This window comes from Trachurus japonicus, chromosome 18 (genome assembly GCF_045865225.1).
Source record: "Trachurus japonicus isolate A0001 chromosome 18, Traja_1.0".
NCBI classification, from domain to species: Eukaryota; Metazoa; Chordata; class Actinopteri; order Carangiformes; family Carangidae; genus Trachurus; species Trachurus japonicus.
The window spans coordinates 2,484,181-2,586,653 of record NC_140924.1 but is presented as its reverse complement, the minus strand read 5'-3'; the positions used below and the strand labels follow the sequence as shown (position 1 = coordinate 2,586,653).

General features: G+C 42.4%; 8 protein-coding genes across 9 annotated transcripts; 2 read left to right on the top strand and 6 right to left on the bottom strand.

Moving 5' to 3' along the window:
* Window positions 1–4,944: 4,944 nt before the first annotated feature.
* LOC146968302 (deoxycytidylate deaminase-like) lies at window positions 4,945–9,453 on the bottom strand. The gene is made up of 5 exons (XM_085760490.1): window positions 9,422–9,453; window positions 9,180–9,264; window positions 7,143–7,275; window positions 6,478–6,594; window positions 4,945–5,045 (listed from the first exon to the last, which is right to left on the bottom strand). The coding sequence occupies exons 1-5, from the start codon at window positions 9,451–9,453 to the stop codon at window positions 4,945–4,947; spliced, it is 468 nt and encodes a 155-aa protein (XP_085616616.1).
* A 1,980-nt stretch (window positions 9,454–11,433) lies between these two features.
* On the top strand, window positions 11,434–22,815 carry ift46 (intraflagellar transport 46 homolog (Chlamydomonas)). Of its 2 annotated transcripts, none has more exons than XM_085759798.1 (5): window positions 11,434–11,753; window positions 12,427–12,743; window positions 16,964–17,057; window positions 20,389–20,520; window positions 22,435–22,815. In XM_085759798.1, the coding sequence occupies exons 1-5, from the start codon at window positions 11,622–11,624 to the stop codon at window positions 22,795–22,797; spliced, it is 1,038 nt and encodes a 345-aa protein (XP_085615924.1). In that variant the 5' UTR covers window positions 11,434–11,621; the 3' UTR covers window positions 22,798–22,815. The 2 variants fall into 2 exon arrangements, with proteins under 2 accessions (XP_085615924.1, XP_085615923.1); XM_085759797.1 differs by having other exon boundaries at window positions 12,415–12,743.
* Window positions 22,816–30,219: 7,404 nt separating this feature from the next.
* On the bottom strand, window positions 30,220–35,399 carry LOC146968300 (uncharacterized). Its single transcript, XM_085760489.1, has 6 exons — window positions 35,268–35,399; window positions 33,561–33,797; window positions 33,214–33,477; window positions 32,880–33,137; window positions 31,090–31,215; window positions 30,220–30,455 (listed from the first exon to the last, which is right to left on the bottom strand). The coding sequence occupies exons 1-6, from the start codon at window positions 35,326–35,328 to the stop codon at window positions 30,220–30,222; spliced, it is 1,182 nt and encodes a 393-aa protein (XP_085616615.1). The 5' UTR covers window positions 35,329–35,399.
* A 795-nt stretch (window positions 35,400–36,194) lies between these two features.
* LOC146968298 (uncharacterized) lies at window positions 36,195–46,740 on the bottom strand. Its single transcript, XM_085760488.1, has 6 exons — window positions 46,642–46,740; window positions 45,663–45,899; window positions 45,307–45,570; window positions 40,705–40,962; window positions 36,614–36,739; window positions 36,195–36,310 (listed from the first exon to the last, which is right to left on the bottom strand). The coding sequence occupies exons 1-6, from the start codon at window positions 46,700–46,702 to the stop codon at window positions 36,195–36,197; spliced, it is 1,062 nt and encodes a 353-aa protein (XP_085616614.1). The 5' UTR covers window positions 46,703–46,740.
* On the bottom strand, window positions 37,597–39,036 carry LOC146968299 (uncharacterized). The gene is made up of 4 exons (XM_085760309.1): window positions 38,927–39,036; window positions 38,316–38,552; window positions 37,969–38,232; window positions 37,597–37,880 (listed from the first exon to the last, which is right to left on the bottom strand). The coding sequence occupies exons 1-4, from the start codon at window positions 38,985–38,987 to the stop codon at window positions 37,597–37,599; spliced, it is 846 nt and encodes a 281-aa protein (XP_085616435.1). The 5' UTR covers window positions 38,988–39,036.
* Window positions 46,741–49,526: 2,786 nt separating the features above from the next.
* LOC146968297 (RPA-related protein RADX) lies at window positions 49,527–77,254 on the top strand. The gene is made up of 18 exons (XM_085759881.1): window positions 49,527–49,626; window positions 50,834–50,945; window positions 51,923–52,115; window positions 53,113–53,216; window positions 54,274–54,414; window positions 56,116–56,282; window positions 57,955–58,111; window positions 60,828–60,936; window positions 64,309–64,400; window positions 65,538–65,663; window positions 65,787–65,885; window positions 66,845–67,018; window positions 67,137–67,261; window positions 69,484–69,803; window positions 69,884–69,924; window positions 73,380–73,649; window positions 75,639–75,782; window positions 76,741–77,254. The coding sequence occupies exons 1-18, from the start codon at window positions 49,561–49,563 to the stop codon at window positions 76,863–76,865; spliced, it is 2,565 nt and encodes an 854-aa protein (XP_085616007.1). The 5' UTR covers window positions 49,527–49,560; the 3' UTR covers window positions 76,866–77,254.
* A 709-nt stretch (window positions 77,255–77,963) lies between these two features.
* Window positions 77,964–91,938, bottom strand: LOC146968296 (C-type lectin domain family 10 member A-like). The gene is made up of 8 exons (XM_085760183.1): window positions 91,755–91,938; window positions 90,204–90,311; window positions 88,986–89,075; window positions 88,774–88,839; window positions 87,512–87,604; window positions 85,647–85,804; window positions 80,819–80,928; window positions 77,964–78,204 (listed from the first exon to the last, which is right to left on the bottom strand). Exons 1-8 carry the CDS (start codon window positions 91,810–91,812, stop codon window positions 78,048–78,050), a joined length of 840 nt encoding a protein of 279 aa, XP_085616309.1. The 5' UTR covers window positions 91,813–91,938; the 3' UTR covers window positions 77,964–78,047.
* Window positions 91,939–93,046: 1,108 nt separating this feature from the next.
* On the bottom strand, window positions 93,047–100,579 carry LOC146968295 (C-type lectin domain family 10 member A-like). Its single transcript, XM_085760187.1, has 9 exons — window positions 100,179–100,579; window positions 98,047–98,164; window positions 97,692–97,784; window positions 96,423–96,521; window positions 96,249–96,314; window positions 96,043–96,135; window positions 95,152–95,306; window positions 93,927–94,036; window positions 93,047–93,261 (listed from the first exon to the last, which is right to left on the bottom strand). Exons 2-9 carry the CDS (start codon window positions 98,099–98,101, stop codon window positions 93,105–93,107), a joined length of 828 nt encoding a protein of 275 aa, XP_085616313.1. The 5' UTR covers window positions 98,102–98,164; window positions 100,179–100,579; the 3' UTR covers window positions 93,047–93,104.
* Between the last annotated feature and the right edge of the window lie 1,894 nt (window positions 100,580–102,473).

The following is a 102,473-nucleotide window of genomic DNA, read 5'->3' as shown; positions in this document are numbered from 1 at the left end:
GGAAAAAGAGAAGGGGAGAGAGAAAGAGAGAGGAAAAAGAGGGGGAAGAAGGGAGGGGGAGAGAAAGAGAGAGAGAAGAGAGAGGAAAAAGAAAAGGGGAAAGAAAGAGAGAGAGGAAAAAGAGAGGGGTAAAGAGAGGAACAGGAGAGGGGGAGAGAAAGAGAGAGAAAGGAAAGGAAAGGAAAGGGGGAGAAGGGAGAGGAGAGAGGAAAAAGAAGGGGGGAGACAGGGGAGAAAAAGAGAGAGGAAAAAGAAGGGGGAAGAAAGGGGAGAAAAAGAGAGAGAGGAGAGAGGAAAAAGAAAAGGGGAGAGAAAGAGAGAGGAGAGAGGAAAAAGAGAGGGGAGAAAGAGAGGAAAGGGAGAGGGGGAGAGAAAGAGAGAGAAAGGGAAGGAGAGGAGAAAAGGAGAGGGAGAGAGAAGAGAGAGGAAAAAGAGAGGGGAGAAAGAGAGAGAGGAAAAAGAGGGTGAAGAAAGGGGGAGAGCGGGGGAGAAAAAGGGAGAGAGGAGAGAGGAAAAACAGAGGGGGGAGAAAGAGAGACAGGAGAGAAGAGAGGAAAAAGGAGAGGAGGGAAAGAGAGAGGAAAAAGAGGGGGAAGAAGGGGGAGAGAGAGAGAGAGGAGAGAGAAGAAAATGAGAAGGGGGAGAGGAAGAGAGGAAAAGAGGAGAGAGGAAAATAATCAATTTTCATGAATAGACAACAGGAGAAGTTACACAATGTCCCTTTAAAGAGACTTTATAGAGATGACACTGCTGTCTTTGTAGCCACGAGTCCATCAAGAAGCCGTTCAGCCACTAATAAAGCTCAGATCAGCACCAGACTTCACCAACAGCACAAACAGGGTGCCATCCCATAATACAAGGCATCAAACTCCTGCTAGCTCTGCTTGGTTTCTATTGGAAAGACACTTCACCCACTGGACTACACTGCACTGCACATAAACAAGCCCAACTCACAACATTAGGTTTATTTAGGTAGTTGTATTACAGATTATTGATTAATGAATCAATCAATCAACATGTAACTGTATTGATAATGAGTTGATGGAGAAGTAAAGGTGTTGATATATTAACAGACAACATCTCAATGTGGCTGGATGTTTAACAGACAACTTTAACAGTCAGTACAAACCCTGTTTAACATAACATTACATTTAGTTTGACACCATATACACAACACCATGTTAGAGCTAACAGTTAAGTTAGCCTAGCCTTTTATTAGCTCTTCCGCTGTGCTTCAGCAGCATTTATGTCATTTTATCCCGCTGTTTATCCCCCTAAACACTGACCTACCACACAGTAACAACATTAAAACTGGAACAAAAGAGACAAACATTAAGGTTTAAGGTTAAACACAAAGCTAACGTTAGCACTGTTAGCCGCTAACAGCCGCTAATTAGCTCGCTAGCATGTGAGTTAGCACCACGTATTAACACAATTAACATGATATATTTACACTTCACTGGGTATTTAATGTTAGTTTCCTGTCAAACAAACCTCATAGACGAGTTTACAGAGAGTTTTTGTACCTGAAGCTTCTCGGTTCGCAGACTAACAGACTTAGCTCTGAAGCTAACGCAGCAGTTTCACCGCCAGTCCGACAGCACAACCAACCAACCAACGAGACTTCCGGTCCTGCGCGGCGGCTACTTCCGGTCTGGTTTTCACTGCGCTGGACGCAACAAACAAAACAAAACGCGCCCCTGCTGGCGGGAAAACGTGAGTACGCTACAATATTTTACAGAAACAACGACAAAATAATATTTAATTTAATAAAACAGAGTGATAAGATTAAGATGAATATTTTCAATGCAGTTATTGTTTTGTGTTTTTTTCTTCCTTATAGCCTACTCTTTACATACGTTGCTGAACATGAGTAGTAGGCCTAATGTTATGTTAATTCAACAACAACTTTTTACAGAAACAACGACAAAATAATATTTAATTTAATAAAACAGAGTGATAAAATTAAGAGAAATATTTTCAATGCAGTTATTGTTTTCTGTTTTGTCTTCCTTATACTCTTTACATACGTTGCTGAACATGAGTAGTAGCCTAGGCCTATGTTAGCTAATTCAACAACCACAACATATTTTATTTAAACATAGTGATAAACACATACAGTTATTGTTTTCCTTTTATACTCTTTACATATCTACTTTGCTGATGTAGTCTATCATTATTTTCTGTTTACTCACTGTGGTTGTGTACTGGTGGGATATAGCCTATCGTTAGCTATTTCAGACTCAAGGTCCATAGGCAAGATGAACAACACAGCAACAGACACACAACCCAAACAATAAACGAGAATAAAAACTAAAGCAAAACAAAAAAAACTAGGCCTATTTGGTACAAAAAATTGACATTTCTAGAAAGTTGAAAAGAGACGACTGTACCAGTGTCTCCAGTACAGAGACTGATACCTCGGGGGCTACACTTGATGTTGGTCAAACTATTGATTCAATTATTTTCTCCGACACATAAATCTATACATTAGGTTTCTACAGCCTTAAGGGTGTTGACATGTGCATTTACAAACATTTCAAACACTCAGTCATTGAGGTCTCTCCAGTAAAATCCTTCAAAAGTGCATCATTGTAGGCAACCTGCAGTTTCTGCATGCTTGCTTTCTTATAGTTAACCCACAGGTATGTGTTGTACAGAGATGTACACAGTAGCTACACTTTGAACAGAGATATTTTGACATCATCATTCTGAACACGAATATGATTCTGTAACGTTTTTTAAAAATTCAAAAGTTTTAAAAATTCAAGAAGTGTTTTCACTTTGGTCATCACGGTTTATTGAGTATATATTGATTAGCACTACATTCTGAAGCAACTGTACCTGCATGCATCCCATACACACACATGTTATGAACAAATGATTAGGTTACATATATTTGGCATTACACCATATAACAGCTAAAAGAAACAGTTTTCAGATTAACTGGAGGTTGTCTTGGAAAATATGATGGTACAATCATCCACAGACACAATGAATGAACATGTTTCTAAAGCCTTGGAAGAAAAGATAAAAAGTGTTGCCAGCTAAAATGTGAACAATGCAAAGTAATAACAATAGTTGAGTGGGATGTCATCAAGGCCTAGCAAAAGTAACAAAATAAACCAATACACAATGTATTTATTCTAACAATGTTGTCTGCTTTGTTATTTTTTGGTGTTTAATTAACTGAAACATCAATGTGCAACAACAATAAGAATAAGAATAGCCAGGCTAATGTGCTGGAGCTAATGGAGATCCAATAAATAAATAAATAAATAAAGGTTCTTGTAGTTATGCACTTTGGGGCCCACTAGCGGTCACAGAAAAGATCTGACTGACAACGCACAAAAGAGTTTAAAATCAAACACACACTACTTAGAAAGATCCTCTACTGCCAAAAAGCGTGAAGCCTCTGCTTAAACTAACTTAAATCTTGAATATCCCCTTAAATCAAAATATTAAAAGATGCCAAAGTCAAGGAACCGTTGAGTTTTCCTTTGGACAAAGCAGGAGGCAAGAAGACGTAGAGAAAAGAGGCATCAAAGTCCCTTTCAGTCTGGTCAGTCTTCGTCTGCCTCCTCGCCTCGTTCAGTGGCTTCCCAAGGTGAGTCGGGGACATTTTAACTTGGTGGAGGACGGTTGATGGACTCAAAATCAATGACAATCCCAGTTTTGTTGGACTTGAACAGCCTGCCAAACAAACAAGTATGAAGAAGACACAGAAATAAAATGACACAATAATTAAAAAAAAAAAAAAAAAGATTAGGCACATGGACAGAAGTCACCTTTTCATTGTTTTTTCAAGTGACTTCTTCCATCTGATAGCCTACATTTTCACAAGATCTGAATGTAGCCTACTTGAATCACTGTGTGGGTCGTGGTGGGAATATGTTGCCACAGCGTCTGTTCTGTGCTTCAAGTGTATCTATGGTCTGACTGTGCCGTTTATTTATGTTTTTAGGTGATCTGTGAATGTTTCATGGGGCTCTTTGTTGTAGAGAACAACAATTTCCCTGAAAAGGACGTATAGGGCTCTAGTTTCACAGACGAAACTCAAGCAAAGCACAGCACAGGTGCATCATGCCAACGGGGTTGGGATGAAAGTTTGTTTGTTTTTAGTTTTTTGTTAGTTTGCAAACTTTTGTTAGTTTGCATCACAGTTACAGCTGTGTGAATTCAGTCAGGTTGAGTTTCCATTACACATGCCGACAGCCTTTGATCTGTCAGATATGATGGGACAATTGATATACAGTAGATATTTATGTGCTGATTCTGATATCTGCATTGAATAGTGGCTGTTGTGAATACTTATTGCATTGAAATGTGCCTGACATTCTGGAAACCTGTCCATAAGGATTTGGTAACGTGTACGCACTGTGCGCCAGTCAGACAAATGACCAATCCACCGGCTGTGCTCCGCCCTGTGGCGAGAGTAGACCAGGTTGGAGCGAGCTTTCCGCTGTCACTGCGCCAAGCTGAATCTGTGGACACACCCATCTCGGTGCACCTCTGTCCACCAAACTGACCACGCACCGTGTTGCGCTGCACAAAACTAGCACTGCGCTGGGTTCGCCACCCTGCACCACCTTGCATCATGAAACTACAGCCCATAAAATGAACTGAACTGAACTGAACTAGTTGTCAATAGGTAAAATACACATACATTTTCTCAGTAAAGCCCATGAAGACATCACCATTTTCTTTAAATTGTCCTAATCCATGAATTTTGTCCCAAAAATGATAAATTCGTTTTTATTTTGTCACATTCACATTCGTTTTCACAGTGTATTGATACTGAACAGCTCATGTGTCTGAACTGGAGCATACTGAAGAGTTAGCATCGCTACAAACATTTATTTTCTAACTGTTTCCACAAAAAATTGCAGCAATTTTCATCTGTAGCAAGAATAGTAACACACTTTTTCAGAGAAAACCTGTTACTCACTTGAGCTGTACACCTGCCAGTTGGAGCAAGTCCCTGGAGGCAGTCATGTATTTACTCTCACTGTACTTGTCAGAATAATAGACAAGCTTCTTAAGACCTGGATAGAGAGAGAGAGATAATGAGGGGACACAGAGGGCAAGAATGTAAAATTAAGACAGCTATGTCTTCTTAGCAGAGACAGGAACCAATTTCACAAAGATATTTTAGACTGGTCTGCAGTTTTAAGTTGTTCCTCAGATAATCTGTCATCAGAAAGTAAGTATCTCAGAATGGTGTATGATTATTTATCTCAAGAATTCAAGGAGTTTTTATTGTCAACACATGCTATTACATGAGATGGAATGAAATGAGTTTCTCTGGTCCCGGTGTAAGCCTATTAATAGAATAAGTAAAAAAAATAAAAATAAAAAAGAAGAAGAAGAAGAAGTTTAATAGAATACAAATAAGTATAAGTACAAAATACAAAATAGTAGATAAAACACACAAAAATAAGTTAAAGGGATAGTTCACCCTAGAATGATATTTCGCTCATTATCTACTCACCCTCATGTTGACTAAGGGCTGGAAGAAGTTTCAGAGTCCTCCGTCCCTTCTCTGAGTTACAGGGGGTCTTGGCGTAGCAGTGCATGTCCATATAACGGTTGCAAAGGGACACCGGAGCTCTTCGTAAAAAAACACACACAAAAAAACATCCAAATACCTCCATGATGCTCGTATGTAATGTCCGTCTTGTGCTGAAGCCCCAAATTGCGTAATTGTCCCGAAAAAAATTAAATAAGTCTAATTACGCAATTTGGGGCTTCAGCACAAGACGGACATTACATACGAGCATCATGGAGGTATTTGGATGTTTTTTTGTGTGTGTTTTTTTACGAAGAGCTCTGGTGTCCCTTTGCAACCGTTGCATTGAAATGCACTGCTATGCCGAGACCCCCTGTAACTCAGAGAAGGGACGGAGGACTCTGAAACTTCTTCCAGCCCTTAGTCAACATGAGGGTGAGTAGATAATGAGCGAAATATCATTCTAGGGTGAACTATCCCTTTAAGTAAGTAATATAGATATGGAAAATCTAAGTGGCAGCCTCAGACATCTGGAGGCCCGTTTCAATACTTTATATGATGCCCTACCCCGTTAAACATAATTATGTTTGCCAGCTATGTGCCCATGTGTCCCTGACAAAACAAAAAAACAACAAAAGGACACTATAGACCGCAAAGAGTAAAGTAAGAATATAGGAATAAGGAGGTTGATGGTTTTATGGGTGGTTTGTGGGCTGTTTTCAAAGGTAAGTGCATGTTTTTTATTGATATTTTCTGCAGTAGCCTATTAGGAGCGATGAGTCCCATCGCGGTGTGGCATGATGTGCACATCAGTGGCTGTAGGGTGTGTGACCGCTGTGTGTGTGGTGGGGCATTGGCCTATGTGCGTGTGTGGCTATTCATTAATTATTGTTTATACTGTCTTTGCTTTTTGGCGATCAGTTGGGGCCTCCCTGGTGGCTGGAGCCTGTGTGTGTGTCGTCACCCACCTGCCTGGATGATCATCTTGGCACAATTGTTGCAGGGGAACAAAACCGAGTAGATGGTGCAGCCTTTCACATCAGCACTGAACTTGTTCATGATGGCATTCAGCGCTGCATGGCACACTGTGAGACAGACAGCAAGTCAATCAATACAAGACACAGTAAGTGTTCTTGTTAAGACATTTGTGAAATCACTTCATTGCCTTGTTCTTCTCTTTTGGGTTTTTTTTAATACAAATCTGGATCAATTTGTTTTCATTTCACATGTGCTATCAACAGATAAAGCAGCTCTGTGCCTCTAGCCTCAAACAGAAACAGGCTGTTGTCAATACATTTAAATAATCTCCTCTCCAACCACTTTCTTCTTTCCTTTGATGTCAAATGTAACGAGGTCAAGGAAAATGTGAAGAAGAATAGGAAGGACACTGTGGTACAGACATAATCTGACTGCACGTAACTCAAGGAGAATGTTCAACCCTTCAAGCAGAAGAAGGAAAGAAAGAAAGAAAAACCTGATCAATGCAAAACGAGTTCAAAGATTTCCTCATTATTTATCCTGCAGCACCCTCTACAGGCCACTATACATGAACAACTCAGAGACACAGTATGCAATTAATAACTAACTAACTAATGAAAGCAGAATGAAAAGTGTGTGTGCAATACATTCTCACCATAAGGGTATTTAGTGTCAGGTCCGCCTTCAGGAGAACGCGCCCATGGCAGCTGGTCCTCACATCCATTGGGCATACTGTTGTAACCAGTGCCAACCACCTTACCGTCCTGGTTCACGATACAAGCCCCAACCTGCACAGAGACACAGGATCCACAGGAAACAACAGCTTCTCACACTCTAAAGGTTCACTCATTCTGTTGTGTGATCTAGACTTCAGAGAAACGCATGTTTTCTAAGATACACATGAAAATGCCTGAGTTGGTGCTTGGATCAAGATGGAGAACCGAGGCTTCTATGAAAGTATCTTTGTATTTTATCTATTTGCAACATACATTTACCCACATGTCTGTCGTATTCCATGAAACCTCTCAAAAGTTGGCACAAACCCTCACCAGGACATGAGGACAGATTGAGGGTCAAAGGTCAAGGGCATGGTGTCCTCACACAACTTGACAAGGCCTTGTGAGACCAACAACTCCTGAACATCTCTGAGAGAGAGAGATTTCTATAAATTTTGCATAGAGATATTCCAGATCCTGATTTTGGCAGTTCTGCTGAATATCAAATCAACTGTTTAAGATTCAGCTGAATCTAAATCCAAGAAGAATACTAAATCCTATTCCTGTTATCTGTTCACATGAAATCATGACATGCAGTTCAAACTTGGTTTTAAACTTATTAGGGCCACGGGGCAAGCACACCGGGCACTGGCCCCTACAGCTATGAAATAGCAAATATCACAACATGTGGATTGATCGGGATCGGTGTGCTATTACTTTTCTCAAAAGAATACAAATTTTTCGCGACTTATGTCGTGAAAAACTGCGCAAAATTTTGCATTGAAGTCAATGGGACAGGTGAAAAAAAAAGAGCGAAAAAGACCAATCATTGGAGTTTAACAAACGTCTACTGCTCAGGCATACTTTCACCTAGAGACTCCATTTAAACTTTAAACAGTAGACACAAGTCTTGTGTATTGGCGTATTAATCCGCATTCCGGTATTATAGTTTTTGATCAATCCCTGATCAATGACCATGATCATTTTTGGAGAAATTACGAGATTATAATGGTTGTGTATTGCACACAATGTTCGTGTCAGAGTGCGTGACATCATCAGTTAGAGTGGGAGAAGTTGTCTGAAATCATCTGAAACTTTTCTCTTTCCACACTCCTCCTGGACACAATTTACACTCCACACACATGAGTTTTTCCTAATTTGTAGACAAACTTGTTCTGTCTCTCACCATCTGCTCAAAATATCAGAGAGACTTACAGAATTTACAGAATCAGCCTCTGAGTGCGGCCACGTCTGTCTCTGCTCCTCATTGAGTCCAATACAAATATTTTGAGAGAAGCAGAACGGACCGATGTTTTAAAACTGGCAGCATTTCCAAAATATTTACTGTAGAAACACCAAATCACATCAAATTTTTCAGTAAGTCCTTAGAGCAACGTTGATCTGTGTTTTGTTCTGATAGGAGTTACCGTTTTGTCATGCTAGGCCTAAATGTGAGACCAGTGCAGAGGCAGAAAATCGCTCTTTTTCTCCACGTTTCTGTCTGTTTCAGCCTGGGGGGCCCCTATCGTCATTGGCAACCACCTAGAGTTGCCGTGGTAACCTCTGAGTCTCAGGCCAGGGCTCGTTAACTTTATAAACAATCCACCTGGAGCCACACACACTAACACATACACGTAGCTTCATGTGATTACAGTTACACACACACACAGGTAACATACACATGCGCGCGTACGTGCGCACTCCTCTCCCACACACACAAACACACACACACAGGTAACTTCATATAATTAAAGAGATACAAACACACACAAACACCAGCACACAGTTAACCTAATGTGATTACAGCTCCTCCATAGAAAGATGATCATGTGTCTGTCTGATCAGCTCTGTCTTGACCTTAAGCTCGTGGGTTTGATTCCCATGTTGACAGAGATGGTATGCCCGGCAGTAGCCCCCCGTGGGCCTTTCAAAATTTCCCAGAGGAAACTTTCCAGTTGTACTCTAGTCGAACACACCTGTGTATTTGGGTCTTTGCTCCTCTGGGCTGCCAGAAAGGCCACAGCCATGAAGTAATCCTCATCGTGCAGGAAGTCGGTTCTCCTTGTGGTGCAACAGAGATAGAGATTTAAAAAAAAACTTATGTCACATCTACGCTCAGGAGAGTGAAAACATACATATGGCTGCCAAAGTTAACATGATAACGACTTAATGCAAATTACTTAACGCCACTAATTGTGGATAGAGGACATGGACTTACCCTCCATTCGTTGATGGCTGAGCTCCTGCCATACTCTTTAAAATGACGTAGCTTTTTTCTTCAACACGCCCAACAAATATACTCTAGCACAGGAGAGTACTGTAATTTGATACGATATGCATATCAATATAAATATTGCAGTGAATGGTCGAGCAGGAAAGGGTGTAGGCTATCTCTCGTCTATGACTCATCTATGAAACATCACTCTACTACTCTGACAAGATGACCCATTACAAGCTACAAATGCAGGTTTATGCAATATACAATACAACAACAGCAGCAACAACATATTTATAAAGCACATTTAAAAAACACAACAAGTTGACCAAAGTGCTGAACAACATAAACACACAAGTAAAACATTGTCAGGATAATACTCACACCAAAACGGACGGGCAGCAACAATATAGAGAGCCGAAGTGTAAACAGGAAGTAACGTCACCATTAGAATATTTTATTAGGCTACATGGCTTTTCTGGAAATTATTTACAGACTGGTTGAAAAGAAAAGAACCAACAATGCCAGACTTAAACTACAATAGTATTAAATATGGTGTTATATTAAAAGACAAGCAATTGGATTTAATGATAAATGTCTTACTAATCCTTTAGCCAAATTCTTTATTCACAAAGCCAAATATCTAAAAACTCCACCCATCTTCACATACTTTTGAAATGAATTCCATCTCCATATTAAGTCCCTAAAATGTATTAAGTCCAAACTAAACATGCCAAAGACCTCTGTTCAATGTTCAAAAATGATCTGACTAATGTAGCGTAACAATTGCTTAATCCTGGATGATTTAATGTATGTTTTTTTATTCATTTTTTTCTCTTCCCTTTTATGTTTGATTTGTGTTTGTTTTGTTTTCTACTCACTTGTCTTAATTTTTGTTTATTTAATGTTGTTCTTGATTCTTATCTCTGAAACTGACTCCAACTGACAAAAAACTACAACAACAGAAGCAGAAAAAGAAGTGGAAGCAGACGTTTTTCCAGCATAACACTTGCTCTAAGGTGGTTACAGTAAAGGGAGGCAGTGATGTACATGCACTAATAGCATCAGAGAGTTGTGCAGCTTTTTTAAAAAAAGTATCACAACAATGAAATCATGTAGACAGGATCTAATTATGGAAATTCATCAGATGTTGTATGTAGGTATGGCAAGACTATTGGGACATAAACGAGACAGGAAGACATTTTTATAACATACAGAAGCAAGTGGGGAGGACGGGTGTTGAGCAGGAGCAGGAAGGAGGAGGTGGCCATCACAGGGCTAGTACATTACGTATAATTGGGAAGCATCTCACAGGTAATTGTAGAAGTTGCAACCAACACGAGACAGTATACAGCATGTTCTAATGGAGTGTAAAGAATATGAGAGGGAGAGGAGAGAGCAGCCCTGCAAATGGAGAAAATTGGTTTTATATCAGGAAACCTGTTGCAAAGGTCAGACAATATTAGTAAGCATGTAAGGAAATAGGGAAACAGGGCTAATGGAGATGATTTAATTGTTTTTGTTTTGTTTTTTGGGGTTTTTTTTTGGGGGGGGGGGGGGGGGGGGGGGGTGATTAGGGTTATCTTTTGTTTCCTGCTAATTGATTGTTCCACACTCCAGTCCGGTAGGTGGCGGCAATGCCAGCCGCCAATCAAAATCAAAACAAGAAGAAGCAGAAGTTTCTCCAGCTCTAACTACATTACCCATAGTGCACTGCACGCTCCGTTGCCAGGAGACGCTCCAGTCCATTCTGTTGCTCGGCTAAGCTAGCTGGTCTCGTTAGCCGTGTTGTTGACGCAGACCATTATATTCTCGTTGTTCAGACTCGTTTCAGCCGCAGTAACAACGTTGTTAGTTCACCGTTTACGTTCATAAACAGAGAAACGTTGTATTTTCTAACGTTTGAGCCGCGTGCAGCGTGTTTTCACTGCGTCGTCACCAGCTCGTTGCTAGGCAGCTAATGTTAAAATAACGGCTGAATCTGTCTGTAAAGTCTGTTTTACCGGAGAAATAATGGTAGAATCTGTCTGTAAAGTCTGTTTTACCGGAGAAATAGCGGTATAATCTGTCTGTAAAGTCGGTGCTAGTGTAGAGTTAAACACCGGGACCGGTTATAAAGACAGTTGTCGGTAAAACAAACCGGACTACTGGCCGGTTGTAACGGGACAGGGACCGGGGTGGATGTGTGTGTGAAGCCGGGCTGATGGAGCGCGGAGACCGGGGCAGAGGCAGGGACAGCCGGCTGCTGAAGAACCAGCCGTACGACGAGAGTCTGGAGGTGATCGACCCCGAGGAGGTGGCGAGCGTTTACAGCCCCGCTCCCTTCACCAGACAGGTAACACACTCTATCTATCTATCTATCTATCTATCTATCTATCTATCTATCTATCTATCTATCTATCTATCTATCTATCTATCTATCTATCTATCTATCATATATCTATATATTATCCATCTATCTGTCTATCTGTCTGTCTGTCTGTCTGTTTATCTATCTATCTATCTATCTATCTATCTATCTATCTATCTATCTATCTATCTATCTATCTATCTATCTATCTATCTATCTATCTATCTATCATATATCTATATATTATCTATCTATCTGTTTATCTATCTATCTATCTATCTATCTATCTATCTATGAATAATATACACTGTAACACACTGTAAACAAAGATATATTGGAATTCCCCCCTCCCAAAAAAGTCTAATTAAAGTAAAGCTCTCATAGTATAAAGAACATTTTATTTATAATATGTTTTATTTCCCACCATTCAGATTCAGAAGTTGTGTTCGTATTTCTCAGTTCCTCCAACATATTAAATCATAGTCAACACTTCCTGTTCAGTCAGAATAAATGAATCTTCAGCTTTAGTCTGAATGTCTCCGTGGTGACTGATCATCTCTCTCCTCTTCCTCTCCTCTTCCTCCTCCTCCTCCTCCTCCGCTTCCTCTTCCTCTCCTCTCCTCTTCCTCCTCCTCCTCCTCTCCAGTCTCAGTCCCAGTCCCAGTCCAGGAGGACCCGGGCCGGTCCTGGCCTGATGTCGACCAACAGCAGCAGCGACGAGTTCGACGAGGACCAGAAGACCCAGAAGGTCAAGGAGCTGAACGGCGTGCAGCCCGGGGCGAGCCCCAACGACGACGAGGAGGAGGAGGAGGAGGAAGAAGAGGAGGAGGAGGATGAAGAGGACTCTGATGAAGACGACACAGACGACGATGACGAGGAGGCGGGTCAGGCTCCAGAGGGGGCGTACGACCCGGCCGACTACGCCAACCTGCCGGTCAGCACCGAGGTCAAGGAGCTGTTCCAGTACATCACACGGTCAGTTACCACAGCGCTGCACGGGTCAGAGTCAAAATCTATATCAGAGCTGCAACAATTCATCCATTAACTGAACAATAATCCATTATTTAATGAATCGTCAACTATTCTGATAAAGTAATAATCAGTTTCGATAGTTTTTTAAGTAAAAAAAAGTCCAGATTCTCTGATTGCAGCTTCTTCAATGTGAATATTTCTGGTTTCTTCGTTCCTTTATGACAATAAACTGAGGGCGCATTCACACTGTCCTCCTTTGGTCCGCTTTAAACGGACCAGAGTTCGTTTGCTCGGATAGTCCGGTTCGTTTGGGCAGGTGTGAAAGCTCATACGAACTCTGGTGCGGATCAAACAAACGAACTCTGGTCCGCTTGAAAACGGGGGTCTTGGTCCGTTTGCAAGTGAACCCTGGTTCGGTTCGTATGCAGTGTGAAAGCTCAGCGGACTAAACACACATACGTAATGCATGACGTAGTGACGCAAAACCAAAACAGAAAGAGGAGAAGAAGAAGAAGAAGAAACAAATAAGGTGGCGGTTGTTATTGTCAAAGTTAGAAATTTAACAGCTTCAATCCCCGATTAACTACGTTAGCATTAGTGATGTGTAACAATGTAACGAAGCACAATACAAGTCCTGTTTATATTATTGAGTAGAGTAGAGAGTAGAGATAGCCTATAGGCTACTTTATTTTATTAGGTTATTTTATTGTTACAAAACTTCAAATAATGGCCGAGTCCCAAATTGCCGCCGGTCCCAATTAACCGCCGGGTGTAGCAAAATATTTTTTATATTAAACGCCCATCCCAAATAAACGCCGGGTCAAACATTGTTCTATGCAAATATAGCGGGTGTCTCGAGACATTAAAGTCGGCCGAGGACCGACGAGACGTCAGCTGGTTGCTCCTGCCCGGTCTGTCCACTCCTCTCAGCCGCACTTCAGCACCTGTCCTGGGCTGCACAGTGTCGGCTCGGCTCGCTCCTCGTTTTAAATGACTTTACTCCTTTTAAAAGTAGCGTGAACAGACTTCTGTTCTCTGATTACTCATGCGCGTCCTATTTAGTTAGGCTATAGCTACGTTGCATTATTATTAGTTATAGGTCTACTTCATTCAATCAACAACAACAAAAAAAAAAAGGACGGTGGTGCGAGCCAACAGGTGCTGAAGTGTGGGAGAGGAGTGGAGAGACTGGGCGTCCGCAGGGTTTTTGCAACTTACGGCGGATCAGAGAGGGCGGAGGACCGACATGACGGGGGGTCTCAGTCTCCTGGTACCTGTGCGGGCCAGGACCGCGGGGGTCAGCGAGACCGAGAACGAGTCCGCCCTGGCCGTATTTACAGTAATGCCTTGAGAAACGCACGTATCATTCCACCGCCGCCTGCCGCCACAGAGTGAAGCCTCTTTCCCCAGAAGGAGCTCCAGGTTGAACACTATTAATAAACGCAGGTCCCTAATAAACGCCTGTTGATTTGAGCGATTTAAGCAAATAAACGCCCGGGCCCTTATTTGGTGTTTTACGGTAGGTTACATAGGCTACCTTGTCCGTCCGCCAACAACTCGACATCTCTCATCAGTCTCCGTCTTTTCCTCTGGTACCGTTTCTCCGTCCTCAGTGCAGTAGTAAGAGCGAAATGCGCTCTTCTTCGCTGCCTTACATGGTGGTCGTACAGCACGGCTTGCTGAGCCAAGTGCAATTGGTACATAAAAAAAAGAAACAACATCCCCAAAACAGCCAACTTCACATGCTGCTCCATGTTTACTGTTACCCAGCAGGTCTGTCAGTCGCGAGCGGAGTGACGTCGACTTTTGACGCTCAGAAAGTTTGGTGCGCTTGGGGCGCAAGTTTGGTGCGGTTCAGAAGTTGCAGTGTGAACGCGGAACCGAACCAAGTGATAATGCAACAATGTTGCAACTTTCAGCCCCCCAAGCGAACTCGAGTCCACTTGGTTAGGTGTGAAAGCAACCTGAGTCTCTCTTTGGTTTGTGGACAAAACAAGACATTTGAGGACTAGGGCTGGGTAAAAAAATCGATTTAATCGATTCTGGATCGATTTCATTTAAATTTTGTAATATCGATTCTAGGGTTGGGTATCGTTTGAAATTGAACGATTCCGATTCCAATTCCGATTCCATGTTTCGATTCCAATTCCTATCGATTCTCGATTCCGATTCTTTTAAAAATGGGGGTTAAAAAAGTCTGCATGGTCTAAAATGAGGGAGAACCTGAGTTATTTTTCCCACAGAATTAGACTCTATTTGTGGTGCTGGCAGATAGGGGTCTTAAATGTATGAAGGTATAGCCTACATTATATCAAATGAATATTACATTCATTTAAATGACTTCACAATAACAAAATATTTGGTAAATATTTAATATTTTTAGGCTACAGGTTGTGTCAAATAACAAGTCACAAAGTGACTTTACCCCTTTAAGTGTTTCACTTTCAGCCAACTTTTTCCATTGTTTTTTTTTTTCCCCCCAACTGTGGATCACTTCAGCCAGCCTCTTCTCTGCACCAACAACAATCCTTTCTCTCGCGGATGGTAATGTTTTGACACAAGCTCATTTTATTCTGGTGCAAAATGATTCCACCAGCCGTTCTGTATAACACATACGAACAGAACACGGAATGCGGAGCATCGTTGTTCCGCCGTTAAACGGCAGCGGAGGAGGTCGCCACGGCGCCGACTGGACGTCTCTGTGAGGGAGAGCCCCATGTAAACAAGCAACGCCAGTGTAATGAGGGGTAGGAAATATAACGGGATCTCTGTTTTAAACGGGCTTCAGTGTGTAGGAGAGGAGGGAGAGTTCACAGACAGGTCCGCTGTCAATGTGTAGGCTATGTGACAGAGAGAGAGCAGGTAAAGGAGGGGCTGAGTGAATAGGTGCGCTGCGCGCAGCTCTGCGAGGAAATAATATGTTACACGCCGGCAAAAAATAGAAAATCAATATGTGTCGGCCTGCTTAACGCCGCGGTTTGTGGGTGGTCTGTGCAGGCATAACTTTACTGTTTTACTGGCGGTCGGACTCGGCGGTCAGCGCGGCGGTCGGCGCGGCAGTCAGCGTGAATGAAAATTGCTAAAGCATCGTTTTGAGGAATCGAAAATAAAAATTCTGAACGATTCCGGGAGAATCGAAACGTTAGAACCGGTTACATCCGATTCTCGATTCTCGGGACCCAACCCTAATCGATTCACGTGAGATCGATTTTTTCCTCCGGTAGTGTCGTGCCTAATGAAGCAGCGGCGCGGTGACGTCTGACGCTCTGACTCACAGTAACTACCAGCGGAGTTTCTTTCTTCCTCTTTGTAGCTGTGCAATGTAGCTATTGCTGTGTTTGATATGAATAAAAAAGTTGAGCCATTTTCATCTTTCAAGAGGAGATTGAATCGATTCTAATGAAATCAAATCGAATCGAATCGAATTGTGATTAATCGATTTAGAACCTTAGGAATCGAAATCGAATCGATTCAGGAAATTGGCCACAATACCCAGCCCTATTGAGGAAGTCGTCTGGTGGTTTGAGAAACACTGATTGATGTTTTTCAACATTTTTTTTTACATTTTATTGACCAAACAACTAATCAATTAAATAATTGGCAGATTAATCGATAATGAAAATAATCGTTAGTTGCAGCTATATGACTGAACTGTGAACTGTGAACTATAAAACGCTGAATTGGTTTGACAGTTAACTATTAATAGAAGAAATGAAAAGAAAAAAAATGTGTTTAGAGATATTTATTAGTTGCCTACATTTTGAAAAGAAAGAAAAATATCTTAAAGTTTAGTAGTTATAGTGTTAGATCGGGTTCATGAGCTGTGTGATGTGTTGAGATAAATAACCAGGATGTTCCAGTGACAGTCAGTCTGCTTCTGAGTTTTCTGACACATAATCTTTCAGTGTCATTAACAGGCAGCTTGTTAAAAATAATAATCTATTTTAACAGCTTTTTATTGGCCTACTGCTTTTTATTTCTATGTAACTTTCTAACTTCCTGGAATTCAAACCGTCTTGTTGAGATCTCATTATCTCATTAGTCGACTAGAGGCCCTAAATGACAACTGCTGGTCGACCAAGATCATCTACCGACAGTCCAGTTCACTAACATGGAATTAGAGACAACATCTCAAATCAAAGTGGAGCTGAAACAGTTAATCTATCTATCAATGATCAATATATTGATCCATCATCAACACCCCCCCCTCTGTGTGTCCTCAGCTACACTCCTCAGTCCATCGAGCTGGAGCACAGCCTGAAGCCCTTCATCCCAGACTTCATCCCAGCCGTCGGAGACATCGACGCCTTCCTCAAGGTAACGGCCTGCTCTGCTCTGCTGTCGCCATGGAAACCACACTGTTGTTACCAGCAGCAGCAGCAGCCACGGCAACTTTAACTTTAATGCTGCGTTCAAAACAACTCGGAGGCTCATCGCTGAATACGACGATAGCCTTGATAACCGTTAAACATTATTTCCGTTACATACGAGGAACCACAATTTCACACCATACAACAATCACAGCTTAATATAAACACATTTCATATAGGCTACTGCAATAATACACAAAAAATATGCAATAAAACCTCAACACATAGCTTAAAATTTCTGAATTCTAACCGTTTAAGACGAGAGCTGCCATGTTTTGATGTTGTGGTGACGTCAAGTCAGAAAGTCGGAGCTCTGATATGAAACCCGAGTTTCCGACCTGCATGTAATTTCCGAGTTCGACGCCCTTCAGTTCGTTTTTTTACAACTCGGAGCTCGTTTTTTTCCGACTTCCGAGTTGTATTGAACGCAGCAAAAACAGGGTTCCTGGAAAACCTGAAAAACCTGGAAAATAGTTGACCAATTATCCAGTCATGGAAAACACATGGAAATTGAGAAAAAGGGTAAAATGTCCTGGAAAAGCTGGAGTTGTCCCAGAAAATTATTTTCCGCTACCAGAGCTCTGTTTGACTTCTTCAGACGCCACTAAGGAGTTATTTTCCAAAGATGCGCCCAGCGAGAGAAGAGAGCTGTTGTGTGTTTTAAAAACAAAAACAACATGTTTTTGCGTTGTTCTATGATAAATTTGTCTAAATTTCTGAGCACCTAAGATATTTGTATATTATTTCATAGATAAGTTAAAGCCATAGGTTGCGCATCTTTAAATCAAACATCTGGGGGTGAGAGAAATGAAATAAATACAGAAACAAACTGGTTGAATGTACAAAATAAAGTACAACTGTCGAACTACAACTTCTCCAAAGCATGAATGCAGGGGTGGAGCAGTGGTTTTAAATGTGGGGGTGTTCTAAAGAACGGAAATTGAATTTCAAAAATTTTTATTTTGAAAAACACACAGATCAACAAGAAGAGGCTTTTCCAACTTTAAATAGGTAGGCTATATGGTTGTCCCAGGCCTTGGCTATCAGGAGAAAAAAATTCCAACAGACAACAAAATATGAATTAATTTTATTTTCTCGGCTCGCTTTCCTCAATCCAGTCACTTTTGCCTTGAAGCAGTTCCTGTCTGAAACAAGACATAGGGCCTTTCAAGGTTGTGTGTAATATTTATTTTTTCTTTATTTTGGCCATGGATGATTATTTGGCTATTCCTTTCCTTTCAATTCTGGCAGAAAACTATCTTGCCTCAAGTTGATCTTTGGCTGCTCCTGATTAGATGCTACCCTCAAAAAACAAAAGAAGAAGAAATCGGGGCATCTGATTAGCCGAGCGACAGCCTCACAATGGAGGTCCAGTATCATTATTTACACGTTTTTAATCACAAAATGCAATATTTAATCACTATCACGTAGTTATCACGGTGGATTTACCTATGCTACAATGTTCCTGAAAAAAACTCTGCACTTCATGGCTGGATTGAAAACTCTCTCGAAAAGGTATAATTTCCCTGAGCCCACCTTAGATCGCCAACAGAGTAAGCTTCCAATCAGGGTCCAAAACTAACTTTTTCAGGCTGGTAAGTGAATTTTTTTTACCAGCCAGGCAGATAATTTACCAGCCAACCAAGTAAAAATTGCGTTTAAGTGCTGTATTGCTATCAGTATTATTGAACGTGTCATTTGGGTCTTCTATGCGATTCTCAATCAATATTTTATGCACTAATACTAGCAATTAGGGGTGTGCAAAGCATCCGGAATTTGTATTTGTTGAGGGGGGGGAAAGTATTTCTATTTGTATTTGTGTTCGAGTAAAATTCAAAATAGGTGTAAAAATCCAGTTTTTTTGAGATACACTTCTAATTCTAATCCATTATGAATCCCACCACCTGCTGAACAGACAGAATATGAACAAATTAACTATAATTAGCCTACTTCAAAAATCTCTCTCTCTCTTACAGTTGTTTAGGATTGTGTGTGTTTTTTTCTTTTTTTTCTTTTTTAAAAGAATGATAATTAGTTTAAAAAAAAATGTATCAGTAATTTCTTTTTTTCAATACTAGACATTTAAGGCGACCGCATCTGAAATCCAGGCGACCCCACATGGGGTCCTGATCCCAAGGTTGAAAAACACTGCTCTACTGTCTTTCCTGTCTGCTAGTGTGTGTGGGGGGGTAATGTAGTGTTGATTCTCTCTCTCTCACACACACGCGCGCACACAAACAAACAGGCGAGCACACACATGTTCTCAGCGGTGAGGTCCGACCAGAGCGAGTGACATGTGTCCAACCAACTCAATCAGACGCGCGGGTTCGGAGTCTGGACTGAGAATTAAAAGTTGGACCGCGCTGGTCCGTGCTTCAGCACCCGTGTGTCGGGCCGCGTCTGGTTTTAATTAATACGGGGATAAACAACAGCGCCGCGGTCACCGGAGCTGATCACTGCCCTATAAGCAATGAGAGCATTTTTTACCGGGCGCGCTAAACAACACAAACGGGTACGAGAGTAACATCTCCATGTCGACGCTGTGAATGACGGCATGGGTGGGGTGGGGGGTCTCCGCTGACAGAGATGGTGTTGTTGATTTGAGGGGGCGGTTTCCTCTGCATTCACTCACCGGTAACTTGAGTTGAAAAAGATGCCTCTTCCTTTTTAGCATCTCTGCCTCCTCCTTCTTTCTCGTCTCTTCTCAATATTGTTCACTTCCAGTCACCGGTGAGTGACAGAAGCTCCGACTGGCACGTAACCAAAGTCCGTCTCTGTGACTTCAAATTTCCCGGGCCGGCGGCCGGGTCGCAGACAGCGGTCTGTGATTGGGTGAATGCCCGTTCAGTTCGACCACTGCCTTTTCATGCAGCGTAAGGAGGCTGAGGCTGAGGTGCGCTCCATTTTTGTATGCTTGTGCACAGCGAGGGGTGGGCACACGGGTTTACCATTGGAAAATGTGGGGGGGGATGAAATTATTTTGCTATAAAAGTGGGGGTGTCGAAACACCCCCATCCCCCACGGGTGCGACGCCCATGCATGAATGGGACGGGGCGATGATGTGTAAGGCCTAATAGCAGCATGTCTGTCAGACTGGAGCAGCTGGAAATGTCCTGGGAAAGTCCTGGAAAATTACTACAAGAAAAGAGTGGGAACCCTGATAAAGTCAATAGAGTTCATTGCTCTGTAACGTTGTTATTCAGGTTTTATTCATTGAACAAACATTAAACACCGTTCTCTGACCTGTGTGACCTCTGTGACCTTTGACCTCTGTCCAGGTGCCGCGGCCGGACGGGAAAGGCGACGGTCTGGGTCTGCTGGTTCTGGACGAGCCCAGTGTGAAGCAGTCGGACCCCACGGTGCTGTCCCTGTGGCTGTCGGAGGAGACCAAGCAGCACGGGGCCACAGAGGTACACACATCACATTAACACACACACACACACACACACAACATACACACACACACACCTCACACACACACACACACACACACACACATCCAATGTGAGTCAAGGTGCAGAACAAAAAGCAAATCAAGGTGAAAGAGGAGAAATGTTTCCACACCAGTAAATGTTCCCAGAAACTTTATCAACAGAAGGTCGGCGTGTTGATTTTTATTTTGATAACAACAGTAATCTGAAAAGTTACTGTTTCCCCCGTTATAAGTCCCGTCACTAAATAATAACACACCTGTTAAACTGTAGGACATTACAAAAAGACGTTTATCAGGTACTAACCGACTCACTCAGAATCCCTCCACACAGACGACGCACTGTATCACGTGATACAGTGCGTCGTCTGTGTGGTCAGTCGGGGTGGGAAGTCCAACTAATTCATCATATTTGAGCATTTAATTTTTAAAAAAGTGGTAATAATTAATAGTTGATCAGTCGACTGATCAGTCGTGTTGATCAGTCGAGTAGGCAATCTGCTACTCAGTTATGAATTATTATCCAGTTAACCTAGGATAAAAAAACGTCACGTTAGAACAACAGTCTAGTGTCGGATCAAACTACATCATCATGCCGTGGTTCGGCTTTTTGTAGCTTCTGTTAAACAGTTTCAGATCAAGCAGCAACGTGATTTTCTGCTGTGTAAAAGCGTTTTTGGATCGAGCCTCGGACTTTCAAACCTTTTACAATAATCTGTGGTAGGGAGACGAAACCTTCCCGGTTATTTCCTGAGACGATGCGAGGCAGAGAGGAGCGAAGGCACCAACATGTAGTGTGGACTAATAAATAAGCACCGCTAATGATAAAAAAAAAAAAAAAAGTTTTCTCCTCCGAGGCAGCCGCGGCATAAAGATGCACATCTGCCCCGTATGAGCATCTTAAACTCCATCTCTACTCTGATTATCCAGCTGATATTTAGTCTGACGACGCTGTGTGTCAGTGATGTGACTGTCTGACGGACAGAGAGCATTTATGCCCCGGCTGAGCTCTGTCCATCAGACATGATGTCTTTTTATTTTTTATTACAGTATTCGGTTACCCGGTTAATACTTGGTTAGAAAATTATTTGAAATGCCCATCCCTAGTAGTAACTGTAACTAGTAACTATAACTAATTGCTGTAATATATTTTTGGGGCTTTAATCGATAGTGTAGTAGAGAGAGACAGGAAATAGTTACGTGTCCCAACACTGCACCTGCATCGTCTCATTGTAACATTATCTCTGCTAAACACATCACAGTTAACAACCAATCAGATACCTAGATTAAAGGCCTTTGCACACTGAGTCCGTTTTTGTCGTCCGAAATTGCCGCACGTCAAAAAAAAAAATCGACCTCATGTTGTGTCGATCATGTTTACACACCGAGTCCGAAACTTTCGTCCGTCATAAAAAAAATCGGATCAGGTTCGATTTAATGCGTTTTTCGCATCCGTGAAAAACCTTTTGACCAATCACATCAGAGTTTAGAGGCTGGAGAGAGAGAGAGAGGGGGGGGGATCACCGCTGAGTGTGTGTGTGCGCGCCAGCCGCTGTTCAGGATCATGGAAATTGTCTGTCTTCTGTTTAATATGTGAGCTAATAATCAATATCTATCAAACTGGACCACTGACATCCTATAATAAACAGTTGAAGTGATCATGATAGTTCCACTGCTCATTAACAAGCAGCAGATCCTCTACTGGCTTTTAATGTTTCTCTTTCATTTCTCTACAAGTGAGAGAACCACAAAGAGCATCATCACTGCGTGACGATTTTTGCCTCCCTCTCCGAAATTTGGAACATAGAATAAAAACGCATGCGAATAAAACGCAACGGACTCAGTGTGCAAAGACCTTAACCCCCACCTCTCCTCTCTTCTCTCCTCCCTGCAGCTGAAGAAGGTGTCCAGCGTGGCGAGCCCCCAGTCCAACCCCCGGGCCGTGGACAGCTGGGTGGACAGCATCAGCGCCCTGCACCGCTCCAAGCCCCCGGCCAGCGTGCAGTACGGCCGCCCGATGCCCGACATCGACAGCCTGATGCAGGAGTGGCCGTCGGAGCTGGAGGAGCGGCTGGGGCGGCTGGCGCTGCCGTCGGCACGGTTACGCTGCAGCCTGCAGCAGTACGCCGAGCTGCTCTGCTGCCTGCTGGACGTCCCCGTCTACGGCCGCACGCTGCCCTCGCTGCACCTGCTGTTCAGCCTCTACCTGGAGTTCAGAGACTCACAACACTTCACACGTAGAGACACACACAGCTGAGAGAGGTCAGAGACTCACAACACTTCACACGCAGAGACACACACACCTGAGAGACTCACAACACTTCACACGTAGAGACACACACACCTGAGAGAGGTCAGAGACTCACAACACTTCACACGCAGAGACACACAATCCTGAGGTTAGAGACTCACAACACTTCACACGTAGAGACACACAATCCTGAGGTTAGAGACTCACAACACTTCACACGCAGAGACACACAATCCTGAGAGACTCACAACACTTCACACGTAGAGACACACACACCTGAGAGAGGTCAGAGACTCACAACACTTCACACACAGAGACACACAATCCTGAGAGAGGTCAGAGACTCACAACACTTCACACGTAGAGACACACAATCCTGAGAGAGGTTAGAGAGACTCACAACACTTCACACGCAGGGACACACACAGCTGAGAGGTTAGAGAGACTCACAACACTTCACACGTAGAGATACACAATCCTGAGGTTAGAGACTCACAACACTTCACACGCAGAGACACACACAGCTGAGAGAGGTCAGAGACTCACAACACTTCACACGCAGAGACACACACACCTGAGAGACTCACAACACTTCACACGTAGAGACACACAATCCTGAGAGAGGTCAGAGACTCACAACACTTCACACGTAGAGACACACAATCCTGAGAGAGGTTAGAGACTCACAACACTTCACACGTAGAGACACACAATCCTGAGAGAGGTTAGAGACTCACAACACTTCACACGTAGAGACACACACACCTGAGAGACTCACAACACTTCACACGCAGAGACACACAATCCTGAGAGACTCACAACACTTCACACGCAGAGACACACACAGCTGAGAGAGGTTACAGCTGTTCTCTTTATACTCTTGTTTATAGAATAATAATAATGATAATAAAAACATCCAAAGACTCCGATTGATCCGATTGATGTGTCACTCTGAGCGTTTAAAGCAGAAGTAAGCGATCCGGTGGTTTTGCCTAATGCTGCGTTCCAGGCAGGCTTTTGAAACCGTAAATTACAGCTTCAAGTCACGACTTACGACTTTGTAGCGTTCCAGGCAACCCACTCGTGTTTCTCCGACCTGTTTTACCGGTGAAAGTCACTATAACGGCCACTCGTAACTTCTGACCCGTGAACTCGTACCAGATCGAACTGGTACGACTTCACAGGTCGGAAAAATACGAGTTACGAGTTTCCTTGAACGCACCATAACAGTCCTCGTCCCTACGTCACCACATTCAGGCGCATCCCTTGGCTGCACACACAGAGAGGACCGCCCCTTTATGCCGTTCTCTCTCCTCATTGGATAAAGGTTGTAGGATACAAGGAAAGTTTTCTCCTGGGCTCAGAGCAGAGCAGAGTGACTGACAGACCCGTGTTTCAGACCAAACACTCTATAGAAGTGATTGCTGTCGGAAGATACAACTGCTTTAACACAATAGTGGGGTAAAGCACGCACATCCAAACGTGTTACAGGTGCAGGACTAAAAAAACAAAATTGACTTAGAAAGAAAAGAGTGAAGTCCGAAAAACACTGTATAAAGCTCCTCGAGTGTTTATTATATAGATCAACGTTTCCATCCCAGTGGATCTTTGTAAGGATAAGAGACAAAGGAAACATTTCGCTCATATAGACAATTGGTCTCGTCCCCCAAATCAATGCAACTCAGGTGAGGCAACCCAAAGACATACACAACAGTCAATTACAGTATAAGATGAGGCTGTTAAAACCCTCCTGTTGTCCCTCTGGCTCAAACTGACCAAATCTCAGGGTTCCTACGCAAGTATGGAAAGTATGGAATAATATGGAATTAGATTTTATACATTTCCAGGTCTTGAAAAGTATGGAAAATGGAAACTATTGTATGGAAATATATTTATCTTAATACTTATTCAGTCTTATTCACATTTTGTATGCGCTATTGTAGGCTACCTAGCTACAATCTCCTGGAAATTATTTGGTTACATAATGGCATACAAATTCAGAATAATGAAAAAAAAAGATTAATTGCATGATTTATTAACATGAAACACATCTATTGGCTCAAATGTCACAAATTATTTGAATTTTTTTACTGAGACACTGCAAAAACTCAAAATCTTTACAAGAATATTTGTCTTATTTCTTGTCAAAATTTCTAGTCAAAACTAATCTCTTTCCACTTTAAATAAGACTCATCACCTAAAAATGAACTTGTTTTTAGATCATTTTCACTTGTTTCAAACAATTTTTCACTTGAGATAAGTAGAAAAATCTGCCAGTGAAAGCAAGTTTTTTGTGCTTGTAATAAGAAAGAAAAACTTGCTCCACTATCAGATTTTTCTACTTATTTCAAGTGAAAATCTGCTTGAAAGAAGTAAAAAGTGTCTAAAAACAAGCTGCTTTTAATGTGATGAGTCTGATTTTAAGTAGAATGAGATTAGTTTTGACAAGAAATAAGACAAATATTCTTGCTAAGATTGAGTTTTTTGTTTTTTTGGGTCTGGAAAAAGCATGGAATTTGGAAATTTAAAATGTGCAGGAACCCTGAAATTTGTTCTCTTCCTCCATCATTCCTTCTTTCCACAATCCTTTTTCCCTCTCTCCCTTCCTTCCTTCCTTCCTTCCTTCTTTCCCTTTGTCCTTCCTTCATTGACCCAGGTGGACAACAGGAGGGTTAAGGGGAGAGAGACTCACAGCACTTCACACTCAGAGATGTACGAACACCTGAGAGGACGTCAGGTACCGCAAGGCCTCACACAGCCCTGCTAGAGTCACTGTGTTCCCATGGTTACAGCTGTTCTCTTTATACTCTTGTTTATAGAATAATGATAATGACAATAAAAACTTCCAAAGACTCTGATTGATGTGTTGATGTGTCACTCTGAGCGTTTCCCAGCAGGTGTTCTCTGGTCTGAGGTGTCGGCCCAACACACATACACAGGAAGTCAAACGCACCGAGCGTCTGGTATATTTCAAAATAAAACATAACGACAATCTTTCAAAGGAACCTGAAGCTGAACAGAAAGTCATGGATGAAAATATAATAATCATGGAGGTGGAAAACCTGTAATATTTTATGATATTTTATATAACACATGCGCTCTACAAGAACACAAACTGTAAGTAAAAAAAATACCACATGAAGCCTGACAGGAAATTAATCAAGTGATCTGTTGTTTACATATTAATCTAATTTACAGGGTTCTTACGGATCCTTAAAAAGTCTTAAAAGTCATTGAATTCATTCATCTAAAAACAAGGCCTTAATTGGCATTAAAATGTCTTAAATCAATTTTTCAAAAGTCTTAAAAATGTTAACACATGGTAAGTGGTATTTTATGGTTGTAATTAGTCTCAAATCTCTAAATAATTGGTAACATTCTGACATAGAGAAGTTAGTGGCGGCCGTCAACGCTAAATCTCTCACCGCCACCAGCTCTCGAGTCAGTGTTTTGTTTCGTTTTTCCGGACTTTTTATGCATTTATTTTGAAAGGACAGCTGGAAAGAGACATTTATTTTGAAAGGACAGCTGGAAAGAGACACAATCCAATGTTCATGTAGCAGTCACTTTACCTTGGATCACATAGGAAAGTGGGTAAAATTGTTCCTAACCTTATGTAATTGATGTGTTTTTCTTCTTTTTTCTGCATTTGTGTTTATTATGAAGTCGGTCTTAAATTTAATTTCAAGTGGCTTTAAAAAAGTCTTAAAAAGTCTTAAATGTAACTTGGCTTAAGCTGTAGGAACCCTGAATTTAATACACAGCTGTAACTAATCACCACAGTTTGTAGTTCTGTGTGATCTCAGGTCTCCAGCTGCTCTGAGCTGCGGAGACGAGACGCGTCGAGGGCGGGAAAGGGTTGATACGTCACATGGAGCAGAGATCAGTGGAGATTGAGGGTTAGATCAGTGACTGCTGCTGCCTCTCACCTGCAGTAACGCAGCTTCACCAGCAGGTGGCGCCGGCTGCAGCAGCTCTGCAGCTGTGGAGGTCAGGGAGAGGAGCCAGCTGTCACCTGAGCAGACAGGTGAGCTCTTATCTGTGTCAGGAATGTGTTATCAGTTTCTGAAACACATGTATGTGCCTTTCTAAAAACTATAAACAAATAACTCAACAGTCATGGAAACACAACCACGCTCCAGAGACACTTTTCTTTCTTTAAAACAGAAAAAGTGTTAAATATGTTATACATTTTCTACAACTCAGTGACAGTGACAGTCTGACATATTGTCAGAACTGGACGCACAGCAGAATAAATGTATACAACTGTGATACACCATGTTCTTCTTTATGACAGTGGGAAGACTCTTTCTGGTTTAAACTTGAATGAATTAATTTATTTATTTCGAACATAAAAAAAATTAAATGTAAAAACAAAAAGAATACAAACAATAGGGCAGTGTCCGAAAAGGAGCAGGTAGAAGTAAAACTTAGATGACCCTACCCCTTTCTTACTTATCTATTAATAATTCTGTAGTTATAATTCTATAATAAACTTAAAAATGAGCTGCCTGGATCAGTGACTGACGGCTCCATCAGAAAACATCTCTTTATTCTCATCACACACATTTAAAATATGAACAGACAGAAAAGGACAAGATGAGATCCAGCTGTCACAGTGTATTATTAATTAATATATAATGACATACCGATCTGGTAGAATATTCACATTAAAAACATTTTTACAGCCTGCAAAATTCATGTTAATGTTTTGATTTAGTGTTTTGGCCTGTTGGCCTATGGTTCTAACTTATCTACAGTATGAAATAATCTCTTACATGCTTAGAAATTAAGACAAATTTATCATAGAACAACGCAAAAACATGTTGTTTTTGTTTTTAAACTACACCGAGAACAGCTTTCTTTCCCCGCTGGGCATATTCTTTGAAAAAGAAATCCTTAGCGGGGACTGAAGAAGTCAAACAGAGCTCTGGTAGCTGATGTCACCAGTAGTCGAGTTGTAAAAAAAATTCAGGGGGAGATGGTCAATTCATGTAAATTCGATATCAAAACAAAACACTGAAAATAAGACTTCTTAATCCTCTCAAATCAAATCAAGCCAAGTTTATTTGAATTTTTTTATTTGTGCCCTCAGATTTTATTATTTATTTTATTCAACTCTCTAATGATGAAATAATGAGGGCTGTCAATCTATTAAAATATTTAATCCCGATTAATCTCATGAATGTCATAGTTAACTCGCAATTAATCGCAAATTAATCGCACATTTTTATCTATTATAGCCTAAATGTCCCTTGAATTATCATTTTAATACTTTTATCAACATGGAAAAGTGGATAGGCTTGATTTGTGCAAATGTTTTTTAATGAAATCAACTATCAATAGATTTAAAAAAAAATTGACACTGTTAAAATTGATTTGACGGCCTATAATTACAAGTTATATGTCCAACATTTAATGTAAAAAGGGGAGGGATGGAGAGGGGGGATGGCATTTTTTCAGGGGGGTTGATTTTGATCGTTTTTATTTCAGGGGGGATGCCATCCCCCCTCATCCCCCCTCAACTCGACTACTGGATGTCACCATGTGATGAATAACTTTACAGGACAACGCAAGATTTTCCAGGACATTTTACCCTTTTTCTCAATTCCCGAACACTACTACTAACTCAAAAGTATTGTGAAACAACAATCAAAATTCGCTATCAGGTCAACCCAACTTTAAGTTACTAAGTCTTCCGAAGGAGGAATGCAGTTATAATTTCGTGCTACTTAAATCGTCTGAGTGATCATCACGATCTTACTCAAAACCTTTGAATGCACAGAGGCGTGCAACGCGATGATGTCAGTGCGTCGTTACGTTGGCGGGACCGAACGAGGCAAAATCAAACCAACATGGCGGTCGTGAAGCGAGGGGAGTGCATCGGCTGCTGAAGTTAAGAAAACTTGTAAGTATAAGGGTAAAAGTCTTCCAAAACTCACTTGCATGTTGTTTAATTGCATAAATGCCACAACGACAGGGTATCCGCGGGGTCTTGGAAAGTATTAAGTATTTGGGAAAATTAAGACCCTTAAAAAGTCTTTTCACAACTTTATAAAGTCTTAAATTTTGAAGGTATTTTTTCTGAATTAGCTGTCCAAGAGTTTGAGTCCTAAAAAACATTGTGAAAGTGTGTGAATTTATTTGTTTTATTAAAAAACTCTAGAGCACTCGAGTACATCGGCTACAGCCCTACTGGAAACGAAATCAAACGAGCTGAGGCACATGTCATAACTGTCATGATTGTTTTTGTTTTTTGAGAGTGGAGCAATGTTTTTTTTGTTTTTTTTATAAACATTGCCTATTTTGAATTCTGTGGTATCATAGTGGTCTCTATAGTCTTTATCACAAACTAATACTTTTAAGTTAAAAGTGTCACTGATGTAAATGGTTACAGCTTGAAGCGGCGGTGCAGGTAGGCTATTGAAAAATATTGAGAAGGTCTTGAAAAAGTCTTAAAAATGTATTAAAATTAACTTCAAGATTCCTGTATAAACCCTGAACGAAATAGTTTTTTTTGTTTGTCTGCGCTTTATTTTACACATTCAGTGTTCACGAACACGCGGTCACAGTTAGCTACCGGTCTTTGGCGAGGACGTGTTGCGAACTGAGTGCAATAATGACAATAAATATTTTCAGTCAACGCTATTTTTATTCTTTATAAATGTTCAGTTCAAAAAGAAATACAAAGAAATTATTTTCAGTATGTACAGAAATGAGGGTGTCTGACAACCACAAGGTGCTTATTATTATTTATTTGGGTATTATTTACCGACTTTTTTTTACCGAAGTTTATTTGTTGCTCTGTTCGTGTTACTTTCAGTTTGTCTTTGTATGTATGAGTGTGTTTGTATATGTTTTTATATGTATATGACTATATAGAGAGATGAAGATTAGTAGCCTAATCATATGTTAGAATAAATCTATATGTACGTATATAAATATATATTAGAATAAATACAGTTAAATAACTCATGAAGTAATTTATTGTACAGACTATAATGACTAGATAACTTGATAGATAATTTATGAATAAGGGGTGGGAGTAAATAAGTTTGACTTCTTCCCACTCCTTTTCGGATATAAAAAAAAACAAATAAAAAAAACAAATAATCTTTATTTTCAATATATTTTATTTTATTTTTTTGTTCATATTTGCAAAGTTTTTATTTGTTATGTCTGTCCATTTCTGTATTATGTTTTATTTCTTTTGACATGTCCGAAATAAACTTAAACTAAACTAAACTAAAATGTGTTTCTGCTGGTAAAGTTAACATTTGGTTGAAAATAAGCCGATATGTGTTTTCCATGACTGGATAATTGGTCAACCATTTTTCCGGTTTTCCAGGATGCGTGGGAAATCCTGCAGCTCCTCCACCAATCAGACCACAGCTCCTTCTGTGCACATCGGAGCAGCGTAGACGCCCTTCACCTGCTGAGCCCTTTTATTAGGTGAGCAAAGTATTCTGGATCGTAGAACTGTTCATCTGTTGTGTTAATGTTCATCTTCCACCATTCCTGCTGTTCTCGGCTTGTCCCGGGATTTCTCGTGTACGAAGCCAGAACACTCTGCAGCTCTGTCGAGGAAACCGTGTCCATCATCCTGGTGAACTGCTCCATCAGCTGAGGATCAACCGGTGGCGGGGGACGAGCCCGCTTCTTGACTACAAGGAGAAACAGAACCAAAAGTTAGTCGAAGGTCCAGTTTCAGATGGAGAAAGTAGTTTTTTAAACACAACATTCATCATTCAGGGACTTAGTTGATTACATTACAATACAAACCATGTACAAAGCAAAAAAATGAAACTTCTTCCTCAAGATATCCAGAATCTGTTTAAAATGAAGGATTCCAGTTATAACCTGAGAAGACCACTATTATTTGAGAAACCAAAGACTCAAACTACTGTAAAAAAACAAACAAAAAAACACTGTCTTTCTGTTCGAGGGGTTAACATCTGGAATAAATGTCCTGAAAATATTAAATTATGCTGTACCCTAGTCGGCTTTAAAAGACTTTATAAGTTTATAATTTCTTGTTACAGTATGGAAAATTAAGTTACGTAAATGATTTTGTACTATTTTGGGTTATGCGCTGTGTACAATTCTTTATTTTGTTGTGATCAGAAATTTAAGTGTACTGATTAATTTCAAATGTCTGTGATCTGATCCTTTTGTATTAATGCGTATAATTAAAAAAAAAAAGCTTATAGGGGGTATATAAGCTTTGGCTTCAACCTACACCCTTTCGGTTATATAAGCTTGATATATACTGAAATAAATAAAAATTCATAATCTCACCATATCTGAGCAGACACACGATTGAACAGGACAAAGCGATGACTGTTGACACCACAGCCAAGACTGCAAAGACTATTGTCAGTATGTTCCAGGAGTAAGGTGGTCCGCTGTCCAGAGTCTTCCCATCTGGAATGACAGAAGATCCTAAAAACCTCTGGAAATGTCCTGGAAGCTTTAAAGGGACATTGTGAAGGAATTCCTCCCATCTAGCATTGTGGTTGTATATCTCAAGCAACTCAATCGTATATTTCATGCTGCATTCAGGTGAAATTGGGCAGACGGACGACAGCCGCTGCACGTAACGGCATAAACAAGCCTCTATGTAAACAAGTGGTCCGTCAGCACGAGGCAAAACAATACACGTGACAATATGTTGTCATGGCGATGTGGTATTGTTTTACCGTCTTTCTCTGGACATCTGTGACTAAAATGACGTCTGGTTTGTTACCGACGGCCGTCTGCCCGACTGCAGGTGAATGCAGCATCAGTGTAACGCTCCATTCCTCCTCACTGCGTTACCGCGGTGACTGAGCCGACAGCTCCGGTGTCTGCGCTGAGTTTCCGTGGTTTCCTACCATCACGCTGCCACTGAACGTAAAAACATGGAGACACCACATGGCAGCAGCACCGAGCTTACCGTCTCCATGGAGATATGAATGATATGAACGGCTCATTCAGAGCTGAAAGGAACACTTCACTTTGTTGATGGGGGGATTACTGGTTAATGAAACACTAATCTGGCCTGACGGAAGTGCGTTGCTGCGATTAGCCTCTGATTGGTCGGAACGAGCCACCCGGCGGAAGTCCTGCCTCCGTGCTGCAGCTTTCACAGTCCGCCCGGTAAAGGGAAACATCAACAAACAACAACAGGAACCGAACCATTGATCTGTTATACAGTACAGGCCAAAAGTTTGGACACACCTTCTCATTCAATGTGTTTCCTTTATTTTCCAGACTATTTCCATTGTAGATTCTCACTGAAGGCACCAAAACTATGAATGAACACATGTGGAATTAACAAAAAAGTGTGAAATAACTGAAAACAGGTCTTTTCTCCTTTGTCTTCTCTTTCTTCTTTTCTTCTTCCTCTCCTTCTTCCTCCTCCTCCTCCTCTATCTCTGCCGCCACCAATTCTAGTTTCTTCAAAGTAGCCACCCTTTGCTCTGATTACTGCTTTTTGCTCTTGGCATTCTCTTGATGAGCTTCAAGAGGTGAACCTGACCTGAAGATGGTTTTCACTTCACAGGTGTCAGTGTGCCTTGTCAGGGTTCATTAGTGGAATTTCAGTCAGAATCTACAATGTAAATAGTCATGAAAATAAAGGAAATGCATTGAGTGTGTCCAAATCTTTGACCTGTACTGTACATCCGTGTCATGAACTGAACAAAAGAAGACATATCCATCAGCGGTTGCTAACCGCCGTTAAATCGAACAAAAGAATAAATATCCATCAACGGTTGCCGACCGTCATTACACCGCGGACCCAAATCCAGTTTCAAACCGGAAATATTTTGCAAGCGCACCGTTGCCACGGCGCCGACCACAACGATTGTGACTGGTTGAAAGAATTCCAAATGGCCGGAGTGTTTATTTCTCCGATCGCAGCATCATAGGCGGAGCAGCCAGACCCTTCTTCTCTGGAGGAGGGTCTGGCCAGCGAGACTAATGAAGAACAGATTTTGAACCAAATAATCGATTTTCCTGAATAGATAACAGGAGAAGTTACACAATGTCCCTTTAACCCTTTAAACATATTACTGTCACTATATGTCATAAGTCACAGGCCTCACCCCAAACCATAGTCCTGCTGTGTCCTCCTGCAGAACATCTGTACGTGTGCTGGTTGTTGGAGATCTGAGCCGTCAGCCTGAGGATCACAGATCCATCCTCAGGTCCAGGTACTGGTCCCATCACTCTGACCCGTCTGGCACCAGCAGCTCCATCTCCAGTCAGCTGCACCGAGCTCACCGATTGGTCAGTAGTGGTCACGTGACATATCAGCAGAGTCTGGGCTCTGTCAGCAGTGGACTTCACAAATATGTTCAGATCTGAAGAGAGATGAAGGACAACAAAGATCAGGGTCAAAGGATCACAACATGTATGGTTGTGTTTATGTGTCCTCACCTGTTTTGGGTTGTATAGATTTTAACTGAATTGTCTGGATCATCTCTGAACATCGTTCTCTGATGAAGCGACTGAAGGCGATGTTTCTCGCTCTGTTCCCATTCCATTTACTTTCCACTCGTACGGCAGAAGGAGACTGGCCTGTCCATTTTTGAGATTCAGGGTCAAAGGTCATGAAGCTTTTTCCATTTACTGACCAGGCTTCAAAAGCTGAGTTATTCCCACTGGTTGTCTGGCTGCAGCCACGTCGCCGCTGCACAACAGCTGTGAGGTAAATTACTTGGTTATTATGGTCCATGATATTAGACAGCAGCACGTCACAGAGCTGCATCAACATTAAAACTCACCCACGGTGCTGTTGGTCAGAGATGGAAGCACAAGGAGAGCATCTATGACATCACCATAAGCTGCCTCACAGCTTCTTGGTAAGTCATGTGACTCCAGAGAGGGTTTGAACTCTTCTGTCCTGGTCAAACTGCCACAGTGAGAGATGGGAACACCATCAAACACAGTGAGTTGGTCAAATGAAGAAGGAGATCCAGGCTGCACTCGTCCTGTGGACAGGAACTCCAGAGAGTGGAGACCTGCAAGAGACAAGACATCGTCCTGGGTGAGGGATCCCTCCTCTGTTGCTCACCATGAGGTTTCTCCAATTTTTCCCGGTTAAAAGGGTTTTCTATGGAGTTTTTCCTCAGTGGATGTGAGGGTCTAAGGGCAGAGGATGTTGTTATGATGCCATGTGAAGCCCTTTGAGACAAGGGGTGAATTCCAATCCCCCCCTTGGTCCTAACCCTTCGTTTTGCGCGTTCACGTGAAGTGGTACGGGTGTCCCAATTCTGGTTCAGACGAGGGTTAAGGGGAAGTGGTAGGGCTATCTCGCCCTTGAAACGGAGATTTTTCAGGGGCACACTACAAACCGAGGGCTATGACAAGTTTCCCAGAATGCATCTTGCGGCAACCGGCAGCTGTTTTATTTCTCGCTGTAGCGCTGTTATTACGTCACTTTGTTAAGTTTTAATATTTTTTCATGCGAGAAAGTAGCTGTTTAGATCCCCAATGTGCGGTCGGTTTATCCAAATGACGGCTGTTTAGACGTTTGCTCCGATGTTTTTGGGAGAAGTGAAGCTCCACCTGTGGAGCAGATCAACGGCTCGTCACCGAGACACCACCCGTCCGGAGAGCTCATCAGGCGGCCAACGTCCGTCGTCATCCTCGCTAATTAACTTACCCGCAGGTTTTTTAAGGTTTACCGCCGGCTGGTTACATTCTTTTTAGGAGATACTGTAAATGCTGGTCTCATTGATGAAATGTAACAATTGTTGCAGTAGCATTAGTTTGTTTGAATTAAAAGTGAAGGGTCATGTGTATTGGACAGAGGAGCAGCGCTGCCTCGGGGCTCTGGAGCCTACGTACAGAAATCACCACATTTACATTAAGTTAACATGGTTTTGAATACAGAACTTCTGGCAAAAGCTTGTCACGTCTGCTTATGTGAAAGCCAGCAGAGACGACTGATGACGTAGGTGATTGTTGAAGGGGTGTCCCAATTCGTAGGGGTTGACTTTCAACCCCTACCCCTTGTAGCTCTGTTTCAAGGAGCAAGGGTTAAGGGCTAGGGCTAGGGGTAGGGGTAGGGGTAGGGATGTAAATTGGAATTGGGCCAAACTGTTTGTAAAAACGGGCTATACAAATAAAATTGCCTTGCCTTGCCTTGCCATTTGAAGGGTTGGAGTCAGAGCTCAGACTGTGGTCAGTCAGCTGTGACAGGACATCGTCTACGTCTCAGAGACTGTGACGCTCTCAGTCCGTCACCGTTGTTACTGTCGTCCCTTCAAACTTAGGACACCGACACTAAACTGAAGAGACTCTACAAACACCTGTCGACACCTGGCTGCTGGTGTCAGTCAGAAAGTACAGTGGCCTATCCATGCAAAATATTCTGTCACTGTCAAACTGATTATTGTTAACAACGTGTGGAGCTGTGAACGAGGTTGTACCTGTCAGACGGCTCAACAGTCAAACCAACGAGTCATCAGAGAACAAAGGCCACTCACCACAATCGACCGCTGACAGAAGAAAACAGTGAAGCAGAAGTTTGAAGAGCCTCTTCTCCATTGTGAAGCACCATCTCCTGAGCTCTTACAGAGTGTAGCTCTGAAGAGACAGTGGCAGTGACTGAAGAACAGCCTATCGCTGATCAGACCTGGTGAACTGGAAGAAGTATTTGACCGACTGCGATGAAAAAAGATTGAACATACTCAGATTCACTCTGTTGATAAGCTGCTATGAGGTTTCTCCAATTTTTCCCTGTTAAAAGGGTTTTCTATGGAGTTTTTCCTCAGTGGATGTGAGGGTCTAAGGGCAGAGGATGTTGTTGTGATGCCATGTATGGACCTTTGAGACAAACTGTAAAAACGGGCTATACAAATAAAATTGCCTTGCCTTGCCTATGAGAAAAACAAAACATTTTGATGTTATCAGTGAAAAAGGGAGACAAGTCCGTCCGGTTGTTGACACATCAGCTTTAATGGTTTTCATTGTCTAACCCTAACCCTGACTCCACCTGGTGGTAGCCGTGGTAACGGCAGGTCACAGACTGGAAGCCCCTTTAACTTTAAAAGCATCTTTACAGTTCTATTGACAAGTGACTCGTGGACACAGAGTCCAGTGAAGAATAAGACACAGAGTGAGAATGAATAACAGCTCTATCAGAAAAAAACATCTTTATTCTCATCACACACACTTAAAACATGAACAGCTGATGAGATACGATCCAGATGTGACAGGAACATGTGAAAATACAACAAAACAAAATCCATCACAGTGAACAATTAACAGAATATATTATATAAAAGTAAATATTAACATAGCTTAGTAATGTAAAGGTGTTGGCTCCTGTATTAACAGTTAAGTTTAGTTGTAAGTCATTCACACTTCACAGACACTGATAAACCCCAGTAGCTCTCTGTCACCAGAGAGTGTCACTGTTGGACCAGAACACTCTGCAGCTCTGTAGAGGAAACCGTGTCCATCATCCTGGTGAACTGCTCCATCAGCTGGGGATCAACTGGTGGAGGAGGACGAGCCCTCTTCTTGACTACAAGGAGAAACAGAACCAAAGTTAGTCGAAGGTCCAGTTTCAGATGGAGAAAGTAGTTTTTTAACATAAAAAATCAACACTTGCTCCCGCACTCACTTGAAGCTCTTTTATTTAGCCCAGTCCTGATGAAGGTCAATAGACTGAAACGTTGACAATGACTAAATAAAAGAGCTTCAAGTGAGTGTTGATTTTTTATGTTGAACTTGACTGGGGATCTGCTCCCAGCACCACCCAAAGGAGCATGTGCATGCTGATTAAGCCTTGAAAGTAGTTTTTTAAACATAACATAATAAATCTTACCATATCTGAGCAGACACATGATTGAACAGGATAAAGCGATGACTGTTGACACCACAGCCAAGACTGCAAAGACTATTGTCAGTATGTTCCAGGAGTAAGGTGGTCCGCTGTCCAGAGTCTTCCCATCTGGAATGACAGAAGATCCTAAAAACCACCGGAAATATCCTGAAAGCTTTAAAGGGACATTGTGTAGGAATTCCTCCCATCTAGCATTGTGGTTGTAGATCTCAAGCAACTCAATCGTATTTTTCAGGCTGCATTCACCTGAAATTGGGCAGACGGCAGACGGTAGGTAGGTATACGAAAGTGAGCTATTTATATTTTCTTATGATAACATTAAACATTTACACAACTAACAGTGACGAAAATGATTAAAATACTGTAATTAGCGTGGGCGTTCATGAACGTTTGTTTGACGTTGCCTCGGAGTGTGTTTTTGGGCCAGAGACAGGTCTGGAACAAAGTTTGTTTGTGTCAAACTGTTCAGAAGAGATGTGGCTTGTGACAGATGAGTCCAATATTTACTATGGGGCGAAGTTACTAACTTCGCTAATGTGACAGTGGTGGTCCTGTCACTATGCCTCCAATTGATCATGTGCCCTGGCTACTTGGCCAAGGGGATGTCCCTTTGGGTGACTGGCAAGCACGCATTCTTACCCGGGAGGTGTGGGTTCAATCCCTGCCTGGGCCCTCTTCACCTTGCCACACTAACATCCGCGGTAGCATCCAAGTAAATGCATTATGCCACCACGACCAATCACGATGTGCCACGTCAACGCCAGTCGCGGCCCTGGACAAATCTGGCAGCCCGGACACATTTGGTACCTACACCGGAACACTTAAGTTTGTTGATGGGGGGGGGGGGTGACTGATTAATGAAAAACAGACTTTTGAACCAAATAATCGATTTTTTTATGAAAAGATAACAGGAGAAATTACACAATGTCCCTTTAACCCTTCAAACATATTACTGTCACTATATGTCAGAAGTCACAGGCCTCACCCCAAACCACAGTCACGTTGTGTCCTCCTGTTTCTACAGAACATCTGTACGTGTTCTGGTTGTTGGAGATCTGAGCCGTCAGCCTGAGGATCACAGATCCATCCTCAGGTCCAGGTACTGGTCCCATCACTCTGACCCGTCTGGCACCAGCAGCTCCATCTCCAGTCAGCTGCACCAAGCTCACCGATTGGTCAGTAGTGGTCACGTGACATATCAGCAGAGTCTGGACTCTGTCAGCAGTGGACTTCACAAATATGTTCAGATCTGAAGAGAGATGAAGGACAACAAAGATCAGGGTCAAAGGATCACAACGTGTAGGTATATATTTGTGTTTGTGTTAATGTGTCCTCACCTGTTTTGGGTTGTATAGATTTTAACTGAATTGTCTGGATCATCTCTGGACATTGTTCTCTGATGAAGCGACTGAAGGCGATGTTTCTCGCTCTCTTCCCGTTGCATATGCTTTCTACTCGTACAGCAGAAGGAGACTGGCCTTTCCATCTTAGAGATTCAGGGTCAAAGACCATGAAGCTTTTTCCATCCACTGACCAGGCTTCAAAAGCTGAGTTCTTCCCACTGGTTGTCTGGCTGCAGCCACGTCGCCGCTGCACAACAGCTGTGAGGTAAATTACTTGGTTATTATGGTCCATGATATTAGACAGCAGCACGTCACAGAGCTGCATCAACATTAAAACTCACCCACGGTGCTGTTGGTTAGAGATGGAAGCCCAAGGAGAGCATCCATGACATGACCATAGGCGTCCTCACAGCTTTGTGGTAAGTCATGTGACTCCAGAGAGGGTTTGAACTCTTCTGTCCTGGTCAAACTGCCACAGTGAGAGATGGGAACACCATCAAACACAGTGACTTGGTCAAATGAAGGAGGAGATCCAGGCTGCACTCGTCCTGTGGACAGGAACTCCAGAGAGTGGAGACCTGCAACAGACAAGACATTAGAGGAGTCAGAGATCAGACTGTGGTCAGTCAGCTGTGACAGGACATCATCTACGTCTCAGAGACTGTGGCGCTCTCAGTCCGTCACTGTTGTTACTGTCGTCCCTTCAAACTTAGGACACTGACACTAAACTGAAGAGACTCTACAAACACCTGTCGACACCTGGCACCGCACCTTGCTGTTGCTGTTGTCAGTCAGAAAGTACAGTGGCCTATCCATGCAAAATATTCTGTCTCTTCCTGTGACAAACTGATTATTGTCAATAACGTGTTGAGTTGTACCTGTCATACACTCAGCACAGTCAAAGCAACAACACAGAACAACAGCCAGTCATTAGAGAACAAACATCACTCACCAGATTCAACTGCTGACAGAAAAATACAGTGAAGCAGAAGTTTGAAGCACTTCTTCTCCATTGTGAAGCACCATCTTCAGAGCTCTTAAAAACAGACTGTAGCTCTGAAGAGACTGCAGCAGAGTGGCAGCGAATGAAAAATATCTGATCGGTAATCAGACCTGATGAACTGGAAGAACAACATGACTATGATGAAGGTTGAACATGTTCAAATTCTTTCTGTTGACAAGCTGTTATGAGAACAACAAAAAGTTTGATGTTACCAATCAATGTAGTTTTTTTTAAATCAGAAATACATATCGAATAAAATAGCTCCATCATTTAAAATAAATTAAAATAGTCATAGCTCTCTGGACGTCAGCTCTGCATGTTGTCTTTTTTTCAGGAGAAAGTCACTGCTCAGTGCACTCTATCATTGACTTCAACATGAACCACGGGTTGCAAAGAGGACATTTGAAGGCTCAGTGTTTCTATAGTAGGTTACAGCTTTGTCTGTTGCAGCAGTTTAGTTTCACTTTTGTATGTGTGGAATTCAGTCAAGACAAACACTGAATTCAGACTTCAGTGTTTCTATTGTCAGTTAGGTTACAGCTTTGTGTGGTGCAGTTTCCCTGCATCTGTGGAATTCTGCCAAGACAAGTCAATGTCCTCACCTGTGTAACTTGCCCTCCCACTAGTTCTACCTGAGTGATTTTCATTGTCTAACCCTAACCCTGACTCCACCTGGTGGTAGCCATGGTAACAGCAGTTCACAGACTTCAACTTTGCTCTAAAAGCATCTTTACATCTCTGTATTGACCAGTGAGTCAGAGTCCAGTGAAGAATAAGACACAGTGCGAGGATGACTGACAGCTCTGTCGGAAAAACATCTTTATTCTCATCTCACACAACATGAACGGATAGAAACAAACGAGATAAGATCCAGATGTGGCAAGAACATGTGAGTGTTAGTGTAGCATAGCTCAATGTGAGCATGAGTTAACGTTAAACAGAATCAACACACAGATCAAAAAAACCATGAAGAACATTATGATCTCCGTGTCAGTGTTTTTACTTAAGGAGAACATAATCCATCACAGCGAACAATTAACAGAATATATACAGTATATATATATTATATACGAGTAGTCACAGTTCAGTTCAGTTGTAGGTCATTCAACACAAACTTATACAGGGGGAAACGGAGCGTCTCAGCAGCTCCTCCACCAATCAGATCACAGCTCAGATAAAGTGTTACGGATCAGAGCAGCGTAGATGCACCTCATCTTCTGCGTCCTTCTATTAGGTTAGCAAAGTGTTCTGGATCATAGAACTGTTGGTCTCTTGTGTTATCATTCCTGTCCCATCGTTCCTGCTGTCCTCTGTTCGCCAATAAGTCAAGGAGGTTCATCAGCTGGGACTCAGCTGGAGGAGGAGGAGGACGAGGCCTCTCCTTGACTACAGGGAAAATCAGAACCACAGTCCATCAGTGAGTCACAGGTCCAGTTTCAGATGTAGAAATGAGTTTTTAAACATAACAATGTAATAGTTCTCACCACATCTTAGTAGACATATCATTGCACAAGATATTAAGAAGACAAGTAACAGCACAGCCAAGACTGCAAAGACTGACATCAGTATGTTCCAGGAGTGAAGTGACATTAGGAGTCCGCTGTCCAGAGTCCTTCCATCTGTAATGACAGAAGATCCTGAAAACCACTGGAAATGTTCTGGAAGCTTTAACCCGTCAAACATACAGTATATTACTGTGATTATCTGTCAGAAGTCACAGGCCTCACCCCAGACTAGAGTTGTGCTGTGTCCTCCTGCAGAACATCTGTACGTGTGCTGGTTGTTGGAGATCTGAGCCGTCAGCCTGAGGATCACAGATCCATCCTCAGGTCCAGGTACTGGTCCCATCACTCTGACCCGTCTGGCACCAGCAGCTCCATCTCCAGTCAGCTGCACCGAGCTCACCGATTGGTCAGTAGTGGTCACATGACATATCAGCAGAGTCTGGACTCTGTCAGCAGTGGACTTCACAAATATGTTCAGATCTGAAGAGAGATGAAGGACAACAAAGATCAGGGTCAAAGGATCACAACGTGTGTGTTTGTGTTTATGTGTCCTCACCTGTTTTGGGTTGTATAGATTTTAACTGAATTGTCTGGATCATCTCTGGACATCGTTGTCTGATGAAGCGACTGAAGGCGATGTTTCTTGCTTTGTTCTTGTTCCATCTACGTTCCACTCGTACAGCAGAAGGAGACTGGCCTGTCCATCTTTGAGATTCAGGGTCAAAGACCATGAAGCTTTTTCCATCCACTGACCAGGCTTCAAAAGCCGAGTACTTCCCATTGGTCGACTGGAAACAGCCACGTCGCCGCTGCACAACAGCTGTGAGGTAAATTACTTGGTTATTATGGTCCATGATATTAGACAGCAGCACGTCACAGAGCTGCATTAAAACTCACCCACGGTGCTGTTGGTTAGAGATGAAAGCACAGAGAGAGCCTCTAGGACATCAATACAGGCTGCCTCACATCTTCTTGGTAAGTCATGTGACTCCAGAGAGGGTTTGAACTCTTCTGTCCTGGTCAAACTGCCACAGTGAGAGATGGGAACACCATCAAACACAGTGAGTTGGTCAAATGAAGAAGGAGATCCAGGCTGCACTCGTCCTGTGGACAGGAACTCCAGAGAGTGGAGACCTGCAAGAGACAAGACATTAGAAGAGTCAGAGTTCAGACTGTGGTCAGTCAGCTATGACAGGACATCGTCTACGTCTCAGAGACTGTGACGCTCTCAGTCCATCACCGTTGTTACTGTCGTCCCTTCAACCTCAGGACCCGACACTAAACTGAAGAGACTCTACAAACACCTGTTGACACCTGGCACCGCACCTTGCTGTTGCTGTTGTCAGTGATAAAGTACAGTGGCCTATCCATGCAAAATATTCTGTCTCTTCCTGTGACAAACTGATTATTGTCAATAACGTGTTGAGTTGTACCTGTCATACCCTCAACACAGTCAAAGCAACAACACAGAACAACAGCCAGTCATTAGAGAACAAACATCACTCACCAGATTCAACTGCTGACAGAAAAATACAGTGAAGTAAAAGTTTGAAGCACTTCTCCTCCATTGTGAAGCACCATCTTCAGAGCTCTTAAAAACAGATTGTACTCCTGAAGAGACAGCGGCAGAGTGGCAGCGAACAGAAAAATATCTGATCGGTAATCAGACCTGATTAACTGGAAGAACGACCATGATGAAGATTGAACATGTTGTTCAAATTCTTTCTGTTGACAAGCTGCTATGAGAACAACAAAAAGTTTGATGTTATCAATAGATTTCATGTAGTTTTTTTTTTAAAAAAATCTGAAATACATATTGAATAAAATAGCTCCATCATTTAAAATAAATTAAAATAGTCATAGCTCTCTGGACGTCAGCTCTGCATGTCGCCTTTTTTTCAGGAGAAAGTCACTGCTCAATGCACTCTATCATTGTTAACCCTCCCCAGAGGTGAAAGTTAACCTTGAACATGTGAATTCAACTAATTTAGTCTATTTGTTAATGTCTCCAAAACACCGGCTACCTTTTGCTACCGACTGTAACAGTTTGTTGTCATGGATATCATGTCACGGAGGGTCCGGGTGCACTCACTCACCCATAAAGGACGTGCAAACCTGACTGTTAAGTGGTCATTGATCACTTGGCAAAACGGTTTGCATCGTTGCAGTCGTTCTTGTAGAAGACTAGGGTTTAAACCCCACCTGGGGCAGTCTGTACCAAACACAACACAGAGGGCCAGATTAACATCGGCTACAGATACATGAAACTTCCGTTTACTTCCTTGATTCGGCGTGAAATGCTGAGAAAAGGCTGTAGAATAGTAGCTGGCTGCATGATTTCACCTTTTCATTTTATAATTGACTTCAACCTGAACCATAAGAGAAAAGTTAAAAGCTCAGTGTTTCTATAGTGGGTTAAAGTTTTGTTTGTTGCAGCAGTTTAGTTTCACTTTTGTATTTGTGGAATTCAGCCAAGACAAACACAAGATGAAGTCAGTGACCACACCTGTTCAGGTACGCTTCACATCCCACTGGTTCTACCTGATTGATTTTTACTGTCTAACTCTGACTCCACCTGGTGGTAACCATGGTAACAGCAGGTCACAGACTGGAAGTCCCTTTAACTTTAAGCATCTTTACATCTGTATTTGTATTGACTAGTCACCCGTTAACACAGAGTCCAGTGAAGAATAAGACACAGAGTGAAGATGACTGACAGCTCTGTCAGAAAAAAACATCTTTATTCTCATCACACACTTAAAACATTAACAGATGGTAAAAGACGAGATAAGATCCAGATGTGACAGGAACATGTGAGTCTCAGCATAGCTTACTGCATAGCTCAATGTGACCATGAGTGTTAAACAGCATCAACACAGATCAACAAAACCATGAAGCACATTATGACCTCCGTGTCAGTGTTTTTACTGAAGGAGAACATAATCCATCACAGCGAACAATTAACTGAATATATACAGTATATACATATACGAGTAAATATGATATAACATATATTTAGTAGCTTATGAAGGTGTTGGCATCTGTAGTCACAGTTCAGTTCATCCCCAGAGTTCAGTCCAGTTGCAGGTCATTCAGCTCTGATTTATGGAGCGTCTCAGCAGCTCGTCCACCAATCAGACCACTGTTCCCTCTGTCCACACGACAGGGGTACTTTTATAAGATTTACCGTAGAATTCTGGATCATAGAACTGTTGGTCTCTAATGTTTGCATCCATCTCCCATCGTTCCTGGATTTCTCTGCTTCTCTGTGTGTTCCTGGTGAATGAAGCCAGAACACTCTGTAGATCTGGAGAGGAAACAGTCTCCATCATCCTGGTGAACTGCTCCATCAGCTGTGGATCAACCGGTGGAGGAGGACGAGGCCTCACCTTGACTATAAAGAAAAGTAGAATCATAGTTAGGAAACAATGATTCAGGGTGTTGTATAGCTCACTGGGTTAAGCAGGCACACCCTATAAACAGAGGCTACAGCCCTCACTGCAGCTGGCCCCAGTTCAAATTCTCTGGCGGCCCTTTGCCCTCTCTGTTACCCCTTTCCCACTGGCCAAAAAAAACGTTTCAGCCCGCTAACAATCGGCTTTTGGTGGCAGCGGGAAAGGCACCGAGCCGCGTCAAACGACTCGGCAAGCGTTAAAGCGTTAAGGGTTAAAATCAGCTTCAATCGGCTCGGCTCCGATCGGCTTGCAGTGGGAACGCCAGACCCGGGTCATCCCGATAATTTACGTGATGAAGCTGAGCGTTACGTCATCGCGCCGGTCGCATCTCATATCACAACACCGACCAAAAACGACTGAAAAAAAGAAGCGACAGTCTGTTTAACTGACGTGTTGTGATGTCATGGCGGCCGCGGCAGACTTGCTGTCCTCCGCGGTCCTGGTGCTCCAGGTCGGCCAGACACCTCGTCTGCCTCGGTGGACCTCACACTCGGCGGCGGGTGTTTCTTGCGTTGTGTTTCTTGGATGAGAGCGGGGCGACTGGTTTCTGCTCTGTCTGATCCCCCAGCGGCGTCAATGCGAAAGGGGCCAAATTCTGATTGTTAGTGGGTCGACCAGCGCTTAAAAAACCCACGTCGACCCGCTAATTTTAGTGGGAAAACGGCTTGTGTCTCACCGACTATCCTGATAATTAAAAAGGCATACAAGCTCAAAAGATACTTTAAAAAAACAGAGCCAATCAGTGAGTCACAGATCCATTTAAGAAATTAGTTTTTAAACATAACAAATCTTACCACATTTAAGTAGACACATCATTACACATGATATTATTAAGACTGTTGACAGCACAGCCAAGGCCCCAAGGGCGAACATCAGCATCTTTGAAGTGTCCCTTGAATCAAGGGGTCTCTCTTCCCGAGTCTTCCCATCTGTAATGACAGAAGATCCTGAAAACCACTGGAAATGTTCTGGAAGCTTTAACCCTTCAAACATATATTACTGTCACTATATGTTAGAAGTCACAGGCCTCACCCCAAACCACAGTCCTGCTGTGTCCTCCTGCAGAACATCTGTACGTGTGCCGGTTGTTGGAGATCTGAGCCGTCAGCCTGAGGATCACAGATCCATCCTCAGGTCCAGGTACTGGTCCCATCACTCTGACCCGTCTGGCACCAGCAGCTCCATCTCCAGTCAGCTGCACCGAGCTCACTGATTGGTCAGTAGTGGTCACGTGACATATCAGAGTCTGGACTCTGTCAGCAGTGGACTTCACAAATATGTTCAGATCTGGAGAGAGATAAAAGACAACAAAGATCAGGGTCAAAGGATCACAACGTGTATGTGTGTGTTTGTGTTTATGTTTACTGACCTGTTTTGGGTTGTATAGATTTTAACTGAATTGTCTGGATCATCTCTGGACATTGTTCTCTGATGAAGCGACTGAAGGCGATGTTCCTCGCTCTGTTCTTGTTCCATCTACGCTCCACTCGTACAGTAGAAGGAGACTGGCCTGTCCATCTTTGAGATTCAGGGTCAAAGACCATGAAGCTTTTTCCATCCACTGACCAGGCTTCAAAAGCTGAGTTCTTCCCACTGGTGGTCTGGCTGCAGCCACGTCGCCGCTGCACAACAGCTGTGAGGTAAGAGCAGGTCAGTGATTTGATTATTATGGTCCATGTCATGATATTAGACAGCAGAACTTCACCAAGCTGCATTAAAACTCACCCACGGTGCTGTTGGTCAGAGATGGAAGCAGAAGGAGAGCCTCTATAACATGACCATAGGCTGCGTCACAGCTTGTTGGTAAGTCATGTGACTCCAGAGAGGGTTTGAACTCTTCTGTCCTGGTCAAACTGCCACAGTGAGAGATGGGAACACCATCAAACACAGTGAGTTGGTCAAATGAAGAAGGAGATCCAGGCTGCACTCGTCCTGTGGACAGGAACTCCAGAGAGTGGAGACCTGCAAGAGACAAGACATTAGAAGGGGCTGTTGGTTTGCTTACAACATAATTCTTAGTTGCTGAACACAGACATCATTTATGTTTTTATATGTTGACTTAGAACTTTATATAAGGGTCATTTTTATGTAGAAACAATTAAGCTACAATTTATAATTTGTTGCGTCATTGTAACATCACGTAATTTGATCACACATGACTGGGAGATGGGTCAGTCTGAACAATGTCAGGTGAGGCTGTGGTCGGAAAACCTTTTTGACCATCCCTATTTTTTATGGACTACTTTTTGTTAATCTGATGGTATTTTTGTTGTTTTTGGAATAGATTATTAATAATTTAGATTTTGTCATCATTTTCGACTAAAGCTTTTTTAACAAGTACAAAGTCGCTTTTGTCTTGGAGGTGCATTCAAACGCAACAGGCGACTCATCGTCCACAGCATGGTAAACAGGGTCAGAGTTCAGACTGTGGTCAGTCAGCTGCGACAGGACATCATCTACGTCTCAGACTGTGACGATCTCAGTCCGTCACCTTTGTTACTGTCGTCCCTTCAGGACTCTAGTCTGCACCGACCATAGACTGTTTATAAAAGAGGCTCTGACACTAAATTGAAGAAACTCTACAAACACCTGTCAACACCTGGCTGCTTTTCAGTGAGAAAATACAATAGCTTTGAATTCAGTTGTAGTTGTCATAGTCTCAACAGTCAATGCAACAAGTCATCAGAAAACAAACTTCACTCACCACATTCGACCGCTGACAGAAGAAAACAGTGAAGCAGAATCACGTTGAAGCACTTGTTCATTGTGGAGCACCATCTCCTCAGCCTTTAAAAACAGACTGAGCTCTAAAGAGACAGCAGTTGCAGCGTCTAAAAAACAGCTGATCTTTGATCTGTGATCAGACCTGATGAACTGGAAGAACAGTGATGAAGGTTAAGATTGAAAATGTTCTGATTCACGCTGTTGAGAAGCTGCTATGAGGAAAACAACATTGTTGATGTTATCAGCAGCGTGGAAAAGAACAAGGGTCAACAATGACAGCAAGGAGGAGGAAACCTGAGGACAACCAACCAACCAACCAACCAACCAACCAACTAACCAACCAACCAATCAATTAACCAACCAACCAATCAATTAATCAACCAACCAACCAACCAACCAACCAACCAACCAACCAACCAACCAACTAACCAACCAACCAATCAATTAACCAACCAACCAATCAATTAATTAATCAACCAACCAACCAACCAACCAACCAATCAATTAACCAACCAACCAACCAGCCAACCAACCAACCGATCAGCCAACCAGCCAACCAATCAGCCAACCAACCAACCAACCAACCAACCAATCAATTAACCAATCAATTAATCAACCAACCAACCAACCAATCAACCAACCGACCAACCGACCAACCTATCAACCAACCAATCAATTAACCAACCAACCAACCAATCAATTAACCAATCAATCAACCAACCGACCAGCCAACCAGCCAACCGACCAACCGATCAGCCAACCAATCAATTAACCAACCAATCAACCAATCAACCAACCAACCAACCAACCAACCAACCAACCAATCAATTAACCAATCAATCAACCAACCGACCAGCCAACCAGCCAACCGACCAACCGATCAGCCAACCAATCAATTAACCAACCAATCAATTAACCAACCAATCAACCAACCAACCAACCAACCAATCAATCAATCTGTCCATCAGTCAATCAACCCTGCTGATTGATCAGTCAAATATTCTTTATTCACATATACAAATATAATAAAAACAATATTAAATCTGTTTTATTGCCTTTAAACTCGCTGTTTTATCATTAATGTTAAAATCACGACTGAAAATCACATTATTATTATTATTTATATCATTATTATTACAAAGGCAGTGATCGATGCAAAGACTCTTCCTCCCACAAATCCAAAAGCGAAAGAAATCCATTTAAAAATTTTAAATGGTGTGTACCCATGTGGTGAACTATTACCACAGAGATTTGGTTTCGAAACAAACAAATGTGAATTCTGTGATGATATTGAAAACTTTTAACATTTATTTTTTCAGATTCTACTTGAACCCTTCTCTCAAAAAGACATCAGCTATCTATGGAGTTGTTATGGACAATAATGAATGGGACTTTCTGGTAAACAACATACTCATTTTCGGATATGAAAGTGAAACCTAAGTTCTATGTGTTTCATAACGAGTTTCTCTCTGGAAGAATTGTACTATGTCTTGCCCTTTTTTTCTTTTCTTTTAATTTCATTTATGCTTATTATTATGTTTAAATTACTTTTGTACTGACTTTCGCACTTTATTCACTTTATGTCTCATACTGTATTTATTAATTTATCTCTTGGTTTGAGATGCCAGACTGTGTTTTTTATCCATGGTCAATGTTCTAACTGTGAATGAAACCTTTCAATAAAGTTTTGAAATGAAAATAAAAATAACGAGTTTCTCAAGCCCTTAATAGATAGAACGATAGATAGAACGATAGAACGATAGATAGAACGATAGAACGATAGATAGAACGATAGATAGATAGAACGATAGATAGATAGATAGATAGATAGATAGATAGATAGATAGATAGATAGATAGATAGATAGATAGATAGATAGATAGATAGATAGATAGATAGATAGATAGATAGAAAACACATGGTGTATAAAACACAATAAATATGTATTAGTATATCTAAAAAGTGCCAAAGTTAAAAACCTAACAAAACATAATGAAAAGTAAATGAAAAAACGTTTCAGTTTATTTGAAAAATATGCTCTCCAACAAATGCCCTAGCTAATTTTATTTTATTTTATTTTATATTATTTTATTGTATTTTATTGTATTTTATATTATTTTATTTATTTCATGGGTATTTTACTTTCTCATGTAAAGTCTCTATTTCATTTCATTTCGATTCATTCCATTCATGGTGTACATTCTCACATGGTTGCACATATTTACATAGTGTACACATTTTCATCATGAATGAAATGGAGCAGGATTAAGAAAACTTATAATACCTGTCCCTCTCTGTTGTTATAGTTACATTGGCTTACTACAACACCAATATTATTCTCTGTTTCAACATATTAAAGATGATGAAACATGGTAGTGACAAGAAAACAAACAAAATAACGGTAGACACCACTCGTCTATCTATCTTTTTCTTTTTTCCCTTCTTTTTCTCTTTCTCCTTCTTTTTTGTAGATGCTTATTTTTTCTTTTCTAAACATTTTCTTAAACTGAGACATACTTGTACAACTTTTCAGTTCCTTGCTTTGTGAATGCCATAGTTTTACACCTGCAACAGAAATACACATTTGTTTTAAGCTTAACCTTGCAAATGTATGTTTAAAATCCAGCTTCAGTCTGTTTTATCCTCTTTCTCCAGTTTAAACAAGCTTTGTAAATGTTCTTTGCTTTAAACATTATTTTTATGGTCTTAAGTTTTATTATATCGACCATGTTCAACAAACCTGCAGATGATCTATTCTGCATTCCTCAATGCACCTGCAATGAAAGCCATGTTGTTTGGTTTGTACATGATTTTGTTAAATAAAGTTGGGAAAAAAAAAACGAAAAGAAGACTCTTCCTCCCACAATGCACCGCACTGTTATTGTTTGGGCTGTCCAAGATGGCGGCGGCCGCGGGCTGCGTCTTCCACAGGACCCTGACCCGGTCCAGACCCGGGCAGAACCAGGTCTGATTACCCCGTTACTCCGTTACTCCGTTACTCCGTTACCCGTTACTCCGTTACTCGTTACTCCGTTACCGTTACCACCGCTGTTATAGATCATTGATCATTGATCAGCTGAAGAGCCGCAGCAGCAGTAGCACCAGAGACTCCCTTCACTCACGTCGCGGTGAAGTAACGTCGTTACTCGTTACAACTCGTTACAACTCCACGTCTGGAGCGCGAGACTAAATTAAACAGACGTAACGAGATCAAAGAGCCGCCGCGTGCGAGTGGAGTGGGAGCTCCGCGTGACGCTGTTAAATCAGCAGTTCTGTGAATGGAGTCTGTAGTGATCAATGTTCCCTCTAATTTTCAAAACTCCTGAGCAGAAATTCAACTCCCCTGATGAGCTGCTTGAGCGACTGAGCGAAAGCTCAAGCGAACACAGTACGTCCACATGCTGGTGCTCTGGCCGCACCTCTCCAACTCCAAATATCAATACTATTGGCTATTACTATAATGATTAATAACAGATTATTTTGACAACATTACCTAGGCTGCTCCAGTTACAGTTAATGATAAGAAAATACAATATTGTTTTGGCAAAATAGATTTTGCATTTATTGCCATATGAACAATATGAAAAAACTAACTAACATCAAGTTGGTGTCATCAACTCCTGGCACAGAAGCATCTTGATATGAACAGTAATAATAATTCTCAAGCAAAAACTTAAATCGTAGTTGCACTGCAGACCACGGTTAAGGTCAGACATTTCACAATTCGAAGCCACTTTAGGGAGAAATAAACAGTAAACTAGTCGGGGATATTTGAGTGCAACTTTTTTTGTCTTCTGGGCAAAGAGGTGGAGCAGTAAAACACCTGACAGGGAACAGGGGTAGTGATCGATCAGTTATTGATCAGTTATTGATCAGTAGAAGACTGGACTGAAACGTTTTGATGCCTTTGATGTTTCCTAATCAGCATCTAGTTTGTTCTTCATTATTGATACAATAAATAACATCAACAGCTGGAAACAAAACAACATCTGTCAATGAAAAGTCTTTTATTAGGATCAACTGGCTCAAAGCTCAAAGCTTGTTCCTGTCTTTTTACTGGGGATATTTTATCTCCCTTGTCTCCTTGTCTCCTTGTCTCCTTGTCTCCTTGTCTCCTCATCTCCTTGTCTCCCTGTCTCCTTATCTCCTCATCTCCTTGTCTCCTTCCCTAGACGTCCTGGCCCCCCCCGGCCGTCTGCAGAGAGGTCCTGTCTGTGGTGGACGTGCGGCGCTACAGTCGAGACCAGGGCTCGTCTGTCTACTTCCCTCAGGCTGTACTCAGTGGTGAGACAGACAGACAGACAGACAGACAGACGGCTTTTCACATGCAGCTGAGCTCTTTTAAGAACTTAAAACTTTAGCTAAGTAAGGGATAATGTAGAGTTGGTCGGTTGTTACGTAAGGGATAATGCCCGACGAGGTGTCCACTATCAGAAATTAATGGACGACGCGGAGGCGTGAACCCGTGAAGTCCATTAATGTCTGATAATCGGACACCTCGAAGGGCATTATCCCGCTTATACCATGGTCACTTACGAGATAAATACATGTTAAATCAATTACTTATAATTTAATGTTGTTTTTACCGTTAAAATCATTACGTCTTTCACAACAAGCGGCTGAGCCGAGCGGACTATTTAATAAACTCGTCGGCGATAAAAGAAAGAAAAGAGGGACCCGCTGTGACCGCAGCATAACTACAGCCAGTGACTCTGCCACAGCCTGGTAGTTGATCAGTGAAGGGAGGTGAGGTGACGGCTTAAACGTTACGGTGACACAAAGTTTTTCAGAGGTCCAGTGCTTCTTACCGCTGGTGTGTTTACAGACTCCAGTGCCGTGATGCGCTGAAAAAAAGTTGTTTTGGTCCGAGTGTCCGTTGCCGTGGTTACTAACAAGCGTTTGAGCCAGCGCAGTAATATTTAGAACGTAATCAGGCTATTTTACCGGAACATCTTTATGGGTGTCCATTATCACTTTTTAATGGACACCCAGCAGCCAATCAGAATCGAGGATTCACCCAGACCATGGTATGACAAGAAATAAACACAGCAGAATATTGGTGATTGACCAATCAGAATCGAGTATTCAAGAGAGTATTCTTGCTTTTAACTCTGTTTTTAGTGTTTTGTTTGTTTTTATTCTGTTTTATGCTTCTTTTTTTTTTAATGTTTAGTCTTTATGTAAATCACATTGAGTTGCCTTGGTATGAAATGCGCTGCTGTATAAATAACGAAGCCTTACCTGTCCTCTCTCTCGTCCAGGTGAGGACCTGTACGACGTGACGCTGTCAGACGGTGACTGCCGATTGGCCGTGACCCTCGACCCCGGTCTGAACCGGCTGGTGGAGACGAACGTCCTGAGAGCCGGCGCCACGCTGAGGAACGCCGCCTTCACCGCCGCCATGACGGCACAGCTGCTCCCAGCATGCACCGGGGCGTCTGGAGAGACACACAGGTGAGGGGGCAGGAGTACTCACACACTGTGTTTAAAGGGATAGTGCAACATTTTAGTCAAATTGGCCCATTGCCATTAGGGGTGGGAGAAAAAATCAATTCACATGAATATCGCGATATCCTTTTTGACGATTTTTTTTTTTTAATCGATTTTTATTTTTTTTGTTTTTTTGAATTTTTTGAAATATTGTGCAATGTGCATCTGTTCGCCTTTTTTACATCCAGAGAGTCCAGGTTTTGAAAAGGGTTTAAGTTCACTTTATAATGGAGTATGTTCATTTCTAGGCTCCTACAGTATTTGTGTGCAGATAAATGTTAAAAATGCTAAAGACTAAAAATCAAGAGAATTGGCAGTATCGTAGAATCACAATTTAAATCGAATCGCCATCCAAAAAATCGTAGAAGAATCAAATCGGGAGAAAAGCATATCGTCCCAGCCCTAATTGCCATAATCCCTATAGTCATCAACAGTCTCTGTATTTCCCTCTAAAACAACTCTGTGTGGTAACGTTGTGTTATTATCTCATAGCGTGGTGAATGTGCAGCTCACAACTTGTCCACCAGAGCGTTGTGGAGTTGTTGGATTGTGTATTTGATGAGTTTGATGAGGAAAACCAAGAAATCCCATAATGAGCCTCCGTAGCGTAGCTCTGAGCAGCTCACGGCTCTGCTCCGCCGTTCTAAAAACAGCTTGCACCGACAGTTAAAGGTAACAAACCTACTGCTATGACTATAGGGATTATGGCAATGGGCCAATTTGACTAAATGTTGAACTATCCCTTTAAGGTAAAAAGTAAAAATGAATTTTTGCAATCGGTGATAAATAGAATGGGACATCACGTCATAATGCCAAGAAATAACGGTCCATTTCATAGTAATGTTGAGAAATATGTGTGTTAATATGTAGAGAGTAAAATTAAAAGTCGTCAGAAAAATAAATACTCAAGTAAAGTACAGATACCTGAATTTAAGTATTTGTACTTGGTTACTTCCTGCAGCTACAGGCTGGTGAATGCGGAGGTCAGAGGTCAGGAGGAGGACGTTAGGACGTCCGACGTGGACTGGGACGCTCTGCCCTGGTTCGGACCGTCAGAACCTGCAGGTACGAAGCCCCGCCCCCTTCACGGCGCCAGAGGGGGCGGAGCCAGCGAGGGGGGTGGAGCTTTAGGCCCAATCCCATTTCTCTTTTTTACCCCTACCCCTTCCCCTACCCCTTGCCCCTCGCCCCTTGAAACGGAGCTACAAGGGGTAGGGGTAGAAAGTCAACCCCTACGAATTGGGACGCCCCTTCAACAATCACATACGTCATCACGTAGTCTCACTGGCTTTTACGTAAGCTGATGCGGCGAGCTTTTGCCAGAAATCAAATAGCCGTGTACCATATAACTTAATAAAATAAGATAAAACTTAATGCAGACTGATCGGTTCATTGTAAAACATTTATTTACTGATGTAAATGTGGTGATTTCTGTACGTACAGAGCCCCGAGGCAGCGCTGCCTGCTCCTCTGTCTGATACACACATGAAGCTTCACTTTACATTCAAATAAACTAATGCTACTGCCACAATTGTCAGATTTCATCAATGAGACCAACATTTAAATGCTAAAAAGAATTTAACCAGCCGGTGGTAAACCTCTAAAAACCTGCGGGTAAGTTAATTAGCGATCGCCTTCTCTCCGAGGACGAGGACGTAGTTTGGCCGGCGGAGCAGCGCTGCAGACCGGCTGCTGTCTCTGTGAGGAGCCGCTCCTCCTGGAGCTTCACTTCTCCCAAAAATCGTCAGAGCAAACTTCTAACCCGCCGTCATTTGGGTAAACTAACCGCACATTTGGGACCTAAACAGTTACTTTCTCACATGAAAAAATATTAAAACTTAACAAAGTGACGTAATAACAGCGCTACAGCAAGAAATAAAACAATTTTCGTTTTACAGCCACCGCTGCCGGCTGCCGCAAGATGCATTCTGGGAAACTTTTCATACCCCTCCGTTTGGAGTGTGCCTCTGAAAAGTCTCCGTTTGGAGGGGTATGTAGCCCTACCACTTGCCCCTACCCCTCTGTCCTAACGGGAGTGGTACTGTAGGGCCAAGGGGGGAAATGGGATTGGGCCTTAAGGTGGCGGGACAGACGATGACAACTTCCTGTCTTGGTGTTGCAGGTCATGTGGTTCCTCTGAGAGCCAATCGCAGCCTGTTCCTGCCCCTGTGGAACAGCGTGGACTACAGCGGCGCGGCGTGGACGGAGGCCCCACCCCCCGAGGAGGAAGAGGAGGAGGAAGAGGAGGAGGAGGAGGAGGAAGGTCGGTCGGTTCTAGTGATACTGATTGGATACATGTGACCTGATCCATCAAACTGAGTCACAGTGACCCAAATTTCAAAGTTGAGATTTTGGTATCAATGGAAAGATTAGAAAATAAGCTTTAAAATGATACCCTAGTCAAAGTCATAGCTACATTTGATGGTTTTCTAGATGTGGCCATTTGAATTACGATCTCCTACTCTCTTATTCCGTTCTAAAATCTACATTTAAAACTGCAGTTAAAGGGATAGTTCAACATTTTGGCAAATTGGCCCATTGCCATAATCGCTATAGTCATAGCAGTAGGTTCATTACCTTTAATTGTAGGTGTAAGCTATTTTCAGTACGGCGGAGCGCAGCAGCTGGCTGCTCAGAGCTACGCTATGGAGGCTAAGGGAATTTCTTGGTTTCCCTCATTAAACTCATCAAATTCAACATCCCAAAACTCCACAGCGCTTTTGTAGACAAGTTGTGACCTGCACAACCACCACGCTCTGAGATAATGACGGAACGATACGAAACGGAGCCGTTTTCGAGGTAAATACAGGGTAAATACGGAGACTGCTTGCTGAAAAACTGTCCCTGAACGCAACGCGCATCAGCGGTTTTGTATGAATTTACCTCGAAAACGGCTCCGTTTCGTATCGTTCCGTCATTATCTCATAGCGTGGTGGTTGTGCAGGTCACAACTTGTCTACAAAAGCGCTGTGGAGTTTTGGGATGTTGAATTTGATGAGTTTAATGAGGGAAACCAAGAAATTCCCTTAGCCTCCATAGCGTAGCTCTGAGCAGCCAGCTGCTGCGCTCCGCCGTACTGAAAATAGCTTACACCTACAATTAAAGGTAAGGAACCTACTGCTATGACTATAGCGATTATGGCAATGGGCCAATTTGCCAAAATGTTGAACTATCCCTTTAAAGTTTTTGCCAGTGACTCTGCATCTGCTCCTGTACCACGTGATTACACGCACCCTGTACGGCCCCTTGTTGTCACGGAGACACCATTCAATGACCCTCGGAAAGCAGAGAATCTCACAATTCAGATGCTTTTTACAGCTCGTTTCTATCATAAACGGTTCAGAAGTTGTCATGTTTTGTAAAACATGTGCAAGCGTTGTGTCGTTGCTACGCTCTGTTAGCGTCGATGCTACGCTCTGTTAGCGTCGATGCTACGCTCTGTTAGAGTCTATGCTACGCTCTGTTAGCGTCGATGCTACGCTCTGTTAGCGTCGATGCTACGCTCTGTTAGCGTCGATGCTACTCGGTTTAGCATCTGTTTCTGTACCCGTCCCTGCTCGCCATAGATGCAACATTCAATGACCGTCGGAAAGCGGAGAATCCCGCGATTCAGATGCAGTTTACAGCTCGTCTCTATCATGAACGGTTCAGGAGATATTTCATGTTTTGCACCGAAGCAGCACTCATTTTCAGAGGGTTTAAGTTGCAGATCAACTTTAATCATCATTTTCGTGCCTTTTCTCAGTTATCTGGACTGTGAAACTTTGGGAGATTGTTTTTGAATGTCATTGCTTTGAAATTAGTGTAAAACATTTTTATTTTATTTTATATGGGTTTTCCACGTTTTCAGCTGATTATCTAAAAACAGAACGTTTCGACATCCGACTCATTTTGATGGAACGGGTCACATATGTAGAAATCAATAATCAATGACACGGACGTGGAAACTTTTACGTGTTGCCAGGGCGACGGCCGACCGTGACCGTGTCCGAGCTGCGGGACGCCTTCCTGTCCGGTCGCCGTGGCGTCGCCAGGGGCGCCGTGCAGCATCAGCTGATCGTACGCATCATCAACAAGTCTCACCTGATGTACTACGGGAGAACGGACAGGAACTGTGAATGTCCTTATAAGGTCGGTGCACACACACACACACACGCACACACACACACACACACACACACACACACACACACACACACAGGGCTGGGTCATTATCAAAATACAAAATAGATTTTCCGAGTCAAAAAAGTTAAAATTTTCAATTCCGTTTTCACAAATTTAATTTAGTGGGAACTATTTATTAGCATGTTGACCATGTTACCAACTATAATGGACAACTAGAATATTTTTCTTTTTTAAATATCTATAGAAGGCTAATTACACAAAATAGTGTCCAAGCTAGCTCAAAGCCAGCATGAGTCAGCAACTTAAAATCTATAAATTATACTTATTAAACTTTTTTTTTCCATAAAAATATTTCATTATAGCGCAAATCAAAGTAACACCAATGACACAAAAAAAGAACCATATTGAAAAATGACATTTTAATTGGAAATATCGTTTTTTTTAGATACAAAGGAAATTTAAACTGAAAAAAATAAAATAAAACAGTAAATATATAAACTGAAATTATCATCATCATTTAAAATGGTTTTAAATTACATAATTTTGGTTTAATGTGGATGATTTTTTTAAATTTTCAAGCAATTGTGTGTCTGGAAAATGCAGGGACATGTTTTTCACCGTATTTTGAGAATGACCCGGCTACGTGGTTCTGAAACTCTTTTACATCAAGGACACAGATTAGACCACGGACCCATGGGACAAAACTTTGAAGCAAACACCAGAAATACAGAAATATTTGTTCTGAGCCTGAATAACGTTACTTTCTTAAAACGTTTAAATTAAAAGTTTTATTGAAACCTCTGGAAAAAGTGGTAACATTTCTCAAAAATAAAGTTAAAAAATTTCTCTAGAAAAATTGTGAAATTTATCAAAACAAAGTTTTTGAGGTTCTAGAAAAAAAACTGGTAAAATGTCTAAGAAAAAGAAAAAAAAAGGAAAAATTGTAGAAAAAATGTGATACAATTTCTCAAAAAAAAAAAGTTTTAAAATGTCAAGACAAAAGTGATCAAATTTCTCAAGAAGAAAATTTAAAAATTTCTTTTAAATTTTCTCAAAATAAAGTTCAAACATTTCTAGAAAACCTTCTAAATAGATAAATAAATTAAAAATTAAAAATATACATTAAAGAAAACTGGTGAAATTTATCAGAAAAAAAGTTTTTAAAATTCTAGAATTAGAAAATTGGGAACATTTCTAAAAAAATAAATAAATAAATAAATAAATAAATAAAATAAAAATTCTAAAAAAAAAAGTTTAAAAATGTCAAGAAAAAAGTGATCAATTTTCTCAAAAAGAAAGTTATAAAATGTCTAGAAAACTTTCTAAATAAATAAATAAAAACATTAAAAATATATATTAAAGAAAACTGGTGAAATTTATCAAAAAAAAAAAAGTTTTAAAAATTCTAGAAAAAATTAGGAAAATTTCTAAAAATAAAAATTCTACCCAAAAAAAAAGAGTGATACAATTTCTAAAAAAAGAAGTTTAAAAATGTCAAGAAAAAGTGCGGGCGCCTTGAACCCTTTTAATGACTCTGACAACCGCTGTTTTACCTTGTGTGTGTGTGTGTGTGTGTCTCTGTGTGTGTGTGTGTGTGTGTGTGTGTGTGTGTGTGTGTGTGTGTGTGTGTGTGTGTGTGTGTTCCTGTGTGTGTGTGTGTGTGTGTGTGTGTGTCTAGGCGCTGCTGCAGGTGTGCGACCAGACAGGAAGTGTGTGTGTGGTGCTGTGGAACAGTGTGTGTGTCGACTGGTACCGCCGCCTGAGGCCCGGTGATGTCATCAGCCTGAGCCGCTTCCGCCTCAAGCAGCACTTCCTGTCGGAGAGCGACGACCTGGGTGAGGACCGCCACGCGCACGTGTGTGTGTCTGTGTGTGTGTGTGTGTGTGTGTGTGTGTGTGTGTGTGTGTGTGTGTGTGTGTGTGTGTGTGTGTCAGATGTCTGGGTAACACTTTACTTGAATAGGTATTCATCAGATTGAAATAAAACTGTCATAAGTTGAATTCAAGCATGTTAATACACCTGCGTTGAACATTTATGCTTCAGGTTATCTCATGTATACTCTTCTATAATCATGTAACTATTTTATAATCATGTAAAAAGCTATATTATACAACAAGTAGTTCCTTTTATTTTAAAAAAACCTCATTTATTACTCGTGAAAATAAATAACAAACTACATTGACCTCCTGTAGGTTGTTCCTGACACCTGCCAAAGTCACATTTATAGAACAATTATGTTATTTTATTTTTTGTTAATATATTGTAAACTTCCCCGTTACAGCCGAGAGGATTGTCTCCCTCCCATGTGTGTAACGTTACAAAGTCGGAGAGACACGAGTTGTGATCGCGGTGAATATGTTTTTGCCTGGAGCTGAATATTTCATTGGATAAAACGGAGGTGATTACCTGTATGTTTCTCTCTCTTGCGCCTTTTGGGCTTTTAAATAATCTGGAGTAATGGTTTGTCTTTCTCTATCAGCTGTGTCGGCGACACGGCGCTATAACTTCATTTACATGCAGAGTTTGCGGTTGTAGAAGCTACATCTGTGAAAGGAAAAAAACAACATCTTTGTTATAACTTGGGCGAGTTTGTGCAGTGTTGATTTAGTTGGGGAAAGTCCGAGACGAGACCGCGTTAAAACATGAACGTCAGCTCAGAGTTCACTCATCTGGGACTAGAAAATCATTTCTGTTGCTAGGTCGTTACTAAGGTTCGGACTATTTGCTGTAGAGGTGAACTAGGTTCCATTACACATAGGAGTCTACTGACGTGACTGATTGTGTTTCAGTTATTAGTCAGACCCCATTTGTTTCCATGGAAACGGGAAGCACACTCGCAAAAAACTTTAAATTTTGAGAGCAAAACGTCCATCAACATGAATATTTATTTAATTATACGCTTTATTTTGTTGGTAATTGTTGTATAATCGCAATATTATACAATATTGCAAGCGCCTCGGTCCTGACCGCATCACCGTCGTGCTCAAATGACGTTAAAGCACACCCTCTCGGGTAATATTGCTTAATTATTCCTCTTGATCATGTTAACTCATTTACTTTGTACTACTTAATATGCATTTCTATAATCTTGTTAATATATTTATAATATATTATTAATATATATTTATACTTAAAGGGGACCGCGCTTTTTCAGTTGTGGCACCAAAGCTATGGAATGACCTGTCTCTTGATATCAGACAGGCTCCATCGCTGCATGTTTTTAAAAAGCGCCTCAAAACTCACCTGTTCTCCATAGCCTTTGACCCCGTTTTTAACTGATGTCTTTTATTCTGCTGTCAGTTATTTATTGTTTGACTCACCTATGCGCTATGTTTTAATTGTTTATTTGTTTTGTATAGTGTTATTTTAAATGCACTTTATTTTATTCTTTATTATTTTTCTGTTGTGTTTTATGTACTTTTAGTGTCTTATGCCAATTGTATATTTTGTGTGTGATTTTGTACAGCACTTTGGTCCACTGGGTTTTTAAAGTGCTTTATAAATAAAGTTGGTATGGTATGGTATGGTATATTCAGGATAAATGATTTTATGTTATTTTTTGCATAAACACTGTATTGTTGGAATAAGTGTTTGATTTAATGTGGAGCCCAGGAGGAATAGTCTGCATCATTATGTAGACTAATGGGGATCCAAAGAATACAATAAACCATGACATAACAGCTGTCATAACCATCAATGAATACTTCTGACAGCTGTGGTTAAGTGTCATTCAGTAAGTTATGTCACTTTTGATGCAAAGTTGACATTGTTTGAGATGTTTTTGTTCTGACAACTTGACATAAAGACAATTTAAACTGTCATAGCAGACCTCATGGACACACTTTAAAAATTATGTCAAGTTCTCATAACAAGGAACATCTCAAACAATGTCAACTTTGCATCAAAAGTGACATAACTTACTGAAAGACACTTAACCACAGCTGTCAGAAGTATTCATTGATGTTTATGACAGCTGTTATGTCAATCTGATGAATACAGGGTGTCCGCGGGGTCTTGAAAAGTATTAAAAGGTGATAAATCAATTTTGGGAAAATTAAGACCCTTAAAAAGTATTTAAAAGTCTTTTCACAACTTTATAAAGTCTTACATTTTGAAGGTATTTTTTCTGAATTAGCTGTCCAAGAGTTTGAGTCCTAAAAAACATTGTAAAAGTGTGTGAATTTATTCATTTTATTAAAAAACAAAGATGAACCGGTTCATAAAAAAGAAAAGAAGATTGTTGTTTTTGTTTTTTGAGAGTGGAGCAATGTTTGTTTGTTTTTTTTATAAACTTTGCCTTTTATTACACTGAATTCTGTTGCATCATAGTGGTCTATAGTCTTTATCACAAACTAGAACTGTCAAGTTAAAAGTGTCACTAGTGTAAATGGTTACAAGTGGTGGTGAGGTGTTGAAAAATATTGAGAAGGTCTTGAAAAAGTCTTAAAAAGGTTTTAAAATTAACTTCAAGATTCCTGTATAAACCCTGGAATACCTATTACAGTAAAGTGTTACCCAGACGTCTCACTCCTTCTCTCTCTCTGTGTGCAGAGCTCAGTGTCAACAGCAGGAATCCGGCTGCTCGCATCGCGCTGCTCCCAGAATCCTCTGTTTCTCCTGAGCACCTCCCGCCAGACGCTGCCTACAGCTTCTACAGCAGGTACACACACACACACACACACAAAAAAAAGTGGTAAAAATTCTAAAAAAAACAAAACAAAACATTTTTTTAAAGAAACGAGTAAAATTTTTCCTAAAAGTTTTTAAAAAATTCTAGAAAAAGTGGTAAAAAAAAAAAAAAAAAAGGTAAAAAATTTGGTGAGAATTTCTCAGACGTATTTGCCTTGGCTCCGTTTGCCTGAGCAGCAGGAGTTGGGCAGCAGCATCCCAACAATAACAGGCAGCATTAAATCAATCTGATAAAGAAACTGTAGTAGAATATGGAGGAAATACCAGCTAACCAGCTAAGCTAATAGCCACAGCTAACGAGCTAAGCTAATAGCCACAGCTAACCAGCTAAGCTAATAGCCACAGCTAACCAGCTAAGCTAATAGCCACAGCTAACGAGCTAAGCTAATAGCCACAGCTAACCAGCTAAGCTAATAGCCACAGCTCACGGTCGGGACACACAACAGTAGTCGACCAAACCAAACTTCTGATATTTCAACAGTTTATTGTCCGAGAAACACAACCACATAGAATCACATCCTCAAATTAATTTGAATTAATTGAATGAATTAAGAACATTAACTTCTCTCAAGTCACTGTCAATACAGCATTTTACTAATGTTTAAAGGGATAGTTCAACATTTTGGCAAATTGGCCCATTGCCATAATCGCTATAGTCATAGCAGTAGGTTCGTTACCTTTAATTGTAGGTGTAAGCTATTTTCAGTACGGCGGAGCGCAGCAGCTGGCTGCTCAGAGCTACGCTATGGAGGCTAAGGGAATTTCTTGGTTTCCCTCATTAAACTCATCAAATACAACATCCCAAAACTCCACAGCGCTTTTGTAGACAAGTTGTGAGCTGCACAACCACCACGCTATGAGATAATGACGGAACGATACGAAACGGAGCCGTTTTCGAGGTAAATTCATACAAAACCGCTGATGCGCGTTGCGTTCAGGGACAGTTTTTCAGCAAGCAGTCTCCGTATTTACCCTGTATTTACCTCGAAAACGGCTCCGTTTCGTATCGTTCCGTCATTATCTCATAGCGTGGTGGTTGTGCAGGTCACAACTTGTCTACAAAAGCGCTGTGGAGTTTGAATTTGATGAGTTTAATGAGGGAAACCAAGAAATTCCGTTAGCCTCCATAGCGTAGCTCTGAGCAGCCTGCTGCTGCGCTCCGCTGTACTGAAAATAGCTTACACCTACAATTAAAGGTAACGAACCTACTGCTATGACTATAGCGATTATGGCAATGGGCCAATTTGCCAAAATGTTGAACTATCCCTTTAATGTATTTAATTTGTGCAATTTCTTAATCAAAATTTTGTAGCTGTGTTTATTTATTCATGATACCTATTCACTGTATTTGTATTATTGCACTTATTGTAACGGTATTCAGTATCTTTTATCCTTCTCTAGCCTGACCAGGGACAAAGACTGCAAATTAGCTGAAGCTAGACGTCTTGTATGCATCGCATTTTTCATTCTTTGTGGCAATGTTGTATGTATCGTCCCTGTTAAATAAACATTAAAATAAAATAAATAAATGTTCCCGGTTTTTATTATTTTATTTTTATGTGTCTGGTTTGTTTACATGATTCTCGTCTGCTTCCGTCACAGCAGTAGGCTAACACGCTAACACGCTAACACCTGGAGCATCTGCTGACACAACCACGTTGAGAAAATTACCGAATTCTCCTCCCGTCATTCCCTACATCGTCTACATCAGTGGTTCCCAAAGTGGGGTACGCGTACCCCTAGGGGTACGTGAGCACATTGCAGGGGGTACGTAGAAACATTAATTCATTTATTACTAAGATGATAAGTAGATATTCCGAGTCACTTCAGAAGCCCATTACTGAAATGGTACGTGTGCCACAACTAGTTCCCCCCAGAAGACAACAACCTGTAGCACAGCTTTGTATAGTTGTCAAAAGTATCGATGCAAAACGGCGCATCTGGATACATGACTGGTTTCTAAAAGTATCGATATTAACAGCGCACCCCCACAGCGCCCGACGCGCACACTCGACAGGCAGAGCAGAGCAGAGCAGAGCAGAGCAGAGCAGAGGAGAGCAGACCAGGCAGCGTCCAGAGCGTTTGGACCTGAGTGAGTAGTTACACAGAATTAGACGCACGTTGGGTGAATTTAGCCCTAAGAGTTTAAAACGGCGATATTAACGGCAACACTCCTCTGTCGTCTCCCCTCTTTTTCTCCGCTGTCTGCCTGCACGTGTGTGTGTGTTGTGAGGGAGGGGGGAGGGGGGGGAGCCCCACCCGTCAGAGGAAAGGAGAGGCATTCTTTTTTTTTTTGGCTTTTTGCCTTTATTTGATAGCAAGGGGGAGGCAGATAGAGGGGGAATGACATGCAGGAAAGGTCTGCCCGACGCGGGATTCGAACCGGGGACGCCTGCGTTGAGGACTATAGCCTCCACATGGGGCGGCCGCTTTAACCACTGCGCCACGCACCGCCCCAAGGAGAGGCATTCTAATGAATGTAATGAAACAATACGCTGGAATTGCACAACTCATAGTTAGCTTTTCATTTAAAGGGATAGTTCACCCTAGAATGATATTTCGCTCATTATCTACTCACCCTCATGTTGACTAAGGGCTGGAAGAAGTGTCAGATTCCTCCGTGGCTTCTCTGAGTTACAGGGGGTCTCGGCGTAGCAGTGCATGTCCATATAACGGTTGCAAAGGGACACCAGAGCTCTTCGTAAAAAAACACACACAAAAAAACATCCAAATACCTCCATGATGCTCGTATGTAATGTCCGTCTTGTGCTGAAGCCCCAAATTGCGTAATTGTCCCGAAAAAAATTAAATAAGTCTATATTTTAAGCTTGTTTGTAGCGGAAGCTTTAAGCTCCTCTTCCTGGTCCGTCCAAATCTCGCGTGATTCGCAGTAACCGCACTGACGCCGGCGCAAATCACGCGAGATTTGGACGGACCAGGAAGAGGAGCTTCATTCTAGGGTGAACTATCCCTTTAAATGAAAAACAAAATTGAACAAAATTGAAATTTTAGTTTGTGACAGTCCTACAACTCTGTGAAGACACGTTTGACCACAACAAACACCACAACAGCCAGAAACAACTAAAATGCAGGAGAATATGTGTCTTTGTACAAATTGAACAGAGAAATTGAAATGATTTTCATTTCTTAATCAGTTGTGTTACGTTATGACCACTTTTGGAGAATCATCAGCACGTATGAGGGAGGGGGTACTTGTGGTATGGCAAAACGGCTCAGGGGGTACGCAAGACTAAAAAGTTTGGGAACCACTGGTCTACATGATGTAGTGGAGAGTGAATGAGTGAATGATTTACAACACAGCTTCTCTGTCTCTGTTCACCAGCAACGAGCTGCAGCAGCGTTCCCACGGCGACGTGTGTGACGTCATCGGCCTGCTGACCTTCTCCGGACGGGCGGAGCGAATCAGGAGCAAGGGTGAGTCAGTGAGGTCGTCATGGTTACCGGCATCGTATATCAGTATCAGTGGTAGCCGAGGGGTGCAAAGGGGGCGGAACATTTCCAGTAAATTTGCAAGAAACTTTCCATGGGAAGTTAAGCCGGGGAATTTTGGAAATATTCCAAATTGGAAACTTTCCATGGGAATTTATAGGAATTACGGGAATTTATAGGAATTATTGGGAATTTATGGGAATTTATAGGAATTATTGGGAATTTATTGGAATTCTGGGAATTTATAGGAATTATTGGGAATTCTGGGAATTTATAGGAATTATTGGGAATTATGGGAATTTATAGGAATTGTTGGGAATTATGGGAATTATGGGAATTTATAGGAACTACTGGGAATTCTGGGAATTTATAGGAATTATTGGGAATTATGGGAATTTATAGGAATTATTGGGAATTATGGGAATTTATAGGAATTATGGGAATTTATAGGAACTACTGGGAATTCTGGGAATTTGTAGGAATTATGGGAATTTATAGGAATTGTTGGGAATTATGGGAATTTATAGGAACTACTGGGAATTCTGGGAATTTATAGGAATTATGGGAATTTATAGGAACTACTGGGAATTCTGGGAATTTGTAGGAATTACGGGAATTTATAGGAATTATTGGGAATTTATGGGAATTCTGGGAATTTATAGGAATTATTGGGAATTCTGGGAATTTATAGGAATTATTGGGAATTTATGGGAATTATGGGAATTTATAGGAACTATTGGGAATTTATGGGAATTCTGGGAATTTATAGGAATTATTGGGAATTATGGGAATTTATAGGAATTATTGGGAATTTATGGGAATTAACTGGAAATTGGGGGTAATTTAAACAAACTGTATCATATCCAAACATAAACGTAAATATTTTTGTTTTATCATAACCAAACTTCAATTTTGTAAATTTCGGATTTATTCCCGTTTATTCCCATATATTCCTGTTAATTCCCATGGACAGTTTCCAAGTTTGAACATTCCCGATATTTTGCAACCCTAATCAGCAGTAATAGTGATGATTAATCCACGTGTGTGTGTGTGTGTCTGTGTGTGTGTGTGTGTGTGTGTGTGTGTGTGTGTGTGTGTGTGTGTGTGTGTGCGTGTGTGTAGACGGCCGAGGGGCGGAGCTTCTGGAGTATCGCTGGCTGCGATTGGAGGACGGGAACAGCGATCGGCCAATCATGGTGAAGCTGTTCGCCACGTCGCAACCTGAAGTCTACGGCAAGCTGCACCCACGTGAGACACACACACACACACACACACTGATTAGTATCACTGTTGTCAATATCTCTGATAAGTGACTGTGTGTGTGTGTGTGTGTGTGTGTGTGTGTGTGTGTGTGTGTGTGTGTGTGTGCAGTGTGTGTTGTCGTGGTAACCAGGCTGAAGCTGATCCGAGGTCAGTCTGACGGCAGCTGCTTCCTCACCAACTCCACCTACACTCAGCTCTACTGCACCGGTGAGTCTCCACGGCAACAAGCCTGCTGTGCTCTGATTGGAATATTTTAAAAACTTTTTTGAGAAATTTTACTCGTTTCTTCTAGAATTTATTTTCCAATTTTGAGGAATTTTACCACTGTTTTGTAGAAGATTTATTTTTACCACTTCTAGAAATTCTAAACTTTTTTTTATTTTTGAGAATTTTTTTACCTTTTTTTTTTTTTTACCACTTTTTCTAGAATTTTTAAAAAACTTATAGGAGAAATTATACAAGTTTCTTTAAAAAAATGTTTTGTTTTGTTTTATTTTAGAATTTTTACCACTTTTTTTTTCTAGAAACGTTTAAATGTTTTTGGAGAGATTGTACCACTTTTTTGTAGGTTTCTCTGCAATATTTCCAAAAATTCACACCATTGGCCCTAATTTAAAGATACATTGACTAAATTGACTGGTGTTTGCTTCAAATTTTTTTTCATTTTGAGAAATGTTACCACTTTTTTCTAGACTTTTTCCTGTCCTGTCAGTTTAAGGGTCCTTATAATGTAAAACAGTTTGAAAACGTCGCTGTTTTTTAAAATTTTTTAATGTTTTTACTTTTTTTAACTTTTACAAAAAACTAAAACTATGATTGCCTTATTGAAACTTATATTATATCCAATGTGCACTACTACTACTACTGTGAAATCTTAATGTAATGTTTTGAATGAGTTGAACTTGTTTTGTGTTTATAATATTGTTTTGGATACTTTGTATTTTAATAATTAAATTCTGAAAATGTTCTTCTATTATGCTTTGATTGTTATGTTTGAGTGTCTGGACCCCAGAGAGAATAGACCAACGGGGATCCATAATGAAAACCAGACCAAACCTGACACACCTCTGTCCTCTCCTCTGATTGGCCGGCTGGTCTCCGTCCTCTCCTCTGATTGGCCGGCTGGGCTCGGTCCTCTCCTCTCCTCTGATTGGCCGGCTGGCCAGGCCTGGGCCACCACTCAGAGATGAGCTACAGGAAGCTTCCCGCCGTGCGCCGTTTCCTCCGCTGGCTGCGTTGCCAGGACGACCAGCTGGTGCTGAGCCGCGCTCTGATTGGAGGCTTCTTCCTGTTCCCGCCCCCTCCGGTCTCCCTGGAGACGTACATGAAGGACAGGAGAGGTGTGTGACATCACGGTGACATCACGGTGACATCACGGCGTGTAGATGAACAGAGTGTGTAACAGCCGTGTGTGTGTGTGTGTGTGTGTGTGTGTGTGTGTGTGTGTGTCGTGTTCAGGTGAGCCGGGTTTCCTGAGGGGGGCGGAGCTTCAGAGGGAGGTGGGCCGACTCTGTTACCGGGAGCGACGCAGCTTCTGCATCCAGGCAACGGTTACCATGGTTACGTACAGCTGCCGAGGAGAGGTGGGTTTCTGATCGGTTTCTTGTTAACTCATTGGCTGCCAGCCGCTTTAGAGCATTTTGACCGATATTTCAAGACCCACAGAATATTGTATTCTATGACTATATAAACACCGAAACTACCAAGAGAAAGAGTAGACTCTCTTCTTTCATTAGGAAAAAAAAGTTTGTTTCTACCTTTTTCCGTTCTTTAGTAAACGGCAGTAGAACATCGGCTGGTTTCGCCAAAAACACCAGTTTTTGACCAAAACAGAGAGAAAAGGAGCTTTTTGTGGAAAGAGACATGTCAAGCAGAACAGTGAGTTAGTTTGACGTTGATATTTTTTGCTTTAGTGACACCTCACACATCTGAACAGTGTTCTCCTTCTATAAAACAACAAAAACAACACTGAGAAAGGACTTTTGATGGCAAAATAATAATTTATTTACAAATATCAGTAAAAATGCATGAACTTTTTTGTACGTTTGTAGCTGTCACATGACCTCTGCCCCATGGTCGACCACTGCTCCATCCACCACCTGTAAATTATAGAAATATATAGAATTACCATCAAAATACATCTCTTATAGATGTAGTCAGTGTGATGTGGTGATGAGGTTTTTTTTTTTCAATGATCTCCGTCGTTTTCTCACGATCGCGACCCTCTTCCTCTCCGAACTACCGCGACACATACGATCTCGCTTCTTCTCCTCATAATCAGTGCTGATCTCTCATCCAAAGAGAACGCTACTGCCCCCTACAGGACAGCTACACGTCTTTACACTCGTTTACAAGCCTGATAATGATGGACAAGCTCCGCCAGACCGTCCTCCAGCCCCTCCCGGTGAAAAACGCCATTGACGTCTATCCACCTTTTTCCGAACGTCAACAACGTAGCCTGTTTTGCTCTTCCGGTGGAATGTTATGTTTACGTTTCCATGGTTTCAGTAGTCGCGGTAAATGCATGGATTTCTTTATTTTTTAATTTTTTTCAATGAAAATGTGTAAAACTCATGGATCATCACAGCAGCTTTTAACAGTGGATATCACACCGACTGACATCCGTGTTAAAAGCCAGCGTTAATAGATCCATGCGTTTACCGCAACTATGACAACGACTGAAAACCATGGAAAAGTAAACGTACAATTCCACCAAAACCGGCAAAACCAGCTTCCGGTTTTGACCATAGATGACGTTCGGAAACTTGTGGATAGTCGTCAATGGCAGTGAACGGTTGTAATTAGATTGATGACTATAGACCGAATCTCCTTGTTGTTTCCATTCTACTTCCTGGTAGAAAACCAGCTGTAATTTGAATGAGATCAATAGTAACGAACGAGAGTTTAGCTATATATCATATTTTTCACGCCCTATCACCGTTTAGACAAATCTGAAATTTCTGTGTGTGTGTGTTGTGTTGCTATGTGTTGTATTTATTCAGTTTGGGGGAATCACAGTGTCTAGAAAGCATCAGTGGATCAGCTGACAGGGACAGCTAACGGTAGCTAAGCTAACGGCGGTAGCTAAGCTAACAGCAGGACGTCAGCTGTTAAAACCCTCCCGTTGTGGGACACGACATGAAACTACTCCAGTTAGCTCAGTCATGTTGGAACTCAGATATCCGCTGGAGAAAGTATTTTTTCATGGAGCGTTTATTGAGTCACTGAGTTATTAAAGTTAAACAGGTAGCTAACCGTTAGCCCGGCTAATCTATGATAACCATGACTAATTACAAAAATGTGCACACGTAAATAGTAATGTTTGTCCAATCATTGGTTTTATAAACTTTACAAACATCAGATTAGTCTAAACGGTGATATAGTGACATGAAAAAGTAGATAAATATAGTGAAACTCTCGTCCGTCACTATTGTTCTCATGCTGGTTTTCTACCAGGAAGTAGTTGTAAACAACAAGGAGATTCGTCCTATAGTCATCAATGAGTTAATTCTCCTTTCTCCTCTCCTCTCCTCTCTCCTCCTCTCCTCTCCTCTCCTCTCCTCTCCTCTCCTCTCTCCTCTCTCCTCTCTCCTCTCTCCTCTCTCCTCTCCTCTCCTCTCCTCTCCTCTCCTCTCCTCTCCTCTCCTCTCTCCTATCTCCTATCTCCTATCTCCTCTCCTCTCCTCTCCTCTCCTCTCCTCTCTCCTCTCTCCTCTCTCCTCTCTCCTCTCTCCTCTCCTCTCCTCTCCTCTCCTCTCCTCTCCTCCCTCCTCTCTCCTCTCCTCTCCTCTCTCCTCTCCTTCAGGAGGACAACTGTCTGTTTTGGACGGACCGATCTCTGTCTCTCTCCCCCTCTTCCTCCCCCTCCTCCCCCTCCCCTCGTCTCCCTAACTCCCCCTCCTCCTCCTCTTTCTCCTCCTCTTTCTCCTCCCCCCTCCCTCCCCCCTCCACCCCCCACTCCTTCAGACCCCCCCTCTCCTCCTCCCCCCTGTCTCCTCCTCTTCCTCCCCCCTCCCCCTCCTCCCCCTCCTCCTCCTCCGCCAGTCGACTGACGCCTCGTCACCTTGACTACGGGAGGAAGAGGAGGAGGACGACGCTGCAGCCGGAGGCGCTGAGGAAGAGGAGGTGAGTGACATCATCACCGTGTGGTCATGACATCATCATCATGCTGCTGCTTCGTCATGACGACCGGTGTCTCTGCACAGGAACCCCTGGAGCAGAGAGGAGCCTGAACGCAACACCACAGGTGAGGAGGAGGAGGAGGAGGGAGGGGGGGGGTAATGATGATGATGATGATCATAGATATATATACGTAGATGGTGCATTCGGGCTTGTCGGGAATGTCTGACGGCGGCCATCTTGAGGAGGAGTTCCTCCTGACCATCGGTCAACAGTCAGACCGTTATGTTGTGTTATGTTTATTTATTTGATATGGACATCACAAACACATTGAGACTGTTCCAGTGGACAGACCAGATGCTTTGCTTGAGTGTGTTTAGCACATGTGCTAATTCTCAACACCAGTCCATAGGCGGCTAATCTAAAAATACTAGGGGTGTGAGGATACACTCATCTCACGAGATCGAGACGAGACGAGATTTTAAGAAAACTACAATGACAAAATATATGACTGGACCAACAGACTTTTATTTAACCGAGTTGCACATGCATTTTGAAATGTTTTATTGTAACTAAACTATTTACATGCATGATGTAAGCATGAGCTTTAAATACATTTCTTCTTCCACAAATTGAAACTAAAACTAAAATTTATAAAAGTTAATATCAATTAAATAAAATTAAATATTTATTTCTTTTTTTCAAATGCAAATAAAATTATGTGCAGTGTTTCCTCTAGGATTTTTTTAAGTAGTGGCAGCGACCCCACCCCCCCCCCACCCCCACCCCCTCCAGTGACATTTCACTACTCGGATCCCCCCCTCTCCTCACTCCCACGTCGGACGTCTAGCGCGTTTATTACCGTCACAACGCGACCTGTCCGTGTGTGTGTGTGTGTGTGTTCGCCAGAGAGAGAGAGAGAGAGAGAGCGTCGCGGCCGCCACAGAGTCGATAATTAGCGCTGGATGCGCTGGTTGGTAACTTTGGTTTTTACTGAGGAGGAATGAAGAACTCAGCTGTGACTGAAAAGCACCTAAACCAAGTCGAGTAGAGTTATAACTGTGTAGTGGAAAGAGGTGCAAAGTAATGGTAACTGGTAGTGGAAACCCTGGGTAACACTTTATTTTAAGGGATCCTTGTTCCTGTGTATCTACCTAATTAATTACAGTGTAATTACCTATGTAACCGTATGTAATACCATGTACTTACATTGTAAATACATAGTGTATTTTGGTGTACTTACAGGTCCTTGTTACACTTGTAATAAGAAATGCTTGTGCAGAGAGAGAGGCCACTGTGGCATTTCTTATTACAAGTGTAACAAGGACCTGTAAGTACACCAAAATACACTATGTATTTACAATGTAAGTACATGGTATTACATACGGTTACATAGGTAATTACACTGTAATTAATTAGGTAGATACACAGGAACAAGGACCCCTTAAAATAAAGTGTTACCAAACCCTGCTTTACATTCTTTAACATAAAAAAAAAAAAAAATCTCGCGAGACAGAGCCCTAAAAATACAGACCATATTATCAACAGTATGAGATAAAACCAAGTGCATGACACTACATCATGACAGTAACATACTAAAAAATACAGAGCACAAGATTAACGAGAGGAGATTGAGTTAACAGAATCATGATCGTAACAGTAAAAATAGTAATAATAAAAAAGTCTGTATCTATACATGTGAGCGTTGTTGTTTTGCTTTTAGTCCTCTGTTAAAGGAGTTTGTGTCAGTCTCCAGTTTCAGGTGAGTGGGTGAAGTGTTCCATAGGTTAACTAACCCCTTTTACTGAGAAGGCAGACTGTCCACATGATGTTGTACACTTGGGAACAATGCAGTCGCCATAGTGGGAGGCTCATGTGTTTACTCGGCTTTTTATCAGTGCAGAAAACCGTCAGACCGTCTGACAGCTGTGAATCTGGTGAAATGCAGAACTTTTGTGCGGCGTACGGATGTTCCCATGAAAGAAACGCCAAAACCAAGAGACATGGAAGAACTTTTCTCCAGTAATAAGTTGTTTTATATTATAGAACTGTTATGAACTTGTTGAATTTGATGTAGGTGAGTTATCTGACATAAATGAAACTAAGGTAACGTATCATAGGGTGGATGTGTGTTACATTTAGTGCGTATACCGTTAGTTAATATATTAATAGTTTGTTATTTTGTTGCCTGTATGTGTAGGCTATAGTCTTATCAGCTGTTTTCCCCAGCTGTGGTAGTTGTGAGTTTGTGGTTACCATGGTGATGAGGCCAGCGAGTGAGTGTAAACCACAGTAGGTTACCTATATAACTGTGCTAGGCCATATTAAATCAGTTTCATGGCACTGACATTAACCCTATAACTGCTAAGGTGAGTTATGTAGCTGAGTTGTAGTATTGATATTAAAACAAAGAGCTTCAGTGATAGACCTCTACTGCCTCTGGAGATACAGGAAGTAGAAGTTAGACACCGATGATCCGTTCCAATGGGCAGCAGCGTCAGAGGCAGAGGCATCTACGTGTAGATATCTATGGATGATGATGGTGAAGATGATGAAGACAAGGCAAGGCATCTTTATTTCTATAGTGCATTTCATACCAAGGCAACTGAATGTGAATGAATGAATGAATGTATTTTATTTTCGAACATGTATAAAAATAAAAATAAAAGAAATTGTATGTAACTATTGTACATACAATAGATAGAAAAAAAAGAGAAAAAAAACAAACAAAATATTAAAAATAAAGAGCTAAGACATAACAAAACACCGCACATTGTTCGAAAAAGGAAGTGGGAAGAAGTACAATACTTATTTTAATTTCCCACCCCTTTTATCTGCTCTTTGGTTTGCAACTATACATCCTAACTACAGTACATAATAGACCTATATAAGTATATACCATGTGTAACCTTAATAAATATCTATATAAATATATAATTACAAAATTAAATATATGCTACATCATTATCCATATAAGTATATAATTACAAAAATATATTCTATATAAATATCTATATAACCAAAATAAATACATACTACATACATATCATCATTAATATAAATATAAATATATAAGCTATCTCCATAACTAAATCTTTACCCTCTATACCATATACTAAGTTAACTCAATGTGCTTTACATAAAGACAAAACATTAAAAAAAGAAGAAGCATAAGACAGAATAAAAACAAACAAAACACTAAAAACAGAGTTAAAAGCAAGAGCAAATACAAGTAAAAGAAAAGAAAATAGATAAAGTTTAAAGTTCTCAGCTGTAAGCACGTGAAAAGAGAAATGTTTTTAACCTGGATTTAAAAGTGCTGACAGTTGGGGCTGATCTCAGTTCTGCTGGTAGTTTGTTCCTAAATGCTGCTTCACCATGTCTGGTCTGAACTCTGAGCTCCACTATCTGACCTGAGTCAGTAGATCTCAGAGCTCTGCTGGGTTTAGACTCTACTAACATGTCATTCATGTATCCTGGACCTAAACCATTCAGTGATTTGTAAACCAGTAGCAGAACTTTAAAATCTATTCTGTAGCTGACTGGGAGCCAATGTAAGACGAGCTCCCTCCTCTTCCTCAGAGCTCCTGTTCGAGGCGTCGATGGAGTTCCTAGAGAACTCCGTCGCTGAGGAAGACGGTGATGATGATGAAGACTCCTCCTCGACCTTCGTCACCGCCCGACCGCCGCCGCCGCCGCCGGCCTTCACGCCCGTCGCCATGGAGACGCTGCCGATGCACTACGACCACGCCCGCGGGGACGAGCAGGCGGTCGCCGTGGCGATGGGAGGAAGAGTGACGCCTGAGAGGTTCGACTCGGCCCTCGGGGATTACTACACACTGAGACTGAGAGGTACACACACACACACACACAGAGGGCGTTGTCATGGGAACCGATGCTGTGATTCCATGTCAGTCCAGATTTATTTGATCCAGATCGTTGTCTTCAGTTTCTCATTATTTTCATCCATGTCTGTGCCTCTGCTGCCACCTGCTGGTGTCGCTGTGAACTGCACCACTGGTTAATTACCTGATAATCAATTATCAATCAATCAATCAATTAATAATCAGTCAATAAATAGCCCAGAAATAACAGTCAATTGCAAGGACTTGGTGGAGAAAAATTCTGGTCTATCCCAAAAAATTCAAAACACGTGCAATGTTTTGTCTTTGACATGACTGTAACACTGAGACTACTTTCAAATTAGGGTCAGTGGCCTGAATTTGTGGGGGAAAAAATAGAAAATGTGATAAGATTCCTCATAAAAAAAGTTGAAAAAAATTTTAAAAATTAAATTAAAATAAAATAGTTAAAAAGATTTGTAGAAAAACATGGTAAAATTTCTCCAAAAAAAGTAAAAAAAAAAAACAACAAAACAAGTTTTTAAAAGGACGAGGAGGATAAAAAATCAGAAGAGGAAGAGGGAAGAGGAGAAGGAGGAGGAGGAGAAATTCTAAAAAAAAAAGATGGTAGAAAAAAATGGTAAAATTTCTCAAAGAAAAGTTTAAAAAAATTCTTTAAAGGGACATTGTGTAACTTCTCCTGTTATCTATTCATGAAAATTGATTATTTGGTTTTTCAGTCTGTTTTTCATTAATCAGTAATCCCCACATCAACAAAGTGAAGTGTTCCTTTCAGCTCTGAATGGAGCGTTACACTGATGCTGCATTCACCTGCAGTCGGGCAGACGGCCGTCGCTAACAAACCAGATCAGGTCATTTTAGTCACAGAAGTCCAGAGAAAGCCGGTAAAACAATACCACATCGCCATGACAACATATTGTCACGTGTATTGTTTTGCCTGGTGCTGACGGACCACTTGTTTACATAGTGCAGGGCTATTCAACTAGCCACCAGTCCTGGGCTACACAGTGTCGACCTGCTAGAGTTTTTATTTTATTATTATTTTTTTTAGCCTATTTATTTAGCTATTTTTAGGGGATGGTGTAACTAGTAGGCTACCCTACTGTAATAATGTACTGTAGTAGTCTAACTAATTACCTAATAAAGTAACAAGAAGGAACTGTAACTGTACTTCAATCAGTACCACCAGTAATCTAATTACTTTTCAAGAGTAATTTGCCCAACACCGCTGTCAATGAAACGGTAACAGAAGATACAGTAGCTCAGAAGAATGACCGGCCCCCGGGCCACAGCCCCCCAACAAAATTGGCCCTCACAAAAATCTAGTTGAATAGCCATGACATAGAGGCTTGTTTATACCGTTACGTGCAGCGGCTGTCGTCCGTCTGCCGTCTGCCCAATTTCACGTGAATGCAGCATGAAAAATACGACTGAGTTGCTTGAGATATACAACCACAACGCTAGATGGAGGAATTCCTACACAATGTCCCTTTATAAACTTTGAGAATTATTTTACTTTTCTTTTTTTTTCTAAATCTTATCGTTTTTTCTAGAATTTTTTTAAACCTTTTGAGAAATTTTAAAGAATTCTTTAGAAATTTTTAAAGAATTGTTTCAAAACTTTTTTCAAAAAATGTTACTACGTTTTTGTAGAATTTGTTTTTCTTTTTTAGAAATGTTACCACTTTTTTCAAGAATATTTTTATAAAACTTTTTTTTTTTTTTTTTTTAGACCTTGTACCACGTTTTTTCCCCAGAAATTTCACTACAATATTTCCAAAGATTCACGCCATTGGCCCTAATTTGAACGTACATTGACTAAAAAACGTAACATTCTTTAGTCTCAGGACAAATATTTGTGTATTTCTGGTGTGCAGCGGCTGTCGTCCGTCTGCCGTCCGCCCAATTTCAGGTGAATGCAGCATGAAAAATACGACGCTAGATTCTGGTTTAGTGACAAACTCTCTCTCTGTCTCAGCTCTGTCAGACGGAGCGTCGGTCGACGTCGTCTTCCTCCCCCACTCCCCCCACTCCTCTTCCTCCTCCTCTTCTCACTCCAACACCTGGGCGGCCATCTTGGCTCACGGAGCGTTCTCCTCACACCGACCTCCTCCGTCCCCAGGTCAGGACACACACACACACACATACACACACACTAGAGGTCTTCGGAAAAACCCGACAACCCAAAAACCCGAGGTTCTGACCCAGACCGGCTCAGGTTTGGGTCCACTCACAAGAAGTGACTCCGGGGCCGGGTCGGAACCGGTAGAGTTTGTCTCGGGGCTCGGGGCTCTTATTGTGAAAGGCCGGGTCCTACAGTACCCGAGAGGACCCGGCGATTGTCCCTCCCCCTTCCGTCCAATGCGAGGCTGCGAGCTGCCTGTGTGTCTTATGTCACGTGATCAAAACAACTACACGACTCTGATGATGACGTCAAAGGTGACAGTTCAGGCTAAAGTTAGAGCCTCGGTCAGGACTCGGGGCAGTTCAAAAGTTTGTTTATTAACGTAACGTTATGGTTAATGGTTCAAAATGGTTAAACAATCGAGTTGCCGTAGCGTGTTGTTACCGCGGTAACGTTATTTTCCCACGCAAAGCACATGGAAACTCCAAAACTATAACGTTAATTAAACAAGAGGAAATGAGCGGTGGACTGGCGTTAGCAATGGCTAAGAAGAAGGATTACAGTACATGACCATCTAAACAAGAAAATGACGACGTGGATTTATTTCTGTTTACATCACGTTATGGCCAGGGGGGGCGGGGGGGGCTGGCAGCGGAAGAAGACTACGTTTAGGTTAGAAACATAAAGTAGTAGCTAATAAAAACAAGTCTTATTTAACGCTAGACAACTTGTATTAAATCATAAAGGAACTCGGGCATTTCGGGTCCACGGGTTTTTAAGGGTTCGGTTCGGGCTCGGAACTCATATTTACAATAGTAGCTCGGGGCCAGTCGGGTCCGGGTCCATTTGGGTTCGGGTCCGTCAAATTGGACCCGTGAAGACCTCTAACACACACACAACCATGAAGATGAAGATGATGATGATGATGATGAAGGTCTCTCTCTCTGTCTGTCAGGTGACCTCATCAACATGGCGGCCCAGCTGGCCAATCAGAGGCTGGTGTGCGTCTTGGAGGCGTGTCACCTGGGCGGCGTCGCCACGGAGATGATCCTGAGCCGCGCGTTCCACCTGCACACCTGACACACACACACCTGACACACACACACACACACACACACACTGACACACACACACCCAGACCCACACCCAGACCCAGGTGCCTGATGGGAGTTGTAGTTCTGTGTTTGTGTCATTTCTAACATGTGAAGCACTTTGTCTCTGTGACTTTAAAACGTTAAGCACTACTCTACCAACTGTTGAGCTGTGATCTATTTATTGTATTGATGTATTATTGTTTTTATGGATGAGAGGAGGATGTGGTCTCCATGGAGACACCCAGCTGGTCTCTGATTGGTTCATCAGTTTCTCTCCCGTTCTGGTTTTAAGCTAAAAAAGAAACATAAGGGATAGTTCAACATTTCTGCAAATTGGCACATCACCATAATCCCTATAGTCATAGCAGTAAAGGTCCGTTACCTTTAATTGTCGGTGCAAGCTGTTTTTAGAACGGCGGAGCAGAGCCGTGAGCTGCTCAGAGCTACGCTACGGAGGCTCATTATGGGATTTCTTGGTTTCCAAACTCATCAAACTCATCAAATACACAATCCAACAACTCCACAACGCTCTGGTGGACAAGTTGTGAGCTGCACATTCACCACGCTATGAGATAATAACACAACGTTACCACACAGAGTTGTTTTAGAGGGAAATTCATGCAAAACCACTGATGCACGTTGCCTTCAGGGACAGTTTTTCATCAACAGTCTCTGTATTTACCTCTAAAACAACAAAAAGTTAAGGTGGAAATCCTAAAGAGTTCCTTTTAAAGTAAAAAGTAAAAAAAATGGGACATTACGTGATAATGTCAAGATATAGCCACTTCAACTCTAAACTGAACTCTAAAATTGTTCAACTCCAAAACACTACAAACACAAACCTACTGCTATGACTATGACTATAGGGGATTATGGCAATGGGCCAATTTGCCAAAATGTTGAACTAACTATCCCTTTAATGTTGTTATGATATTTAATATATTTAATTTAATTCAGTAGCTGAAGCTGCTGGGGAGTTGGTTCTTCTCTAACTTCATGTTTTTGCACTTTTTCACCTGTGAAGCTTCTGTTTCCTGTCGTTTTTTTCTGCTGCTTCGATTTAAACTGAAAAAATGAAACAGTTTTGTATATTTTTTTTTTACATGTTTTAATAAATCCAGTCTCCCTCCCCCCCCTCCCCCGCCTGCTGGTCGTGGTGCGTTCAGGTTCAGGAGCGCTGGCTGTGCCTCTGGCAGATGTAGCGCAGCCGCGTGGTGCAGTGCAGGTCGTTGAGCCGCCCGTCGTTGTGCATGTGGGCGCAGTCCTCGTTCCCCGGACCCAGACCGTGACCCGTCCAGCTGTCGGGCTGACCGGGCTTCCAGCGCCTGGGGGGGCGGGGGGGAGAGATAACTTAGCAAACTAAAATAAAACTCCACTGATAAACTGTCTACTGCAATGGATAGTTAATTTGTAAAGGTAGACTCCAGGACGAAGAGCGATGGCCTTAGCCAAAGCTAATGGAGATCTAAATGAATGAAATGAAATGAAACTGCAGTAAAGTAAAGTCAGATAACATCAGCTTTAGTGTTGTAGTCAAGACCACCTAACCCGAGACCAAGACAAGACCAAGACCGTGGAGGGGCAAGACCAAGTCCAAGACCGAGACCAAACAGAAGAGTTATAGTCTATTTGTCATATTGAAAAATAAATGTATTTCCAACTGTTGGTAAAGCCAACCAGCCTGCAGAAGTACTTAACCCTTTTTACATGGTGCTTTCAAAAGCAGCAATGATGCTGTTACAACCAGTGTATGAAGAACAACACTTGAAAAGGTGATTCTCTGATGAAAAAAGAAAAAAAAAATACTGTAGCCTACATGATTTTTTTGTCCTTGGTCAGAAGGAGGGAAATCGGGCCAAAATCAGACAGTTTATCTTTATGTGTGTGTGTGTGCAGCTACAGTTTAAATTAACTGGGAAGAAAAGACGCTCCGCACATTCGCCGGCGGGTGGGGCGACGTCAGACTTTTACCGTCACCTGGAACGAAAACTAGGTAAATGTGGGTTGAATAAGAAAATTGAATGATTGATGACTTTGACGGCATCTCTGCTGCAGCCGGTGCCTTATTCCTTTCTCCCTCTTTTTCTCCTCTCTGACACGTAGGTGGCAGCGTAAACACTTTCAAAATAAAATACCGTATTGTTACATTTTAATTCAGGAAGTTCTTGTGGTTTAAAAAAAAAAATCACAGCAGCTGTGGTCTCGGCCGGTCTTGACAAAAAATCCCGAGACGAGCTCGACCGAGACCGAGACAAGACCGAGTAAAAATGCAGTCGAGACTGAGACGAGACCAAGACCTTGAAAATGCGGTCTCGAGACCAAGACCATTCTCGAGTACTACACTACACTAATCAGCTTAGTTGTAGTTTTCTTAGAGATGTCTAATGCCCTGTTTACACGACAACACTTGCGGATGAAAACAGCAAAATATTTCATGGGATGTGCCTTTAGTTCAGACGGCGGCGGCGTTTTGGGGGCTTGAAAACGCAAAAAAAGTGAAACCACCCTCCAGACTGGAAATCTTAAAAACGCTCTGCCATTGCGTCCCCGTGTAAAGGCTGAAAACGCAACAGCGAGCCGTGCAGATTCAACTCTTGCTGCAGTAGCATGGAACTAGGCTTTATTCCCTTTTCCATAACTTCCCCCTTGCTTAAAGCAGATAACAGCGGCACGGCCGTTTCGGCTAATGCTGTGTTCAAGGCAGGCTTTTGAAACCGTAAGTTACAGCTTCAAGTCACAACTACGACTTGGTAGCGTTCCAGGTAACCCGTAGCTCGTGTTTTTACCGTCCTGTTGTCTGTGAAAGTTCCCTATAACGGCCACTCGTAACTTCCGACCCGTGAACTCGTACCAGATCGAACTGGTATGACTTCACAGGAAGGACAAACACAAAGTACGAGTTTCCTTGAACGCACCATGAGTTAGCAGCCCCCGCCCTTGTCAGGCATCAATTGGTCCTCGTGCTACGTCACCACATTCACGCGCATCCCTTGGCTGCACACACAGCCCTTCATGCCGTTCTCTCCCCTCATTGGATAACACTTGTATCCCACAAGGAAAATTTTCTCCTCGGGTTACAGCAGAGCAGAGTGACGGAGAGACTCGTGTTTAGGCTGAAATACTTCATGTAAGTGATTGCTGACGGAAAATAGGACTATTTAGGACTTATATTAACAAAAACATTCCACTGATATCTGCTTTAAATATCTAGGTTGGAAAATAAATAAATACCTCTCACGGTGTGCGCCGCCATTTTGCTGTGACGTAATTCCGACCGACTCGGAGTCGGAGTTACGACTTCAAGGGCCGTTCTATTGCAATATTCCAGAACTTGCTAAGTTTTTGTCCGATTTCAAAACGGTTTGATTTTTTATGAACGTCTATGCAGTTATGATGCAGCATACTTAAAATCACGGATCATTTTAATCATGTACTTTTTTTTTATAAAAGTGACATTATGCAAATAGTTAAAGTAATAGCTACATACTGATTTATTTACCTCCGTAGTGCTCGTCTGTAATGTCCCTCTTGTATTGAAGCCCCGACATGAGAAATTGTTCCAAAAAAAATTAAATAAGTCTATATTTTAATCTTGTTTGTAGCGGAAGCTCCCAGCACTGCTCTTCCTGGTCCGTCACTGACGCCCAGTTCACAGCTTTTTTTCGGAACAATTTCTCAAGCCGGGGCTTCAATACCAGAGGGACATTACATACGAGCAGCATGGAGGTATCTGGATGTTTTTTGGTGTGTCTTTTTGTTACGAAGACAGTTGGTATCCATTTGCAACCGTCATGTGGACATGCACTGCTACGCCGAGACCCCCTGTAACTCAGAGAAGCCACGGAGGACTCTGGAACTTCTCCCAGCCCTTAGTCCACATGAGGGGGAGGAGATTATAATGAGTGAACTGTCCCTTTAACAAGTGGAGGAGGAGCTGACCTGCGGTTCATGACGTACGGCGTCTGGTTGACCCACTCCCACTTCCCCGTCCTCTCGTCCGTCAGACCGACCCAGTAGAAGGTCCCCGCTGCCTGGTGGATCACAAAGTCCTAGAGACACCGAGACACAGAGACACAAAGACACACCGTCAGGGACAGAGAGACAGACAGGGAGGGAGAGACAGGTGGAGAGACAGGTAGAGAGACAAGAGGACAGACAGGTAGAGAGACAGAGAGAGCAGGGTAACACTTTACTTGAATAGGTATTCATGTATTCATCAGATTGATATAACAGTTGTCATAAACATCAATGAATACTTCTGACAGCTGTGGTTAAGTGTCTTTCGGTAAGTTATGTCACTTTTGATGCAAAGTTGACATTATTTGAGATGTTTTTGTTATGAGAACTTCACATAATTGTTAAAGTTTGGCAATTAGGTCTGCTATGACAGTTTAAATTGTCTTTATGTCAAGTTGTCATTCATGACTCGCCACGAAACCGAAAGTAAAGAAACGCTGGTCGGCTCGCCCAGCATTTCCACCACCACTAATAATAACAAAATAACCATAGAGACAAAACCATAGATTTATCTAAAATGGACCATTAACAAGTGGTAACGTAGATTCATCCACATTAATATGAGACTTTTTATAACCAAATAGAAACTCCTCGTTGTCCCTTTAACGACAGCTGTCAGAAGTATTCATTGATGTTTATGACAGTGTTATGTCAATCTGATGAACACCTATTCAAGTAAAGTGTTACCGAGAGCAGACAGGTGGAGAGACAAGAGGACAGAGAGACAAGAGGACAGACAGGTGTAGAGACAAGAGGACAGAGAGACAAGAGGACAGACAGGTGTAGAGACAAGAGGACAGAGAGACAAGAGGACAGACAGGTGTAGAGACAAGAGGACAGACAGGTGTAGAGACAAGAGGACAGACAGGTGTAGAGACAAGAGGACAGACAGGTGGAGAGACAGAAGGACAGACAGGTGTAGAGACAAGAGGACAGACAGGTGGAGAGACAGAAGGACAGACAGGTGTAGAGACAAGAGGACAGACAGGTGTAGAGACAGAAGGACAGGCAGGTGGAGAGACAAGAGGACAGACAGGTGTAGAGACAGACAGACAGACAGACAGGTGGAGAGAGGACAGAGAGACAAGAGGACAGACAGGTGTAGAGACAGACAAGAGGGAGGACAGACAGGTGTAGAGACAGGTGGAGAGATAGACAGGAAGAGAGAGGACAGACAGGTGTAGAGACAAGACGACAGAGAGACAAGAGGACAGACAGGTGTAGAGACAAGACGACAGAGAGACAAGAGGACAGACAGGTGTAGCGACAAGAGGACAGAGAGACAAGAGGACAGACAGGTGTAGAGACAAGAGGACAGAGAGACAAGAGGACAGACAGGTGTAGAGACAAGAGGACAGACAGGTGTAGAGACAAGAGGACAGACAGGTGTAGAGACAAGAGGACAGAGAGACAAGAGGACAGACAGGTGTAGAGACAAGAGGACAGACAGGTGTAGAGACAAGAGGACAGACAGGTGTAGAGACAAGAGGACAGACAGGTGTAGAGACAAGAGGACAGACAGGTGTAGAGACAAGAGGACAGACAGGTGTAGAGACAAGAGGACAGACAGGTGGAGAGACAGAAGGACAGACAGGTGTAGAGACAAGAGGACAGACAGGTGGAGAGACAGAAGGACAGACAGGTGGAGAGACAAGAGGACAGACAGGTGGAGAGACAGAAGGACAGGCAGGTGTAGAGACAAGAGGACAGACAGGTGGAGAGACAGAAGGACAGGCAGGTGTAGAGACAAGAGGACAGAGAGACAAGAGGACAGACAGGTGTAGAGACAAGAGGACAGACAGGTGGAGAGACAGAAGGACAGGCAGGTGTAGAGACAAGAGGACAGACAGGTGGAGAGACAGAAGGACAGGCAGGTGGAGAGGACAGACAGGTGGAGAGACAAGAGGACAGACAGGTGGAGAGGACAGACAGGTGGAGAGACAAGAGGACAGACAGGTGGAGAGACAGAAGGACAGGCAGGTGGAGAGGACAGACAGGTGGAGAGACAAGAGGACAGACAGGTGTAGAGACAAGAGGACAGACAGGTGGAGAGACAGAAGGACAGGCAGGTGGAGAGGACAGACAGGTGGAGAGACAAGAGGACAGACAGGTGTAGAGACAAGAGGACAGACAGGTGGAGAGACAAGAGGACAGACAGGTGGAGAGACAAGAGGACAGACAGGTGGAGAGGACAGACAGGTGGAGAGACAAGAGGACAGACAGGTGGAGAGACAGAAGGACAGGCAGGTGGAGAGACAAGAGGACAGACAGGTGGAGAGACAAGAGGACAGACAGGTGTAGAGACAAGAGGACAGACAGGTGGACAGGTGTAGAGACAGGAGGACAGACAGGAGGACAGACAGGCGAGGCGTCTCACCCACTCGTCGTCCGTGTTGAGGACGACCAGCTGAGACTCGTGGGCGTTGCACCAGTCTCTGGCTTCGTCCCAGGACAGAGGCGGAGAGAGGACAGAGAGACAAGAGGACAGACAGGTGTAGAGACAGGTGGAGAGATAGACAGGAAGAGAGAGGACAGACAGGTGTAGAGACAAGACGACAGAGAGACAAGAGGACAGACAGGTGTAGAGACAAGACGACAGAGAGACAAGAGGACAGACAGGTGGAGAGACAAGAGGACAGAGAGACAAGAGGACAGACAGGTGTAGCGACAAGAGGACAGACAGGTGTAGAGACAAGAGGACAGACAGGTGTAGAGACAAGACGACAGAGAGACAAGAGGACAGACAGGTGTAGCGACAAGAGGACAGACAGGTGGAGAGACAAGAGGACAGACAGGTGTAGAGACAAGACGACAGAGAGACAAGAGGACAGACAGGTGTAGCGACAAGAGGACAGACAGGTGTAGAGACAAGAGGACAGACAGGTGTAGAGACAAGACGACAGAGAGACAAGAGGACAGACAGGTGTAGCGACAAGAGGACAGACAGGTGGAGAGACAAGAGGACAGACAGGTGTAGAGACAAGACGACAGAGAGACAAGAGGACAGACAGGTGTAGAGACAAGACGACAGAGAGACAAGAGGACAGACAGGTGGAGAGACAAGAGGACAGAGAGACAAGAGGACAGACAGGTGTAGCGACAAGAGGACAGACAGGTGGAGAGACAAGAGGACAGACAGGTGTAGAGACAAGACGACAGAGAGACAAGAGGACAGACAGGTGTAGAGACAAGAGGACAGACAGGTGTAGAGACAAGACGACAGAGAGACAAGAGGACAGACAGGTGTAGAGACAAGAGGACAGACAGGTGTAGAGACAAGAGGACAGACAGGTGTAGAGACAAGAGGACAGACAGGTGTAGCGACAAGAGGACAGACAGGTGTAGAGACAAGAGGACAGACAGGTGTAGAGACAAGAGGACAGACAGGTGTAGAGACAAGAGGACAGACAGGTGTAGAGACAAGAGGACAGACAGGTGGAGAGACAAGAGGACAGACAGGTGTAGAGACAAGAGGACAGACAGGTGGAGAGACAGAAGGACAGGCAGGTGTAGAGACAAGAGGACAGACAGGTGTAGAGACAAGAGGACAGACAGGTGTAGAGACAAGAGGACAGACAGGTGTAGAGACAAGAGGACAGACAGGTGTAGAGACAAGAGGACAGACAGGTGGAGAGACAGAAGGACAGGCAGGTGGAGAGGACAGACAGGTGGAGAGACAAGAGGACAGACAGGTGTAGAGACAAGAGGACAGACAGGTGTAGAGACAAGAGGACAGACAGGTGGAGAGACAAGAGGACAGACAGGTGTAGAGACAAGAGGACAGACAGGTGGAGAGACAGAAGGACAGGCAGGTGGAGAGGACAGACAGGTGGAGAGACAAGAGGACAGACAGGTGGAGAGGACAGACAGGTGTAGAGACAAGAGGACAGACAGGTGTAGAGACAAGAGGACAGACAGGTGTAGCGACAAGAGGACAGACAGGTGTAGAGACAAGAGGACAGACAGGTGTAGAGACAAGAGGACAGACAGGTGTAGAGACAAGAGGACAGACAGGTGTAGAGACAAGAGGACAGACAGGTGGAGAGACAAGAGGACAGACAGGTGTAGAGACAAGAGGACAGACAGGTGGAGAGACAGAAGGACAGGCAGGTGTAGAGACAAGAGGACAGACAGGTGTAGAGACAAGAGGACAGACAGGTGTAGAGACAAGAGGACAGACAGGTGTAGAGACAAGAGGACAGACAGGTGTAGAGACAAGAGGACAGACAGGTGTAGAGACAAGAGGACAGACAGGTGGAGAGACAGAAGGACAGGCAGGTGGAGAGGACAGACAGGTGGAGAGACAAGAGGACAGACAGGTGTAGAGACAAGAGGACAGACAGGTGTAGAGACAAGAGGACAGACAGGTGGAGAGACAAGAGGACAGACAGGTGTAGAGACAAGAGGACAGACAGGTGGAGAGACAGAAGGACAGGCAGGTGGAGAGGACAGACAGGTGGAGAGACAAGAGGACAGACAGGTGGAGAGGACAGACAGGTGGAGAGACAAGAGGACAGACAGGTGGAGAGGACAGACAGGTGGAGAGACAAGAGGACAGACAGGTGGAGAGACAGAAGGACAGGCAGGTGGAGAGACAAGAGGACAGACAGGTGGAGAGGACAGACAGGTGGAGAGACAAGAGGACAGACAGGTGGAGAGACAGAAGGACAGGCAGGTGGAGAGGACAGACAGGTGGACAGGTGTAGAGACAGGAGGACAGACAGGAGGACAGACAGGCGTGGCGTCTCACCCACTCGTCGTCCGTGTTGAGGACGACCAGCTGAGACTCGTGGGCGTTGCACCAGTCTCTGGCTTCGTCCCAGGACAGAGGCGCCTTACTGAACAGGTAGCAGGTCGTCCCCGACAACTCCCATCCCAGGGGACAGCAGCCAGAGGACACCGAGGACGCTGGGGACAGACAGACAGGTTAGAGACAGACAGGTTAGAGGCAGACAGGTTAGAGACAGACAGGTAGAGACAGACAGACAGGTTAGAGACAGACAGACAGGTTAGAGACAGACAGGTAGAGACAGACAGACAGGTTAGAGACAGACAGACAGGTTAGAGACAGACAGGTAGGGTGAATTCCAATCCCCCCCTTGGCCCTAACCCTTCGTTTTGCGTGCTCATGTGTAGTGGTAGGGGTGTCCCAATTCTGGTTCAGACGAGGGTTAGGGGGAAGTGTTAGGGCTATCTGGACCTTCAAACTGAGGTTTTTCAGGGGCACACTACGGACCGAGGGCTATGGCAAGTTAAGTTTCCCAGAATGCATCTTGCGGCAACCGGCAGCTGTTTTATTTCTCGCTGTAGCGCTGTTATTACGTCATTTTGTTAAAGCAGATAACAGCGGCACGGCCGTTTCGGCTAATGCTGTGTTCAAGGCAGGCTTTTGAAACCGTAAGTTACAGCTTCAAGTCACAACTACGACTTGGTAGCGTTCCAGGTAACCCGTAGCTCATGTTTTTACCGTCCTGTTGTCTGTGAAAGTTCCCTATAACGGCCACTCGTAACTTCCGACCCGTGAACTCGTACCAGATCGAACTGGTATGACTTCACAGGAAGGAAAAACACAAAGTACGAGTTTCCTTGAACGCACCATGAGTTAGCAGCCCCCGCCCTTGTCAGGCATCAATTGGTCCTCGTGCTACGTCACCACATTCACGCGCATCCCTTGGCTGCACACACAGCCCTTCATGCCGTTCTCTCCCCTCATTGGATAACACTTGTATCCCACAAGGAAAATTTTCTCCTCGGGTTACAGCAGAGCAGAGTGACGGAGAGACTCGTGTTTAGGCTGAAATACTTCATGTAAGTGATTGCTGACGGAAAATAGGACTATTTAGGACTTATATTAACAAAAACATTCCACTGATATCTGCTTTAAGTTTTAATATTTTTTCATGAGAGAAAGTAGCTGTTTAGATCTCAATGTGAGGTCGGTTTATCCACATGAGGCTGTTTAGACGTTTGCTCCGATGTTTTTGGGAGAAGTGAAGCTCCACGTTGGAGCCTCCACCTGTGGAGCAGATCAACGTCTCATCACAGAGACACCACCCGTCCAGAGAGCTGCTCGGCCGGCCAACCTCCGTCGTCATCCCGGGGGAAAAGACGACCGCTAATTAACTTACCCGCAGGGTTTTAAAGGTTTACCGCCGCGTAGTTACATTCTTTTTAGGAGATAAATGCTGGTCTCAGTGATGAAATGTAACAATTGTCGCATTAATTTGTTTGAATTAAAAGTGAAGCTTCATGTGTTTTGGACACATTTTTTTTATTTTATTAAGTTAACGTGGTTCTGAATAGAGGATTTGTGGCAAAAGCTCGTCACGTCTGCTTATGTGAAAGCCAGCAGAGACAACTGATGACGTATGTGACTGTTGAAGTGGTGTCCCAATTCGTAGGGGTTGACTTTCAACCCTACTCCTTGTAGCTCCGTTTAAAGGGCAAGGGTTAAGGGTTAGGGTTAAGGGCTAGGGTTAAGGGCTAGGGTTAAGGGCTAGGGGGAGGGCTAGGGGGAGAGGTAGGGGGAGGGGTAGGGATGAAAAATAGAATTGGAATTGGGCCGTAGAGACGTGTTAGAGACAGAGACAGACAGGTAGAGACGTGTCTTGGTACCGTTGTTGATGAGGCGTTCGATGGAACATTTGAGCGTAGCCACAGTTTTACTGACGGCGTCCAGAGCTGCCAGCTGCTTCATGGCCTCCGCCACTGGAGACAGAGAGACAGACAGAGAGACAATGTCATATGTAACTACACTGAACTGTATGTCGGCTCGCCCAGCATTTCCACCACCACTAATAATAACAAAATAACCATAGAGACAAAACCATAGATTTATCTAAAATGGAGCCATTAACAAGTGGTAACGTAGATTCATCCACATTAATATGAGACTTTTTTATAACTAGATAGAAACTCCTCGTTGTCCCTTTAAGGCATTATATTACTAGTTCAGACAGTTTTTGACTAGTCTTGTCACAAAGCTGAGTACTTTTAGGTTTGGTTACACTAGTGCAGCTGCTGCCGTCACTAAGGCTGATGTGGTTAGTTGCTGAAAACCAGAAAATGTTTAACTAGTGACCAGACGTCCAACTAGTGCTGATGATGGAACTATATCGAGGATATAATAAATAACAGTCCAGGCAATATAGCTCATTTTGGACCCAAAATAGAACTAATTGTAACAGAATGTTCTTTTTTACCATACATCATTTCTATGAGGTGTCCAGAACAACATACTAAAAGTCCTAAGAAATCCTAGTTGGGGAAATATGTTTAATTCTCATCGATCCAAGATTGATTTACTGTATAAAAAGGCCAGACAATACACCCCAATGGGGCTATTTTGTACCATAAGTCAATTAGTGTTGATCTCATTTGCATATTTAAAATTCATTTTCCAAGAAACTTGAAATACAGAAATGGTAATTTTCATGGATACATTCATTCTGTAAAGTTTCATTCTGGTAGGAGTAAAGGCAAAAAAAAATGGGCCTATTCCGATGTATTTTGGGCATATTCCATATTGCTCACTTATTCAAATTAATTTTCAAAAAAACGTGTAATACAAAAAATGTTACTTTTCATGGATACTTTCATTGTGTAAAGTTTCATTGTGATAGGAGTAAAGGAAAAAAATATCCCCATTGGGGTGTATTGTTGTCTGGCCTTATTGGCACCATAGACTTTATACAGTAAATCATTGTTGGATTGATGAGAATTAAACATATTTCCCCAACTAGGATTTCTTAGGACTCACCTCATAGAAATGATGGATGGTGAAAAACATTCTGTTACAATTAGTCTGTCGGAAAACGCTATTTTGCCTGGACTATAAATAGTGATATACACCTGTCCCATGAGCTGCAGCGTCTCACCTGAGCTCAGCTGGTCCTTGTTGCTCTCCACTGCGAACTTCAGCCGGTGGACGTCTTTAGCTGCCTCTGGGACACATGAGCAGCAGGTTACTGTAACTGACCAATCAGATCAAAGCTGTGGAGGGAGAGGAGGGGGGCAGGGCCTGAGGGTCCAGTTGCCCCGCCCCCCTCCTCTCCCACTGACTGACTGAAGGTAAAGACAGGTGAGTCACCTTTAACCAGCCGCTGCGCTGAGCTCCTGGACTCAGTCAGGTTGGAAACGGTCGTCTCCACGAACCACAGACGGCTCAGCATCGTTCCGTCTGCAAACGCACACACGGGACAGATTTCATGATCAATAAATGAATAAATCATCAATAAATTATTACAGTTTTAGGTAACCCTTTAATTTACAGGCCGCTAATTACGTGATAATGTCAAGAAATAGCCAAGTAATAACAATTAATTGCATAGTAATGTCAAGAAATAGCCTAGAATAGCCTTTTTCAAGTCTTTGCAATTGACCGTTAATGTCTGGGCTATTTCTATGCAATTAATCATTATTTCTTGACATTACAATGACATTGACTGTTATTTCTAGACATTATGACGCAGTTAATTGTTATTTATTGGCTATTTCTTGACATTATCACGTAATGAGCGCCCTGTAAATTAAAGGGTTAGCAAGTTTTAACCTGTGACATGAGCAGCCAGGATCGAACCACAGGAACAAACTATAACATTTTCATCTCTGTCAACATGGGAATCAAACCCACGATCGAGGCAGACGGAAACTCAGAGAGAAAGTGTGATTTTCTGCCTCTGCGCTGGTCTCACATTTGGGTTTATTCTGACATAACGGTAGCTCCTATCAGAAAAAGAAGCAGACCGTGGTCGTCATAAGGACTTCCTGAACGCTTTGGTGTGATTTTGGTGTTTCTACAGTAAATATTTTAGAAACACTTGCGAGTTATAAACAGGGGTCCGTTCTGCTTCTCTCAGAAAATCTTTGTATTAGAGTCAATGAGGAGCAGAGAACGACCTGGCGGCAACTAGGAGGCTCACGGTTTAAATTCTGTAAGTCTCCCTGATTTGATGAGCACATTGTTAGCGAAAGGACAAGTTTGTCTACAACTGTGGAAAAAATCATGTGTGTAGTGTGTAATTTGTGGCCGTGTGCAGCGTGGAAAGAGAAACGTTTCAGACGATTTCATGCAACAGCTTTAGCTGATGATGTCACCCACTCTAGCCAGAACATTCCGTGCAATACACACCCATTATAATCTCAACACGTCTCCAAATATAGTCATTGTCATTGAACAGTCATTGATCAAAAACTATAAAACCTATCGAAATGTGGATTAATACACCGATTGACAAGACTTGTGTCTACGTGTGTGTGTGTGTGTGTGTGTGTGTGTGTGTGTGTGTGTGTGTGTGTGTGTGCTCACTGCTAGCTCCCACTGCGATGATCAGAATGAGGATGGCGGCCGCTGCCAGAGCAGGAAACAACCACCGTCTGAACCTGGAGACACCTGAGAAGTAGACGGGTCGAGGCTCTGAGAGACAGACAGGTAGAGACAGACAGGTAGAGACAGAGAGACAGGTAGACAGAGAGACAGACAGGTAGAGACAGACAGATAGGGAGAGAGACAGACAGTAGTCAGGTTCACTGTACAAATAAGTACTTTTGTGGGAATTTTTAGGGGATTTGTTGTTGTTTTTGGATTCCATAATTATCCCAAGAAAGAAGGAAAATGTTACTTTTTAGTAAATCTGTTTTTATTTTTTTGCAAAATTTCATATTCATAAAAGTAAATTTTCTAAGAAAACCCCTTGCTTTTATGTTTTTCAAAAAGAAATGGAACTTTAAGCTAATCACCAAATCAGCAAATGAAAAGGCTATTAAAACCATAGACCTTTGTAATATGTATAACCTTGTTGTATAATGAACATGTTCTTTGTATTTTCATTGTATACTGTTCCCTGTATACTATTTGTACTTGTCAACTTCTTTTAAATAAAGCTGTTGTTTAAAAAAAACAAAAAAACAATGTTGCCACTCATGGTGCGTTCCAGTTGTACTCGGAAGTCGGGATTTCCGAGCTCCGAGTCGGAACTTTCAACTGTTAACGACCCCCGAGGTTTGATTTCCGTCTCTGAAAGTCAGACGATCCACACACAAAACCCCCGAGTTGACATTTAAAGATGGCTGCCCCGGTTGTAAACAGTAGTAGAAGCTCATGTAATAATCCTTTTATTAACACTTTTTACTATTTGTCGTCAGAATGAGTCAGCCATATACATACATAGTATTGTTATGGAAATGCTGTCATAGTGTCATTTACATTTTTCATGTGTATATGCGAACTACAAAGCAGACCGTGCTAACAACGGCTAACCATTAGCCTAGTAGTTTCAGCCGGTGTTTTTGGCCGTTGGCTGCTATTTTCCGACTTCGTAACTGAAACGCTGACAACTCGGGTCGGGTGTGGCGTCATTCCCAGCTCCAACTTCTGACTTCCGAGGTAAATGGAACGCAGCATTACACAGACGTCTGTATGGTGGCCATTTTGGAATTTCAAAATGGCCGCCATAAAATACAGAATTTCAGTTATCTTGGCCTCTAAACAACCTAGAAACTCGATTATTAAACATGATGCCAAACCTATGTTTTCTTATTCAGAATCGTGCTCATAGTCAAGCTGTGGCGCCCCCAAGGGGTGGGAAATGAAATTGTTACTCTAATTCCCGACCCAATGTCAGAAGTCCTGGGAAAAAATGCTTACAATTTCTACATATGATTATATAAACGATGAAAAAGGTAAATTAAAGGTATAATGCGTACATAAATGTTATATTTATCACACCATAGTCTGGTAACAGTCGGCACTCGGTCGGCACAGAAATCTCAAAAACTCGAGTTTCATTGAAGCAGACAGACAGACAGACAGACAGACAGACAGGTAGACAGACAGGTAGATGGACAGGTAGACAGGTACCTTTGCTCCAGAACGAGCTCGCGTCGTCTCCGACGTTGTCATGGTACTCTGTCGTCATGGCGATGTCTCCTCCAGCGCGTCCGGACCGACTCCTTCTCGTTCTGAAGCCTGAACAACAGGAGAGACTGTCCAAACACCGAGAGGTCGACGGCCTCGGGAGACTTTGGTCTGGACAACACCGTGTGTGTGTCTGTGTGTGTGTTTGTCTGTGTGTGTGTGTCTGTGTAGGTGTGTGTGTGTGTGTGTGTCTGTGTGTGTTTGTGTGTGTGTGTGTGTGTCTGTGGTGAAACTCTGATGTCATGGACTGAAATGAAGCGGCCGTTCAGGGTCAAAGTTCACATGACAGATGAGAAGCCCCTCCCCCCTCCATCCACTCAACTGAACAGCTCAATGGTTTTCAAAATAAAATGACAACAACCCCAGAGATTTCAAAATAAAACACACACACACACACTGAATGAATGAATGAACACAAAGCAAAACTTTTATTTACAAACACTTTCCACAGACACCTGCACGAACTACACACGCACATCTTGTGTATCCATTGCTGTATAGACCAGAGCGGCATCTGAGAATGACTGATGCATCCTGGGTAATTTAGGGGCAGCGCCCGGCATCCCTCCATTGTAAAGTTCAGCCTAAACTGTCTTGACAAACTAACTAACAGAAAGTTGTCTATTAACAGGCTGTTTACAGACAACACTGAGCCAAAACCTCCCGGTGATTCCACCAAATACGTGTAGATGTCTGGGTCAGACATTTCTGGCCACTGTGTGGAGTCATTGATCACATTTCTGGCCACTGTGTGGAGTCATTGATCACTGTGGGAGGCTAAAGGAGCATACCGTAGATTCATTCAGACATTTCTGGCCACTGTGTGGAGTCATTGATCACTGTGGGAGGCTAAAGGAGCATACCGCTAGATTCATTCATTGTCATTTTTCAAGATAGCGTGAACGGTGGGTTTCAAAGAGGGTGTCAAAATAATTATGAGACATAGTGCTACAAAAGAAACACAAAATAAAACATTCAGATTGATTGTTAGTTAGTCTACGCTCCATCAAAACACAAAAAGCCACTGAGTGCAATTTAAAAATGCCAGGTGCTGCCCCTAAATTACCCAGGATGCATCAGTCATTCTCAGATGCCGCTCTGGTCTATGTCCGTTATGTTGTTTGTCTTGTGTTTCACAAAAAAAAAAAAAAAAAAAAGGAGCGTCGTGGTGCGTTCAGGAACGTTCAGGAGCGTCGTCATGTTGCGTTCAGGAGCGTCATCGTGGTGCATTCAGGAGCGTTCAGGAGCGTCGTGGTGCGTTCAGGAGCGTCATTGTGGTGCGTTCAGGAGCGTTCAGGAGCGCTGGCTGTGCCTCTGGCAGATGAAGCGGAGCGCCATGGAGCAGTGAACGTCGTTGAGGCGTCCGCTGCTGTGCAGGTGAGCGCAGTCCTCTCCCTCCGGTCCCATACCGTGACCCGTCCACCCGTCTGGTTGCCCCGGCTCCCAGCGCCTAGCAACCACACACACACACACACACACACGGTCAGCAGCAGCTCTGTGTGTCTCTCAGGTGTTAAGGGATAGTTCACCCAAAATTGAAATTTCCCTCATGATCTCCTCCCCCTCATGTGGACTAAGGGCTGGGAGAAGTTTCAGAGTCCTCCGTGGCTTCTCTGAGTTACAGGGGGTCTCGGCGTAGCAGTGCATGTCCATATGACGGTTGCAAATATACCAACTGTCTTCATAACAAAAAGACACACCAAAAAACATCCAGATACCTCCATGCTGCTCGGATGTAATGTCCGTCTGGTATTGAAGCCCCAACATGAGAAATTCATGTCGCGAGTTTTGCATGAACCAGGAAGAGAAGCTTCCGCTGCAAAACAAGCTTGGTATTTGGATGTTTTCTGGTGTGTCTTTTTGTTACGAAGACAGTTGGTATCCATTAGCAACCGTCATATGGACATGCACTGCTACGCCGAGACCCCCTGTAACTCAGAGAAGCCACGGAGGACTCTGAAACTTCTCCCAGCCCTTAGTCCACATGAGGGGGAGGAGATAATGAGTGAAATTTCAATTTTGGGGTAACTATTCTTTTAGGGTTAGCGTTTTAGCGTTTAGCGTTGTGAGTGGTTACCTGTGTATTCCTGGTGTTTTAGCGCTGTGAGTCTTTACCTGCGCTGCATGACGTACGGTGTGTGGTTGACCCACTCCCACCGCCCAGATTCCTGCAGACGGAGACCGACCCAGAAGTAGTGAGGGACGGAGAGACGGGTCACGAAGTCCTGGACGGACAGAGAGATTTCAGGATACTTTATTGTCATTGTACTTGTGTGTACAACGAAATTCAAGGTGCACAGTCAGATATGTCACATCATCATAACATCATCATTCTTCAAATTTTACCAAGAAAATTTATTTTTATTTTTTTGGATAAGTTTTGCCACTTTTCAATAGAAATGTCTTCACAATATTTCCAAAAATTCTCTCCATTGGCCCTAATTTGAACATACATTGATTAAAAAAGTAACATTCTGTGTCTAGTTTGTGTGACTTCAGGGTCGTTGACGTTAGAGCAGTGTAAAAGAGAGTAACGACAACACGCATTGGTCCAATGGCAGCGCCTCCTGGTGGAGGAATATGGGTTTTGCAAAAGCGCCCAAGAACTGACATCTCTGCATTGTTGGTGAATGAGCAGTGTGGTATTTTCAATAATTTAAGGACATTTATAGATCACCCACGTTAATAGCATCATTGAGGATCCTTTACAGATAAATATTAACACATAGGCGAGTAAAAAAAACAACAGTTGTCTACATTAATGTTTCAATCTACATTTTGTAATAAACAAATTATAAGTATAATTTGATATGACCAAGACACCTAAAAACAAAAACACGGCCGTTTTCATCAATTTACAAGCAAGTGGGCAACACACATACATTGGAGTGAATGGGTTTTCTGGGCGCTTTTGCAATACCCATATCCTGCCACTAGGGGCGCAAAACCCTTAAACCCTTAAACCCTTAAACCCTTAAACCCTTAAACCCTTAAACCCCTAAACCCTTAAACCCTTAAACCCCTAAACCCTTAAACCCTTAAACCCTTAAACCCTTAAACCCTTACCACGGGAGTCAATGGTGGTGTCCTTACTCTCTTTTACACTGCTCTAGTGTTACTATGGTTTTACAAATATTTAACCAATGAAAAGTTTTTAAAACTGCCTGTGACTAAACCTCCTAAAAAAGTTTTTTTTGTTTCCATAACAGTTTTGGACATAGGAGGTTTGCGCCCGACAGCGACAAAATATTTGTGTGTTTCTGGTGTTTGCTTGGAGATGAGGTGTGAGAAGCTCTGAGCTGAGCAGCGTGACGGAGCGACGGAGCGACAGGCGACTCACCCACTCCGGGTCGGTGTGCAGCACCAGCAGCTGAGACTCGTGAGTCTCGCACCAGGACTTGGACTCGTCCCAGGACAGAGGAGACGGGCTGAAGAAGAAGCAGCTGGAGCCGAACGCAGTCCAGCTCACGGGACAACAGCCGTCTGCCACCGAGCCTGAGGGACGGACAGGAGAGAGGACTCCCTTAGCACAAAGTAGTTTATTAAAGGGATAGTAGCATTATTTTTTTAAAGTGGGGTTGTATGATCTACAAATACCCCCTAAGTACTTTAATTGCAATAGAAGACTCTCTGCACTCCTCCCGTTAGCAACGCCAGCCCATAATAGCCCTGCCCAGAGATTTACAACATACAGTGTTGTGAACAGACCCAAAGAAACGGCCTATTTTCACGGCCTAAAAGAGGTTTTACCTGAAAAAAAAATACACAGTTCCATTGTTCACTATAATATAATTTTTTCCAGCCCTTCAAAGTGCAGGAAAAACACAGTTTTTATTTGGACCTAACCAACTGCTGATCGGTGGGCGCTAACCCTGGGCGGAGGGATACGTGAGTTGGTTAGGTCCAAATAAAAACATTGGTTCATAAATGGTAGTAGCCTGTTGTACATTCTATACACAGAGAGAATAAGGTAACTCAACATGAGTTACCAGCTGTTCACTGTGTTCTCTTGTTGTTTCTCCACAGTTTTTGGGAGTTACTGTGAAAACCACCCACAAATATCTCCCAAATAAGATAAAGTTGAGTCAAGATATTTATCCACATGATGTAGCAGAACTTTAAAGTCTCAAAAATGTCAAAATCTCATTTTTGACAAAAAATGAGTTACCCCTTTCTTGCGTTGTAGGGCAGAATACTCAAGCATACTTAAATGAACTTCAAGTGGACGTACTGTTGTTGACGACGTGCTCGAGGGAACACTTGAGCGCGGCCACACTTTTCCTCAGAGAGTCGACGACCGACAGCTGCTTCAGCGCCTCGGACACTGACACACACACACACACACACACACACACACAGGTGAGTTACCGATACACACACCTGACGTTTGTGATGTCACAAACACAGCCAGGTGAGGACGAGGCGACACACACAGACCTGAGGTCAGTTGCTGTCTGTGATCCTGCACAGAAAACTGCAGCCGGTGAAGTTCTCCTGCTGTTTCTGCAACACAACACAACGTTGTTAGCATGTGAGCATGTTGCTATGGTGACCAGCGTGGTAACACAACAGGTGTGTGTGTGTGTGTGTGTGTGTGTGTGTGTGTGTTACCTTGAGCGTGCTGCAGCGATGCGTTCAGGGTCTGGATGATGTCGGTCAGGTTGGAGACGGTCCGCTCCACGGACGACAGACGACTGGACGTCTTCACATCTAGACCACACGCACAAAGAATAACAAATGTACTACTATATATAAATATATATAAACTGCTTTTTAGGTGGTAAACCGTTCATACTTGTATCACATAGACCGGTGGCTCTCAAACTTTTTTACATCAAGGACCCAAAACTGACACAAATCAGACCACGGACCCTCATTGGACAACATTTTGAAGCAAACACCAGAAATACACAAACAACCAATGTACGTTTAAATTAGGTGTACATTATAGAGAAATTTCTGGAAAAAAGTGGTACAAATTCTCACCAAAAAAATAACCCAAAAAGTTTTTAAAAAGACACTTCTGGTAAACCCCCCCCCCCCCCCCCCCCCCCCAAAAAATGTAAAAATTTTAGAAAAAAAGATAAAATTTTGCAATTTTCTTTTTTGAAAAATCTGGTAAAATAAAATAAAATGAAAAAAGTTTAAAATTTTTTAGAAGAAACTGGTAAAATTTCTCAAAGAAATTCTAGGAAAAGTGGTAAAATTAAAAAAAAAAAAGTAATGTGGTAAAAGTAAAAATAGTATATAGTAAATAGTAAAAACTTTTTTTTTTTTTTAAATTGAGAAGAAACTGGTAAAATTACTCAGAAAAAGTGGTAAAAAAAAATTCAAAAAATATAGAAAAATGTGGTAAATTTTCTCCCAAAAAAAAGTGGGGGGGCAAACAATAATACAAAAAGGGGTAACATTTCTCAAAAAAAAAAACAACTAAAAAGTAGAACAGAAAAATTGAGAAGAAACTGGTAAAATTTTCTCAAAAAAACTCGAGGAAAAGCGGTAAAATTTCAACAAAAAAAGAAAATAAAAAAACATTAAAACGATTAAAAAAGTGAAAAAATTCTACGAAAAGTGGTAAAATTTCAAAAAAAGAAAAGAAAAGAAAAAAACATTAAAACGATTAAAAAAGTGAAAAAATTCTACGAAAAGTGGTAAAATTTCAAAAAAATTAAAGAAAAGAAAAAAACATTAAAACGATTAAAAAAGTGAAAAAATTCTAGGAAAAAGTGGTAACATTTCCAGAAAAAGTTGTGGACCCCCTTGAACCCTGTCAACTCTCACTTTGAGAACCATTGACATTTACTTTAGTTAGATAGCACTGCAAATACTGTGACATTAAAGTGTGTGTGTGTGTGTGTGTGTGTGTGTGTGTGCGCTCACTGCTCGCTCCCAGTGCGATGATCAGAACCAGGACGACGGCCGCCGTCAGAGCAGGAAACAACCAGCGTCTGAACCTGGAGGCAGAGAAACGTCCTGACAGACACACAACACACACACATTAACACTACACACTCAGACACACATTAACACTACACACTCAGACACACACATCCACATTAACACTACACACTCAGATACACATTAACACTACACACTCAGATACACATTAACACTACACACTCAGATACACACACACACATTAACACTACACACTCAGATACACACACACACATCTATATTAACACTACACACTCAGATACACATTAACACTACACACTCAGACACACACACACACCTTTGGTCCACTGTGCGCTGTCGTCGTCCTGCCTCTCGTACAGGAAGTCTGACATCGTGGAGGTGTGTGTCTGTCCCTTTAAGATGAGGTCACAGTCTGTTAGCTGAAGCTCCGCCCCCTAAAAAAAAAAACAGACAACTTTCACCTTTTATTCTGAAATGTGTCAATTAGCAGCTCCTTCAGAGTAAAAGCACCAGTTCAATTAGCAGCTCCTTCAGAGTAAAAGCACCAGTTCAATTAGCAGCTCCTTCAGAGTAAAAGCCCCAGTTCAATTAGCAGCTCCTTCAGAGTAAAAGCACCAGTTCAATTAGCAGCTCCTTCAGAGTAAAAGCCCCAGTTCAATTAGCAGCTCCTTCAGAGTAAAAGCACCAGTTCAATTAGCAGCTCCTTCAGAGTAAAAGCACCAGTTCAATTAGCAGCTCCTTCAGAGTAAAAGCCCCAGTTCAATCAGCAGCTCCTTCAGAGTAAAAGCACCAGTTCAATTAGCAGCTCCTTCAGAGTAAAAGCACCAGTTCAATTAGCAGCTCCTTCAGAGTAAAAGCACCAGTTCAATTAGCAGCTCCTTCAGAGTAAAAGCACCAGTTCAATTAGCAGCTCCTTCAGAGTAAAAGCACCAGTTCAATTACCAGCTCCTTCAGAGTAAAAGCACCAGTTCAATTACCAACTCCTTCAGAGTAAAAGCACCAGTTTAAACACTGCGAACTGGTCTGTTAGTTGTGTTTTAGATTCATTCAGGAATTAAACGATGTTTAGCAGTAGCCCCGCCCACTGAGGTCAAGAGCTCATTATTATTAATGTTAAAGGGATAGTTCACCCAAAATTGAAGTTTCAGAGTCCTCCGTGGCTTCTCTGAGTTACAGGGGGTCTCGGCGTAGCAGTGCATGTCCATATGACGGTTGCAAATGGATACCAACTGTCTTTGTAACAAAAAGACACACCAAAAAACATCCAAATACCTCCATGCTGCTCGTATGTAATGTCCCTCTTGTATTGAAGCCCCGAAATGCGAAATTGTCCCGAAAAAAATTAAATAAGTCTATTTTTCAAGCTTGTTTGTAGTGGAAGCTCCTCTTCCTGGTCCGTCCAAATCTCGCGCGATTTGTGCCTTTGGACATACGAGCAGCATGGAGGTATCTGGATGTTTTTTGGTGTGTCTTTTTGTTACGAAGACAGTTGGTGTCCATTTGCAACCGTCATATGGACATGCACTGCTACGCCGAGACCCCCTGTAACTCAGAGAAGCCACGGAGGACTCTGAAACTTCTCCCAGCCCTTAGTCCACATGAAATTTCAATTTTGGGTGAACTATCCCTTTAATTAACTATGAGGAGTTTGAACCAAACATCTGCTAAAAACCGACTGAACATTAAGGAGTGTGGCGCCAGATTATATAATAAAATTCTTGAAGGCAACATGTATTAATACTTTGTAATAAGTTGTACATTTTTTTATTAAAAAGTGCAACACGCGCATTTTGTAATAATTTGGTGCATTATGTAACAACTTATTACAAAATGCGGCAATGTTTATCACATATTGCGTTCAAGAATTTTATTACAAAATGCGGCGTTATTACATCATGAGGTGAAAATGTATTAAATTATTATAAAATGTGGCAGATTATTACAAAATGCAGCGTTATTACATCATAAATTGAAAATGTATTACATTATTACAAAATGCGTTAAAGTTTATCACATATTGCGTTCAAGAATTTTATTACAAAATGCGGCGTGATTACATCATGAGGTGAAAATGTATTAAATTATTACAAAATGTGGCAGATTATTACAAAATGCAGCGTTATTACATCATAAATTGAAAATGTATTATATTATTACAAAATGCGGCAAAGTTTATCACATATTGCATTCAACAATTTCATTACAAAATGCGGCGTTATTACATCATGAGGTGAAAATGTATTAAATTATTACAAAATGTGGCAGATTATTACAAAATGCAGCGTTATTACATCATAAATTGAAAATGTATTACATTATTACAAAATGCGGCAAAGTTTATCACATATTGCGTTCAAGAATTTTATTACAAAATGCGGCGTTATTACATCATGAGGTGAAAATGTATTAAATTATTACATAACGCGGCGCTAGAAGGAGTTTCCTCACCTGTGAGTGTGTCTTGAGGAGAGAGACGAAGAAACGACTCGTCTCCACAACGAGCAGCTCCCGTTTAATTCACTTCTTCTCTTCTTCTTCTTCTGCTGCTGCTGAAAGTGTCGACTCAGCTCTTCGGACGAACATCTGGATCAGGTCCAGCTGTTCTCAGATCAGAACTTTGACATGATTCACATCAACTTCTCCTTTATTCTTCCTCAGTGGGTTTCCTCAGAAACGGGTCACCAGGCTTCACTTCCCCAAACCGACGACAACACAAACTGAGAGAGAGAGAGAGAAACCACTTTCACACACTCTGACCATCCAGCTGTTCACTAACCAGCTGTTTACCATCCAGCTGTTCACTAACCAGCTGTTTACTGTTCACTAACCAGCTGTTCACTAACCAGCTGTTCACTAACCAGCTGTTTACCATCCAGCTGTTCACTAACCAGCTGTTTACTGTTCACTAACCAGCTGTTCACTAATCAGCTGTTCACTGTTCACTAACCAGCTGTTCACTAACCAGCTGTTTACCATCCAGCTGTTCACTAACCAGCTGTTCACTGTTCACTAACCAGCTGTTCACTAACCAGCTGTTCACTGTTCACTAACCAGCTGTTCACTGTTCACTAACCAGCTGTTTACCATCCAGCTGTTCACTAACCAGCTGTTCACTGTTCACTAACCAGCTGTTCACTGTTCACTAACCAGCTGTTCACTGTTCACTAACCAGCTGTTCACCATCCAGCTGTTCACTAACCAGCTGTTCACTGTTCACTAACCAGCTGTTCACTGTTCACTAACCAGCTGTTTACCATCCAGCTGTTCACTAACCAGCTGTTCACTGTTCACTAACCAGCTGTTCACTGTTCACTTACCAGCTGTTTACCATCCAGCTGTTCACTAACCAGCTGTTTACCATCCAGCTGTTCACTAACCAGCTGTTCACTGTTCACTAACCAGCTGTTCACTAACCAGCTGTTCACTAACCAGCTGTTTACCATCCAGCTGTTCACTAACCAGCTGTTCACTAACCAGCTGTTCACTAACCAGCTGTTCACTGTTCACTAACCAGCTGTTCACTGTTCACTAACCAGCTGTTCACTAACCAGCTGTTCACCATCCAGCTGTTCACTGTTCACTAACCAGCTGTTCACTAACCAGCTGTTCACTAACCAGCTGTTCACTGTTCACTAACCAGCTGTTCACTGTTCACTAACCAGCTGTTCACTAACCAGCTGTTCACCATCCAGCTGTTCACTGTTCACTAACCAGCTGTTCACTGTTCACTAACCAGCTGTTCACTAACCAGCTGTTCACTGTTCACTAACCAGCTGTTCACTATTCACTAACCAGCTGTTCACTAACCAGCTGTTCACCAACCAGTTGTTCACTAACCAGCTGTTCACCATCCAGCTGTTCACTAACCAGCTGTTCACTAACCAGCTGTTCACTGTTCACTAACCAGCTGTTCACTGACCAGCTGTTCACTAACCAGCTGTTCACTGTTCACTAACCAGCTGTTCACTAACCAGCTGTTCAATAACCAGCTGTTCACTGTTCACTAACCAGCTGTTCACTAACCAGCTGTTCACTGTTCACTAACCAGCTGTTCACTAACCAGCTGTTCACTAACCAGCTGTTCACTGTTCACTAACCAGCTGTTCACTGACCAGCTGTTCACTAACCAGCTGTTCACTGTTCACTAACCAGCTGTTCAATAACCAGCTGTTCACTGTTCACTAACCAGCTGTTCACTGTTCACTAACCAGCTGTTCACTAACCAGCTGTTCACTAACCAGCTGTTCATTAACCAGCTGTTTACTGTTCACTAACCAGCTGTTCACTAACCAGCTGTTCACTAACCAGCTGTTCACTAACCAGCTGTTCACTAACCAGCTGTTCATTAACCAGCTGTTTACTGTTCACTAACCAGCTGTTCACTAACCAGCTGTTCACTAACCAGCTGTTCATTAACCAGCTGTTCACTGTTCACTAACCAGCTGTTCACTAACCAGCTGTTCACTAACCAGCTGTTCACTAACCAGCTGTTTACCATCCAGCTGTTCACTAACCAGCTGTTCACTAACCAGCTGTTCACTAACCAGCTGTTTACCAACCAGCTGTTCACTAACCAGCTGTTTACCAACCAGCTGTTCACTAACCAGCTGTTTACCAACCAGCTGTTCACTAACCAGCTGTTCACTAACCAGCTGTTCACTAACCAGCTGTTCACTAACCAGCTGTTCACTAACCAGCTGTTTACCATCCAGCTGTTCACTAACCAGCTGTTCACTAACCAGC

Bases quoted from the DNA above. Each gene is read 5' to 3' on its own strand.
- LOC146968302 (XM_085760490.1), bottom strand. From the start codon at position 9,453: ATGGCAGGAGCTCAGCCATCAACGAATGGAGG. The intron at 9,265-9,421 runs GTAAGTCCATGT...TTGCACCACAAG, and splicing joins CAGCCATCAACGAATGGAGG to GAGAACCGACTTCCTGCACG. The intron at 5,046-6,477 runs GTGGGTGACGAC...CTCTCTATCCAG, and splicing joins CAAGATGATCATCCAGGCAG to GTCTTAAGAAGCTTGTCTAT.
- ift46 (XM_085759797.1), top strand. From the start codon at position 11,622: ATGGAGCGCGGAGACCGGGGCAGAGGCAGGGACAGCCGGCTGCTGAAG. The intron at 12,744-16,963 runs GTCAGTTACCAC...GTGTGTCCTCAG, and splicing joins CTGTTCCAGTACATCACACG to CTACACTCCTCAGTCCATCG. The intron at 20,521-22,434 runs GTACACACATCA...TCCTCCCTGCAG, and splicing joins AGCAGCACGGGGCCACAGAG to CTGAAGAAGGTGTCCAGCGT.
- LOC146968300 (XM_085760489.1), bottom strand. From the start codon at position 35,328: ATGGAGAAGAGGCTCTTCAAACTTCTGCTTCACTGTTTTCTTCTGTCA. The intron at 33,798-35,267 runs GTGAGTGGCCTT...TGTCTCTTGCAG, and splicing joins TCTGTCAGCGGTCGATTGTG to GTCTCCACTCTCTGGAGTTC. The intron at 30,456-31,089 runs GTGAGATTATGA...TTCTCCTTGTAG, and splicing joins CGTGTGTCTGCTCAGATATG to TCAAGAAGCGGGCTCGTCCC.
- LOC146968299 (XM_085760309.1), bottom strand. From the start codon at position 38,987: ATGGAGAAGAAGTGCTTCAAACTTCTGCTTCACTGTATTTTTCTGTCA. The intron at 38,233-38,315 runs GTGAGTTTTAAT...TTTACCTCACAG, and splicing joins TCTAACCAACAGCACCGTGG to CTGTTGTGCAGCGGCGACGT. The intron at 37,881-37,968 runs GTGAGGACACAT...ATCTCTCTTCAG, and splicing joins ATCTATACAACCCAAAACAG to ATCTGAACATATTTGTGAAG.
- LOC146968298 (XM_085760488.1), bottom strand. From the start codon at position 46,702: ATGAACAAGTGCTTCAACGTGATTCTGCTTCACTGTTTTCTTCTGTCA. The intron at 45,900-46,641 runs GTGAGTGAAGTT...TGTCTCTTGCAG, and splicing joins TCTGTCAGCGGTCGAATGTG to GTCTCCACTCTCTGGAGTTC. The intron at 36,311-36,613 runs GTAAGATTTATT...TTCTCCTTGTAG, and splicing joins CATGTGTCTGCTCAGATATG to TCAAGAAGAGGGCTCGTCCT.
- LOC146968297 (XM_085759881.1), top strand. From the start codon at position 49,561: ATGGCGGCGGCCGCGGGCTGCGTCTTCCACAGGACCCTGACCCGGTCC. The intron at 67,262-69,483 runs GTGGGTTTCTGA...CCTCTCCTTCAG, and splicing joins CGTACAGCTGCCGAGGAGAG to GAGGACAACTGTCTGTTTTG. The intron at 73,650-75,638 runs GTACACACACAC...TCTCTGTCTCAG, and splicing joins CTACACACTGAGACTGAGAG to CTCTGTCAGACGGAGCGTCG.
- LOC146968296 (XM_085760183.1), bottom strand. From the start codon at position 91,812: ATGACGACAGAGTACCATGACAACGTCGGAGACGACGCGAGCTCGTTC. The intron at 90,312-91,754 runs GTACCTGTCTAC...TCTGTCTCTCAG, and splicing joins GAGCTCGTTCTGGAGCAAAG to AGCCTCGACCCGTCTACTTC. The intron at 85,805-87,511 runs GTACCAAGACAC...GTCTGTCCCCAG, and splicing joins CGAACGCCTCATCAACAACG to CGTCCTCGGTGTCCTCTGGC.
- LOC146968295 (XM_085760187.1), bottom strand. From the start codon at position 98,101: ATGTCAGACTTCCTGTACGAGAGGCAGGACGACGACAGCGCACAGTGG. The intron at 97,785-98,046 runs GTGTGTGTGTGT...TGTGTCTGTCAG, and splicing joins CAGCGCACAGTGGACCAAAG to GACGTTTCTCTGCCTCCAGG. The intron at 96,315-96,422 runs GTAACACACACA...GTTGTGTTGCAG, and splicing joins ATCGCTGCAGCACGCTCAAG to AAACAGCAGGAGAACTTCAC.